This window comes from Rhineura floridana, chromosome 3, assembly GCF_030035675.1.
Source record: "Rhineura floridana isolate rRhiFlo1 chromosome 3, rRhiFlo1.hap2, whole genome shotgun sequence".
NCBI lineage: Eukaryota > Metazoa > Chordata > Lepidosauria > Squamata > Rhineuridae > Rhineura > Rhineura floridana.
In genome coordinates, this window is record NC_084482.1 from 116,779,909 (window position 1) to 116,924,087 (window position 144,179).

The window sequence follows — 144,179 nt, forward strand, 5'->3', positions numbered from 1 at the left end:
AAGTCCCACACTGTTGCTCCACTGTCTCAATCTGCTGGTCTATTCCACGCCACCACACATGCTAATCCCTTCATCTGTACAATGCCAGGATGTGCTTCATGCAACAATTTTAGCACAGCAGACCGACTCCCTGGTGGTACTACTACCTGAGACCCCAATAATAAACATCCATCCTGGATACTCGAGGACTCGATAGTAGGGCTATAAATCTGTGCTTCCCCCCTCAATCCATCCATTTGTGACCATTCTTTGCACTCTAGATAAGAGAGGATCTTGGTCCATCTCCCGTTTAATCTTTGCTGCATCTATCAAGGATGTGAACATCAATTCAATAAGAATGATTTCAGTAGGTTGAGGTACTGACTTTGGGTAATGTGGTAGTGGAAGTCTGCTAAGGGCACCAGCATAACTCGGGGCTTGATCTGGTTTATATTCAAATTTGTAGTCATACGCAGACAACGTCAAGGCCCATCTCTAGAGTCTAGCAGATGCCATTGGGGGTACTGGCTTGTTCTCTTCCAACAGATCCTGAAGGGGCTTATGATCTGATTGTATGACAAAACATCTGCCATATAGATATGAATGGAATTTCTTTACTGTGAAAACCACTGCTAACCCTTCACATTCTATCGGTGAGTAGTTTTTTTCTGCTGGGGCTAGGGATCCTGATGCATAATGGGATGCTCTGATGCATCAGGCATTCAGTGGACTAATACTGCTCCCACTCCATATGGAGAAGCATCACAAGACAAGTTGTTTATGACTGTCATAATGAATAAGGAACATGCATGATTCAACAAGTTCTTTGCTGCTGCAAAAGCTCTTGCCTACTCTTGACCCCCATGGAATCTTATCCCTTTTCATAAACGTCTATGTAATGGTGCCAATACTGTTGCCAAATTGGGTAAGAATTTGCCATAAATTGTTTTAAATTGTGTTTTAAATTGTTTTTAAAAGATGTGTTTTTAAATTTGTATATTTGTTTTTAATGTTTTAGTTACTGTAAACTGCCCAGAGAGCTTCGACTATGGGGTGGTATATAAATACAATAAATAAATAATAGTTTAGCAACTCCAAAAAGGACTTCAGTTCTGAAACTGACTTTGGTGCAGATGCCTCAGTAATGGCACATACCTTCTCTACCACAGGATGTATGCCAGCAGCATTAATTTTGTGTCCCAGATACACAACGTCTGGAGCCTGAAAAATGCACTTTTCTTTCTTGAGACGCATGCCTGCAAATGATAGCTTTGAGAGTGCTTGGTCTAGGTTCTGCAAATGTGCTGCCTCTGTTGTTCCTGTAATCAGAATATCATCAAGATACACACAGACATGCAGCATACCCTGGAACAAATTGTCCATAGCCCTTTTGAAAGATTCCAGGGGCAACAGAAACACCAAAACAGATTATAAAGCAGTCAATCTGTAAGCACCTTGAAAACAATGCAGTGATTACTAGAAGCCAACATGGATTTATGAAGAACAAATCCTACCAAACTAATCTTATCTCATTTTTTGACTGGGTAACGTCCCTTGTGGACTGTGGGAATGCTGTGGACATAATATATCTTGACTTCAGCAAAGCTTTTGACAAAGTGCCCCATGATATTCTGATTAGCAAGCTAGCTAAATGTGGGCTGGATGTGTCAGGCCCAGGATGCGACTCAGGAACCAGACCAGAGGTTGTAGTTAATTCGTGTTTTATTAGAGTAATGTCCAACAAAGACTGCGCTTTCTCATGAAGCAATACAGGGATACAGGTCCTACGACATTGGGAGAAAGTTGACAGAGCAAGGGGCTGCTTCCCGCCTGTTCTTTAAGAAGGGGCTAAACGGGCGCACAACCTTTCACTCCTCCTTAACTCCCCCTCAGGTACTGCCCGCCTTCCCCCCCTTCTCTCCTGTCTTTTCAACCGTCTGCGTGTGCGTGGTGAGGGAGGAGGCATCACCTCCTCCTCTTCTGAAGTGTCCGATTCCCCTATGGGTGATAAAGGAGGGGCTGAGGGTAAACCATCTCTCCGCCTTTCTGCTGTGATCAGCCCTCCCTCTTGCTCTGAGCTGCGGAGAAGGGAGGGCCTGGGAATGTCTGGGGGGGATTCTAAAACTTCAAGGCTCTCAGGCTCCCCGTTGCTAGGCGACCCTATCTCTGGCATGTCCTCTGTTTCGGCTTCGCTCCACAGAGGGTAAGTTCCTCCCTCCTCCCTCTGCCAGCCATTTGAATCCTCTTCTGACAACCCCCCAGGAGCCCAGCTCATCCTCCCAACACCATGGAACAACTATCAGGTGGATCCACAGTTGGCTCCAGAATCGTACCCAAAGAGTGCTTATCAATGGTTCCTTCTCAAACTGGGCAGAAGTAACGAGTGGGCTCGGTCCTGGGCCCAGTGCTCTTCAACATTTTTATTAACGACTTGGATGAGGAGGTGCAGAGCATGCTTATCAAATTTGCAGATGATACAAAATTGGGGGGCATAGCTAATACTGTGGAAGACAGAAACAAAATTCAAAGGGACCTTAATAGGCTGGAGCATTGGGCTGAAAACAACAGAATGAAATTCAACAGAGATAAATGCAAAGTTCTACACTTAGGAAAAAGAAACCAAATGCACAGTTATAAGATGAGGGATACTTGGCTCAGCAATATGACATGTGAGAAGGATCTTGGAATTGTCATTGATCACAAGCTAAATATGAGCCAACAGTGTGATGTGGCTGCAAAAAAGGCAAATGCTATATTAGGCTGCATTAACAAAAGTATAGTTTCCAAATCACGTGAAGCATTAGTTCCCCTCTATTCAGCACTGGTTAGGCCTCATCTTCAGTACTGCGTCCAGTTCTGGTCTCCACACTTCAAGAAGGATGCAGACAAACTGGAACAGGTTCGGAGGAAAGCAATAAGGATGATCAGGGGACTGGAAACAAAGCCCTATGAGGAGAAACTGAAAGAACTGGGCATGTTTACCCTGGAGAAGAGAAGACTGAGGGGAGATATGATAGCACTCTTTAAGTACATGAAAGGTTGTCACACCAAGGAGGGCCGGGATCTATTCTTGATCATCCCAGAGTGCAGGACACGGAATAATGGGCTCAAGTTGCAGGAAGCCAGATTTTGACTGGACATCAGGAAAAACTTCCTAACTGTTAGAGCCATACAACAATGGAATCAATTACCTAGAGAGATAGTGGGCTCTCCAACACTGGAGACATTCAAGAGGCAGCTGGATAGCCATCTGTTGGGAATGCTTTGATTTGGATTCCTGCATTGCGCAGGGGGTTGGACTTGATGGCCTTATAGGCCCCTTCCAACTCTACTATTCTATGATTCTATGAAAAGGAAGCCGATTGTAAAGGGAACCAATTGTAAGCAGTCCTTTATGAGTATTTATTGTTAATACTGTTTTGAACTTTCCTCAAGAGGAATCTGAAGGTACACATCACTTCAGTCGATTTTTGTGAAAGTTTTTCCTCCAGCCAGGGTGGCATATAGATCTTCAATTCTAGGAATGGGGTATGTGTCCAGCTGTGCTACATGGTTCACAGTGACTTTATAGTCTCCACAAATCCTTACAGTACCATCTGGCTTCAATACAGGGACAATTGGGAGCAGCCCACTCAGAGAACTGAACAGGTTCAATAATACCTTTAGCCTGTAGTCAATCTAATTCTTGCTCCAATTTGTGACGCATAGCATATGGTACTGGGAGGGACTTAAAATAAGTGGTTTAGCATCTGGATCCACAAAAATCCTACCATTTACCCCATTTACAGTACTCAACCCATGTCTGAAGAGCTCTTTATGTTTTGAAAGAATTGCTTCTGTCCCAAGTGAGCTAATTTTGTTGATCTGTGCCCAGTTGAGGTTCAGCTGTCATATCCAGTCATGGCCCTTAAGACTAGGGCCTCTTCCTTTTATCACAACTAAGGGCAATTGAAAGGTCTCTTCTGCATATTTCACTTCTACATTAATACTGCCTCTCACTGGGACTTCTTGACCAGTATATGTGCGTATCATCACTTTTAGTGGTCTCAGCTGTGACCCCTTATTCTTTGGCCATAAACAGTTATAAGTAGCTTCTCTAATTATAGACACAGAAGCCCCTGTGTCCACTTCCATGGTTATGCTTTTCCCATGAATAATAACATCCACTTGCAGGGGTTTTTCTTTATAGTATTTTCTAACAATGTTGTACATAGTGTACACTTCATCTGTGCCCTTATCATGCTTCCCCGTACTTGCCATCTGGTGTATCTGCTTCTTGCTACCTTCCTTCCCTTTGTCTGTGCCCTTTTTCTATGGCACATTTTTGCTAGATGGCCTTGTTTCAAGCAAAACCAGCTCTCACTACTCCTGTGGGGGCATGGTTGGCCATCATGTTTCCCTTCACAGCAAAAAGGGAAGAGACCCCTGTAAATCTAAAGCGTACTAGGCAGCAACCTCCATGCTTTGTGCAATTTCCAGGGCTTTTCTAAAATCTAAACTGGATTCTGCCAAAAAGCGCCTCAATCCTTGTGATGTTCCTGCTTATATTGTAAATATGGTAAGTGCTGGTTATATAGAAGACATATGGTAAGTGGAGTGAAAGAGGAGGGGGAGTATATGAGCAGTAGAATGCTGGATGATTGGCTGAGCATTTGAATGGCTGGGAGTATAAATGGAAGAATGACAGTTGAATCAGGGTGGTGGATGTTGGAGGTTGTTGTTGTTGTTGAGAGTGAGTCGGAGTTCTGAGGCAATTAATGAGAAGTAAAGTACATGTCAGAACATATATGAAACCATCAGCTTGTCAACAAAGTAATTAAGTAATCTTGTTATTTCTAATTCTTAATAAATATTTCTTGGTTAAATAAAAGCCTGATTCCTTCAGCTGGGATACACATACCAGGGGGAATAGCAAAGTAACCAAGGCTGAACAGTTTGTATCGAATGGTGGCAGCGGTGGATTGGAGGAAAGTGTATCCAGTACCACAGAGAAACCCAGGGCTATATGCTTCAGAGTAAAGGGGCTGCAGGGGAGTTTACAAATTACCTATACCCATTGACACAAGGTATCGGAATAGCCAGGCAGAGACTAGGCACAGTCTATTGGCTAGAAGGGTTACAGAGTGTCGGGTGGTGCTGCCTAGCAGTGGGATCTTTTGAGATCGGTGCTAGTGCTGTAAAGGGTAAGAATAAACCTGACGTTCCTGTCTGCTGGTAGCCACAAAGTGAGAGCTTCACAGGTGGTGCCGAGGAAGGACGTCACAATCCTCTCATCATTGATGCCACAGACCAACCAGTCCCTCAGCATGGCATTCAAGGTTTCTCCAAACCCACAATGCTCTGACAGGTTCTGCTACGTAAACTGCCACAGACATCCCAGGAGAGTGTGAAAAACTGTTGAACTTAAATCACTGCACAATTTCAGATGGCTTGTGGTTGTGGTGATTTGAGACAATCCCAATCAAATCCTCAAAGGATTTGGCACTGGGCTTTTCAGGAGCTACCAAACTCCTAATCAGTCCATATGTCTTTGCTCCACAAACACTCAGCAAAATAGCCCACTTCTTGGTATCATCATTAGCAATGAAGTACTGGGACAGTCTCTCTGTACACTGCACCCAGTCCTCCTGATCAGCATCAAACTCCTTCATAAGTCCATAAACAGCCATTTTCCTATCACACTTAGGGTTGCCAGGTCAGACGCATCCCCAAACCTGAGATTTTAGGGGCGGGCCCGAGTGATGTCATGGGGTGGGTCCGAATGATGTCACGGGGCGGGCCCAAGTGATGTCAATTAAGCATGATACATTAAGCATCAATCACAGTTGCTTGGAGCATACAATTAAAAAAATATCTGAATGAAAATTAAGCAAGAAATCTTAGCTAAAAGATGGAGCCTGGGTAGGGAACATTTAATCTAGTCTACTTGCTTTCGGCAAGAAGGGTTTAAGTGCCGCCAGGCCAGGCCAGTCACCAGAAGGAGTAAAGATGGATGCCCCTGAAGGCTGCAATTCTAAACACACTTACTAAGGGACTAAGCTCCATAGAACTCAACAGGACTTACTTCTGAGTAGATATAGTTTGGACTGTGCTGTTGGTAAACCTTGACTAGGGATCCTCTGCAAAGACATCCATATCCAAGCAGGGTTGGCAACCCCCTGCCTGGAATGCCCAGCCCTTATCTTTTATGTGGCTGCTCCAAACTTCTTTACAGATTTGACCCTTCACTTCAGAAAGAGGTCTGAGAAATGAGTAAGAGTAAGAAGATTCTGTACCCTTTCTGTCTACCCTGTGGGCTGCTATAAACTCACTTTGACAGCCAACCCAATTCTGGTGAGTAATAATTGACAGAGAGAAAACACACATGGTTTGGTCTACCTTCACAGGCAGCAGCTTGGGAACAACAACAATTGCAGCCACACTTTCAAATATGTGAATTCTCTTTTACCACTATTGGCAAGAAACAAACTGCCATGAAACCAAGAAGGTGCATCATCAGTGGGTTTTAGGGGTTGAGCTGAGCACATGCAACAACTGCTGTTGCTTCTATGGATGTAAGGGAGTGAGGTTAAAGGTAAATGAAAAGCAAACAAAAAATGAAAAACAAAAGACAGTGATGCTTTCCTAAATGCAATATCATACCAAACACAACAAGATTCCTATGAGTAAGGCAGACAACTTAGCATCCCACAACCAGTCAGGATTCATAACCAAAAACCAAAACTAAAAACGTTCTTGCAGCCAGTCAGTTAATGCAGAATGCTGCGGCATGATTGCTGACATGAGTGAGATCCTATCAGCACATAATACCTCTGCTCTGAAATCTGCATTGGTTGCTGATTTGCTACCAGACCAAGTTCAAGCTGTGTTTTCCATGGTATGGGTGCCACATAGTACTTGTTCTGCTCTTGTAAGAAATCAGTCCTGTAAAGTGGCAGCATTTTGGATACTCTGCTCATAGGGTTTTTGTGGTAAGAGGTATTCAGAGGTGGTTTACCATTGCCTTCCTCTGACTTTGGACACATACCATATTTTGGACACATAATGAGAAGACATGATTCACTAGAAAAGACAATACAGAAAAACAGAAGGGAGTAGAAAAAGAGGAAGACCAAACAAGAGATGGATTGTTTCCATAAAGGAAGCCACAGACCTGAACTTACAAGATCTGAACAGGGTGGTTCATGACATGCTATTGGAGGTCTCTGATTCATAGGGTCGCCATAAGTCAAAATTGACTTGAAGGCACATAACAACAACAACGAAGTGGCAGCACCTACGCTTTGGAACTCCTTGCCTATTGACATTAGGCAGACGCCTCTTTTCAGCACCTGCTAAAATCGTTTTTGTTTAGCCAAGCCTATCCAGGCATGTAGAAGCAATTGTGTTTTAAAATCTGTTTTTAACTCGTTGGTTTTATTAATTTAAATGTTTTTCAATACATGTCTTTAACTATTTTTACCAATAATTTTATTGTTTTAATTCTTTCTGTAAACCACTCTAAATTTTTTACAATAAAGCAGTATATAACTGTTGTAAATAAAATACATAAATAGATTTTGGAGTCACAGCTTTTAAAAATGTTTTTAAAGATGTTTTGTTTTAATATATTTTAAAGTCTGTTTTTATTATTTTTAAAGTGTTTTTAGTGCTTTTGTTTGCCGCCCTGGGCTTCTATTGAGAGGAAGGGCAGGATATAAATCAAACAATAAATAAAAATAAATAAATAAACTTCATTCACCCAACCCAAAATTCAGAATCATGCCACTTTAAGCTGTTTTGCAACTGTTTATTCTTGCTTTATGGTTATTGGTTTTTAAAGGGATTTATTTCTTATTGTGAGCTGCCTTGGTTTCCAATCACCAACCCTACCTCACAGGGTTGTTGGAAAGACTCCATACACACACACACACTTGTAAATATACACCCCATATAATAGTTTATTGTCAAACCAGTTGGTCACTGAAGAACATTTTTTTAAAATCAGTATTAGTTTCCTACATAATAAAAATGTGATACCTAGGTAAACCCTGCCTAATTGCTTTAAAAATTGGATTGGAGAGGAAGGGAAAGATTTACAACACAAACACAATTCTTTGCTATGTTTATTCAAAAGTCCCATTAATTTACAGCACAATCCTAACCATGTCTACTCAAAAGTCAGTCCTAATGAATTCAATGGGGTTTACTCTAGGTACATGGGATTAGCATTGCTTTACTCCCAGAAAAGCAAGTATTGGATTAAATACTTTCATATTGCCAAGGTTTTCAAAGCACTGCCCTCTCCAACAGCCCAGGGTCTGACTCTTGCACACAAGAGAAAAAAAACTTTAAGCCATATTCTTACTTACTCAAACAAACTGAACATCTCAAAACCACCATTTTCTGACCTTGCAATGAAGTCTAGGCACTGCCTGGGTCAACAAATCACAACCCTGGCTGCACTTATTGGCTACAATCCTGAAAGGGCGGGGTTAGAGCCAGAGCTTGGGAAATTTATTTATTTTTTGAACTACAACTCCCATCAGCCCAATCCAGTGGCCACACTGGCTTGGGCTGATGGGAGTTGTATTTTTAAAAAAGTAACTTTTCCAAGCTCTGCTAGGAGCTGCTATAACAGGTCCATCAAATAGATTAACAGTCGCGGGGGGCAGCTAATGTTTTGGTGTATATCTCAGGAACCAGACCGCCTAGAAACTTAATTTTTTTTAATTGAAGCTGAGAGTCCGGAAATTGTGGGTCAGCTGGAGAGCCCCAAAAACTGAAGTCTCAGGCCAAAAAATGGAGATCTGGCAACCCTAATCACACTGCTACTCACAATGTGTGAAGAAATCCATGGAGACCGATGCATCCAGTTTACCTTTGTCACCAGTATAATATACGTAGGCTACACCAGTAAGATACAAACAATAACTGGGTTTATTTCATAGGTTCTTTCACACAGTTCTCAGTTTTGAATCCATCTTGGAACCACACCATGAAAACACAGGCCTCAGACATGCTCAGACCCAACTTTTCTAAAAAAATCATTTTATATTTTTGGCCACTAGGTGGCAACCACATGAAGATATCTTATAAGTGTGTTTTGGACTCTTACCTAAGAGAAGGGTTCCCTGTGAGACTTGAATGCAATTTCTCTTCAAATCTGACAGGTGAGGGCTGACTACCTTTTCATAGGAGTCCTGAACCAAAATATTCTTTAGCTGAGTATTAGACACGAGGAAAACATTAGCAGGAATCATTTTCTCCCACCACTTTTCACAGTGGGTTGGTATTTGTATGTTTTCACTCAGCATGTTTAGAAAGGAACTGAGAGGCATGCAAATTCTTCAGGAGTTTCCTGGAAAGAACTTTATTTTGTATCAAAGCATTTTGAGTTTTTTTGTTATTGGTTGTTTTACTTGAAGTCCCTTAACTGCCCATGCCAAATAAATTCCATTTAAAACATACAATAGCAATATGATGCATTATCATCTAATTATCCTAATTATTGATACGAAATGCTATCGACGGCTACTAGCCATGATGGCAATGCTCTGCCTTCACATTTGGAGGCAGTGTGGTTCCAAATACCAGTTGCTGCAAACTGCAGGAGGGGAGAGTGCTCTTGTGCTTAGTCCTGCTTGTGGGCTTCACATGGGCATCTTGTTGGCCACTGTGAGAACAGGATGCAGGACTAGATGGGCCATTGGTCTGATCCAGCAGGCTCTTCTTATGATCAACAACAGCACAGTCCTATAATATCTACTTGAAAATAAGTCCCACTGATTTTAATGGGTTTTACTCCCAGATAAGTGGATATAGGACTGCAGCCTTACAGAGCAAATAGACTGGGTCAGAGGGGAACCAAAGGCAGAGGACCTGTAGCTTTCAAAGTCCTACCAAGCTTGCAGCAATAGGATGGAAGGGATGTAGGAATGGGATTTTTCTCCTTCTCCGTTTAACAATATCATTACTTTGTTTCCAGTGGGAGAAAGAAAGAAAAACATACACCAGCATGTGTTTTCCTTCATTTCAGGTGTGTTTTGTCAGAATGGGAAAACTGGATCTTTTGGATTCATGCTTCCCCCCATCCACCTCCAGTATGCCCTCCCCCTTTTACCTCTACTGGCACCTGCCATTGGTAAGGCAAGGGCCACAGAACTTTCTGCAGGGGTGGGAAGGTACCTTACAGCACTGGATCTCCTTTTCTGAAGGTAGACGTCTCTCTCTGTGCCCTCAGAGACGGAGATACAGAACACCTTTCAGTCCTGGGACACCTTCTCAGAGAACATAGGATTGCGTTCTCTCAGGCTCCTTTAATTTGTGTGGTCATAGAATCTAGCCTTGAGGCAATTTTATCTGGGGTACCAAATTGGAATCAAGCGATGGCAAAGGTTTGCCCACAGTTTCACATGTAAGGAAAATAAAGATGTAGTAAATTAAATGAATTATGATTATTAATATAAATGATTATGAATCCTATGCTGCCTTGTATGAATGGTGTTGAGGAAGTATTCATATGATGGTGGCACTGTTTACATATACATATGGTATACAGATATAATTTGTACTTACTGTATATTAGTTTTTGGATATAATTTTTTTTTACAACATCCCACAGTTCTGGAAAACTTCCAGAGCATGCGATAAATCCTTCTGTGTGTCTGAGATTTATTGGCAACAAATTTGCATAAATTTATCACAAACTATTGATTTTTGCATTCAAAGGTCAATTGGGTTTGCTTCTTAATTCAACAGTGTAGCTCTTGGGAAGAATAATGCAATTGCCCAAAGATACCAGCTATTCAATTAAAAAATAAACAGACAACTCAAACATATATCACAGTAGCAGAATGCTACCACATTTATGTGTTAGAAGAATGAATGCCACCTTCCCAAATGTTTGTTTAAAATATGGAATAAAGGAAGAGTGATATCACATAACACTGGTGCAAGTGCAGCAATTATTGTCTTTCAAGGGCCAGCCTACCCTTGATGCACAGCTGCATGTAGCTTTGCCCCAATGCATATTTGCTATTTTTTCAATGAAATGCAGTAGTAGGATGCTGCAATCCTTTTTCTTCTAGTAAAAGGCAATACAATCTAAAAAAAAGGGATCCTTTCTGACAAGGTTGAGCCACATACCCCTTTCCCTGCTGGCTGTTTTACTGATTGAGATCTGCCCCCAACTGTTTTTGATCCCATGTAAGAAAAATTATATCCCTTTTTTCCTGAAGGGGGAAAAGCAGTTTGGACCAGAGGAGAGAGCTGAGCACAAGATCCATATGAGGGAAAGGGTTAAGCCCCTCTCCTCACCCATCAGTCCTCTATTCAAGATTGCATCATCCTATGGCTTATTTCATTCAATAAATGTTGGATTCAAGTTACATTCAACTACACATCATATATTGTTTCGTTTGGCCGACCCTGCATTTCATTGTGTACAGAGAAGTGATGCATTGCATTTGTCTATTGCATTTGACATAGTTAAAGCCTTTGGTGTCTTGTTGATAGACACATACTCAAAAAGAGACAAAAGTGCAGGCAATAGGCTGGCAGATGTAGATTGATTGGGTAACCATACTGTAGAGAGAGATGACAGATACAGTAGGGAATGAGACAACTACCAAGACAGTGAGGATTTATTACACCCTTTGCTTTTTATTAACTTTTTTCATTACAGTGGTCAGAGCAACAAATTGGGTTTTAATCTTCCTACATATTTGTGGTCATCAAAAGTTTTTTCCAAAGGTTTTAAAAATGTGTAAAACATTGCCCCTCTAACCTGTGCCTTTCATACTCAATGTATTGTAAGAAGATGAATTGCTCTGAAGTGCTTCAACATCTAGCCCTTGGTATCCGTGCTGGCCAAAGGCATTTTGGTGCCTAAGCAAATGGTGCCCCTCCCCACCACTAAATCGAGGTGTATCATGCCCAAGGCCAGTCAAGTTATTTTGGCAGCTGAAAATCCCACAAGCACTTCCCCCCACAACAAAAATAAATCAAATAACAAACACTTTGTCATCTTTTCATGATTCCCAAGATCTGCTGCCTGAGGTAAACGCCTCACTCTGCCCAATGGAAGGGGCAGCCCTGCTTGTGTGTTTGTGTGTGCTAATTTGCAACTATCCCAGAAACTGAAATGGTTGAATCAAAGTTAAACTGAATGGAGGAGGGAGGGTAAATGAACTTGGGTGCTGCAGTTTTTCTTCCATTCCATTCCACTGCTTCTGTGGTGATCACCTTCACCATGCATGTAGATTTACCCCCAAAACTGAACTCAGTAATGAGCAAGGGTTCTTGGAGAAGAGATCATGGATGCTTTGCTCCTCCTCCTCTAGCCAAACCATAGCTTAGATCACAGCATTGCAGCAGTACAACAGTATTGGATGATGATGACTAAAGCAGCCATGATCTCCTCTCTAGGAGTCCTCACACTTGTGCATTCACATTAAACCATGGTTTAGCTTAGCATTACATGCTACCTGAGCCATTGTATAGGCATTTTACTGAAGTCTCTGACAGGATTAAGCTCTGTCGTCGTCTTTTTGTGTGTGTCTTTCTCACAATTTCCCACAAGATGAACCAGGGCATCTTCCCATCTTCTTCACCAGTAATGCATGAAATTTCAGCATTGCGTAAACCACCTAAGGGAAAAGGTTAAGTTTGTTACATTTAAGGAAACAGTGCTTTCAGCATGACTTCTTAATGCTGCTCTATGTATTCTGCTGCTGGAATACTCCACAGAGACATGGCATAATAGTTTAAAATTGGGTCCTCATTTGTTATACCTTCCTCTTTCAACATGCCTTTTAAGTAGAGACCTTATCCCAGTCTGCGTTTGGGTTGGAATTGCTTTTTAAGATGTTTTTAAAGGTTTTTTAAAAGATGTTTTAAAGATGTTTTGAAAGATATTTTGTTTTATTTTAAAATCTGTTTTAATGATGTTTTAAAGTGTTTTTAGTGTTTTTGTTTGCCATCCTGGGCTCCTACTGGAAGGAAGAATGGGACAATAATTTAATAAATAAACAAACAATATATTGTGGATGGAAATGGCTACTTCGAATAATCAAATATAGTGGACAGATTCTAGGAAGTAAACAAAATAGGGTTATAATAAAGTGAGCTTCAGGTGAGCTTCTAGGATCAAGGCGTCTTACAGCACAGTGCATTGGATATCTGTGTTATCAATACAACTATTTCTTTGTGAATGGCACCTATTAATATAATTATCACAGTCTGTAGTATTCTGCATGTCATTTCATTCATTCTGACCTCACTGTTTAGAATTTCATCCCTCACACACACACACACACACAGAGAGAGAGAGAGAGAGCTGGTGACAGGCATGACGGGGCCCTTGGGCACCAGCTTGCCCCGGGCCCTGGCACACGCATGCCCACACACATGCCCATCCCACCTACCTCTCCTTGAAGGGCCCCTTCTTAGCAGGGCCGGCTCCGAAGGGCGGCTAGGTGGGGCCCTGGCCGAGGGGCCCTGAGGGGCCCTGTCATGCGTCCTTCCCTGGCTCTCCCTGTCAGGTTCCTACCTGCTCGTGGTTACTGCCTGTCTCTAGGCACCACCAGGGACTCCACCAGTCCGGACTGCACTCTCTTATGGTTTACCTATCCGCTCTAGCACAGATCTCAACAGATCCCCCTGCTAGGCAACCACCAGTAACGTCCCAATACTAGTATTCCCAGAGACTCTGAATACTGGTATTGTTATTCTCTTCACCGCTGCCACCATTTGTTACAGTTCCCCTTCAGCCTTGGTCATTACCTTACCCTCCCTTCTAGTCTGTGAAACCCCAGCCAAGGATCAGGCCTTTGGTAAACCAAATTAAGTATTTATTAAAGATAACAAAGCTAACAAGATTAACAAGATTTCTTCTTAAGGCACATAAGCATATGGTTTTACTCAATACTAATCCGAACTCCACCTCCCTCCTGGTAAACAACTCTCTAAACCCCACCAAGCAATCCACTCTTTCTCTTCTCCCCCCCAGATTCCACCATTCACCACCTCACATTCCCTTTTATACATTCAGCCATTTTAAACACTCAGCCAATCATCTCACATTCTACTGCCCATTCACTCCCCCTCTTTCACTCCACTTACCATGTATCTTCTAAAACAACAACACTTACCATATATACATTAATATAGGAACATCACATTTCCCCCTCTTAAACAACAGCAGAGTATTATTCCTGTTCCAGGATTTATACGTCGCGTTAACAAATAAAAGTCTCTATGGGGAAAATGCCTTTCTTTGTTCCTCTGTCTGGTCACGTCACTGCAGTCCCAGCCACTTGCCTGGAAAGTCCATTGGCCAGTACATTGTCCTTGCCTTTTATGAACTGGAAGTCCACTTGATAGTCCTGTAGGGCCCAGGACCACCTCTGCAGCATAGTGTTATGGTTTTTCATAGTCTGCAACCACCCAGCGAGAGGAAACGATAAGCGGCGAACGATAAGTGGCCTGCTCCACGAGCTAGAGGGAGCCCCAGCTGATGAAGCGTCAAGGCCCCAGCTGACAAAGCGTCAAGGCGAGTTAAGCAGCAGAGCAAAAAGAGGGTAAGTAGCTCCCATTTATTTCATTATTAAATTGAAGTAAAACAGCTCAGAGCAATAACTAATAAGGGCAGCCCAAGGTCACCCTGAGCTAGGAGCCAAATCCTGAAAGAACCTATATCTTAGGAGACAGATCCTAGGAGAAGGAAGCCCATAGAAAGCTAGTTTTGAACACCACCCTAGCAGGAAAGCTTCAGGGGACACTGTAAACAAGGCTAAATTCCAGTCAGAGAGAAGGGGGAAAAGGAAACTCCACCAACACATACAGGGAGAGAGTCAGCTCAGTCCTTGCTAAAAAGGGCAGCTTCAGCCTTCCTGAAACACAACCACAAGCTCTGTTTCCCTAGGTTAAAGATAAGTCAGGCTGTTCTAGGTGGGAAAACAACAAATACAAAAGACTTGCCTGGAAGGCGCAGCCCCTTGATTAGATTAAAAGCAGCCAAAAGCTTAAACAGCCCCGCCCCTCGCTCAGGAAGGAAGGAAGCCTGAGAGAATACTAAAGAGTTAAGCCCCAGCTGATAGCCATCAGCCTCAAGTAACACATCATTGGCTGGCAGCAGTAGCTGGGAGGAACCAGCCACACATATAAAGTCAGAGCACCCTAGTGAGGGAGCCTGCTCCACGAGCTAGAGGGAGCCCCAGCTGATGAAGTGTCAAGGCGAGTTAGGCAGCAGGGCGAGTTAGGCAGCAGGGCGAGTTAGGCAGCAGGGCGAGTTAGGCAGCAGGGCGAGTTAGGCAGCAGGGCGAGTTAGGCAGCAGGGCGAGTTAGGCAGCAGGGCGAGTTAGGCAGCAGGGCGAGTTAGGCAGCAGGGCGAGTTAGGCAGCAGGGCGAGTTAGGCAGCAGGGCGAGTTAGGCAGCAGGGCGAGTTAGGCAGCAGGGCGAGTTAGGCAGCAGGGCGAGTTAGGCAGCAGGGCGAGGAGGCCAGGGCCCCCCACTCTGCCCGTCTGTTCCCTGACCTCAACTAAACCGCAGTCTCCAACCCATTGACGTAATAAACCTTAAACAAAACTATGCAGGTGAGAAGCCAGCAGGGGTGTGGGGGCTTTCCAGTGTTTTGAACTGCCTGCAGCATGTACGACTATCTGCCTGTTGGACAGAAGTCGTGGGTGTGCTCTCGGTGCAATGAGCTCCTGGCTCTCCGGGAACGACTTCATTTCCTTGAGGCCAAGGTGGCGGACCTGGAAAAGCTGAAAGAGGCAGAGAGGTGTGTGGAGGAGGCCTTCAGGGACGATATAGCTGTGTCCCACTCCAACGGTGATAGCTCTCCTGCTATCATGGACAACGATGGTCTCGGGGAAGGAGAGCATCCAGCTGAGGAAGAGGGAAACGATCCCTTAGAAGGGACCCATTCCTTGGGGGATGAGCAGCTATCCTCTCGTGCTGAGGATATATCTCCAGGGGGTGGAGGGATCCTTGTAGTGGGTGATTCGATCATTAGGAACATAGACAGTGGGGTGTGTGATGGGCGTGTAGACCGCAAGGTGTTTTGCCTGCCTGGTGCGAAGGTTGCGGATATCGCCCGTCGTTTAGATAGTTTGGTAGACAGTGCTGGGAAGGAGTCAGTGGTCGTGGTGCACGTTGGCACCAACGACATGGGGAAATGCAGCCGTGAGGTCCTGGAAGCAAAATTTAGGTTGCTAGGTAGGATGCTGAAAGCCAGGACCTCCAAGGTGGCTTTCTCTGAAATGCTACCAGTTCCACACATAGGACCAGCCAGACAGGCCCAGCTTCGCAGTCTCAATGCGTGGATGAGACGATGGTGTCGGGTGGAAGGGTTCGGATTTGTTAGGCACTGGGGAACATTTTGGGACAAGCCGGGCCTGTACAAAAGGGACGGGCTCCACTTGAACCAGAATGGAACCAGACTGCTGGCACTTAAAATTAAAAAGGTAGCAGAGCAGCTTTTAAACTGACTGAGGGGGGAAACCCGACAGGAGCTGAGAAAGGTCCGGTTCGGAATAAACCTCCCCCCTGGGATAAAAACCAAAGAAATGATGAAATGTTAAAAGGGGTACGCCTAGAAGTAGGCATTGTGAGAGCAGGGGCACAGGATATAAATTCAGAAGAGCAAAATTACCACAGGCCTAACCACAAGTGCCAAAGACACTTGAAGAGAGACACTGCTTACAAGTGCCTGTACGCTAATGCTAGGAGCCTCCGAACCAAGATGGGAGAACTGGAGTGCTTGGTCTTAGAGAAGAGCATTGATATAGTGAGCATAACCGAGACCTGGTGGAATGGAGAAAACCAGTGGGATACGGTTATCCCTGGATATAAACTATATCGGAAGGACAGGGAAGGACGTATTGGTGGCGGAGTCGCTCTATACGTGAAAGAAGGCATTGAATCCAGCAAGCTCGAAACCCCAAAAGAGGCAGACTCCTCCACAGAATCGTTGTGGGTGGTGATACCGTGCCCCAGGAGGGACTTAATACTGGGAACGATCTATCGTCCCCCTGATCAAAATGCTCAGGGAGACCTGGAGATGAGATATGAAATTGAGGAAGCATCCAAACTAGGAAATGTGGTAGTAATGGGTGACTTCAACTACCCGGACATAGACTGGCCGCATATGTGTTCCAGTCATGACAAAGAAGCAAAGTTTCTAGATATTCTAAATGACTATTCCCTAGACCAGTCGGTCATGGAACCGACCAGAGGGACGGCAACCCTGGACTTAATCCTCAGTGGGGACCGGGACCTGGTGCGAGATGTAAGTGTTGTTGAACCGATTGGGAGCAGTGACCACAGTGCTACTAAATTAAACATACATGTAACTGGCCAATTGCCAAGGAAATCCAACACGGTCACATTTGACTTCAAAAGAGGAAACTTCACAAAAATGAGGGGATTGGTAAAAAGAAAGCTGAAAAACAAAGTCCAGAGGGTCACATCACTCGAAAATGCTTGGAAGTTGTTTAAAAACACTATATTAGAAGCTCAACTGGAGTGCATACCGCAGATCAGAAAAGGAACCGCCAGGGCCAAGAAGATGCCAGCATGGTTAACGAGCAAAGTCAAGGAAGCTCTTAGAGGCAAAAAGTCTTCCTTCAGAAAATGGAAGTCTTGTCCGAATGAAGAAAATAAAAAAGAACACAAACTCTGGCAAAAGAAATGCAAGAAGACAATAAGGGATGCTAAAAAAGAATTTGAGGAGCACATTGCTAAGAACATAAAAACCAACAACAAAAAAATCTATAAATACATTCAAAGCAGGAGACCATCTAGGGAGACAATTGGACCCTTGATGAGAAGGGAGTCAAAGGTGTCCTAAAGAACGATAAGGAGATTGCAGAGAAGCTAAATGAATTCTTTGCATCTGTCTTCACAGTGGAAGATATAGGGCAGATCCCTGAACCTGAACTAACATTTGCAGGAAGGGATTCTGAGGAACTAAGACAAATAGTGGTAACGAGAGAGGAAGTTCTAAGCTTAATGGACAATATAAAAACTGACAAATCACCGGGCCCGGATGGCATCCACCCGAGAGTTCTCAAAGAACTCAAAGGTGAAATTGCTGATCTGCTAAGTAAAATATGTAACTTGTCCCTCGGGTCCTCCTCCGTGCCTGAGGACTGGAAAGTGGCAAATGTAACGCCAATCTTCAAAAAGGGATCCAGAGGGGATCCCGGAAATTACAGGCCAGTTAGCTTAACTTCTGTCCCTGGAAAACTGGTAGAAAGTATTATTAAAGCTAGATTAACTAAGCACATAGAAGAACAAGCCTTGCTGAAGCAGAGCCAGCATGTCTTCTGCAAGGGAAAGTCCTGTCTCAGTAACCTATTAGAATTCTTTGAGAGTGTCAACAAGCATATAGATAGAGGTGATCCAGTGGACATAGTGTACTTAGACTTTCAAAAAGCGTTTGACAAGGTACCTCACCAAAGGCTTCTGAGGAAGCTTAGCAGTCATGGAATAAGAGGAGAGGTCCTCTTGTGGATAAGGAATTGGTTAAGAAGCAGAAAGCAGAGAGTAGGAATAAACGGACAGTTCTCCCAATGGAGGGCTGTAGAAAGTGGAGTTCCTCAAGGATCGGTATTGGGACCTGTACTTTTCAACTTGTTCATTAATGACCTAGAATTAGGAGTGAGCAGTGAAGTGGCCAAGTTTGCTGACGACACTAAATTGTTCAGGGTTGTTAAAACAAAAAGGGATTGCGAAGAGCTCCAAAAAGACCTCTCCAAACTGAGTGAATGGGTGGAAAAATGGCAAATGCAATTCAATATAAACAAGTGTAAAATTATGCATATTGGAGCAAAAAATCTGAATTTCACATATACGCTCATGGGGTCTGAACTGGCGGTGACCGACCAGGAGAGAGACCTCGGGGTTGTAGTGGACAGCACGATGAAAATGTCGACCCAGTGTGCGGCAGCTGTGAAAAAGGCAAATTCCATGCTAGCGATAATTAGGAAAGGTATTGAAAATAAAACAGCCGATATCATCATGCCATTGTATAAATCTATGGTGCGGCCGCATTTGGAATACTGTGTACAGTTCTGGTCGCCTCATCTCAAAAAGGATATTCTAGAGTTGGAAAAGGTTCAGAAGAGGGCAACCAGAATGATCAAGGGGATGGAGCGACTCCCTTACGAGGAAAGGTTGCAGCATTTGGGGCTTTTTAGTTTAGAGAAAAGGCGGGTCAGAGGAGACATGATAGAAGTGTATAAAATTATGCATGGCATTGAGAAAGTGGATAGAGAAAAGTTCTTCTCCCTCTCTCATAATACTAGAACTCGTGGACATTCAAAGAAGCTGAATGTTGGAAGATTCAGGACAGACAAAAGGAAGTACTTCTTTACTCAGCGCATAGTTAAACTATGGAATTTGCTCCCACAAGATGCAGTAATGGCCACCAGCTTGGATGGCTTTAAAAGAAGATTAGACAAATTCATGGAGGACAGGGCTATCAATGGCTACTAGCCATGACGGCTGTGCTGTGCCACCCTAGTCAGAGGCAGCATGCTTCTGAAAACCAGTTGCCGGAAGCCTCAGGAGGGGAGAGTGTTCTTGCACCCGGGTCGTGCTTGCGGGCTTCCCCCAGGCACCTGGTTGGCCACTGTGAGAACAGGATGCTGGACTAGATGGGCCACTGGCCTGATCCAGCAGGCTTTTCTTATGTTCTTATGTTCTTATAACAAGGCCCGATGATCCGTAGTCATTGTGAATCTTCATCCCCACACGTATGGGCGCAACTTTTTCAGTCCCCACACGACCGCTAGGCACTCCTTCTGGACCGACGAATAGTTTTTCTCCCTCGGCGTCAGCTTGCGACTCAGGTACGCCACTGGATGTCTGGTGCCTTCTCTCTCCTGCAGCAAGACGACTCCCAGCGCGAGGTCCGACGCATCTGTAGTCACGATGAATGGTTTCTCATAGTCTGGTGCTATTAATATGGGTCCTTGGCACAAGGCTTGCTTCAGTAGATCAAAAGCCTTCTGACATTCATCCGTCCATACCACACGCTCAGAACACTTCTTTGTTAATTCATGCAAGGGGGTTGCTATTTCCCCAAAATGTCTCACAAACTTCCTATAAAATCCAGCCACACCCAGAAATGCCCTTACTTGTTTTTTGGTTAAGGGGATCGGCCACGCTTGTATTGCCTCCACCTTGCTCCATAAGGGGGTGATTTTCTCACTCCCCACCTTATGTCCTAAATAGATTACTTCCTTTAGTCCAAACTGGCATTTCTTAGCTTTTATTGTGAGGCCTGCTTTTCTTAAGGCCTCCAATACTGTTGTCAGGTGTTGGACATGCTCAGGCACCGACTTGCTAAAAATGGCTACGTCATCGATATAGGCCACTGCAAAATCTGACATGCCTCGCAACACAGTATTGATTAGCCTCTGAAATGAACTTGGTGAGTTCCTTAGTCCCATGGGTAAGGTCACAAACTCATATAACCCATCTGGTGTTCTGAAGGCAGTTTTGGCTCTGGATTGTTCGTCTAGTTCCATTTGCCAAAATCCTTTACAGAGATCTAGTGTAGAGATAATGGTTGCTGCCCCCAATAACTCTAACATTGCATCTACCCTAGGCATAGGATACGCATCTGGGACAGTAATTTTATTGATTAGCCGATAATCAATGCAAAACCTGGTCGTTCCATCTTTTTTCGGAACCAGGACAATACTTGAGGCCCAGGTACTGATGGATTCCCTGATCACTCCTAATTCCAGCATATCTTCCACCTCCTTTTTGATCTCATTCAAAACTTTCCCATTCACACGGTACGGAACAGATCAGATTGGGGCATGATCTCCAGTATCAATGGAATGTATAACTATACTGGTTCGGCCAGGTTTGTTGCTAAAGAGATTCCTATAGGTTTTCAAAATTCTCAGAATCTCTTCTTTTACTTCCTCCTTCACCTCCTCTGACCATTCCACTTGATCTACCCCTCCTTTGTCTTTGCTTTCCTGTACCAAATCTGGAAGTTCAGGCCCACTTCCCTCAGGGAATAAGGTAACTTGCAACACCTTTGCATCCCTGGTATGGTAAGGCTTTAACATATTTACATGAACCACTTTGTTTTTGTTTAATTGGTCTGTGGTGATTACATATGTCACTGTGTCAAGCCTTTCTCTGATGGTATATGGTCCTTCCCAGTTAGCCTGTAATTTGTCATGTTTCCTGGGTATGAACGCCATAACCATATCTCCCACGTCATACACACGTTCTCTGGCTGTTCTGTCATACCAGTAACTTTGCTTCTCCTGTGCATGACTCAAATTCTCTTTCACTACTTCCATCATTGATGTTAATTTATTGCGGAATTCCAATACAAAATCTACTACAGAAGTTTTGTACTCTCCCACAGTTCCCATGAATTTTTTAGCAGTTCCAAAGGTCCCCTCACTTTTCTAGTAAACATTAGTTCAAAGGGTGAGAAGCCTGTTGACTCCTGAGGGACTTCTCTGTATGCAAATAAGAAGCATCCCAACCGTTCATCCCAGTCTTGTGGGTGATCTTGAACATAGCTTCTTATCATGCCCTTCAAAACTCCATTGAATCTCTCAGTTAGCCCATTAGTGGCGGGATGGTAAGTAGTGGTCTTTAGATGTTTTAGACCACAACATTTCCACATACATTGCATCACTTCTCCCATGAATACACTGCCTTGATCTGTCAGCACTTCATGAGGGAAACCCAGCCTCATAACGATTTTTAATAAAGCCTCTGCCACTACAGGGGCTTCTACAGATCTCAGTGCTTCTGCGTCTGGGTACCTGGTGGCAAAATCCACCACCACCACTAGATATTTCTTGCCATGCCTTGTGGGTTTGGAAAAAGTGCCCACCAAATCTATTCCCACTCTATAAAAGGGTTGTCCAATTATAGGAAGGGGCTTTAAGGGTGCCTTGGTCTTTACTCCACTCTTTCCCACCTTTTGGCATATTCCACAAGATAGACAATGTTGTTTTACATCCTTGGAGATATTTGGCCAATAATAATGTGCAGCCAATCTCCTCTTGGTTTTTTTTATTCCCAGATGTCCTGCACATGGGAAATCGTGGGCTACCTCTAGCAATCTGGTTCTGTATTTGCTAGGTACTATCAATTGCTTCACTGGTTCACATTCATCCTTTCTCTCAGCAGGCATCCACAGTCTATATAAAATCCCATTCTCACACACAACTTGATTCCTCAGTTTGTCAGTGAAAGGAATCTGTTGGGTCAGCGCTTGTTCCTTTATCTGCTTCAGACTTATATCTTTATGCAGCTCTTCCCTGAATTGATCTGCTTCTTCCCCAGAGACCACTTGATACAGTTTGTCTTCTTCAGCAGGCCTGCTAGTGGTTGCTATGGTGACCTGAGGCTGGTTAACAGATTCCACCCTGTTTGTTTCAGCCCCCCTTAATATGGCTTCTTTTTCTCTGCCAATTTGCTGTCTGGTCACTACATATATTTTCCCCTGTGCCCCCATAACATCTCTTCCCAGTATTACTGGTTCTTGTTGCTGGGCATTAATACCAACTTTATATTGGCCCTTTCGGCCTCTCCATTCCATTTTCACCAGGGCCACAGGCAAACTCTCTGGTTGACCCCTCACTCCTTGGATAGTCACTGTTTCCTGAGGTAATATTTCTTCAGATTTTATTAAATCTGGCCTCAGTAACATCTGAGCGGCACCAGTGTCAAGCAATGCCCAATAAGTTGCCCCTTGTACACTCACTTCCTCTCTCAGACTTGAATCCAGGTCTGTTACTTCTGTCCAGTTTATCTGGCAAAACTGAACGTTTTTCGCTGCTTCTAAAGCCTTGGGCTCTGTTTTCACTGCCCTTGTCTGAGCAGGATTACTAATGGGGTTGGCAACCTCACATTGAAAACGTAGGTGCCCCGGTCTACCACATTTGTAGCATAATTTCTCCTCACTCTTAGGGTACACAGATCCACTCTGGGGTGTCCTGTGCCCTTCAGATTTTAATGGAGGACTCACTCGCTGTGGTACCACATCCCTTCTGCCAGCACTATATGGTCTGGGTTTAAACTCTCTTGATGTTTTCCCCACCCAGCCAGTTCTATTGGAGGCAAAGTGATCCGCCATCTCTGCGGCCTCCTGCACAGATGTAGGGGAACGGTCTTTGACCAGGAGCCTTATTTCTGGTGGTAACTGATGGTATAATTGATCCAGTATCATGAGGCTTTTCACCTCTTCCACTGACTGAGCTTTGGCACTACTCATCCACTTTCCAAATATATCCATCAACTTTGCTCCCAGTTCCACAAAAGACCTCCCTGTCTGTATCTGGCAGTTTCTGAAAAGCTTTCTAAAATGATCAGGCCCCAGTCTGAATCTTTTAAACACTGCTTCTTTGAATTCAGCATAGGTGACGGGCCTGTCTGAGGGGAAATATTGGTATACCTCAGCCAATTCCCCTTTAATCAGGTTTGATAAATACTGCATGTATTTATCTTCAGGTAGCCCCCACAACTGAGCTGCTTTTTCAAAGGTGCTGAGGTAAATTTGAGGATCTTGACCAGGCTCATAGACAGCAAAGTCCTTTGGAGTAATTTTTATTTTTGCTCCATCTCTCTCTTTCCTTGTCTCCTCAGAGTGAAATTTCTCTCTATCAAATTTTAACTTTTCTACTTGTAATTCAGCATCCAATGCTCGTTGCTTCTCCCTCTCCTCAAACCCCAATCACATTCTCTCAATTTCCAACTCCCTCTGTTTTTCCTTCTCTGCACCTTCCATCCTCAATCTCTCAGCTTCCATCTTCAATCTCTCAGCTTCCAACTCCCTCTGCTTGTCTTTTTCCTCAGCCTCCCATCTTAACTTCTCTCTCAAGTACTCTATATAAGCGGGATTGCTTAAATATCCTTCTGGGGTCTCTTCCCTGACAGGTTGTTTTTGCTGGGCAGTAGCAAATCCTATAAGTGCTACCCTCAATTCATCTACCCCTTTACCCTCGTGAGGTAAATTGAATGTTATGCACTTCTCCACCAGCTCCTCTCTTTTCATTTTTATGTATTCAGCCATGGTGTTTGAGTTCACTCACTCTTTGCCACACACTCTTTGCCAGTCACTCTCACAAGAAATCTTGTTTTGTTATTTCTGTTTGCCACACCACTGTTCTGGATTCTCTAGTATTCGTATCTGGATTCTCTGTTGTTCGTATCCCACCGCTACCACCACATGTGACGCGTCCTTCCCTGGCTCTCCCTGTCAGGTTCCTACCTGCTCGTGGTTACTGCCTGTCTCTAGGCACCACCAGGGACTCCACCAGTCCGGACCGCACTCTCTTATGGTTTACCTATCCGCTCTAGCACAGATCTCAACAGATCCCCCTGCTAGGCAACCACCAGTAACGTCCCAATACTAGTATTCCCAGAGACTCTGAATACTGGTATTGTTATTCTCTTCACCGCTGCCACCATTTGTTACAGTTCCCCTTCAGCCTTGGTCATTACCTTACCCTCCCTTCTGGTCTGTGAAACCCCAGCCAAGGATCAGGCCTTTGGTAAACCAAATTAAGTATTTATTAAAGATAACAAAGCTAACAAGATTAACAAGATTTCTTCTTAAGGCACATAAGCATATGGTTTTACTCAATACTAATCCGAACTCCACCTCCCTCCTGGTAAACAACTCTCTAAACCCCACCAAGCAATCCACTCTTTCTCTTCTCCCCCCCAGATTCCACCATTCACCACCTCACATTCCCTTTTATACATTCAGCCATTTTAAACACTCAGCCAATCATCTCACATTCTACTGCCCATTCACTCCCCCTCTTTCACTCCACTTACCATGTATCTTCTAAAACAACAACACTTACCATATATACATTAATATAGGAACATCACAGGCCCCTCCGCTCCCCTTCCACAATCCGCATCCCTGTCATGAGCCAAGATGGCGGAAGAGGCTTCAGCCCCTTAGGGAAACATCGACCACCATCTTGGTTAAGGGCAGTGCTGCACACGCAACCGCACAATAGCCAAGAAAGGTAGGTTGAAGCAAGGGAATGGCTGTGGATCCGAAGTTCTCGCCATGCGATCCTGCCATGAATCACAGAAGGGGAGCACCAGGGCCTGGGTCAGGCTTGTGCCCAAGGGCCCTGGCATGTCTGGGGCCGGCCCTGCTCCTTAGGGTGGATGGGTAGTGGTAGCTTCCACGATCCACACTGCAGATTGCAGGAGGGAGTTCCGAGGCACCCCTCCACTGCTACGCATGCGCATCCTGGCCATCAACCAAGATGGCAGTGGAGGCATCAGACCCTTAGAGAAACCTCAGCCACCATCTTGGTTGATGGCAGACTTGTGCCCGCAGCATGACGGGCCCCTGCATGCCTGGATCGTCCCTGGCAACCAGCATTTACTTCAAGAGGTAAGCAGAGCCTGTTGCAGGTGGCAGTTATGGGTCTGCACGGCAGTGGGGGGTGCCTTAGAACTCCCTCCTGTGATCCACAGTGCAGATTATGGAAACTACCACTACCCAACCAACCAACCCACCCACCCTGAGGGACCCTCAGCCAGGGCCCGACCTGGCTGCCCTCTGGTGCTGGGCCTGCACACACACCCGCTATATATTGCAGCTCAGCTTCATGCATCTGATGAAATGGACTTTAGTTCGTGAAAGCTTATGCCAAAATAAATTTTATAGGGTGAAATCCAAGTCATATTTATGCCAGGCTGAGAAGAGTTGGATATGGTAGACCCCGGCTCAGCTGGCACGGTACCAGTTATGCCAAGCTCCACCAGCAGAAGCCCCTCACCCCAGCTTAGCCACAGCAGATCTGGGACTCTGCCAGCTCAGCCAGGAGTCTGCTGGGGAAGCACAGCCTGGCAGAACGGATGTTGGCGGAAGCAGGCAGAAAGCCCGAAAAAGGGCATTCTGGGGGTATGTTGGAGGAGGGGCCAAGGGGAGAGTTATGCAACATCCAGATCTAATTCAGAGTGATCCTGTGAGTCCCGATCCAGGTCAAAATGTCAAGAAAAAGGTTGGTCTAAGAAAATAATTCTCCTGGAAGTCAATGGGGAGCGCTTATTCACTGGTAGGAGTTATTTGTGAGAGCTGCCTTTGCCCCCCCATTCCTGTATGCACCTTGTGATACCCCTGTAAATGTTGTATAGTAATAAGTGACAGTTTTGTAGGGTAAATGTGGTAAGTAGAGAGAGTGGGAGGGAGGAGTATATGGGTTGGAATGTTGAGGAATGCTGAGGTGTGATTGGCTGAGTGTCCAGGTGGTTGAAGGTATAAATAAGAGAATGACAGTTGGGGAGGTGGTGGTTATTGTTGGTTCTGGGTTTTGGAGGGGTGGATTTGTGTTTAGGCGGGTGGTGAGGCAGGTGTTAGGACTAAGATATATAAAGAGAAAACTACTATATGTAACCACAAGCATGTTGACTGAACTTAAAGTAATCTCGCTTATTCCCTGTGTTATTAAATAAATAGTTTTGGTTTAACAACACGCCTGATCCTTGGCTGGGATATTACAGACCAGAAGGGTGGGCAGAGCAAATACAAGTGGTGGCAGGCCAGCTCCAGACATTCTTGGATGAGACTGATTATCTGGATCATTTCGGTTGGGTTTCAGGCCTGGTTTTGGCATGGAAACAGCCTTGGTTGCCCTGTATGATGACCTCTGTCAGGAGAGAGACAGGGGGAGTGTGACTCTGTTGATTCTCATTGATCTCTCAGTGGCTTTCGATACCATCGACCATGGTATCCTTCTGGGGAGACTGGCTGAGTTGGGAGTGGGAGGGACTGCATGGCGGTGGTTCTGCTCCTACTTGGCGGGTCGCCTCCAGAAGGTGGTGCTTGGGGAACATTGCTCGGCACCCTGGACTCTCCAGTATGGGGTTCCGCAGGGGTCAGTTCTGTCCCCCATGCTGTTCAACATCTACATGAAACCTTTGGGTGCGGTCATCTGGAGCTTTGGAGTGCGTTGCCATCAGTATGCTGATGACATGCAGCTCTATTTCTCCTTTTCATCTTCTTCAGGTGAGGCTGTCAATGTGCTGAACCGGTGCCTGGCTGTGACAATGGACTGCATGAGGGCTAATAAACTGAGGCTCAATCCAGACAAGACTGAGATTCTGCTAGTGGGTGGTTCTTCTGACTGGATGGTGGATGTCCAACCTGTCCTGGATGGGGTTGCACTCCCCCTGAAGGAGCAGGTTCATAGCTTGGGGGTTCTCCTAGAACCATCTCTATCACTTGAGGCTCAGGTAGCCTCGGTGGCACAGTGTGCCTTCTACCAACTACTGGTGGTGGCCCAGCTATGCCCCTACCTGGACAGGGATAACCTGGCTTCAGTTGTCCATGCTCTGATAACCTCCAAGTTAGATTACTGCAATGCACTCTACATGGGGCTGCCTTTGAAGATGGTTTGGAACTGCAGTTTTTGCAAAATGCAGCGGCCAGATTGGTAACAGGGACCAGATGGTTCAAACATATAAACATGATTCTGGCCCGCTTGCATTGTCTGCCTGTATGTTTCTGAGCTTGATTCAAGGTGCTGGTTTTAACCTAGAAAGCCTTACACGGCTTAGGACCACAATACCTTATGGAATGCCTCTCCTGACACGAAGCCACTCATACACTATGCTCAACATCCAAGGTCCTTCTCTGGGTGCCTATATATATAATACTGTAAATATGGTAATTGCAGGTTTATTAGAGTATATGCGGTAAGCAGACTGAGTGAGAGGAGGGAGTACATGGGTTGGAATGAGTGTTGTATTATGATTGGCTGAGCGCTTGAGTGTCTGAAGGTATAAATGAGAGGATGACAGTTGAGAGGGGGTTCGGCTGTTGGTTCGATTAGGCTGGTTAGTTGGTTTTGGGAGGCTTTTGTTGGGTGGATTGGATTAGGCGGTTAGTGAGGCAGGTTACTGACAACTAGAAACATAAAGAGTAACACATCTTATGAAACCACATGCTTGTTGACTATAACCTTTAAGTAATCTTGTTATTCCCTGTGTATATAAATATTTCTTGGTTTACCAGAATGTCTGATCCTTGGCTGGGTTTACACAGACCAGAAGGGTGGGCAGGGCATATACCAAAGTTGGGAAACAGTATCAGTGGTGGCAGTGGTGAAGAGATAGTGTAACATCATCAGGTATCCAGAGCAACCCAGGGCTGTAATCTTTACAGGCACAAAGATACAGGGGGGTTGAGGCCTGTAAGTGCACCCAGACACAAAGTAGCAATAAGCCAGGAGGAGACTAAGGCACAGTCTCAAGGCATTATTGTTTACAGGGAGTGTCTGGTGGTGCTGCCTAGCAGTGGGATCTTGTGAGATCTTTGCTAAAGCCTGTGAGAGAACTGTTTTGAGAGCAGGACCCTGAGGTAGGACTGTGACAAGGCAGTGACCACAGGCAGGATCCTAGCAGGTGGCACCTGAGGTGGGATCCTGACAGGAAGGGGCCTGACAAGTGGTGACAGTTGCAGTGGGATATGAACAAGACAGAGTCCCTAGAAAGTAGTGTGATTGCAAAGGGAATAACTAATAAAGATAACTTGTGAGTGTGTGGAAAAGTTTGTGAGTTCTGAGAAACATGGCTGAGTTCTTGAAAATGAAGAGAGAAGAGTTGGTGGAGAAATTTATAGCTTTTCATTTACCTCATGAGTGTAAAGGAATAGATGAATTGCGGGTAGCACTAATCACTTATACATCGGTCCAAACCCAAGAGCCTGTGAGAGAAGAGACCCCAGAAGGGTGCTCAAGTAATCCTGCCTATGTGGAGTATTTAAGAGAGAAGTTAAGATGGAAACATGAGGAAAAAGATAAGGATAGAGAGATTGAGATGGTGAAATTGAGAATGGAGGCTGAAAGGTTGGAATTAGAAAGGGAGAAGTTTCATTCTGAGGAGACAAGAAAAGAAAGGGATGAAGCAAAAATAAAAGTCACTCCAAAAGATGTGCTGTGTATGAGCCTGTACAGGATCCACAAATTTACCTTACAACATTTGAAAAGGCAGGTCAGATGTGGGGGTTACCTGAAGATATATATATGCAGTATTTATCAAACTTAATTAAAGGGGAATTGGCTGAGGTGTATCAATGTTTCCCCTCAGACAGGCCAGTGACATATGCTGAATTTAAGGAAGCAGTGTTCAAATGGTTTAGGTTGGGGCCTGATTATTTTAGAAAACTTTTCAGAAATTGCCAGATACAGACAGGGAGGTCTTTTGTGGAGTTGGGGGCAAAATTGATGGATATATTTGAGAAGTGGATGACGAGTGCGAAAGCTCAGTCTGTAGAAGAGGTGAAAAGCCTTATGATATTAGACCAGCTATACCATCAACTGCCACCAGAGATTTTAAAACAAGACCCAATACTAATGGCAAAAGGGATGTGGCACCACAAAGAGTAAACCCTCTAATAAAATCAGAAGGACACAGGACACCTCAAATTAGGTCTGTGTATCCTAAAACGGAGGAAAAAATCTGTTTCAAATGTGGTAGGCCAGGACATCTACGTTTTCAGCTACAAACCCCATCAGTAATCCTGTTCAAGGGAGAACAAATGAGCTGAGAGAAGGGGAAACTAAGAAAATACAATTCTGTCAAATAAGCTGGTCAAATGTGCAGGATTTTGACTCAAGCTTAAGAGAAGTGTGTGTGCAAGGGGTGAAATATTGGGCTTTGCTGGACACTGGTGCTGCTCAGACCTTGTTAAGGCCGGATCTGGTGAAAACTGAGGAAATTTTACCTCAGGAAAAACTAGGTGAAAAACTATACAAGGTGTGAGAGGTGAGCCAGAGAGCATTCCCATGGCCTTAGTAAAATTGAACTGGAGAGGAAAAGAGGAGACTTATAAAGTGGGTATCAATGCCCAACAGCATGAACCTGTAATTTTGGGCAGAGATGTAATGGGATCACAGGGACAGATTTATGTGGTGACAAGGCAACAGCTTGGCAAAGCTGCAGAAGCCATTTTGTCTGACGCTGAACAGAACAGGGTGGAACCTGTAACTGAGCCTGAGGTCACCATAGCAACCCCTAGTGAGCCTGGAGAGAATGAGACTTTGTTGCAAGTTATGAATGTTTATCCACTGCAGAGGCACAGCAGTTCAGGGATGAGTTGGGAAAATATGACAGTTTAAAAGCCATAAAGGAGCAAGCCCTACCACAAATAATTCCTTTTACACAGAGCCTGAGGGATCAAACTGTGGGAAAATGGGGTGGTGTATAGATTGTGGCTACCAAAAGGGAGAGATATAAGTTGTGAACCAGTCAAACAGTTAGTTGTGCCTAGCAAGTACAGATCACTAGAACCCCCAGTAGTGGCAGAGGCTGTGCTGAATATCTTTATGAGGCTGGATTTTCCACATGAGGTCCTGACTGATCAAGGCAGTGTGTTTATGGGGGAAGTTATGCAGTGCAAGTGGAAGTGTTGTGGGTTGAAACATCTGAAAACAACCACATATCATCCAGCTACCAATGGGTTAACAGAAAGATTTAATGGGGTGCTGAAAGGGATGATAAAAAGTTATGTACAAGATCACCCACAGGATTGGGATGCTTCTTATTTGCTTATTGGGAAGTTCCACAAGAATCAACTGGGTTCTCGCCTTTTGAATTAATGTATGCAAGGAAAGTGAGGGGTCCTTTGGAGTTGTTACAGAATTCGTGGGAAGGGTTCCTGGTGGAATATAAAACATCTGTGGTTGATTATGTGCTGGACTTCTGTAACAATGATGGAAGTGGTACAAAAGAATATGAGCCAAGCTCAACAAAAACAGAGCTATTGGTATGATAGGACAGCAAGAGAGCATGTCTATGAAGTGGGGGATATGGTCATGGCATTTATTCCCAGAAAACATGATAAACTGCTAGCCAGCTGGGAGGGACCATTTGTTGTTAGAGAGAAATTAGACACATTGACTTACGTCATAACATCAGACAAACTGAAAAAACACAAGGTAGTACATGTGAACATGTTAAAACCCTATCACACCAGAGATGCAAAGGTTTTACAAGTCACATTGTTCCCTGAAGGGAGTGGTCCTGATTTGCCAGACTTGGTGCAAGAGAGCAAGGCAGAGGGTGGTTTAGATCAGTTGGAGTGGTCAGAGGAGGTGGATGAGAAGGTCAAAGAGGAAATCCTGAGTGTTCTGAGCAAACACGAGGAACTCTTTAATACTAGACCTGGTAGAATCAGTGTTGCAAAACACACTATAGACACTGGCAACCATCCTCCAATAAGATCTACCCCCTATCATGTGAATGAAAGAGTGCTAGATGTGATCAGAAAGCAAGTGAGAGCATTCCTGGGTATGGAGGGGTTTTATAGAAGGTTCATCAAGAGGTTTGGAGAAATAGCAACCCCACTACATGAAACTAATGCAAGAGAAGCATGCTGAGAGAGTGATGTGGAGTGAAAGGTGTCAAAAAGCTTTTGACCAGTTAAGGCAAGCACTGTGCCAGAGTCCAGTGTTAATAGCCAGGCCTGGCCTCCAAGAGGCCTTCTGTATCTTTAAAAGTTGTGCAGGGGGAAGGGAGAATTGCAAGAACACCTGCCCTTGGCTGACTTTCTCTTCTCCTAAAGATACAGGATCAGTCTCAGGCCCTGAACCTGGCAACCCTAATTGCAAGACCAAACCCAGAGTAGGAGTCTGACACAGCTCCTGGCTGAGCTGATGTTCAGCTGCCCTGGCGGCTCCCAAATGGCAAATGGATGCCACAGAGCTTCCCTCCAGCTCATCTTCCACCTCCACCCCTTCCACCAGCTTTGAATGAGTTGGAATGCTGTATTAGTCTTTAAGGTCCCACAAGACTCTTTGCAGTTTTTGCTGCACACTATCCTGTACATATCTACTCAGAAATAAGTCCCATTGAGTTCCATGGGGCTTACTCTCAGGTAAATGAGTATAGGATTTCAGCTAATATAGCTACCCCTCTGAAAGCCTATGCCTATTTACTCAGAAGAAAGGACGGATGGATCTGTCAATTCCAGTTCTCTCAGTTTTGACTAATGTACATATTTTTGCAAGCAGTTCTCCTTATATAATGCTTTTTTCATGAATATGTTCATTTTTATGCACACTTTGCCCTAATGTATGCATTTTTGTAAACATTTGTTGGAGAACTGCATTACAACATTTGGATAAATGCAAATAAATGTCATAGGATGGTTGTGTTCTGGTTCTCACATTGTTTAGGAAAGTGTAAATTTCATTGATTCAGCTTTAAATGAAAACTGGGGGGGAAATCTCCCCCATCCCTACTCAGAACTCTTCTACTGTGCTCACTAGGACTTACTGTCAGGTAAATGGGCATCAGATTGCAACTTCAGTTTCTCAAAATGAGTCACCAGTATGCTTCCTCACTTTTCAAGGAAAAAGCATTAAATAATATTTGCTCTATAGAGCATATCCTGTCTGTTTTCTTCTGCCTAGTTGCTTTTGAAAAGCATACAGCCCATCCTGTTTGCTTATCCTGACTCTGCTTGCACTGTAAATGCTAGAGAGACACTAGGGAAGCTGGACCATGCATTTTTTTTCTTTCTTGCACAGTGAGGGCACATTGTAATTATACAGCCATGAGAGTGGAAACATCCAGTATAGCTTACATTCTGCCATGTCAAATTGAAAATACTCCCCATACCACTCTGCTGCTTCTCATAAGCTCATTTCAAAACAAAATCTTACAAAATGTAATAGTCCTGAACTCAGAAACACTTGCTTAACAACCCTCTAAGTACTCATGGTGATACACAAAACACTCAGAAAGAATCAAGAGTTCAAAGTGTAAAACAACAGGGAAAAATTTAGACCCGTTGGGACTTATTTCTGTCAGTGGTCTCATAATTTGTTGAAATTAATTACAAATCTGCCATGTTCACAGAATACCTGTAATCCTGTTACTGACCTTGCCCCATACTCTGACCTTCATCTTCTGAACTTTAAAAGTTTTTTAAATGACCGGTTGAATTGATTTTTAATTAATTTAAGAAATTGAATATTGGAGTCAATAAAGCAAGGGCATGCTCAGTAAGAATCAACTGTCAGTGTTCTAAAAGCCAGACTCACAGCAGTTTGGCTTGGATAATCAGAGGGTCATACTCACGCCAGACATGTATTCTACTTTAAACAGTCCTGGCTTTCCCCAAAGAATCCTGGGAAGTATAGTTTGTGAAGGGTGCTGAGAGTTGTTAGGAGACTCCTATTCCCCTGACAGAGAGTGGCCAGAGTGGTTTAACAGTCAGCCCCTCTTCAGGGGATTGTATCTTTGTGAGGGGAATAGGGTGTCTCCTAGCAACTCTGAGGAGGAGATTTCTGGGCAAACGCCCTGATAAGAGTTAGATAACTGAGAATGACTCCTATAAAAGGAGGAGAATGTGAACAGCAAGGAACCAGGACTTCTAAGCCTGGTCGAAGACATAACAGCTACTGTTTCCCAACCTTGGTATATGCCCTGCCCACCCTTTTGTTCTGTGTAAACCCAGCCAAGGATCAAGCATTTTGGTAAACCAAGAAATATTTATTATACAGCCACAAGAGTGTCTGTATACTATAGCGTTCCAAAGGTATCTAATAATGCCATTTCTTCAGAAGTAAAGCAGTTGTTACTATCCTGTGGCGGTTGGGATGGGGCAGGAAATAAAATCTGATCCATCGGTTCTGTATTAATGACTATGAGAGGTTGATTGGACAATGACATATCCCTCTGAGATCGTTTAAAAGTTTCAGAGTTAATAGGTTTTGCTATCAATGACATCGGTAAAGCTTTATTAACAAAATATCTGCTTACTCTAATATTTAAATCGGAAAGGGCAGATCTGGCCAAGAGCAACTTTTGGACAATCGAATAAGAAGAAAAATAGACTATAGCCCGGGCATTACATCCATTAAAATACAAATATTGTATCTGAACAACATCAGTTAGAGATAGCGTTGTTGGCGTGTGTGCGTTGTTGTGTGAAACAGCATACATTACATTGGAGTTAAGTTGAGCAAGAAACTTCTTCAGAGCATGTTAAGAGTCTTTATTGAAAGACATTAAGGCCAGAGGCTTAAGAGTAAATACATGTAGAGATTCTTCAGTCACCCCCCTTCTGGTACATCTCTCTCCATAGATATACACAAAAGACAGCCTCTCAGCTCAGAGGCATAATTCAGAAGAGAAGAACACATAGACTCTGTTAGAACTTTCCCAGTTGCTATCAGATGGCTACCATAGCAACGACCCTGGCAGTCTGTTCCCAGACAGAGCATAGACATAACTCCCCCTTAACCACAGTTACGTCTTCACACTTGCAGGCTTCATGGAAAACTACTAGAGACAGTAATGCCTACTGGTCACCAGCCCAACAGCCTCCCTTTTTTCCATTAAGACTGCAAAATACACATGAACTACATCTCCATAATACATAGTCATACAGTCATACATTTCTACAATACCTCTTGCAATACATTTCAGTACATTGCATTTTCAGTTCAGTACAGTTAAAAAGTATATCTCAGTACATAGCAGTACATTTCAGAAACTCTGTACATTTAGCTTAAAACGTTGTTCAATCAAACTTTGGTTCAACACATGTCAAATAAAGTGTCTCAGGATCCATGTCCACAACTTTATTCATTCCAGGACTTGTTATTAATCCCACAGTAAATCTGTCAGGCGGTTTGCCTAAATTCGCTCTCGTGGAGCGTCTTAAATGAACCAGAGCCTCGGCTCTCTCTGCCCCCCCATTTGTGCTTGTGCTTGGCACAACCTGCGCAGGAGCTTCCATTTCCTCAGCTTTTCGTTTCTTTGATCTGCATTTTCCAGAAATGAGCTCATTCAAAGCATCTCTGAGAGGTATTTGTGTACCTTCCACTTTAATGTCAACATCTGGCTGAAATTTCTGTGATCGTGTTCGTGTGTCATTTGTTCCTGCAAGAAGGACTGTCTCCCTTTGATCCCAAGGCTTTTCTGAGACTTTAATGCTTCTGCTCAGAATTAACTGCTGTGTTTCTGGACACCAAACTTTGAAATATGCATTCTCTTGTGCTCTAGGTGCACGTTTGCCACGTCTCTTACCCTGTGGCTTGTAAACTCGGCTGCGATGCACTCTTTCAGGCATCAGCCTGACTGCATTACATGAATACTGTGGCTGTGTGCTTTTAACAGCTGTCTTCTTACAGCTCTGGCGGTCATTCCCTTTCTGCCCCATTAAACTCAAGGCATCAGCACACTTCACACCCATGGACATTTTAAACTGTGAATCATCAAGGCTTCCCTGCATGCACACTTCATCTCCCCTCATTATAAAACATTGGTATTTGTGAAACAAAATTGAATAATTACAACTCACCAGTTTGCCCACTGATAAAATATTATGAGCCAAGTCCGGAACGAACAAACAGTCTGTCATAATGCCAAGCTTGTCAAATTTAATCAGACCTTTAGCTTTTACAGATTTCCGTGATCCATCAGCAAGTAAAACAAAGTCCTGCTCAACTGTAGACGTGTAAAACAGACTCCTGTCTTTGATTAATATATGGCTTGCCCCGCTGTCGACAATAAAGTTAATTTGTTCCAAGTCTTTAGACTTCTGTTTACAAACAAAGTTCACACTTCCTTGCTTCAAGCCTCCATTCCTGGAGTTTCGCTTGACTGGACAATCGCGCTGGAGATGTCCACGAGCCCCACTGGCAAAACAAGACTTCAGCCGCTGCTGCTCCCGCTTGTTTTCCTGTCTGCTTTCGGCAGCCTGCTCCGGTACGGCATATTTCTCCTCCTTGCTTCTGACAGCCTCCACCGGCTGGGTTCTCTGTGCCTCCTGCCTCCGCTGCCATTCCTGGGACAAATTCTGCAACGCGTCCCACATCTTTTTAGCCGACGGCCCATCTCTCACACACATCAGTTGAGAATCCGATAGAGCCAAGATTATAAACGCCTGCGCCCTCTGGTCTCGATGCTTCCAGGCCGTGGTTGGTACCGCCGGGGTTTTTTCCTCAACCACGTCCCATAAATCCTCTGTTATCAGCAAAGCCCTCATCCTTGGCTTCCAGCTGGCAAAATTCTTCTCATTAAGTCGTTCCATCGGCAAGCCTCCCCCAGACAGGTTTACAGCCATGTTGCTCACCTCCGTCTGGTTCAATCAATCAAGCTGCCCTCTCTGGAACTCCGTCTGCCGTTCAGACCAGCAACTTACTCCCGTGTAATGCGCTGTGGAGCGTAACCATCCTCTGCTACCACTGTTGGCGTGTGTGCGTTGTTGTGTGAAACAGCATACATTACGTTGGAGTTAAGTTGAGCAAGAAACTTCTTCAGAGCATGTTAAGAGTCTTTATTGAAAGACATTAAGGCCAGAGGCTTAAGAGTAAATACATGTAGAGATTCTTCAGTCACCCCCCTTCTGGTACATCTCTCTCCATAGATATACACAAAAGACAGCCTCTCAGCTCAGAGGCATAATTCAGAAGAGAAGAACACATAGACTCTGTTAGAACTTTCCCAGTTGCTATCAGATGGCTACCATAGCAATGACCCTGGCAGTCCGTTCCCAGACAGAGCATAGACATAACTCCCCCTTAACCACAGTTACATCTTCACACTTGCAGGCTTCATGGAAAACTACTAGAGACAGTAATGCCTACTGGTCACCAGCCCAACAAGCGTTACCATTGGATTTAAAATATTGCACAAATGTAATTTACGATCAGCTTGACTTAAGAAACCCATTGGTTTTGGATAATTTTCAAATACTAAATGTAACGGCTCCAGCACTATAGACCAATTACTGTTATTTGAAGCTGGTTGCACAGGTTGTTTCAACAGGATTTCTGACCATGAATCTTGAAAATTATCAGAGGTTTCTAAAGCACCATTCTGAAAAGTTAAAGATATATCAAAGGTATCTGTATGGGGCGAAATGGTCTTATCTGGTAATTTCAATGAACACACTGTTGTGTCTGGAATCCCGAGATTTTCTTTTTTTTTTAAGTGCCTTCTCAGATGGATGTTGATTTCCCTCTATTTTCGGACGAGATTTTCTTGCACTTTTTGTAATCCAGAGTGCTTATTAACAGTTGGACCTTGGTCTAGCAATTTGAATAATTTCTTAAAATTCATTTTTTCCCTTCGACGATTTTTGCAGTTTTTCATATTACTCGTGTTTTTTTATTGTTTTTTTTTCATCGACTTTCCTTTTTGTTGTCTTTTTTCCCGTGGTAAATCTCTTCATTAGGGGATTGATCGTCAATGGGTTATTTTCCTCCAAAATTATGTCTGGGTGCTGGTATGAAGCAGTAGAAGAGGGGTTTTGGGTAGTTGGTAGAGACTGCCCCTTATTATCCAATATTCCTAGAACCGAAGATAGTATGTGATTAGTTTCAATTAATGAGGATTTCATAGAATCCAAATTGAAGGCTAACATAAAAAGCCATCCAGTAACTGTTGGGCTTATTTTGTCTGTTTTCCAGTCTGTTTCCGTTTGAGTATAGGTATGTTGAACTTCTAACTGTAAGTTGTTTCTATCTGTGCCATGGCTGGTCGTCTCTAAATGAGTAGAAGACGCATTTAGCAAGTTTACAGGCTCAAGCATCTGCTCAGGCATCAAGTCATCAATAACAGTGCAATTATCCTGTTGATTGAGAAAGTTATTAATGTAGTTTAAAGAGCCAGATACATTGGATATAAGAGGTAGAGTCTTCGGAAGATGTTCCAGACCACATTCAGCAGAGTTAGTAGCTGTGTTTGTTATGTCTACAGATGTATTCTTGCTAAGTAAGACTGAATTTAACGATTGAGATTTGAGTTCATTTTGAAAATACAAACGCTCATTAGCAGCAATATTTGCTGATGTTATCTCTGCTGCTAGGTTGGGACCCTTTTCATCAGAAGATTTATAAAAGTCATTGGAATGTATTTCACTGATTGGAATGTATTTCACTGACCAGTCGTGATTAGCAGGGATTTTCTTCAATAAATTTTCTTTTCCAGTGGAGACACAAAATTGTGTAATATGAGTTTGTCCCTTTAATTCCTGAGGGAAAGAATCTACTTGCCGAAATGCTGCTGGCAAAATGCCTTGAGATAAGTTCTTGGTATTTACTTTCTTTTTCTGCTGTTTCTTCTTCGGAGACCAAGGCTGAGGTAAATCACCCAAGGCTTTCCTTAGACTCCTTGTTAATACCATGCTGTTTTAGTATTCAGCTTTGTTAATTCATTATAACTCCCAAAATATAGTAGCTTCTAATAAGTATCGAGCAGCAAAGCCTTCAGCAGCGGCAGCGAGAGCAATTAGCCCCAATTATCCCCAAAAGTCCATATAGTAAGAAAGAGAAGCCAGCTATCACATAAATACGTCAAAAATTGTTCAGTAAGGTTGGTTAAAAATTTATAGCCTTTATCCTTTATCCCACTTATCTGTGCTTGGAAGAGTTGAAAGCGGCCGAGCTACCAAGATGGCAAGCGAAAAAACTTTAAGGCAGGGAGGCAACGAAAACAATCTTTTAAAACTCCAAGAAAATATTATTGATGTGAAAATAAAAAAAATGAAATAAACGCCGCTAGGAAAAGGCCCTAGCAGCAGATAAAATAAGATAAAATGAGGAGCTCCAAACTTGACGTCCTCCTAGGTCGCCATCTTTTTAGTCACTCGCTTACTCATTTTGGGAAACAATTCCCAAATGATAAGTTGCTTGTGTGCGGTGATTTCAATGGCAGGATTGGGAACTCTGGGTCGCAAAATATAGATTCTACTAATTGGGCCCCTTCTTACCAGATTGAATGCGACAATTGGAAATTAAAAGATCTAAAAACAAATAAACAGGGACTTTTACTTCTTGAATTAGTGGCCTCGCACTCCTTAGAAATCTTAAATGGTTCACCAGTTGATTCTTCTGATGGTTTGTTCACTTATTGGTCCTCTTTTGGAGCAAGTGTAATAGATTATATAATTGTCTCTCATTCATTGTCACTGGCCACCACCGAATTTAAAGTAATATGCAGAACAGAGAGTGATCATTTCCCACTACAATTAACTTTTACGTCCCCTGTGCCCAAACTATACCCAATTCCAAACCAGATACATCCCAGTCCGCTGAAAAGGGTTCGCTGGACCGAAAGAAAGGGGGAACAGCTAGCAGCTAATTTGACAAACAATTCTTTTGAATTTATTCGCCAGGGAATATTAGAAGGTGCCTTGGATCCGATTCAGGCTTTCCAAAATATTGTCTCAATGCTTAAACCATTACTGACTCAGAAGGTAGTGGTAACAAATAGGAGACATGGTGCTCCCCCATGGTTTGACCGTGAATGCAGAACAACAAAAAAAACCCTTAGATTACAACTTCGGTTAACTCTCAGTCAGGATAAAGATGAAATCTATACTAGTTTATTTAAAGCAATGAAGGCTGCATACAAAAAACTTTTGCGCCAAAAGAAACTGGACTTTGCTGCATATCACTGGCAGAAGTTAGCAAATGTGGTCTATGCAAACCAAGAGCGATTATTCTGGGACATAGTCAAACAGGGAATGGGTTTTTCCACCCCAAAAAAAGTTCAACAAATCCCGAGCTTGACTTGGTATAATCATTTTCACAATCTCTATTCTTTGATATCATCCTCCCAGACTAATACTCTAGAAATGGAGATTGGTAATCTGCAGCAGTGGTCTCCGGTTTCCACTGAAGATATAAGATTGTTAATTCAAACGTTGAAAAATGGGAAAGCTCCAGGAGAAGACTTTTTACCCGCTGAAATATTTAAAAATTGCCCAGATTGGTGGGCACCTTTATTGGCATGCTTATTTTCTAGAATTAATGATACTGATGTCATCCCGGTTGGCTGGAGATGCTCCATCATTGTCCCAATATATAAAAAAAATGATCCAGCTGACCCGACAAACTACCGTCCTATCAGTTTAATAAATGTAGTAGCCAAGTTATATAGTAAATTTCTTTGTCAGAAGCTAGAACAATGGGTGGATTTAAATCAGCTGATACCCCCTGAACAGATTGGATTTAGAAAAGGGTCATCTTCAGTAGATCATTGCCTAACGTTATATTTTTTGGCTAAAATGAATATAACAGGTCTGGTTAGATATCTTTATGTGGCATTTGTTGACTTGGCTGCAGCCTTTGACTCAGTGGACAGAAACATTCTATGGTCCAAACTATACAAAATGGGTATAGATCGATGGTTACTATTCCTTATAAAGGCCTTATACACTGATACCCATCCCAGGTTAAGGTAAATCTACAAGGAACCATGACACCCTTGATAGCGGTAGAGAGGGGGGTTAAGCAGGGGTGTCCGTTAGCTCCCCTTTTATTTAATCTTTTTGTAAATAAAATAATTTCAGAATTATCCGATCATCAATACTTTCCCCCATCTTTTGGGCAAAGGAAAGTATCTACATTATTTTATGCAGATGATATGGTTTTACTTTCTCTGGCCCCTATTGGCCTGAGAAGGATGATAAAAAGATTACAGGAACTCTGCACAGCAGACAGGTTGAATATAAATTATAGGAAGACAAAAATCATGGTTTTTGGTGAAAGGCCTGCAAGTCATTGATGGTCGGTGGCAAATCAGCAATTAGAACAGTGTAGAATATTTAAATATTTGGGGGTGACCTTTTCGGACACCCTCTCTTGGAAATTTCATGTCCAATCTATCAAACAATCAGCAATAAAAATAGTGGGGGCAATTTTAAAATTTTATCGCTCTGATGGGGGCAATTTGATTCTACCAGCCCTAAAAATATTTGAGGCGAAAGTAATCTCGCAGGTTTTATATGATGCACCAATATGGGGGTGGGAAGCTACAACAATCCTAGCTTTAGAGACCATTCAGACAAATTTTCTTAGGCGCTTGTTGTTTCTTCCCCCAGGAACTCCTGCATCTATGCTCCGGGCGGAGACTGGAACCGCTCCATTATGTGCTCACATACACCTAGCTCTTTTGAGATTTGTGAGGACTCTTGCATTTAAACAAGGCAAGGATCTATTAAACTGTTGCTTAGGCCATCCTTTTCCAAATAAAATTTGGGTTAGTAGAATAGAAGAATTATTGCATCAATACCATCTCACCACTCAGCAATTTTATAACATAGAGTCAAATAAAATCCTCAGAGAGGTTATTTTTAATCATTGTAAATATCTAGATCGACTTACCTTACTTAGCACTCATGTAGCCCCTTGGTATTGGAGATTTAAAACCGACTCTACTTGTGCTTATTATCTCTTGCAGCCATTGCATATTAATTTAAGACATGCTTTTACTGCGTTTCGCTTTTTTACGATCCCTAATGCTGATAGATTGGGCAGAATGACCAATGTTCCTAAAAACCAGAGAAAGTGTGTCTGTGATTCTAATGAGGAGGAAGATCTCTCGCATGTTTTGCTCTACTGCCCTATCTATCAGAGTCTTAGGCTGCACCTTTTGCAGAATTGGCTGGATACAGATGGGATGTTATCGGATGCTGATAAAATAGTTTTTTTAATGTCAGACAAAAATTTTCAAGTAACTTCTAAGGTAGCTTTATTTGCACTAGCAGCTCAGAAATTGAGAACAAAATTTATCTCAGGATTATCTTCTAAGTAAAATAAATAAATAATTACACGTTTTTATGAAAAAGTGATCTTTTTTAATACACATGCGTGCTGTACTTGAATAATTTTAAAGTTGTTACTGTAGAAACATTGTATACTTGTATACTTGTGTTGGCCTATGGCCCTGCAATAAAGATTTGTTGTTGTATACTATAGCCAGCGGAGATTTTTCACATTCCGCAATGTTAAATTGAAAATACCCCCATGCCATTCTGATGGTTCCCATAAGCTCATTTCAAAACAAAACCTTACAAAACTTACAGTCCTCAACTCAAAAACGCTTGCTTAACAACCCTCTCAGTTTTCATGGTGATACACAAAACAGTCAGAGAGAATAGACAGTTCAAAGTGTAAAAAGAGAGAAAAAACCTCCAGAGCCCTTTTGGACTTTTTTCTCTGAGAGTTCTCATAATCTGTTGAAATTCATTAAAAATTAGCCATGTTCACAGAGTACCTGTAATCCTAATACTGACCTTGCCCCATACTCTGACCTTCATCTTCTGCAGTTTAAAGGTTTAAAAAACACCTGGCTGCTTTTTAATTAATTTAAGAACTTTTGGCTGGACACCAATGCTAAGGGCGGGCATGCTCAGTAAGAACCAACTGTCAGAGTTCTAAAAGCCTCACAGCTGCTGGGCTTGGCTAATCAAGGGCCCACACCCACACCAGACTTTGATTTCACTTAAGACAGTCATGGCTTCCCTCAGAGAATCCTGGGAAGTGTAGTTTGTGAAGGGTGTTGAGAGGAGACTCCTGTTCCACTGAGAGAGCTTCTGTGGCCAGACTGCTTTAACAGTCAGACACTCTGACTGAAGGTCTGTGAGGGGAACTGGGTGTCTCCTAGCAACTCTCAGCACCCTTCACTAACTACACTTCCCAGGATTCTTTGAGAGAAGCCATGACTGTCCAAAGTGAAATAAAGGCCTGGTGTGTATGTGGCCAGGGACAGCTTTGGTTTAAATTTGGGTGAGAGGCTACATGTGCCTCCTGTAGAATAAAAAGGTGGGGGAAAGGCTGAAAAGCAATGATACTGTTCACAATGTTTTCCTTTGGAAAGGAAAGAGGCTTCCCTTCTGCCCAGTGCCCACTAACCCAATCTCCTCCCCTCCCTGCCCCTCCCCGCCCCTCCCCCCAGGTCAGTGTTGGACTACGAGCTGGGAGACCAGGGTTCGAATTCCCACACAGCCATGAAGCACACTGGGTGACCTTGGGCCAGTCACTGCCTCTCAGCCTCAGAGGAAGGCAATGGTAAAACTACCTCTGAATACCATTTAGCATGAAAACTCTATTCATAGGGTCAACATAAGTCAGGATTGACTTGAAGGCAGTCCATTTCCATTTTCAAACATGATTACATGGAAATAAATCCCATTGAACTCAAAAAGTATGCAAATGATCAAACCCACCCTCCTGTCTCCTTCCTCCTAAACCCCCTCTTGCCCCTCCCCTCCCCCTTCCTTTGCTACCCATCCCCATCCCCTTCCAATCCCCTCCTTTCCTTTCCCCCTCCTCATCCTCAATGTCAATTTTACCTATCTTAAGCATGATTGCATGGAAGTAAAAGCCATTGAACTCTATAAGCATGCAAATGATCAAACCTGCCCTCCCCTCCCCCTTCCTTTGTCCCCCTCCAATACGTTCCTTTCCCCTCCCCCTCCCCTCCTCCTCCCCCATGGTCAGTTTTTCCTATCCTAACCATAATTGCATAGGAGTAAATCCCATTGAACTCAATAAGCATGCAAATGATCAGACCTGCTTTTCCCCTCCTTCCCCTCCCCTCCCTTCTTCCTTCTTTCCCCTCCCCTCCACACTCCAGCCCTCCCTCCCTCCCCCCTGGTCACTTTTACCTAACTTAACCATGGTTGCACAGGAGTAAATCCAGAGCTTGGAAAAGTTACTTTTTTTGGACTACAACTCCCATCAGCCCCAGCCAGCATGGCCACTGGATTGGGCTGATGGGAGTTGTAGTTCAAAAAAAGTAACTTTTCCAAGCTCTGAAATCGCACTGAATTCAATAAACATGCAAATGATCAAACCTGTCCTTCTCCTCCCCTCCCCCTCCTGCCTGCTCTCATCCCAGTCCTCCCCTCTGCATTTCCTCCCCTCCCTTCTCCCCTTCCCCTCCCCATCCCCTGTGGTCAGTTTCATCTATCCTAAGCATTACTGCAGGGGAGTAAATCCTATTGAACTCAATAAGCATGCAAATGATCGATCCACTCTCAGCAAACTTGCACAGGATCCCATTTCTTACCTCCCGGATTAAAAAGCAGGGAAATTCACTAATAGGCAAAAAAGCCTTGCGGTTTAAGAACATACCTATAGCCAAGAGATATTTCTATCAATCTTTAAAAAGCAGGGAAATTGCACAGCTATAGTGAATGCACCAGGGGAGCAGGAGACCTGAACTCCTCTCTGAGATATTGGACTGCCCTACAAATATGTCAAAATGCAAACACAATTTGGGTTGGTCTTTCACAGTCCAATCCACTTGCTGTGTAGCTTGGAAGAATTTGGTAACATGTGCCTCTGAGCTTATGGTGAGTGGTGGCAACACCTGCAACCAGCCCAAATAATAGAAAGAAGACATGTGCTGTGCTGATCTTGTTTTCCAGGGAAGGAAGCAACATTATTAAGACAGTTGATATAGTTCAGATGGTCACTTTAAATATTTCTGATTTACTTTGCAATTTTAGTGAAGTTTCCTATAGGAAATCATTTTCTTTTGTTTCTGTTTCTGTGAAGATGTGAAGTACAGCAACACTTTGTAAAATTTACAGTAAAAAAACTCCAAACATAATTGTGGATTTATTTATTTATTTATTACATTTGTATACCACCCCATAGCCGAAGCTCTCTGGGCAGTTTACAACAAATAATGGCACTGACTTCTGCAGAATAGTCTCCAGTGGACCTCAATTTGCACAAGATAAAACAGTGGAGGTGAAATATATTCTATGTGCTATGTGCTCACCTTGCTTAAATAAAGTGGTTTAAACATAGCAGGCTGAAAACATGAATCCTCTTTTTTCCAACAGCTAGAGTCATTGCTGAAGTAGCAACATATTGTGATCCGTCTGATTTTAAATCAAACCGCAGTTTCAGATTCAACTGTTAATGCACCCAAAATATAAATAGGCCATAACCTCCAATTTGAAACACAAAAGGCTGTCTTCACCATCATATGACGACCAATAAAATGGCTTTGAAATTAATAAAAATAAATTTGTCACAGATTTCTAGGATGAATAATGAGGGAAATAAAATTTTCTATTTTAGATTCTCTGTAGAAACATTAGTAGCACAGGAAAGAAGCAAAGTAAGAAGAACACCAACAAACATACAAAAATATAATTCTCTATCTTTGGAGATGGCAAGTGTTGCCACCACTCACCATATGCTCAGAGGCACATGTTACCAAATTCTTCCAAGCTACACAGCAAGTGGATTGGACTGTGAAAGACCAACCCAAATTTGTAAGGCAGTCCAATATCTCAGAGAGGAGGTCAGGTCTTCCTGCCCCCCTGGTGCATTCACTATAGCTGCCCAATTTCCCTGCTTTTTAAAGTTTGATAGAAATATCTCTTGGCTATAGGTATGTTCTTAAACTGCAAGGTTTTTTGCCTATTCGTGAATTTATATACACAGGGAATAACAAGATTACTTAAAGGTATAGTCAACAAGCGTGTGGTTTCATAAGATGCGTTACTCTGTATGTTTCTTAGTCATCAATATCCTGCCTCACTACCTGCCTAATCCAATCCACCCAACAACCCTCTCCAAAACCAACCAAAAACCAACCAACCCTCTAGAACCCTCTGAACCAACCAACATCCTCTCATCTACACCTTCAGACACTCTAACACTCAGCCAATCATTATACAACATTCTTCAACATTCCAACCCATGTACTCCCCCCTCTCACTCAGTCTACTTACCACATATACTCTAATAAACCCACAGTTACCATATTTACAGTATTATATATATATACAGGGACATCACAAGGACATAGGTTTCCAGATGGAAGATGGTCACGATGAGGATTTACTTGACGTGCCTTCCGCTTAGCTCGTTTGTCCCTTTTGCCCTGTACTTGTGCTTCTTCAAAGTCCATAGCACCTTTGATAATAGCCGACCTCCAACTGGGAAGCTCATAGGCCAAAGCTTCCCAGTACTCGATGTTTACATTACATTTTTTTAGAATAACTTTAAGAACATCTTTAAACCTCTTTTGCTGTCCACCGATATTCCATTTTCCATACTTAGGAAGACGGTGATCAGGCATTCGAACAACATGGCCAGTCCAGCAAAGTTGATGTTGGAGGATCACGATTTCAACACTGCTAGTCTTTGCTTCTTCCAATATGCTAACATTAGTCCACCTATCTTCCCAAGTAATTTGTAGAATTTTCCGGAGGCAGCGTTGGTGGAATCTTTCAAGAAGTTGAGAGTGGCGTTTATAGATGGTCCATGTTTCACAGGTCAGTAAGGTCAGTAGTACAATGACTTTGTAAATAAGCATTTTGGTCTCCCTGCGAATATCCCAATCCTCAAACACTCTATGCTTCATTTGGGAGAATGCGGCACCTGCAGGGCTCAGATGATGCTAAATTTCAGCATCGATGTTAGCTTTTACAGAGAGATGGCTGCCAAGATAAGAAAAGTGATCAACATTCTCCAGCGTCACACCATTAAGCTGGATTGATGGTGCTACAGAGGGATTGGTTCGTACCTGCTGATGAAGCACTTTGGTTTTTTGATGTTAAGCGGGAGGCCAAGCTTTTCATATGCTTCTGCAAAGACATTTAGGATAGTTTGAAGATGTTCCTCTGAATGTGTGGAGACTACATTATCATCGGCATATTGAAGTTCTACAACAGAGGTTATAATTACTTTACTTTTTGCTTTACTGAGATTACTGAGATTAAAAAGCTTTCCATCTGTTCGATATGTGAGTTCCACACCAGTGGGAAGTTTCCCCTCAACAAGGTGTAGAATCATGGCAATGAAAATAGCAAATAAGGTCGGAGCAATGATGCATCCCCTGTTTGACGTCTGATCCAACTTTGAATGGATCACTTTGAGAGCCACTGTTGTCCAAAATTGTCGCTGTCATGTTGTCATGGAGGAGTCGCAAAATATTCACAAATTTATCAGGGCATCCAATTTTCAGAAGGATGATCCAGAGAGCAGTTTGATTTACAGTATCAAAGGCCTTAGTCAGATCAATAAACGCCATATACAGAGGTCGGGTTTGCTCCCTGCATTTTTCTTGAAGCTGTCGTGCAGTGAAGATCATATCTTATACGGCGCAGGACCACAATATCTGTTGGAACGCCTCTCCCGATACGAACCTGCCCGTACACTGCGTTCTACATCGAAGGCCCTCCTCCGAGTTCCGACTCATAGAGAAGCTCGGAGGGTGGTAACAAGAACTAGGGCCTTTCAGTGGTGGCCCCCGAACTGTGGAACAGTCTCCCCGATGAGGTGCGCTTGGTGCCGACATTGTTATCCTTTCGGCGCCAAGTTAAAACCTTCCTCTTTTCTGAGGCAAGGATTTTACCTGTGGTAGCTAGAAGAAATATGCCTCAGTAGTTCCCACAATCTGTTCTATCACCCTTCTTGAAAAGAATGATAATTATGGCATCCCTAAAGTCTTCTGGGATCTCCTCCCTCATCCAGATTTGTTTCGATGAGCTTATGAAGTTGTTGTGTAAGTTCAGGCCCACCTTCTTTAAATACTTCAGCAGAAATCCCATCAGGTCCACCAGCTTTGTTATTCTTCATTTGATTAATGGCTTTACTGACTTCATCCAAATTAGGGAATACTGCAAGCTCATCTCTAATTTGTTGTCGTGGGATTTGCGAGAAGACCAGCCACATAAGAGTTACGATTAAGGAGGTGGTGGTAATGCTCTTTCCAATGCAGTGCAATAGATTCTTTATCCTTTAGAAGTATGGTACCATCTACTGAATGTAATGGATTTGTACCATAATTTGTTGGCCCGTAGATGGCCTTTGTGGCATTAAAAAAGCCCTGTGCATCATGAGCATCTGCAAAATGCTGGATTTCTTGAGCTTTCTTTATCCACCAGGCGTTCTTAAGTTCTCTAGTTCTTTGGACCTCAGCCTCTGCACTGGCATAGATGTTTTTCTTAGCAGCACAGTTAATGTCTTTTTGCCATATCTGGAAGGCTTTCCTTTTCTTGTCAATGATATGTTCTCATCAAACCAATCCTGATGTTTCTTAGTTTGTTATCCAATAGTTTGTTCACATGCTGCAGTAATGGATGTCTTCAGTTTAATCCAGTGTTCCTCGATGTTTTCAGGGAGTTCCATAGGTAGATATTTCTTGAGAGTTGTTTGAAAGCAAGCTCACTTAATAGGATCTTGAAGGGTGTGATGTTCATTTTATGCCTTGGTTTTCTTCCTTGGAGCCTTGGTTTTCTTCCTTGTTGAGGAACAATATTAATGGCCATAGTGGATCGAATTAATCAATGATATGCCCAGCAGTCATCGGCACTCGTCATGGCCCTGGTGAGGAGTACATCACGACGATCTCTGGCACGGACAATTATGTAATCCAGGAGATGCCAGTGCTTTGACCGAGGGTGCTTCCATGATGTTTTAAATTTATCTTTCTGGCAAAAGAGTGTGTTTGTGATAACAAGATTATGCTCTGAACATTTAGTCAGAAGTAGAATGCCAGGTTGCTATTGCCAACTCCTTCTTTCCCAATGGTTTCTCACCATAAATCAAAATCACACCCAACTCTTGCATTGAAATCACCCAAGAGGATAATTTTATCCTCCTTAGTTATCTCTGATAAGATGGTGTCCAGCTGGGTATAAAAAATTTCCTTGATGTCTTCATCAGCATCTAATGTTGGTGCATAAATACTTAGAATAGTTGCCTGCTGGTTTTTGGCGAGTTTTAACCGGAGAGTTGAGAGTCGTTCATTAATGCCGATAGGAACTTCTGACAAGAGCTTCACAATATCATTTTTAATAGCAAAGCCTACTCCACGTATTCATCATTCTTGTTCAGGCAGTCCTTTCCAGAAGAAGGTGTAACCACCTTTTTCTTCCTTCAATTGTCCCTCTCCTGCTCTTCGAGTTTCTTGGAGTGCTGCTATGTCAATATTAAAATGTCTCAACTCCCTCGCAATGATGGCAGTCCTGCGTTCAGGACATTCACTGTCTGTATTGTCCAGCAATGTCCGTATATTCCATGTTCCAAAATTGAATTGTCTTTTGCAACCGCTAAGTGGTGACCCCACTGGATGCGGTGATCCAGTCAGGGAGAGAGATGCCCCTTCTTACCCCCCTTCCAACTCTACTATTCTATGACTCTCTATGATTCTAACCATGCATATATCTGTACCTGCAACTTAGGATAACACTTCATACATCTGACTAGACTGTAGTCCACACCCATTTATGCCACAATAAATGTGTTGGTGTTTAAGGCGCCACAAGTCTCTTTGTTGTGTTCACATAAGCTTAAACATTATTATGTGCCCCTCTTGGAAGATTTCAAAGTGATCACTGAAACACCTGCAAATTCAAGGGTGACTTTGGCCTTACAGTTAACCTGATTCTCAAGGACAACAGAAGCAGCTCCTTTGGTGATGGGTGTTCCATTGTAATACAATGCAAATACTGTATTAGAATGTAAGCTCACTCACAAGTGCTGCAGAGATTTGAGTGAAGGTGAGTGATTTGGAAGTAGCAGAAGCATCTGTCTCATCTTGTCCTTTTGAACTCAGGTACTGTGGGACAAAACTCTTCTCATTAGGCTAAGATTAAAGGTAGAAACGTTTTGCCTCCCAGAGAAAGAAAGAGCCATCGTTTGTGGAGAGTCTTTTCAAGGGCCTTAACTCTGCTACTGAGTTCCTGCCATCTTCTGTCTATTTAGAGTAGAAAATAGTAGTTTTCTTGACACACAAAAATATTTACCACATTCTTCTCTCAGTCTATAAGTTATATCCTCCATGGCACAGATCCTTGTTGATGGATTTTAAACATTAGGAACTACATGCCGTTTTGCTTTCATAAACATTGTTTTTATTTTTATTTTCTTTGTGAAGCTAAAGAGACCTACGACCGCAAAACAGTCTCCAACTAAGCAACGTAAGAATGATTTTCAATAGAGCTGACACTTTAAATATATATGAAAAAGCATAATAACACCTCCATCAGTAAAACAGGAAAACATTTAAAGCCCCAAGTATCTCAGTTGTCAAGTTGGTTCTTTGACTATCTTGGTTCAGGGTCAAAAGTGAATTCTTGCAAAGTAACTGTTTCTCCAAATTCACAATTTGTCTGTGGATTCAGTGTTATTTTTTGAGTTACTGATGTCTTTTTTGTTGTTCTTTTCAAACTGAGTGTATAAGTGGAAAGGGGGTATATAAGAAGACTGTCAGTCAACTGTCACTTCATTGCATTCTTGTAACCACATAATAATAAAGATAACCAATGTCCTCCTATTGCATGTAAAAGAATATTGGGCATAAAAACAAATGCTAGTGAGGCTTTTAGGGATGGGTACAGATGGTTATTTCTGTGGAGGAACAAAGCATCATTTGAAGCTTTATTTTAATGGGTCTACTCAGAATTTGATTCAGTTAGATATCACCCATTTTCTCTTCATGGACCAGATCTTATTTTATGTATTTCTAGAATGTCTGCCCCACCTTCCTATAAAAATAACGAAAGAGACTTTCAGACAATAAAATAACAATCAAATGACCTAAGAAACATATGTACAACAAAGCTAAAAAAGCAGAAGCAATGATAGTCAAATCCTTATTAAAAGCAGTATCCTGGGGAAATGCAATGAAATAAAACTGTCTTCATTGCTTGTCAAAAAGTGAGCAGGAATGGGGCCAGGTATCTCTCTTTTGGGTGCAATTCCAGATTCTGGGTGTCACTATCAAAAAGGTTCTGTATCAAGTATCCAACCATTGCATATATGTATGAATTAATTAGATTTATATCCCACTCTTCCTCCAATAGGAGCCCAGGGCAGTACTAAAAACTAAAAAAGTACTAAAAACACTCTAAAACATCATAAAACAGACTTTAAAATATATTAAAACAAAACATCCTTAAAAACATTAAAACAAAACATCTTTAAAAACATCTTTTTTAAAAAAAAAAAGCTTTAAAATGTATTAAAAAGCAATTTGATTCCTCAGTTTGTCAGTAAAGGGAATCTTTTGTGTCAGGGCTTGGTCCTTTATTTGCTTCCAACTTGTATCTTTATCCAGCTCTTCCCTGAGCTGCTCTGCCTCTTCACTAGAGACCACTTGATACAGTTTGTCTCTTTCAGCAGGCCTGCCAAGGGTTGCTATGATGACCTTAGGCTCGCTAACAGTTTCCACCCTGTTTTCTTCAGCCCCTTTTAACATGGCTTCTGTTTCTCTGCCAAGTTGTCGTCTGGTTACCACATATATTTTTCCTTGTGCCCCCATTACATCTCTTCCCAGTATCACTGGTTCTTGTTGTTGGGCATTAATACCTACTCTATATTTTGCCTCTCTGCCTCTCCACTGTATGTTTACTAGGGCCATGGGTAAGCTTTCTGGTCCACCCCTTACTCCTTGGATAGTCACCGTTTCCTGAGGTAATATTTCCTCCGATTTTATTAAATCTGGCCTCAGTAACGTCTGAGCGGCACCAGTATCAAGCAATGCCCAATAATTTGCCCCTTGAACACACACTTCCTCTCTTAGACTCGTATCAAAGTCTTTTACTTCTGTCCAGTTTATCTGGCAGAATTGAACCTTTCTCATTTCCAGTTCTTTTGGTTCTGTTTTCACTGCCCTTCCCTGAGCAGGATTACTAATGGGGTTGGCAACCTCACATTGAAAACGTTGGTGCCCCGGTCTACCACATTTATAGCATAATTTCTCCTCCATTTTAGGGTACACAGATCCACTCTGGTGTGTCCTGTGCCCTTCAGGTTTTATTGGAGGACTCACTCTCTGTGGTACTACATCCTTTCTGCCACCATTATATGGTCTGGGTTTAAACTCTCTTGATGTTTTCCCCACCCAGCCAGTTCTATTGGAGGCAAAGTGATCCGCCATCTCTGTGGCCTCCTGCACCGATGTAGGGGAACGGTCTTTGACAAGGAGCCTTATTTCTGGTGGTAACTGATGGAATAATTGATCCAGTATCATGAGGCTTTTCACCTCTTCCACTGACTGAGCTTTGGCACTACTCATCCACTTTCCAAATATATCCATCAACTTTGCTCCCAGTTCAACAAAAGACCTCCCTGCTTGGATCTGACAGTTTCGGAATAACTTTCTAAAATAGTCAGGTCCCAGTCTGAATCTTTTGTATACTGCCTCTTTATACTCAGCATAGGTGATGGGCCTGTCTGAGGGGAAATATTGGTATACTTCTGCCAATTCCCCTTTGATCAGGTTTGATAAATATTGCATATATTTATCCTCCGGTAGCCCCCACACTTGAGCTGCCTTTTCAAAAGTGCTGAGGTAACTCTGTGGATCTTGTCCAGGCTCAAACATTGCAAAATCTTTCAGTGTCACCTTTATTTTAGTTTCATTTCTGTCCTTTCTTGTTTCATCAGAATGAAACTTCTCTCTTTCAAACTTTAACTTTTCCACCTTTATCTCAGCATCCAATGCTCATTGCTTCTCCCTCTCCTCAAACCCCATTCTCATCCTTTCAGTATCCATTCTCAATCTCTCAGTTTCCAACTCCCGCTGCTTGTCTTTCTCATCAGCCTCCCATCTTAACTTCTCTCTCAAATACTCTATATAAGCGGGATTGCTTGAATACCCTTCTGGGGTCTCTTCCCTGATAGGTTGTTTTTGCTGGACAGTTGTAAAAGCTATCAGTGCTACCCGCAATTCGTCTACTCCTTTACCCTTGTGAGGTAAATTGAATGTTATGCACTTCTCCACCAGCTCCTCTCTTTTCATCTTTATATATTCAGCCATGTTGTTGGAGTTCACTCACTCTTTTCCGCACACTCTTTGCCAGTTTCTCTCACAAGTAATCTTTATTTGTTATTTCTGTTTGCCACACCACTGTTAGGGACTCTCTTTTGTCCGTATCCCACTGCTACAGCCACCACCTGTGACGCCCTTCCCTGGCTCTCCCTGTCAGGTTCCTACCTGCTTGTGGCTACTGCCTTTCACTAGGCACCACCAGGGACTCCACCAGTCAGGACTGTCCTTTTTTATGGTTTCTCTCTCTGCTCTAGCACAGATCTCACTAGCACCACCAGTCATGTTCTATAACCAATGTTTCCAGAGACTTTGTCTGAGCCTCTCTCTGTCTGGTTACTTTTGTGACTCCGTGCTTATGCTGTTCCCAACCCCCTTGTATCAATGTAGATAACTCATATAACTTGGGGTTGCTCTGGATACTTGTAATGCTATTATTCTCCTCTTCACCACTGCCACCATTTGTTACTGTTGCCCTTCAGCCTTGGTAATTACCTTACCCTCCCTTCTGGTCTGTGAAACCCCAGCCAAGGATCAGGCCTTCGGTAAACCAAAATAGTATTTATTAAATAACAGAAATAACAAGATTACTTTTCTAATGGTACTTAAGCATATGGTTTCATCTATTCCTGTGATACTTGACTTATCATTAACTAGAAATCCCACTCCCTCTTTCTCCACACTCTCCTGACATCCACCACCTAACACCCACCTCCAAACACCACCAAAACAACCCAAAACACCTCCCAAACACACCTCCCAAACATCTCTAAACACCTCCCAGATTCAACTGTCATTCATCCATTTATACTCTCAGCCATTCAAATGCTCAGCCAATCATCCAGCATTCTACTGCTCATCTACTCCCCCCTCCTCTTTCATTCCACTTACCATGTATCTTCTATACATACAGCACTTACCATATTTATATTAATACAGGAACATCACAATCCTCCCCTCTTTAATCTTCACCATAACCCTGTGAAGTAGGTCTGGAGCAGAGCTTGGAGGATTACTTTTAAAAAGTAATAAATTACAGTTACATGGCCCAAAAAAGTAGTAATTACCGTTACAATTACAATTGCTGTGAAAGTAACTGATTACTTTACTTTTCCTCCAAAGTAATTGCTACAATTACATTTCAGTTACTTTAAAAAAAACCGCCTACAAGGAGCTGGCCTTGGCTGCTGCACATCTAAGTAGCCTAAAACAACATTAAAAATAAACAAACACATACAGAGGTAGTAGAATAATTATTTTTATTCATAAAATAGCAATGGTGGTCTCTCAGCTGGTAAGGGTGGTGGGGAGGGGCTGAGGACACTACTCATATATTTGCATGTCAACCCCCCCCCTCAGCCAGCCAGCATAATTTATCTCTCTCACTTAACCGCTTCCTGGATCCTGCCCTGCCACCAACTAAGGGACACTCACTCAAGCAAACATTTTCCCCTAAGATGTAAAAAAGTTAAAATACTGCAAATGCAGCACAGTAGCCAGAGAGGGTGGTGGAGACCACTTTGTGTGCCAAGTGCAAACACAGTATTCTCTCTCTCTCACTCACTCACTCACTCACTCACACACACACACACTCACACTCACACACACACTCACACACGTCTTCATCTTTCACCTCCACAGTTCTTTATCTCCATTCTGCTGCTACCTCCTCCTTTCTCCTCCTTTATCCATGTTCTTGACCTCCGGATCCTTTTCCCCTCCACTCCATTCTTCACCACCACTATCTGTTTTTTAAAATAATTGTTTTCTCCACTCCACCCCGTCTCACTCTCCACCTCCTTCCTCCTCTCCTCCTACCCATCCACGGAGCATGAGGAAAGAGCGACACTGCACAGAAGCCCAATTTGAGGAACATGATTTTCATCCACAAATCAGAGGAGCAGAAGACTTCCCCTGCTCCCCCCCAAGTAATGCCCAAAAGTAGTTCTGGAAATGTTACAATTACTCCACAAAAGTAGTAAAATTACTCCTAGTTCTATTACAATCAAAATGTAAAGGAATTACCCACTCATTACTCAAAAAAGTAATGAATTACAAGTAATTCGTTACTTGTAGCTAGTTACTTCCAAGCTCTGGTCTGGAGTATAGCACTCAAAGCATGGAAGGGGGGGTGCTTGCTTTCCTGGCTTGTTTGTGCAGCAGTGGAATGGGAGAATGGGAATGTGGAGAAATGAATTTCAGATTGGAAAAATGAGAAACTGAGATAAACCAAAACTCAGATTTACTCATACCTACTCAGTAGTAAGTCCAATTAAGTTTAGTGGGACTCATTCCTAGGTAAGTGATTACAGAATTGCATGGAAATAAATGTGGCTTGTGTTTGCTGCTTTCCCCCTTCTTCTCCTTCCCAACTTGCAAATTGTATGCTAAAAGGCCTTTTACTGAGACACCTTCCTTTTCAACAGAGGCAGGATCCTGCAAAGCTTGTCCTTAACTTCTCACTGCTTGCTAAAATGAAGAGAGAAACACTTGTTGCTGCTTGTGCAACAGGAATAATCATTTAAAAGAAAATAAAGCATACTTGACTAGAGCTAAACATTCATGCCAGAACAATTATGTCCAATTGGTATAAAATCCAGATGTCGGTGCCCTCCCCCCTGCCATTACTTTGGGAGTCTGGTGTCATTTCCCTTTAAATGAAGGTGACACAACTTGTATTTAGTGTGACAGCTGACCTTTCCTCTGATCACCTCATGGATCTCTCAGCATAAGCAGCAATAACACATGACAAAAGTCCTTCTGAATTGGAAAACTTTACACAAGTCGATATGATGTTATAGTCCATTGTCAGCTACAATCTACTTCCGCTTCTGCCACCAGTGGCAATTCTAAGGAATTTCCTCAGGTGAAGGCAAGAATATGTCATCAAACTAGCTGCTTGCCTGCTGGTCAAAGCAGGCAGTTCTGTCAAGTTCACTCAACTGAAACACATCTACTTCTTCTGATTGGAACAGACAACAGGAAAAGAATTTGGTCTCGGCAAACCATGTTTTACTCATTTCCTTTTGACTTTTCAATTACAAATAGTTAATATGTGTATAGTTCATTAAATGAGTATTACGTTGCTAGTCTAGATGAACAAAATGAAGAGCTTTGAGTGTGTGTTTAACGTGATATGTTTTAGTTTTTGGCTTGAGAGCGGCATCAATCTATTTGTCATCTTTTTGATAAATTGTGGAACAATAAATGAGACTATTGTCTTTTGGATGTATATTGAAAGGATTCAATGGACGTTATTCCATGGTGGACTGAAATAGGCCATTTCAAGTAGTATTTAGAAAAATAACACTTCTTTAAAAATAAAATATTTGTTTCAGGTTTTATGCATAGTGGATTTTTCTTATGGATCAATACACAGCTTCCTTTGATTTGTATACTCTTCTTTTTCTTTATATGCAGATTGTAATTTAGCCTTGCAGATGATAAAGTATGTCAGCATTTGAGCTTTGCTTTGATGGAATCTCAGACCAGTAGCTAGTCAGATGTTTCAGGGAAATCTACTAACCCAACAACTTTAAAGGCCCTATCTGGAGTACATCGACCAGACTGAAGGATAAAGGTTTTTCTGCAAACAATTTATTTCCTTGCCCTCTTCAGTCTCATCTATACTGAGTATCAAAATGTCTGAAGAGATTTCTCAGTGTCCAAAACAAAAAATAGCTGCAATTTCATTAGCAGGATAATTGTTTTATTCTTAGAATTGTCCCTTCAAGCTTCTCTAAAACTTATAATTTCTGCTCTGATGGACAGAGATTACGTTTAATGTTCAGTTTCAAACATCTTTGTTTCTTTTGCAATTGATTAAATGACTTTTTAACAAGGCTTAAAATGTGACTCTTCTTCATTAAAATAATAAATGGTTAGAAAAGCAGCCGTCTGTCTTACAAAAACCTAATGGCATTAGTGGGCCATAATCCAGCTGCTAACTCATTGCTTAAAAAATGGCCAAACTTCTCAGCTGTCATAATTTAAATACTGGAATACATAAAATATGGACTCATTGACATTCATGGGAAAGATTGTTAGAAATGGGGAAATTACCTTATTTCATATGATCAGACCAAAGTGAAACCATGGAACATCAGGGAGAAGAAGATCACAACAGTCTAGGCAAGAGATAATTATACAGAGCTAAAATGGCAACAAGCAGAAAAGTATTGGGAAAGGTACGCTATACATAATTTGTATCCTGCCTTTCTACCAAATGGTTCTCTAGGTGGCTAACAATAATCAAATACACAGTAAAATACAGAATCACAAACAGACATCAAATTTACATGTTCTTATGGTAGAAAATCATCTCCCTCTAGTTTTAGGATCCCTCTCCTGAGAATCTGCACTTGGTATTCTCAGATATACAACAGCAAAGGAAGCTGGGCTGGCCCATTAAAAAAAATAATCAAAACCCAGTCAGGCAATACTGGCCCAATCTCCCAGATTTATTAGGACTGACTAAGAATACCACAAATTCTTTATCGTGTGGGGTCTCAGTTGCACTGAGGCCTACATGCAAGCAGCTGCTCATGCATAGGTTTCCTTCCTATGAATGCCCACGCCAATGTGTGGACATCTGAGGTCAGGGCCAGTAGTATACCCAAATGCTGGGGGCAGGACTCATGGTATGGCCCTGCTCCCTGGGCATCACATGGAGCCTCTTTCATGGGCTAAATGTGTGAAAGGGGCTTTACTCTTACCTAAGAATAGTGAGAACACAAAATTCTTCAACAGGGAAGCAGAAACATTAGTGATATTGCAGCACATAACTGTATCTGCCCCCTTTGTCAGTATATGCTCCTAGGTCCAGAGCATCATTATATCAGCTCTCATCTGTGTCTTGAGTTAATTTTCCCATCCAAAATATAGAAGTGGGAATCCCAGACTTTTCCAATTTGCCACGGGTTCTCAAAAGGTATTCTTAGCATAATAATTCAATCCTGAAGAAGCACATGGCTCCCCATAGTTTTCACATATGACATTATAGAAGGTGAAGACATCTGTGGAGTTTTTTAAAATCACAGCAGAAATGTAGCTCATTGATCGCTAGGATTGGCACTATCTTTCAAAGAGAAAGTATTGTGTATTAATAAGACAACTAACTCACTCTTCATACTATTCATATTTAAATTTTCATTTATCCCAATCAAGTGTTTTCTCCTTTGAGCACTTCCATACCCCACATTTTGTGCTTTGTCTAGCAGTCAACACTTTCACCTAGAATTAGCAATAGCATAGAATATCAACTGGTACTCGCTCAGTTTTCATTGCATTGCATTCCTGACACTAAATTGTATGGACTGTTGGCAACAATAATGAAAGCAAATGGCATCATGTCATTTGCTCTCAAAGTGCCATTATTCTTGTGTCCTTCTGATGCTAAGGATCATTTGAAGCGTGTAAGAGATCATTCTTCTTTTGTTTCACATATTTCTCAAAACATCCCTTTCCTTCTAACAGCCTGCTTAGGTCTTTCAGTTCCATGGCAAAATATTCCTCTAAATATTGTAATAGTTGAGGATGATTTCATTTCAGATTATAATCCATAATCTCAGTCACAGACCCAAGACCAGGTGCCTTCCAGATGTTAGATTATAGCTCCCATTAGCTCCAACCAACATGGCCAATGGTCAAGAATGATAGGAGTTATAGTCCAACTGCATCTGGAGTGGACCATGTTGGCTATCCCTGACCTAAACCGCATGGCAAGTGTATTTATTTACCATAGTAACACCATAATATCTCTTGGTCAGATCAGTAGTCTGGGTAGCTTTGTATCTAAATTTGTATGTGGTCAGCATCAGATGCTTTAAACCAGGTTCTAAAACTCTTTTGCCATACAAACCTAGAATTTGATCTCTGGAAACAGAATAAGTCCTTAACTTCATTTCTTTCTATTAAGAACAAAACAATAATAAAAATCTTAAAATAAAATTATCCTTTAAGGTTACAGTGAAAAGTAAAGCTTATGTGAGAATGATTTAGTGAAGTCTCAGAATTATAGAAGAGATGCTGTTCACAACATTTTCAATAGCGATGGCAGGTCATTTAAAAAGGCACATCCAAATTTATGCCCAACTCATCAGCCCATCCTGAGTTGTCTGGCTAGTATACAGTACTTGCTCTTTGAAAGACAGTACATCCATGGGCACAAACATGCAACAAACACAGCTTTTAAAGGAAGTGAAATGGCATTTCTGCAATGAATCTGGACTAAATTTAGTACATGCCGCTAGATACTAGCTATAGTTGGATAAACCTGGGAATCATCAGGGTTTTCCTGTAGGTATTATATATATCAGACTGAATAATATTTTTAGTAATCATCCTTGTTAAAGCTTTTGTTTTAAAAATTAAGACTACCTGGGCAAATTAAAAATTAAGACCCCCTTACCTGGGCATAAATTCTACTGAACGTAGTTGGACTTTTTCTTCTTGATCATTATTCAAAGAGTGAAAGCACAGCACATTGAGATTATCAGGCTTGTCTGTACATCAAACTGTTCAAAAGTGGTTGCCTGAAATTAAGGAGAGTGAGTTCCATGGAGTAGGATGCATAGGACTGCACTGTATTTTAAAAAAAATACTTCTAGAACTCTGCTAAGGCTGCAATCCAATACACACTTAGCTAGGAGTAAATCCCATTGAACCCAATGAAACTTACTTCTGATTAGACATGCATTGGGTTGCAACCTAAATGAAGAATTCATTCCTAAGGTTTAAGTTATTTAGCAGACTTGTGTAAAACTGTTTCTTCTTTTTTTACTCTCCCATAATAGTGGAGAACAGCCTGAAATTTTGATATTTGATCTCTTGCAACCAAATCCTAAACATGTTTACTCAGATGTACATCTGAGTTTATTCAGTTTAATTCCCAAGTAAATATGCACAGAATTGCAGCCGTACACTGGAAAAATATCCATTAAGAAGACTCCACTTTTTTCTTTTGTTTTAAACTCTGCAGTGCTAGGGATAGGATCATAACACCCTCATCACTTTATTTGTCACTTTTCCACAAACACATTAAAAAATGCTCAAAACAGCTTACAACAAGAACAGCAGCAATACATCACAAATCAGCAATTTGACGGATGCAATTATGCACTGGTAAGTGCCTCTACTAAGTTGTACTTAGGAGCGGTGAGGGTGGCGAAAAAACAATATTTTGCTGCCACTATTAAGTCATCTCTTTGCCGACCAGCGGAGCTCTTTAGAGTTGTCCGAGGGCTACTTCATTCTGGCCCTAAGGACTCGATAATGTCATCGGTAGCCCGCTGTAATGAGTTTGCTGGGCACTTCCAGAATAAGATCTTATGCATTCGTCGGGACTTAGACTCCCAGTTTACAGCAGTTGATCCGAATGAGGTGTCCGGAGCACAGCCTTGTCATGTTTTATTGGATGAGTTTCAGTTGGTTCAGCTCGAGGACATGGACAAGGTGCTTGGACAGGTGCGTGCTACCACTTCTCCTCTAGATCCTTGCCCTTCTTGTCTAATAAAAACTAGCAGGGATGGAACAGCCGGCTGGGCCAGGGAAGTGATAAATGCCTCTTTACGAAAGGGAGTGGTCCCTGGCCGTCTGAAAGAGGCGGTAGTGAGACCACTCCTGAAAAAATCCTCCTTGGACCCTGAAAACCTTAACAACTATAGACCAGTCGCGAATGTTCCATTCCTGGGCAAGATCCTGGAACGAGTGGTTGCTGGCCAGCTCCAGGCACTATTGGATGAAACCGATTATCTAGACCCATTTCAATCGGGTTTTAGGCCCGGTTTCGGCACTGAGACAACCTTGGTCGCCCTGTTTGATGACCTATGTCGGGAGAGGGATGGAGGAAGTGTTACTCTGTTGATTCTCCTTGATCTCTCAGCGGCTTTTGATACCATCGACCATGGTATCCTTCTGGAGAGGCTCGTGGAGTTGGGAGTTGGAGGTACAGCTTTGCAGTGGTTCCGCTCCTACTTGGTGGGTCGTCTCCAGAAGGTAGTGCTTGGGGAACATTGCTCAACACCATGGGCTCTCCAATGTGGGGTCCCGCAGGGGTCAGTTCTGTCTCCCATGCTTTTTAACATCTACATGAAGCCACTGGGTGCGGTCATCAGGAGTTTTGGAGTGCGTTGCCATCAGTACGCTGATGACACCCAACTCTACTTCTCCTTTTCATCGTCTTCAGGTGAGGCTGTTAATGTGATGAACCGTTGCCTGGCTGCGATAATGGACTGGATGAGAGAGGGGAGGGGGCCAAGATGGCGACTGAGTCGGTTGAATGATTACTCGGCTCCTATATTAATTTTATATCTTTGGCCATTGTGAGTTATCTAAAGTGAACGGACTCAATATAGGAGTAAGACAACTCCTCTATCTTCCCTGGGCTTTTGAAAACATCTGAAAGGAAAAGTGAGAAACCGGAGAGATAAGCTACAAAGCAGTTTATGTTGAGACCTGGAGGAGGGGAACACACAGGAACAGCAAGCTGAAAACATCGACTGCTTCTTTATTGTATCGCAAGGAAGCAAGGAAGCTCCAGTTTCTTTTCAAGTACATCTCTGTAGTGGAATAGACGTAATTCCAGCGCACATACACAGGTACTCTCTATTATCTTTTTCCCAGCGGCTCGGCACCTCACTTAATTAATATAAACATCAATGTAGCTGCAATTTCAACGGAGAGAGAAGAGTTCTAAAACACTAAACTGAATTCTTACTCGTAGGAGCACGAGAGCAGAAGTAAACCTGAACTATAAACTACATAAGGGGGTAGAAACATTTTTGTGAGTTGGAAGGAGTAATTCTACATGGACCTTTAACAGCTTTGACGTCACGACCCCCCTTGCATATTACAAACTAATTAGTCTCTCACTCCTACAAAGCCTTGACTCCTTTCTTTAACATTGCAGCTGCCAAAGTATCTTTTATTGAAATCAGAACAGAGTGCTAGGAGGTGAAGAGAAATTAGTGCTGTTTAAGCATATTTCACTCTTTGAAATTCACCTGACGGGTACAAAATGGTGACCACGCGTGCTCAAAGCCATAGTACTATAATTAACAGCTCAACTCCTAATCTAATCCAAAAATCAATATTAGACTATTGTGGGATAATTAAAAGTAATAAACCTACAACAAAAGTAAAAGAGCAGCAGATGGACCAAAGAACTCCAGAATTAACACCTATGGAGAGTCTGGGTTTCTTTGACAGCACCAGTTTTATAACTGAGACAGGAGATCATCTAGAAGATAGAAGAAACTCAGACAAGCATTCCTATAACGAAAGTCCAACAAACTGGTCCACTGATCCTGATTTGAGAGAAGACACTTTCCAATTTTGTAGACAAACACAACTTACAGTAAGCAAAGAAACTCTAGATTCTTTAAAGGAAAACTCAGGCAATTTAGTTTTGGGAGAAAACGAGGAAGAAACTCCTTCCTCATGGGAAATTTTAAGAGATCAATGTTTTTTAACCAAGCAGACAACGGAAAAAATTTTTCATAACATGGATAAACTGCAGCAGGAAGTCTCTGGCCTGAAAGCTACCATTGGAACTTTAGTTGCCCTTGTAGAGTTGGGAATTTTGACGATAGCCCCTCAGACAAATTTTACTACTCAAGGTTTGGAGGACACCGTGCCACAGAAAGAACAAGCAGTTAGAGATATTCGGCATAAGGAGGATTTCGACCAAAACACAACAACTCAACAACTAAAAGATATACTTGAAGACTGGAACAAGCACTCAGAGACATTCCCTTATGTTGGTAACCAAGAGCAAGCTCTCAGCAATAACGATGTTTCCATTTTAAATCTCACACCCTCCGACCCAAGACTTTTAATAATTGATAAATATTCAGATAAGGCCTCTACTCCACTGATAGTGGAAAACATGAGTTGCCCACCTAATATTTTTAAGCAAACCCTGAAAACTCCATCAGAAGAAGATGGTTCAGTCAAGTTTCACCAACAGTCTCCCCGTATGGTTCAGCAACGTAGATGGGAGGCAACCGAGGAACTCAGTGAATCATCACATCCCCTAAAATACAACTATAAAGACAATAGAAGGAAAAGGAGTAAATACAACCCTTTTTATAAGAAAAGGATTAGATCAAAGGAAAGAATACCGAATGACTTTCAAGTGATCATCCACAACTGGTTAGTGAGAAAATCAGGAGGGAGATTAAGTTCGTGGAAAGAACTCCTAACTGATATTCAATCTATATTGGGAACAGCCCTTGACATAAGAAAAGGAGTTTTTTGCAAATGTCTACCCTCTTTTGGTCAATTGGGAAGCATCGAGCTCACATTTCGGAGTTCGGAGTTAGGGTACAATTTCTGGTCCCTATTACATAGGTTTTCCAACAGAGGGCTACTATTTGAACTCATAAGAACACCAAACAAGTCCTCTCAAGGGCATCATAATATTTCCACTTGGATTCCAAAGACTGGAAGTAAAAGATGGCTGGAATATAACACTGGGGAAAATAGAGGCTGGAGGAATCAGAGATACGAGCTCCCCAAATTTGTAACGTACCCAAATAACATCAGGCTGCAAACACATACCCACAACCAGAAAAATTGGAGAATACAACACATGATCCATATTAAAGATAAATATTGGATCAAGGGTGATAATAATAAGCCCAGAGATTACTCTCCTAAAACCTCTTTGGACTATTCTAAATGACTTGATACAAAATATAAAGGGTTAAAGATAATCTCCTGGAACGTGGCAGGTTGGGAAAATAAGATGGCAGATAAAGAATTTATTGAGATGCTCCAACTATATGATATAGTCTGCTTACAGGAGACTTGGACTAATGAACTCAATTCTCCACTGCTGCGGGGTTACAAATCATTCTATCTACCAGCCACAAAGAAATTCAAGAAGGGCAGAGGTAGTGGTGGACTGGTGTCCTTCTTATCGCTGGAATTAATCGAAGAATCCCAGTTGGTTAAATTGGAATCTCAAAACAACTATCTTCTTCCAGTACAATTAAAAACAGAGACTGGAGACCCCTTCTTCTGCATAAACACATATTTTCCACCGTCTAACAACCCTGTAACCGTTACCAAGATATGGAAGGATTTAGTATCTTTACTGGAACAGATAGATCAGAAGTTCCTGCAAGCATATATTCTAATCTGCGGGGATTTTAATGCCCGAATTGGGGCAATTTCAGAAGGTTTCTTTCATCCCTTCGGTTTAGATCTGGAAGAGATCTTTCTAACTCCCCACACCTCGATGGACAGCAAATACAATCAACAAGGTCTTAAATTCTTAGAATTTATATACCATCAAAATTTATATTCGCTGCATGGGAGTCCACTGGACATAACTGAAGGTTATTATACCTATCTGAGCAATTTGGGTGCCAGTGTTATCGATCATATAATGGTCTCAGTCTCACTTTTCCCTTTAGTAAGTGCTTTTGAAATTCTTGGAAGAACAGAAAGCGATCATCTCCCCTTAGTGGTGACTTTAAATCCCTTGTTGGAACGGATGCCAATAACAGATACAACTAATCTTACCGGGGAAATGCTGGGCGAAAGGAGACTGAAATGGTCTAACAAATTAAGTAGTAACATCCAGCAAAAACTACAAAACAATTTTCTGATGAGCAGGCGACAACAATTTGGGGATAACTCAGCGAATCATATAGATATTTTCCAGCAAATAGTTACTGAACTTAGACCTTGTTTAATAACAACTAAAGATAAAAGTAAACAGATATTCCAACACGGCTGGTTTGATGCAGAGTGTAGGAAGGCTAAGAAAGTATTAAAAAAAAAAATCAGAGAATCCTGTAAGAAACCTTCAAAAGAGAAAACGGAAGAGCTAATTAAATGTAGGACGGAATATAAAAGTTTACTTAAAAATAAGAAAGGGGTATATATAAAAACTCAGTGGCAAGAATTGGAACAAACAGTAAGGGAACACAATGAAGGTAAATTCTGGGAGCTGGTTGCACGAGGATTAAAGGAAATAAGATCTACCTCGGAGGCTGCAGTTCCTGCTTCTTCCTGGATTAAGCACTTTACTAACTTATTTGGTGGTCAACCTAATGATAGTGCAGAGATTGAGATATCTAAAAACTTTGATAACTTACCTGAGTGGCATCCAGTAACTACACATGAGATAAAGACGCTTATTGCATCCTTGAAAACTAAAAAAGCACCAGGAGAAGATATGCTTCCCCCAGAACTCTTTACAGAAAATGTAGACTGGTGGATACCCATCCTGGTTGGATTATTCACCACAATCAACAGCTCTGGTCAAATGCCTCTCGGATGGAAAACAAGCATAATATTTCCAATCTATAAAAAAGGGGATAGAAATGACCCACAAAACTATCGTCCAATCAGTTTGTTAGACATCCCCTCAAAAATATATGCTCGATATTTACTGCAAAAACTAACTGATTGGCTGCAAGATAATTTGATTATCCAGGAAGAACAAGCAGGGTTTAGAAGAGGTTACAGCACGATTGACCAATGCTTTGTCTTAAATCATATTATAGCGAAATACACTAAGAACAGAAGACATCTGTATGCTGCCTTTATTGACCTCACTGCAGCTTTTGACTCAATCAACAGATCCAGACTATGGGAGAAATTACAAAGCATTGAGATGGATCGTAGACTTTTACAGTTGATTCAAGAGTTGTATAGCAACACAGAACTGAGGATCAGAATTGGCTTAAAGGGTGCATTAACTGAAGCTTTGAAAACTACACGAGGGGTGAAGCAGGGATGCATTTTGGCTCCCACTCTTTTTAATATTTATATCAATGATCTGGTCCCATGGTTAGCTCGAGTAGATTCGCCTGCACCAGCAATTAGCAATAGAAAGATTTTTATTTTAATGTATGCAGATGACTTGGTACTTATTTCTCTTTCTCGTTTGGGCCTTAAAAACCTCCTTGACTCATTCAGCATTTACTGTAAAAATGAGAATTTATTGATAAACTACTCTAAGTCTAAAATTATGGTCTTTGGCAAACGTAATCCAAGGTATAAATGGTGTTTGGATCAACAGGTCTTAGAACAAGTCCGCTCATTCAGATATTTAGGGATAGTTTTCAGCGAGTCCCTTTCGTGGAAACGGCATAGTGAGATGATTAAGCTGAAAGCAGAGAGAACAATTGGAGCCTTAATGAAATTTTATTATAATAAGGGTGGACAATTGATCGAACCTGCCTTAAAGATCTTTGGCAGTAAAGTAGTCACACAAATGCTCTATGGGGTAGAGGTATGGGGAGCAGATACGAATGTGATCACAACCCTGGAAATAGTGCAGAATAAATTCTTTAGAAAACTATACTCCTTACCCCCAGGAACACCTGCAGCTTTCTTGAGAACAGAAACTGGCTGGCCATCTATAAAGATAAAAGCTGTGTGGCTCCGCTTGAATTATTTTAAGCGAATTGCTTCTTTGATAACGGAACGTTTACCAACTTTGTGTTATAAGGAGTTAGAAAATAACCATAACTGGAAGTTAATGTCCCATAACCTCTTAAATAGCTACCATCTTCCCGAGCTAAAATATCTCGTGGACATAGAAAAAAGACACCTAAGGGACTGGCTCCTTTGGATAGACGCTAAAAGAGATCTGTGTCTAATCAAAAAATCCAGATTTTCTACTTATTTTGCATTAGTGAAAACAGAACATTTTAGAGCTTGTTATCTGACTAAATTAAGGCTAGCCCCCTTAAGAATTGCTTTCATGGAACTTCGGTTCCAAGTTATGCCTACAGCGGTACTGGATGGTCGTTATCAGAAAGTGCCATTTGAAAGAAGACTGTGTATTTGTGATCTAGGAGAGGTGGAGGATATTGTGCATTACATGTTAAGATGCCCTCTATACAATCACCCAAGAGAGAGATTTATTAAACCTTTGTTGTCCCAGGGAAATGGGAACTCCCTGGAGGAGACCTTATATCTCCTGAGTGATGTTAACAGCTACGTGACCCACAAGGTGGCTCTTTTTGCCCTTGCGGCAAAAAAGATCAGAAAAAAAGAATTAGACTACATAGCAATTAACTGCCAGGGAGACTCTGCTTGTTAATTTTTATTATGTATATTTTCTATGTCTTTGTTTATATTCAATATTAAAGTTTTGTACAGTATTTGTCATGGCTTATGGCTAGCACAATAAACATTTTTGACTTGACTTGACTGGATGAGAGCTAACAAACTGAGGCTCAATCCTGACAAGACTGAGATGCTGTTGGTGGGAGGTTTCTCTGATCAGATGGTGGATATTCACCCTGTTCTGGACGGGGTTACACTCCCCCTGAAGGAGCGGGTTCGTAGTTTGGGAGTATTTTTAGATCCTTCCCTGTCACTTGAGGCTCAAATAGCCTCGGTGGCACAGAATGCGTTCTACCAACTTCGGTTGGTAGCCCAGCTACGTCCCTATCTGGACAGGGAGGACCTCACCTCAGTTGTCCATGCTCTGGTAACCTCTCGATTGGATTACTGCAATGCGCTGTACGTAGGGCTGCCTTTGAAGACGGTTCGGAAGCTACAGCGGCCAGACTGATAACGAGGACCAAGCGGTCTGATCATATAACACCTGTTCTGGCCCGCTTGCACTGGCTACCAATATGCTTCCGGGCCAGATTTAAAGTGCTGGTTTTAACCTATAAAGCCTTATACGGTGCGGGACCGCAATACCTGCTGGAATGCCTCTCCCGATATGAACCTGCCCGTACACTACAACATCGAAGGCCCTCCTCCGAGTTCCGATCATAGGGAAGCTTGGAGGACGATAACAAGAACTAGGGCCTTCTCAGTGGTGGCCCCCGAACTGTGGAATAGTCTTCCCGATGAGGTGTGCTTGGCACCGATGTTGTTATCTTTTCAGCGCCAAGTTAAAACCTTCCTCTTTTCTCAGGCATTTTAGTTCTTTAGTTTTTTAGTTTTTTAATTTTAAATATGTTGCAATTGATCTTAGATTTGTGGATTTTTATATACATGTCCCTTGCACTGATTTATTGGATTTTATTGTGTATATTTATATTTTTCTGTTGTACACCGCCCAGAGAGCTATGCTAGTCGGGCGTTATAGAAATTCAACAAATAAATAAATAAAAATAACAGCAATGATAAAGCAGCATAATAGCAAATTGTAACAAGATACAAAACAAATAAAAAAAATAAATGTAACAACATTATACCTCCTGGCAATAGCAAAACAACAATAGAGTTTAAACAGTTTCATCTTGGTCCTATATGTTCTTGCAGTGGCTTCTAAGTCCACTACAAATTAGGCAAATCTATCATCAAGGCCTCAGTTTACCTAAAGGTTCACTGCCCCTTTGGCACCATCAATTCAGGCCAGAGCTTGGAAGTTACATTTTTGAACTACAACTCCCACCAGCCCAATCCAGTGGCCATGATGGCTGGGACTGATGGGAGTTGTAGTTCAAAAAAGTAACTTTTCCAAGCTCTGATTCAGGCAGCATTAAGGCTTCCAATGACAGGGAGTGTGGTAGCTGGAAACACTTCTCTCATGATGTTACTCATAGCCCCTCTCCTGCAGCAACTTCTTACACATGATATACAAAGGTTTAAGGTGGCAATACTGAAAAAAAGATTTTTACTGCATCCTGGATAATGTTTCCAGTATTTAAGTGACCTGGTCTTAAAGCCACAGGGGACATCCAACATTAGATGTCCTTCCTCTCCTTTTCCTGAAGCACCCTGCACTCTCCAAATCTGCTCCAGAGTGTCCAAAATGATTGGGGGGGCATGGAGGGGCTGCAGGGAGAAGAAGAGGTAGGGGACGTCCCACTGCGTGAGCAAAAAACCATTCCATTGGCTGGCAGTCGTTGTTGGATGCCTTCCACAGAAGAATCATACTCACACTGATGTTTGAAAACCTCTACTCTGACATTTATAGACTTTATGGAACTCCCTGCTCTCTTTAATTCCAGGCAAGAACCTTTAAACAGTTTGGTGTACAGACAAGCCAAGATCTCAGTACGCTGTGCTTTTACTCCTTGAAAAGAGAAGAGATTCATATATATATATAAACACAATGGACACAATTCAGGAAAAGTTAAGCATGCAGCACTAAAGCTGCAATCATGTGTGTACTTCCTTGGGAGTAAATCCCATTAAACATAGGATTGGGCTGCTCATTTCATTTTGATCAATTTGGTTAAAGACACATGCAAATTTTTGTGAAAGATTCATGCAGAGCACTTTGGCTGACATAGACCCCCATAGGCCCCATGACTCAAGAATTTAGAACAGCCTGTGGGTATTAGAGCGGAGTCGCTCTATACGTGAAAGAAGGCATTGAATCCAGCAAGCTCGAAACACCAAAAGAGGCAGACTCCTCCACAGAATCGTTGTGGGTGGTGATACCGTGCCCCAGGAGGGACTTAATACTGGGAACGATCTATCGTCCCGCTGATCAAAATGCTCAGGGAGACCTTGAGATGAGATATGAAATTGAGGAAGCATCCAAACTAGGAAATGTGGTAGTAATGGGTGACTTCAACTACCCGGACATAGACTGGCCGCATATGTGTTCCAGTCATGACAAAGAAGCAAAGTTTCTAGATATTCTAAATGACTATTCCCTAGACCAGTTGGTCATGGAACCGACCAGAGGGACGGCAACCCTGGACTTAATCCTCAGTGGGGACCGGGACCTGGTGAGAGATGTAAGTGTTGTTGAACCGATTGGGAGCAGTGACCACAGTGCTATTAAATTAAACATACATGTAAATGGCCAATTGCCAAGAAAATCCAACACGGTCACATTTGACTTCAAAAGAGGAAACTTCACAAAAATGAGGGGATTGGTAAAAAGAAAGCTGAAAAACAAAGTCCAGAGGGTCACATCACTCGAAAATGCTTGGAAGTTGTTTAAAAACACTATATTAGAAGCTCAACTGGAGTGCATACCGCAGATCAGAAAAGGTACCACCAGGGCCAAGAAGATGCCAGCATGGTTAACGAGCAAAGTCAAGGAAGCTCTTAGAGGCAAAAAGTCTTCCTTCAGAAAATGGAAGTCTTGTCCGAATGAAGAAAATAAAAAAGAACACAAACTCTGGCAAAAGAAATGCAAGAAGACAATAAGGGATGCTAAAAAAGAATTTGAGGAGCACATTGCTAAGAACATAAAAACCAACAACAAAAAATTCTATAAATACATTCAAAGCAGGAGACCATCTAGGGAGACAATTGGACCCTTGGATGAGAAAGGAGTCAAAGGTGTACTAAAGAACGATAATGAGATTGCAGAGAAGCTAAATGAATTCTTTGCATCTGTCTTCACAGTGGAAGATATAGGGCAGATCCCTGAACCTAAACTAACATTTGCAGGAAGGGATTCTGAGGAACTGAGACAAATAGTGGTAACGAGAGAGGAAGTTCTAAGCTTAATGGACAATATAAAAACTGACAAATCACCGGGCCCGGATGGCATCCACCCGAGAGTTCTCAAAGAACTCAAAGGTGAAATTGCTGATCTGCTAACTAAAATATGTAACTTGTCCCTTGGGTCCTCCTCCGTGCCTGAGGACTGGAAAGTGGCAAATGTAACGCCAATCTTCAAAATGGGATCCAGAGGGGATCCCGGAAATTACAGGCCAGTTAGCTTAACTTCTGTCCCTGGAAAACTGGTAGAAAGTATTATTAAAGCTAGATTAACTAAGCACATAGAAGAACAAGCCTTGCTGAAGCAGAGCCAGCATGGCTTCTGCAAGGGAAAGTCCTGTCTCAGTAACCTATTAGAATTCTTTGAGAGTGTCAACAAGCATATAGATAGAGGTGATCCAGTGGACATAGTGTACTTAGACTTTCAAAAAGCGTTTGACAAGGTACCTCACCAAAGACTTCTGAGGAAGCTTAGCAGTCATGGAATAAGAGGAGAGGTCCTCTTGTGGTTAAGAAGCAGAAAGCAGAGAGTAGGAATAAACGGACAGTTCTCCCAATGGAGGGCTGTAGAAAGTGGAGTCCCTCAAGGATCGGTATTGGGACCTGTACTTTTCAACTTGTTCATTAATGACCTAGAATTAGGAGTGAGCAGTGAAGTGGCCAAGTTTGCTGACGACACTAAATTGTTCAGGGTTGTTAAAACAAAAAGGGATTGCGAAGAGCTCCAAAAAGACCTCTCCAAACTGAGTGAATGGGCGGAAAAATGGCAAATGCAATTCAATATAAACAAGTGTAAAATTATGCATATTGGAGCAAAAAATCTGAATTTCACATATACGCTCATGGGGTCTGAACTGGCGGTGACCGACCAGGAGAGAGACCTCGGGGTTGTAGTGGACAGCACGATGAAAATGTCGACCCAGTGTGCGGCAGCTGTGAAAAAGGCAAATTCCATGCTAGGGATAATTAGGAAAGGTATTGAAAATAAAACAGCCGATATCATCATGCCGTTGTATAAATCTATGGTGCGGCCGCATTTGGAATACTGTGTACAGTTCTGGTCGCCTCATCTCAAAAAGGATATTCTAGAGTTGGAAAAGGTTCAGAAGAGGGCAACCAGAATGATCAAGGGGATGGAGCGACTCCCTTACGAGGAAAGGTTGCAGCATTTGGGGCTTTTTAGTTTAGAGAAAAGGCGGGTCAGAGGAGACATGATAGAAGTGTATAAAATTATGCATGGCATTGAGAAAGTGGATAGCGAAAAATTCTTCTCCCTCTCTCATAATACTAGAACTCGTGGACATTCAAAGAAGCTGAATGTTGGAAGATTCAGGACAGACAAAAGGAAGTACTTCTTTACTCAGCGCATAGTTAAACTATGGAATTTGCTCCCACAAGATGCAGTAATGGCCACCAGCTTGGATGGCTTTAAAAGAAGATTAGACAAATTCATGGAGGACAGGGCTATCAATGGCTACTAGCCATGATGGCTGTGCTGTGCCACCCTAGTCAGAGGCAGCATGCTTCTGAAAACCAGTTGCCGGAAGCCTCAGGAGGAGAGAGTGCACTCGGGTCCTGCTTGCGGGCTTCCCCCAGGCACCTGGTTGGCCACTGTGAGAACAGGATGCTGGACTAGATGGGCCACTGGCCTGATCCAGCAGGCTCTTCTTATGTTCTTATGTTCTTATTATTATATGGTTAATTTCAAGATGTGAAGATGGGGTTGTGATATACTGTGTGTCCCAAGCACTTGACCTGAAAAGTTTCCTGATTTTTCCAGGAGCAATTACTATATTATACTCTCTGTAGCATATTCCAACATCATTTGTGTGCAGCAAGGAGCTGCCAGAGACTATGGTGTAGTGGATAGTGCCTTCATTTTGGACCCAGCAGATGTGGGTTCAAATATACACTCAGCCATAATGCTCACTGGGATCCTCTGGCTCTGATTTATAGGATCCCACATTGTTGTATAACCTGTTCACATAACAGTTCTAACCATTTGCAGAGCCTTTAAGAAATCTAATAAAGTTGTTGCTAATTTTAACCCCAAAACTGGTGCTATGTCTCTCATTAAGTGGGTATGGGTGACGGGAATTCTACTTCCACCATCTTCAGTGTACAACAAAGCAATTAAGAATTCGCAAGAATGAATTTTCAAAAGACAACTAAATGTTCCACCCATTTGCTAAGGGTGTTATTGTCACCGCAATCCTATCAGCCCTTGGATGAACAAATCTATTCAGGCATTTTTCTAGTCATCTGCAATGGGGTAGGGGAAATTGTGTTGCATTTAAAGGAAAACATTATGAAGGCAGAGCAATACTGAAGGACTTAGGAAAGAGCACAGCTTGGAAGTAACTCGTTAAAAATAACGAGTTACTTGTAATTCACTACTTTTTTAAGTAACGAGGGGGTAACTTCATTACATGTTGCTAGTAATAGAATGACTAGCAATTTCCCTACCTTTTAACAGCAACGATAATGTTTCCTGCGTTATGTCTGGATGTTACTGGGGGGGAGAGCAAGAGGAAGTCTTCTGCTCCTGTGATTGGTGGACAGAAAACATGTGTCTCACACTGGGCTTTTGCGCAGTCTCGCTCTTCCCTCGTACTCTGTGTTAGGAGGCACAAGGGAGGAGGTGAAAAGGCAGATGATGTGGAGTGGAGAGAGAGGGGGAAAAATGGATGGTGGAGTTAAAGCCAGGACAAGGATGACGGAGAAGGCAGCATCAGAATGGAGGTGAAGAAGAGCCGTGGAGGTGAGTGACAATGATATGTGTGTAGGGTTGCCATATTGCCCAGTTAGCCAGGTTTTACCCAGATTCTTTGCATGCCACCTGGTGCCCGTTTAGCCCCTTAGGGGGCCCAGATTCTTAGCCCCTTAGGTGGCCCAGATTCTCAGCTTTAATTTAAAAAAAATTAAGTTTCTAGGTGGTCCGGTTCTCGAGATACACATAAAAACGTCAGCCGCCCCTCCGAATGTTAAATTTTTCTTTAAACAGTACTGTATAGCACTTCGTAGCTTTAACCCCACCCGTTCAGGATTGCAGCCAATCAGTGAAGCCAGGGTTGTGTTTCAGTTTCATTGACCTGAGGCAGTGTCTAGAAAACCTCATTGCAATGTCAGAAAATGGTGGTTTCCCCCCGTTTATCTGAAAATCTCATAAATTGGGTAAGTATATACATTTCAGTTTTTTTTCCTCTTGTGTGCAGGCGTCAGATCCTGGGAAGTGTTTTGAAAACCTTCCCGATACTTGCTTTTGTAAAAGCAATGCTAATCCCATATGCCCAGAGTATGCCCATTGAATTCAAAAGGACTTACTTTTGAGTAGACATGGTTATGAATGTGCTGAAAATCAATGGGACTTTGGAGTGAATGTAAAAAAGAATTGTGTTTGTGTTCTAACTCTTTCTGTTCCCACTCCAGTCCTATTTTAAATTAAGTAGGCAGGGCTTACTTAGGTATTACAGTTTTTATTCTGTAGGAAACTAATACTGATTTTTTAAAAACTAATACTGATTTTTCTGCAATGACCAACTGGTTTCACAACAAACTGTTATATGGGCTGTATGTATTTATACATCTGCAGTGTGTGCGTTTGCATGTATGGAGTCTTATGATTCAGAATTTTGGGTTGTGTGAATGAAGTTGCTTATCACTTGAGGTTGCATTTCTGTCCCTGTTTGAGTAAGCCCCACTGAATACTCTGGGACTTGCTTCTGAATAAATAAACCTAGGATTGCACTATAAATATCTTTACAGTTTGTGTAAATAATAAATATATTTGATAGTCATGCTTATATAAATATTTCTTCATTTATCATATTTTTGGTTTTTGGTTAGGAATCCTGACTGGTTGTGAGATGCTTAGTTTTCTGCCTTACTCATAGGAATCTTGTTGTGGTTGGTATGGTATTACATTTAGGAAAGTGTTACTGCCTTTTGTGTTGTTGTTTTCCTGTTTGCATTTCACTTATCTTTAACCTCACTCCATTACAGCCATAGAAGCAACAGCAGCATATGAAAAATAATTAACTCCCATTAGTGATAAGAGCAAGAATTTATAATTATTATTTTAATTAAAACAAGAGGCTTATCAGTACTTTGAAGAGGACCAGATATTTATTTTCTTTCTGAGCCCAGGACTGGGTCTTTCATGATGCCCGGGAGGGGGGGAGCAGGAGAGTAGTCGATAAGACAGACATCCTGGCATTGGTAATCTAATTAGCAAGGTATGTGTGGGGTTGTTGCCCAGTTTCATTTTGAGTATGGAGGTGGAACTTGTGTAGATGTGGTTGATCAAAGGGAGAAGAAATTTTGAGTTAAGCAAAGCTCTGCTTTTATAAAACCTAAGAAACATACAGATACTTTGAATGTCTGAGTGCCTGCACCAGTGGAATACTGGAGGAACTTGTAAAACTTGCTGCAACAGTATTTAGAATGGAGCATGTGGCGTGAAAGACTCCTTTTCCTAACATTTTGGCTTCTTGTTTTTCTCCACCCACCACAACTCTGAAATATATCGTATATGTAATGGGTAGCCATACTGCTGCCCTGACTTACTTTATGTTTGTTGCTGTTTTGTGTTTTTATTATGTTTTTATATTGATTGTGCATTTTTATTGTTTTTATTATGTTTGTAAGCTGTGCTGAGCTCTGTTTTTAACAACAGAAGGGCAAGATATAAATCCTCTTAATCAATCAATAAATATTCTATAGTGTTGGAAACCAGAGTCTAGGCATTTAAGGCTCAAAATGTTGCTTTTAAAAAAAAGATTTCTCACATCTTTCCCCAGTTTTTGGTGGTAATTCCTAGGCACAAAAACAAAACAATTGGACAATCCAAATATTAATATGCAAATAATTTGCATAATATGGAAATAATTTGCATAATATACATAATATGCAAATTAGCCTGCCCGGAATTGTGGAACTGGAATATGGCAACCCTGTGTGTGTATGTGCGTGCAGCGTGCCCTCCCCGTGCATCCTGCCACCCCCAGCTGCTCCTCCCCCACATCCCCTTTGCACCCCCTGCCGTCCCCCTCATGGGTCCTGCCGCCCCCCACCGCCACTTGTTCCTCCCGCTGTCCCCACCACATGTCCTGCTATTCCCACTGCATGTCCTGCTGCCCCCGCCGCCACCACCACCGCTCATCCCCCGAGTTTTACCTTTACCTGAGTTTTTCTGCCTCTTGTCCCCCCGCCGCCACCGCTTGTCCCCCCGTTTTACCTTTACCTGAGCTTTCCCACTGCTCATTCCCCCCTCCACGCCACTCTTCCCCCCCTGAGTTTTATCTTTACCTGAGTTTTTCTGCCTCTTGTTCCCCCGCCACCGCCACCGCTCATCACACCACCACCGCTCATTCCACCACCACCGCTCATCCCACCGCCGCAGCTCACCCCCCGAGTTTTACCTTTACCTGAGTTTTCCCGCCTCTTGTCCCCCTGCCTCCACCGCTCGTCCCCCCGAGTTTTACCTTTACCTGAGTTTTCCCACCGCTCGCCCCCCTCCGCCACCACTTGTCCCCCCCTGAGTTTTACCTTTACCTGAGCTTTCTCATGTGGTTCTCTCTTGTGCACGCTCTCTCTCACACACACTCATACACAAAGCTTGTGCTTACGTGCTTTTTATAGTGCAGATATGGCCTTAGAGAACAGATGTCAGTAAGGTTAAAGGGTGCATATCAGGGACAGTTTAGGGTCATGCCAGGGGTGGAACAAGGGTAAGTTTGGATCCCAGCCCTCCCCCCCGACATGCCACTTAAACCAGTATGCTTCTGGATACCACTTGCTGGAAACCAAGAGAAGGGAGAGTGGTGTTGCACGCTCATGTCCTGCTTGAGGGCTTCCCATTGGCCAATGTGAGAACAGAATTCTAGACTAGATGGGCCACTGGCCTGATCCAGCTGGCTCTTCTTATGTTTTTATGTTCTTTTGTTCTTAGATTCTTATGACACTCTAAGCCACTTCAGGAAATGCGGCTGGCTGCTCTTGCCACTCTTCCTGGAGGAGTTCCTGAGTGGCATGAGCTTCTAGATGCCCATGTTAGGAAGTGGAGGAAAGGACTATAGAGGGGCTCACATGGAGCAGCCTGGGGGGGGAGGGGGTGTCAGGAACAACCTGGTCTAGGGCAGTGCCTCTGCTTCCAAGTGAGGCATGGAAAAGCCTCAGCTTACTATGAATGGCATATTGGGTACTTGTATAATAGTATCATGCTTGTTAAAGAGGTGTCATGGCTGCAGAAAGGGAATTATAGCTGATGCCTGTAACCAGCAATTTTTTTTTTTTAGCACAGGGAGACACCAAAGAAACCCTAGCAAAAATGAGGCTGAAACAAAAAGCAAGGGCATTTTAAGACAGTAAAGACAATGCAGGGAATAATGATATAAAGAGTACGGAAAATAACTTGGAAGTTTTTGAAAACATCTTGAATGCATTTTCTGGGATGTCTCTGAATAAGAACATAAACCAGTCAGTCTACATTTTAAGAAGCTAATTTTATGGGCATGATTCCTCCTCAGTCAGGTGCAACTCAAAGAAACCCTTCCTCATCCCCTCCCCCTCCTTTGGTGCATGCATGGGCTTCTGTGCATCTCAATGTGGTGACCATTCCTTGCAACAAGATGGCCATTGCTCAGTGCCAGAGCACATGCTTTGCATGCAAATGGTCCCACATACAGCAAATTCTCCAGGTTTGGATTATTCACCAGGGGTGGTGGAGCCTTTTCTGTAATAGCACCCTTTATGTGGAACCACTTGCTTTCTGAGGCAGGTTCTGTCCTTGATGTTATTCTGGTACCTCCTTAACACATTTATTTAGCTAGACTTTTTGCTGATGTATAATCTTTTATAATTTCTTTCAGATTACAGCTGTATTTAAGATCTATATTATTGTATTTTCTTTTTCATGTGTAAACTGCCTCAAGACCTTGGTAAGATATAGTATGTAAAGGTTTTAATAATAAAAAAAAACTAAATAATATAGTGCACCTTTAGGGCTAACCCTGTCTCACCCATCTGGATTTGTGAGGTCCCAGAGATGGTGATTTAAGAAGGCTTCCCTACTTACCAGAAAGGGTATGTCTTGGGAAAATGGGTAATGAGAACTGATGCCCCGTCCCTGTGCAAAGGCAGACTCATCCAAATAATCTGTAGGCAATGCCTGCAGGAGAAGAAAGAGCTAGCTTCCTGTATGGTAATGTTACACAGGATCATAGAAAGCTGTTTTATACTATTGGATCATCTAGCCCAGTATTTTTGACACTGACTGGCAGTGACTCTCCAGGGTTTCAGGCAGCAGTCCTCCCTAGGCTGCATACATACTATTAATTTAAAGCACGTTATTTCCCTCAAAGAATCCTAGGAACTGTAATTTGTTAAGGATGCTGGCAATTGTAGCTCTGGGAGGGGTAAACTACAGTTTCCAGGATTCTTTGGGGTAAATAAGGTATTTTAAATGTATGGTGTGTATGCAGCACTAGCCTTGACTGGAGATGCCAGGGAATGAACCTGGGACCTTCAGTATGCAAAGCCGCCGAGTCACAACTCTTTCCCTATGTTTCCTCTGCCGATGTGATTGGAAATAAATGTGGTCCTAATTCAACCCATTTACCTGTGACTCACCTCCTTATTTCTGGTTCTGGACACAATGTCATTTCACCCTTAAAAAGCTTAGTAAATGATACTTCATTTATTTTAGAGCAGGACATAAGAGAGGCAATGGTCTCCAAGATGTGCAGTGACCATGTCATTTATTGTTGTTGTTATGTGCCTTCAAGTCGATTTCGACTTATGGCGACCTTATGTATCAGCGGTCTCCAATAGCATCTGTAATAAACCAACCTGTTCAGATCTTGTAAGTTCAGGTCTGTGGCTTCCTTTATGGAATCAATCCATCTCTTGTTTGGCCTTCCTCTTTTTCTACTCCCTTCTGTTTTTTCCCAGCATTATTGTCTTTTCTAGTGAATCAGGTCTTCTCATGATGTGTCCAGAGCAGAGCTTGGAAAAGTTACTTTTTTGAACTACAACTCCCACCAGCCCAATCCAGTAGCCATGCTGGCTGGGGCTGATGGGAGTTGTAGTTCAAAAAAGGAACTTTTCCAAGCTCTGGTCCAGAGTATGATAACCTCAGTTTCATCATTTTAGCTTCTAGTGACAGTTCTGGCTTAATTTGTTCTAACACCCAATTATTTGTCTTTTTCACAGTCCATGGTATGTGCAAAGCTCTCATCCAACACCATATTTCAAATGAGTTGATTTTTCTCTTATCTGCCTTTTTCATTGTCCAACTTTCACATCCATACATAGAGATCGGGAATACCATGGTCTGAATGATCCTGACTTCAGTGTTCAGTGATACATCTTTGCATTTGAGGACCTTTTCTAGTTCTCTCATAGCTATCCTCCCCAGTCCTAGCCTTCTTCTGATTTCTTGACTATTGTTTCCATTTTGGTTAATGACTGTGCTGAGGTATTGATAATCCTTGACAGGTTCAATGGCCTCATTGTCAACTTTAAAGTTACAGAAATCTTCTGTTGTCAGTATTTTAGTCTTGACATTCAGCTGTAGTCCTGCTTTTGTGCTTTTCTCTTCAACTTTCATTATCATCATGGTCTGTGGGTGGGTAGGAGGTGACAAGGGAGGAGGAGGAGAGTGAGACAGGGTGGAGTGGAGAAAACAATTGTTTTAAAAAATGGTGTGGAGGGAAAAAGGAGCCAGAGGGCAAGAACATGGATAAAGGAGGAGAAGGAGGCAGCAGCAGAATGGAGATAAATAACTGTGGAGGTTAAAGATGACATGTGTGTGCTTGCACTTGACACACAAAGTGGCCTCCACCACCCTCTCTGGCCTCTCTGTGCCTCATTTGCAGTATTTAAACTTTTTTGCATCTCAGGGAAAATGTTTGCTTGGGTGAGTGTCCCTTAGTTGGTGGCAGGGCAGGGTCCGGGAGGCGGTTAAGTGAGAGGGATTATGGTTACTGGCTGAAGGGGGGGGGTTGCACTTGATTTGAAGCGCAAAGATCTGAGTAGTGACCTCTGCCTCCCTCCCCACCTTCCTTACCAGCAGAGAGACCACCATTGCTATCATGGATAAAAAGAATTGTTCTACTGCCTCTGTATGTGTGTGTTTATTTTAAATGTTCTTTTAGGCTAGATGTGCAGCAGCCAAGGCCAGCACCTTGTAGGTGGTTTTATTTTTAAAGTAACTGAAATGTAACTAGGGTTACCAACCGTACTCTTTTAAGAGTACATGTACTCTTTTTGAGATGGTGCAACAGCATACTCTTACTTTTCACTTATCCAAGCCAAATGTACTCTTTCTGAAATGACAAAATGATGGCAACCTAAATGTAACTGTAATGATTACTTTTGAGAAAAAGTAAAGTAATCAGTTACTTTCAGAGCAATTGTAATTGTAACAGTAATTACTACTTTTTGGGCCATGTAACTGTAACTGTAACATTACTTTTTAAAAGTAATCTTCCAAGCTCTGGGTAAGAGAGAGGGATGATGAAGAATGGGAGATGTAACATTCCAGTTATTTTCCATGTTGAACAATGATTAGCTATGAATGCCAGTTTGCACATATTCAGCATTTTAAGGTTTAGATTTACATTTTGAACTTTTTTGAATATTTAAGTGTTTTTTCTAATATCTATTGTGAAGATACTTTGTTCATAACCCCTAAATCTCAAATAGCAGATTTACTTTCCTACTCCCCAGTCTACAAATATAACAGCAGCTATAATCAGGGACATTAACAAAAAAGTTAGGAAAATATAAATATGCATTTTCCCATGAAGTGGGGAAAATTTGCTAGAAAATCTCTTTCTAAAGATACACACCAGTTTTCAGTTCTATTCACAGTGAAAATGACACTGATACCTTGGCAGGAATTCTTAAATACAAATAAATAATAATAGTAATCCTTTCCCCATTGGCAAATTCTGTAAAGGTGTTCTCATATCACAGTGAGAGGACATGAATGAGCTGGAACATGAAAGTTGGCCTTTCTGGTCTGGAATTACTGGTCTAGGGCTAGGCTTATAGCAAGCAGAGGTGAAAAAAATTAAATAGGCAATTAATAGCAAAGTGTCTTCAAAGTTAGAAATGGTGCATGGTATCTACTGTAGAAAACCAACAATATCAGCTAGAGTGGTGGGAGATCACATGGAACACTGGTTTCTTCCATTATTCACAAATCCTGTCTGGTTAGATCAGGGATTAAAGCTAATTTCATATTTTTTACCTTAAAGGAATCAACCCTATAGAAGGACTTTTGCCCCATGGTTTGTAAATGTTTTTTAGAACTTCTTAAGGTAGCTCAAAATTTGTGATTGGCTGTGAGCAATGAATTACTCTCTCCATATCTGACCACACAGTCACGCAGAATACATTAAAGAATACTGAAATTGTTTGTAAACATCAGTATTTGGGAAGGTGAGGTTTTGACTTTGAATTAATTCCCTAAAGAACATATGATTAGGTGCTTAGATAATAAAAAATAATCTTAATTGGACTTGGAGTTGTAGAGAAGAAAAATAAAAGTAAATTTGGGCATTAAGGGGCAGCCTTCAAGTATACCTGGGCTAATTTTATTATTGAAATTGCAGGTGGAAATTAGGTAGGTATTATCTTGAGCTCCAGCTGTGAAGCTGTTTGTTTATAATGTCCAACCATGAATCGAGCAAAATTACTTCATTAACAACAGCTTCTGTACAAAAGTAAAAAAATGGAATGGGATTTTTATGGGCTTCTGTAGCTCACAACAGAGAGAAATTATAAAGACAGGAAGACACAACAGTTGCCAATGTGTGTCTTTATTCTTGAGTTGCAATCGGTCCTTATGAAGTGCAAATGAAATCAGACCTCACCTTCCTGGTAGATTTTTTGTTTTTAAAAGAAATTCAGCCCTAGGGAAAAAGCCATTAAAATAAATAGGACCTGGTCTTAAAACCCTATTTGATTTCAGTTAAAAATAAAAAATAGAAACCCAGCAAGCTCTAGAACCTCAAAAGCCAAGGGTGTTTGGAGAATTAGAGCCCGGGCAGATAAGATGAACAAGATACAAAGTCAAGCCAGGAAGGCAGTTTGTAGGATAAATAAAGCAACTGAGTCAGAAGGATCCAGCAATTCACATACGAAGCATTTTACTGATGTTTTGCATTTGTAACTCCTTCCTTCCTTCCTTCCTTCCTTCCTTCCTTCCTTCCTTTCTGAAATTATATTCTGCACTAGAGGAGATAAAAAGTCCAGGACAACAAGAGGACATGAACCAAAGTACACAACTTAATGTTGTGATGTATGAAGACAAAGCTTGGCAAACAAGTGGGGAAGAGAACTAGTGAGGGACCTGAAATAATTATGGGCACTATTAGGACCAGCAGGGAATATCAGGGACAGAGTCTCATTCAGACTGCTTGGCTCAATATAATCTGAGCAGAGGGCAGTTTCACATCCACAAACCATTACAGAAATAATTGCATGGGTGTATCTCAGGGAAAGAGTCCATCATCAGTCTGTTGTAGCAATAACGGTGGGATGTGAGCAAGTGCTTTTCTTTTTCTCAGTTCCACTTCTGCAAAGTAGGAGTAACAGCACATTTTCTAACCTCACAAGAGGATTAAGAAATACATTTACTTTGTACAATAGCAGAGGTTGTTCAGTCAGGAGGCAAACATAATTGGGGGGCTTGTACAAACATGCACTAACACACACATACAATGATACATCAGGAATGGCATCTGCCCCCCAAAAGGTTTTTGTGCCCCCTAATTTGTCATTTTAAAGAAAATAAATAAATATTCTTGCAGGAGAAGCTGCTGCACTTATCTTTCTGAGATTTGTGAGCCTTCATGCCCTCAGAAAGAGCAACCATGACTGCAATTTGCATCAAATTCTGGCAAAAAACCAAAAGATGTTAGACTTTTTATTTTAAAAATAAAATGTACAGGTACCCTGCATAAAAACACCTGGACGGAACTGCCTGAAATTTAGCAGGATTAATCTACTATGGAGGTGCTCCTTTGCCTGTAAATTGTATCCACTTATGTGAAAAGGAAAAAGAGTTATACTGTAGTTGTTTTTAGATTTCCCTTTACAGACAACAGGGGTAAAACAGAGCTACCATTTAAAAATTTATTTTACATAACCTTTCTTAAAATATGAAAAACAGCTGCACTATCATATATCATAAATCCCAGGCCTTAGTACAGTGTTTCTCAACCAGTGTGCCTCCAGATGTTGTTGGACCACAATTCCCATCTTTCCTGACCACTGGCAATGCTGGCTGAGGCTGATGGGAGTTGTGGTCCAACAACATCTGAAGGCACGCCAGTTGAGAAACACTGCCTTAGTAGCTGCTCCCTTCCCCACCCATCTCTTGGTTTGGCTGATTAAGATGCTGTCCTGCCCTCTACAGAAATGGATTGGGGCCTTCTTAAAGGGGTTACGCTGGTAAGAGCCCTTTGACCCAAGGTGATCCCCTACAGACCTTCACAAAGACAATGTTAAAGTACTATGACTTGTATTGATATTGCCAGGGCCGGTTCTAAAGGGCGGCCAGGTTGGGCACTGGCCCGAGGGCCCCAGAGCTACAAGATACCCTGAGGTGCCCTCCGCTCCCCTTCCGTGATCTGCACCCCCCCACGCCCCCACTTACCTGTCAGCCGGCTTTTTAGCATTGCCCTTAATGAAGATGGTGGCTGCAACTTCCCTAAGGTACTGAAGCTGCTGCCGCCATCTTAGTTGATGGCAGAGATGTGCACGCATAGCGTGCACGCATAGCATGCACGTGTGCCATCAACAAAGATGGCAGCGGAGGCTTCATTCCCCTTAGGGAAACCGCAGCTGCCATCTTCATTAAGGGCAATGGCAAAGACTAGACAGGTAGGGGGGCCGTGGGGTGTGTGCGGGGGGCCACATGCATGTGCATATGTGCATGCGCACGCACACACACACACACCGGGGGGCCAGGGCAAGCTGATGCCCAAGGGCCCCTGCATGCCTGCAGCTGGCCCTGGATATTGCCCTCATATGCCCATCAATTAGTTAATCAAAACGAGAAATTCCATCAGACCCTGGATCTGACAGTTGGCACTAATTCATGGAACTAGTATTGTACAAGTGACAATCCGAAAATAAAATAAAATGTCTGGTTCAGATGGCTCTTGCTTTGCATTCACTATTTGTCCTGGCTTACTTTCTTTTCATTTCATAACACCTGTTTGCACAAGCTTATTCAATGATGCGTGTATTAAGTCACTACGAGTGGTGCTATATGCACTCACTTTCATTAGCTTGTTTTTACTACTGTACAATTTTATATGGAAAGTTATAATAATAAAATAAAGTACATTATTTGTATAGCTGCAAGTGAAACTTCCTGTCCTGGTTTTAAATCCATGTTAAGTTAGAAAAGCAAGAATCAATTTTAATTTTGCTTTACTCTTAATTTGTAAAAAAAAAAAAAGGCGACAAATCTCTCTTGGATCCCATGCTGCAGAAACTCTGGTATTAAATTGCTTCAGTGTTTATTTTAAGGCAATAAAACAGCCATTTATTCCCACAAAGAACTGCCTTGTAATTTTCAGTGGATAGTATTGTTATTACTCACACACTTTATTTATTATAGTTACTTAGGGGAATCCAAGTCATTCGCCTAAACAATGTTATGTTTAGCGAATCTAAATAAAAGGAGGCTTTGAACAGTGACTCCCAGAGCACTGCTCAGTTTATTCTTCATGATGTTGTGGTTACTGAAAACAGGCATGGAGATGTAGGATTTTTTTTCTCTTTACTTTCCTATTACCCCAAGATAAAAGCTACAGAGATCTTTTAATATTTGTTGACATGGGAAATGCAATAATGCTTGATAATTCCAGCAGAGTCAGTATACCAACAGTAAGTATCTATCTTAGGCAGTGATACCCATTCCTCCTCACATTACCATACTGTGTGAGGGCCTTACAGTCTTCAGGGTAGTTATCCACAATAGTGTTGCCAGGTCAGAAGCATCCCAAAGCCTGAGATTTCACCAGCAGACCCTAGTGATGTCACAGTAGCAGGTCATAGTGATGTTACGGGGCAGGTTGTAGTGATGTCATGGGGATGGGCAGTAGTGATGTCACAGGGGTGGGCCCAAGTGATGTCATTAAGCATGATACATTATTAACCATCAATGACAGTTGCTTGGAGCATACAGTTCAAACAAAAACATTTCTCTGATTGGAAATTAAGATAGAAATCTTAGCTAAAAGATAAAGCCTGGGTAGGGAACATTTAATTCTGATTCTGGCAAGAAGGATTTAAGTGCCCTCAGGCCAGCCCAGTCACCAGAAGGCCACTGTAGGAAGAAAGGACCCTTGTGTTGTGGAGATGTTAGTTAGGAGCACTCAGGAGTAAAGATGGATGCCCCTGAAGGTTGCAATTCTAAACACACTAAGACACATATTACTTAAGCTGACTCACCCAGAGACCCGGAAAGGACCCCAAAAATCCAGAGTCTCTGGGTGAAAATCAGACACCTGGCAACCCAATAGACCTTTGGAGCTGCTGTATTTTTGGCTTATAACAGCATCTGTGATCTAATTAAACCTTTAAAATAACACGTTGATAGAGGATATTGCTAGTTGTTATGAGATGTCTTTCTTATCACTTCATCAACATAGTTCTCCCTCCTCTACAGAGAACCTAGTGAATAAAACAAGACTGTAGATAACTGTGGCACAAATTAGCAATGATGATGACCGATTTTGTTTTTACAGACTGTTTTAGAAATGGTTTAAGATCTTTGTATTCAAGGTGACATCTGCTGGCCAAGCTATAATGAAGTAGGATTTTAATTTAATTTTATCTGATTTTATTGGCCATTTAGAATTGCCATCCATCCCTGAGTCCTTGGGACAGAGCTTGATAGAGTGCCAGGTAAATATATACACTCCCTAATCCCATTCCCCTGTGATCAACCACCAATCATGTAATAACTAACTCAATGGTATCCTATTTAAGTTTTTGCTGTGAAGATTCTACAGCTTCTTTTAAAAAAATCTTGTTCAACTTCTTTTTGGCTATTTCTTGTTACTGAAATAGATTCACACATATGGAGTTTGCATCAACCCATTCGACCACAGTTTGAATCAAACAAATGCAAAAAGTAGTGCTATCCTTGCAGTTTGCATCTGTGCTTTATTGTCACAGCATAGGTATTGGTTTCCTTCCAGCATAAGCAGAAATTGATTTTTTTTCCAGCTGTGTGGCTCATATAGGACAACTGCTAGCTTTTATGTCCTGGTTTTTAATGGAGTAATCAGTCTTTTAAAGAATGTTCAGCAATAAACAGCATGTAGCATTTGAAAGAAAGGGCAACTTAATGCTATTCCCAGTAGAGTAACCATAAGAGAAAGGAATGAACATTTTGGAAAAGCCAAAAATTTAATCTGAAGGTAAACAAATGCTTTATCTGACTGAAGGATTAATATCTTCCCCACTATGATAAACTATCTTGATCAGTAAGAAATTACTACATCAGAGTGCACTGTGTATACAGTACGTGTGTTTCTTGTTGTTTCCTGCTACAGAAAGAAACAAGAACAGTTTGTAGGGACATTGTCAACTCAAACTTTATTTGGTACTAAATTGCCTACTCTTTGTCTTCTCACTGTTGATGTCTACGATATAACTTAGCTATGTCTATTTTTTAAAAGATGGCAAAAAGGATTTCTTCTCCTTTATATTAATTATGTTTTATGACCATTGTCAGAAATAGGAAAAGTAGTTGCATTTTCAGACAGGTAGGTGAGGATCTCCTAAAGATGCACTTCTCATCTTGGAACTGAAAGTGAAACTTTTCACAAAATAAAGCTTTAAATGATCCTGTATGAAAGAGGTATTGTGCTGCCTCCGCAGGGAGACTCCTTCTGTTATGCTAAAGAAGGAATTTATTAGGTTAGAGTTATGGAACTCTACAGGTCTGTCTCTATGCTCCCTTAGCCTTACAGTAACTTCCTGTCAGGTGACATCATCCCTCTTTTTAATTGGTTAGTTAGTTTTCCCTCCAAAACCTGCCTCAGTTTATTTCAGTCATCATTGAAGCTAGCAGCAGGCCTAGTAGTCCAGAGGACAACACTCCTTTTTTACCTATCACTGTCTCTCAGAAGTTATTTCTGTGCCAGAATTGCCTCTTCCAGAAGCTGTCTCCCTCAGCTCCCTCTCCTCCATTGAATTCTACCTCTTCAACAATCCTACAATATAATTACCTGCTATCAACCTTCACCATCATCATCACCATCCTCAGTTCACCATCCCCAGAAACTGTATGTTGTCTCTGAAGTTTCTGTATACCTTTGTGTTTTCTGGTTTAATAAAATAGTTCTGATTAAAAGAGAGAGAGATTGAGTTGACTGTCTGGCAAAGTGGGCTTCAGAACCATGGGCTCAGAACAGGTATTGCAGTTCCATGTGGGTAAAAAGATATGAGAACCATCTGTTGAGAGTGCTGAACCTGATGAATTTCTGCTAATTGGGCAGCTGTTAAAGGTACAGGGTGTCTGTCAGATACAAAAGGTGGCTCTTCTATCTCATGGGCTTTCATCTATCACAATGATTAAAAACAGACTGATTGATTCTCTTGAGAGCCACTTTTCTTCCTTGGGTCTTCTTGGGTATGATCGTTTAGTTTGACCTAGACTCCCAGATCAGACGCCACCCCTGTGCAATCTGCACCTATCCCTGCCCACAGGGTAGGGCATCCTGGTCTGTTCATAAATCATGGGATCTTCATGAGAAAAATACTGTCGCTGGTGTGCAACATCAGCTGTTGCCTTCCATGGTATACCTTTTCCCATGGCTTAGACTGCTAGACAAAGCCCAGCACTGAAGGTGGGAGGTGTGACGGTACAGCAAAGTATGATGTTCTACTGTCCATTGTCTTTCCCCATCTATTTCCTCCTTCCTTTGTATTGCTGCAAGCTATGGCTCCTTCCTCTTTTTTCTTCACCTCCTATTTCATCCTCCCCTTCTGGAGACAAGCACACTGCATGGGATATAGGTAGAAGGGAAGGGCCTTCCTAGTTCTTGTTCCATTTTTCCTCTTTCCTGATCTGTCTCATGTAGAACAATAATTACCGACAAGACTTGGGATTCCGTTAATCACCTAAAAATATATGAACATGATTGTGATTAATCAAACAGAGGTTTTTATTGTATTAACAAAACGTTTCAGCTTCCGCCATCATCAGCTGCTAACATACAAATGCTGTTACCAAGGTGGCAGTTATAGAGCTTTGAGGACGGAAAGCTCAGAGGGGCTTCATTTGCAGAAGGTAAGTAATGTTTGTACTGTCCTCCAGGTTAAGGCCATGTGGTGCCAATGTGTCCAGAGAATATATCCAAAAGTTCTTCCTCTCAGTCAGTGCTGCTGGATCAGTTGAAAATCGCTATAGCTGTTATAGAAAAGTTCAACAGATTGTGGCCCTCAGTATTGAAATGTTTTGCAACTGGTTGCTCCACTGTCTTTGTCAAGATTGCTGATTTGTGGTTTCTGAAGCGTGTGCATAGGTCAGTTGTAGTTTTTTCCTATGTACTGGATATGACAGCCTGGTCTTCTGCATTCGATGACATAAATTATATTGCATGACCTACAGGTGATGTTCTGTTTGATGTAATGTTTTCTGCCTGTCCTAGTGCTTTTGAAAGTAGACTTGTCTCTCTGAGGTACACACAGGTGATACAGCATTTGGCATGACAAGAATGAGACCCAGGATTGCTGATAGGTGGTGTCAGTACAGCTCTCACTAACAGTCTGTGTAAATTAGGAGGCTGGCGAAATGCTACAACAGGAGGCCTGCTGATGGCTCTAGCAAGATGTTCAGAGTTTGCTAGCAATGGGTAGCCCTCCCTGATTGCTCAGTGATAGTTAGGAGATACTGGATGGAAATCTGCCACAAATGGAATGCATTGTTCTTTGACACCTCATTATAATAGAGGAGGTTTTCTCTGGACAGAATGGAGGGTTGGTGGATGTTACAATCAATAATATGTGCAGGATATCCTCTCAGAAGAAGGTGTTCTTTAAGTTCACTGATAGGATACTATTTTTTGCACCAAAAGAGGTGTGTGGGTGAGGGCAGTGGAGCCCTTCCATGCTGTGTTCCATTGTTTACTATATTTTCTCCCAGCCCAGCTCATTTCTACCATTGGGGTCACATTTTTGTGCTGTGATTTTAGGTTGTTTTAATTTTAAAACTGTTTGTGACCCACCCGGGGGCCTTTGGTGAAGGGTGGGCATACATCTAAATAATAATAATGATCAGGAGAAAAGAGATTGAACTGACAGAGATAGACTCATAGAATAGTAGAGTTGGAAGGGGCCTATAAGGCCATCGAGTGCAACCCCCTGCTCAATGCCAGAATCCAAATCAAAGCATTCCTGACAGATGGCTGTCCAGCTGCCTCTTGAATGCCTCCAGTGTTGGAGAGCCCACTACCTCTCTAGGTAATTGATTCCATTGTCATATGGCTCTAACAGGAAGTTTTACCTGATGTCCAGTCAAAATCTGGCTTCCTGCAACTTGAGCCCATTATTCCGTGTCCTGCACTCTGGGACAATCGAGGAGAGATTCCGGCCCTCCTCTATGTGACAACCTTTCATGTACTTGAAGAGTGCTATCATATCTCCCCTTAGTCTTCTCTTCTCCAGGCTAAACATGCCCAGTTCTTTCAGTCTCTCCTCATAGGGCTTTGTTTCCAGTCCCCTGATCATCTTTGTTGCCCTCCTCTGAACCCGTTCCAGTTTGTCTGCATACTTCTTGAAATGCGGAGACCAGAACTGGACGGAGTATTGAAGATGAGGCCTAACCAGTGCTGAATAGAGGGCAACTAATACCTCACGCAATTTGGAAACTATACTTCTGTTAATGCAGCCTAATATAGCATTTGCCCTTTTTGCAGCCACATCACACTGTTGGCTCATATTCAGCTTGTGATCAATGACAATTCCAAGATCCTTCTCACATGTTGTATGGCTGAGCCAAGTATCCCCCATCTTATAACTGTGCATTTGGTTTCTTTTTCCTAAGTGTAGAACTTTGCATTTATCCCTGTTGAATTTTATTCTGTTGTTTGCAGCCCAATGCTCCAGCCTATCAAGGTCCCTTTGAATTTTCTTTCTGTCTTCCACGGTATTAGCTATGCCCCCCAACTTTGTATCATCTGCAAATTTGATAAGCATGCTTTGTATCTCCTCATCCAAGTCATTAATAAAAATGTTAAAGAGCACTGGGCCCAGGACCAAGCCCTGTGGTACCCCACTCATTACTTCCACCCAGTTTGAGAAGGAACCATTGATAAGCACTCTGAGTACGATTCTGGAGCCAACTGTGGATCTGATAGTTGTTTCATCCAGCCCACATTTAGCTAGCTTGCTAATCAGAATATCATGGGACACTTCGTCAAAAGCTTTGCTGAAAACAAGGTATATTATGTCCATAGCATTCCCACAGTCTACAAGGGAGGTTACCCGGTCAAAAAATGAGATGAGATTAGTTTGGCAGGATTTGTTCTTCATAAATCCATGTTGGCTCCTAGTAATCACTGCATTGCTTTCAAGGTGCTTACAGATTGACTGCTTTATAATCTGCTCCAGAATTTTTCCAGGGATTGATGTTAGGCTGACTGGTCTGTAGTTCCCCGGTTTCTCCTTCTTGCCCTTTTGGAAGATAGGGACAACATTAGCTCTCCTCCAGTCATCCGGCACTTCACCAGTCCTCCATGATTTTGCAAAGATAATAGACAGCGGTTCTGAGAGTTCTTCAGCCAGTTCCTTCAATACTCTAGGATGCAGTTTATCGGGCCCTGCCGATTTGAATTCATTCAAAGTGATTAGGTATCCCTTGACCATTTGTCTATCAATCTTAAGCTCCAATCTTGCCGCTTCTACTTCATGTTTCCTGGGAGGGTCACAGACCCTTTTTTGGGAGAAGATTGAGCCAAAGTAGGAATTGAGCACTTCTGCCTTTTCTTTGTCATCTGTTCTCATTTTGCCATCCTCATTGAGTAGCTGTGCCACCATTTCTTTTCTCTGTCTTTTACCATGGACATACCCGAAAAAAAGCTTTTTTGTTGCTTTTAGCATCCCTCGCTAGCCTCAGCTCATTCTCAGCTTTAGCCTTCCTGACACCATCCTGGCAATTCCGTGATACCTGCCTGTACTCTTCCTTTGTGGACTGGCCTTCTTTCCATTTCCTGTATGTCTCCTCTTTAAGCTTTTAGTGAAGCCACATTGGCTTCTTCTCTTGTTTCCCCCCATTTTTCCTTGTTGGAATTGCTTGCCATTGTGCTTTTAGAATTTCCTTTTTTAAAAACTCCCACCAATCTTCGACTCCTTTTCTCATTAGGGTGGCTTGCCATGGAATTGTACTTACAATTGTTCTCAGTTTATTAAAATCAGCTTCCCTGAAGTCCAGGGTGCGCATATGGCTACTCTCAGCTTTCGCTTCTGTTAAAATCAAGAATTCAAGTACGGTGTGGTCACTTTCCCCCCAGAGTTCCAGTAACTGCCACTTCATCCACCAAATCATCTCTGTTGGTTAGAATCAAGTCCAGGATAGCTGATCCTCTGGTTGCTTCCTTCACTTTCTGTAGAAGGAAGTTATCTCCAACACAAGTCAGAAATTTCTTGGAGGGGCCATGTTTGGCAGAATTTGTCTCCCAACAGGTATCGGGATAATTGAAATCCCCCATTACTACTACACTATGCCTCCTCAAAGCATTGGCAATTTGCTTTTCAAAAGTTACATTCTCATCTTCTTCTTGATTGGGTGGTTGGTAATAGACTCCAAGTACCACATTCCTTTTATTACTTGCCTCATTAATTTTAATCCAGATACTCTCGGTGGAGGTACCAAGCTCATCTTCCTGTATTTCTGTGCAGGGATATATATTTTTAACATATAGCGCAACTCCACCTCCCTTTTTATTCCTTCTGTTCTTTTTGAACAAGTTGTAATCCTTCAATTGCTGTATTCCAGTCATGGGAGTCATCTCACCAAGTTTCAGTTATACCTATCGAGTCGTAATTGCCCTCCTGTATTAAGAGTTCAAGTTCATCCTGCTTGTTTCCCATGCTCTGCGCATTAGTATACAGACATTGAAGACCATGTGATTTATGGCTTGGCTTCCTTACTGCATTTTTCTGAGGACTGTTATTGGTCCCTATTAAAGCTGATATCTCTGGTCCCACCACTGTGCATAAGCCTTCATCAGTCGTTACCACCAAGTTTAAGTCTCCCTTCCTTTTAGGATTCAGTTTAAAGCCCTCCTGATGAACTTCTCCATGCTGTGGCCAAACACATTCTTCCAAGTCCTTGTGAGATGCAACCCATCACTTGCCAGCAGTCTATCTTCCAGGAACCATAGCCCATGGTCCCAGAATCCAAATCTCTCACGTCTGCACCACCTTCATAGCCATTCATTCACATGGAGTATTTTTCTTTCCCTTTCTACTCCTCTTCTAAGTACTGGAAGGATGGATGAAAAAACTATATGGGCCCCAAAGTCCTTGAGTTTCCTTCCCAGAGCTTTAAAGTCTGATGTGATTTCTTCATAGCTCCGTTTGGCAGTATCATTTGTTCCCACATGGATGAGGAGAAAGGGATACCTGTTGGTGGGCTTGATGAGTGATGGCAACCTTTCTGCCACATCTCTAATCCATCCTCCTGGTAGACAGCATACCTGGCGAGTCCACGGATCTTCTCGGCATACTTGAGTTTCGATCCCTCGCAGTAGGGAGTCTCCCACTACTATGAGATGTGAGATGCTAAGGCTGAGGAAGGGGAAGGGAGAGTTCAGCTATCCATCCCACACTTTCCTTTAGCTGTAAATACAGCTAATACTTTATAAATGAATAGGGCAGACCTGTGGATTCAGGAAACATACTCCCCCTCTCCATCATGTCCAGTTTGCCCATTAAACTAATGAGCTACATTAAAATGTTAGTTCTATCTTTGTAGAGGTCAACAAATTGTCCACAACCTCAATAGCTTTAACAGTTACCTTTTAAAAGATACACAAGTGTTAATTGCAATATATTTAATGGGAGTTGGTTTCATATAATTTCTTTAATGCTAGTTAATGGTATTTGATTTCTTCACAATGGCACCACATATCCATCTAATCAGCAATTTCAGAATTACATTTCCAACATCTTTAAATACACTTGCTTCAATTTAACAAGGGTCAAATGCCATCTATAAATTATTTTAATTGGATCTGCTATATATTTGGACTGACAGAGCCAGTTGGTACCATATTTAAAATATATTATGAAATTTCACCTGTCAGTTCTATATGCAAGTATTTTCTACAATATTCTTTATGTAACTTTTTAAAATGAATTTTGGCTCTAATAATAGAAAATAAGGTTCTTACATTTCTGTGGGAAAAGGCAGTTATAAAATAAAAAGAGCTCCCACCAGCTCTTTTTCCAATTACTGGAAAACCAGTAATTAAAGCCTTTCTTGTGCCCATCAGAACAGAAATGATGGGCCAATTCAAGGGGCAATTAATAGTCTATATATCAGTAAGCCCTTAGCCAGGATCAACAAGAAGAAATAGAACAGGTAGGATTTCAATATAACATTGGATAGAAAGTTTATTTTTGAGTAAATATTATGAAAGGATATTGACCATGAGGGAAAAGAATTGATAAATGCTATAGCTCTACATTAGATATAGTGAGTCACACAGCATGGAGCAGTGTATACCAGCCCTGCATATGGACAGGCAAATATGTCAACTTTGGTTTCTCGCAGTGTCTCATGTTTACAAGCTTATTTTCACTTCACCATATTTCCAAATCAGTTTGCAAATTATTTTTTTAAAAAGCCCTCATGAAAATACATCAGCATTTTAGTGGAAATTTATCCTAATATATACATTTTGTAAGCAGTTTTTCCTAACAAAATGCATTTTTCTTTTTTCACTAATGTATGCATTTTTGCACATTACTTGGCTGAAGAACTGCATTATAAGATGTAAAAAAAGTCTGTTTTGAGGGGTGTCTGTGTTTTTGTTCTCCTATTGTCTCAGAAAGGGTGAATCAAGTAAATTCGCCTTTAAATAGAAATTGAATAAATTTTCTCCCCCATCTCTAGCCCTTTCCCCAACATCTCTCCAACATGCCCATGCTGAAGGGGTTTCTAGCTGTCTTTGTCCTTGGAAGTCTCCTTGCAATCAAAAACCATGCTAATGCAGGGATCCCAATAACAGGGAGTCTTCTGAGCATGTTAAGACTAAATCACTTAGAAACCCACTTCAGACCTTCTTGCTCAGTGAGAGGGAACAGGTACAATGGAGTGAAGTCAGTGCACTTGCCCTCATGCCCCTATTCGTGATTGAGACTGTAATCACTACGCAATTATATGTAGCTTATATTTGCATATCTTATTATCACTATAAAGTGCTGTGTGGGATCTCGATTTTAATTCCATGTGCAGCTAATTATGGAAGAACAATTAGTATGGAGGCAACCGTGTTTTGCATTTCAGAAATAACAAGCAGATTTCTCTGTACAGAAACAGTACTGTGGAATCTTTACATGAGCTTATATGCAGACCAGACTTGCATTTTATATTAAATTTATGACAAAGCAATAGTATCTACTGCACAGTGCTCTGCATGATGTACTCATGTGTCTCATGTGCATTTTTTTGTGCAGAATGTTCCACAACAACACACTCTACCATCCTTTTTAAAAAGCTTGTTTGGTGTTTCCTCATTAATTTTACAAAGCCTTCCTGCATACTCCTCTCGCTTCCTTAGCATGAGGGAAATTTTCAGAAATATTGCTTTGCTATGGTTGGGCAGATCAGTTCAGAAGTCTACTACAGAACATGCTGAGCAAGCTCTAAAAGTAGTGCCACTCATCCTATAGACGTTACTCCACTGGTGGAGCAGAGCAAACAGTAAGCAGGGGAAGGGGGAATCTGTCAATATTTGCATCATTTTAAAAGTGAAACTTGACTCAACTACATGTTTTATTCTTTTTCACATTTGCCTTCTGAAAACATATAATCACTTGGGTTAATGCAGAAGTAGATCCAAGAATGCTGAACTTAAAACCAACCCAAAACTCATTCTGAATAAGGGATGGGTGAGAATTTCAATTGTTTGCATTTCAAGTAGAATCTATCAAATTCGCACTTTCTGAAACAATATGAGAACTGAAATACAGCTATCCTTTGAAATTTACACTTAATTTGAATTTTGCAATGCAGTTCGCCAAACAAACCGTGTTTACAAAAATGCATATATTAGGGGAAAGTGTACATAAAATGAATTTATAAATGAAAATAACTTGCAAAATGCATTATATGTTGAGAAATGGCTTGCAAAAACATGTACATTAGTCAAAACTGCCTACAAAAAGGTGCTTATTAGGAGAAATTCACACTAAAATGCTGGAGAATTTTCATCACAATTTCTATTTTGAAAAAAAAGTCACAAATTGCTGCAGAAATGAGAACTGAATTTAAGATTGGAAAAATTAGAAAGAAAACCAACACTGACTGATCTTTCTGTCTGTATTCTGAATCACCTAGCTGCTCTGTTAATAGCTGTGACAAAGAAATAAACAGAAGATTCAAATTATCACAAAGATGTGATGTGTGAATAGTTGTTTTCATGAACTGACTTGTCCCTGAAACCAGAAATAAAGAGATGAGACACAAATAGATAGGTTAAAATAGCACCATATTTATTTAAACTTTCATCAAGATCTGTAGAGGTAAACAACTGCAGACGCTGACTCCTAGAGAAGCCTTCAGGCAACTACCCTGGGTATTCCTTTAGGTAAGCCAGTCCCTGCCCAAAGAGAGAGTTAGCAGGAGTGGCTGGTGGGGCAGGATGGTTCTGCAGATCCAGTCTCACCACAGTGGTGGCACTGTCACGTATCAGCATGGGATGGGGCAAGGAGACCCTACCACCTTAATGTGGTCACCAGAATAGCCCAGCTGTGCAGCAGTAGATGCCACCTCTATTCTAAATGCGTGCCAAAATGGACCTCAAGGCCTAGATCAAGAGCACCTTGCCCAGTGGGATGAAGTCACAGCAATATGCTGCTGGCAGCAGTGTGCCGGTTGCTTACCAGTGGAACCAATCTGGCTGCACAGCGCAAACCTAACCGCCACCTCGCTTCTCCTGGTAAGTGCCAGTGGCTCTGCTGCTGGGAGGCTATTGTTGCTGCTTCACTCCCCCAGCTTAACTACTCTTGGCCCAAATGCTCTAGTGCCAACTTCATAATTGCCCTAAATGGGTTCCTGTCAACAGCTGCCCATTCTGATGACAACATTAAAAACCCAGCTTTCCACTCCTAACCTGTAAATGCGCTTCAGGTGCCTTAAACAGGAAAACCTTTTCTGTACAGAGGAAGCTATCACAGGCTTTCACCTAGCATAGCCAAATATAGATGCTAAAGAGCTCATTGATGCTACAGAGCTCAATGCTATGGTGTGATTGTAATTTGTTTTAATGTTGTGTTTTAAATTGTTGCAACCACCCTGGTACCTTAGGGTGCCTAATTACTACTACTACCACCAATTAATACCCACTCAAGGCAAATGTTCTAGAACTCAGCAACTCAGCACAAGGAATCCAGTTTGGACCAATTCCCCAATCCTAAATGCCCCCAAACATGCTGGCAAAATAGCAGCATGAAAGAAAGGCTTCAAAAGTTGTGGCACACCGCATGTCCCATTGCTTCTTCAAGCCCACCGACATGACAAGGAAACTCACTGGCATAAGTTAGAGAAAGGGCCATAGCTCAGTGACAAAATATCTGCTTGGTATGTAGAAGGTTCTGGGCACAATTCCTAGCATCTCCAGGTAGTGCAGATAATACTGAGCAAGCCAATGATGTGACTCAGAATAAGGCAGCAGAAGTGGAGGCTGTGAAAGAAAGCCCTCAAGCATCCTATGGATCTTTTGCAGTTCTTTATCATCGCCTGTGTTCTGCCCCAGGGTGAGACCTCTGTCAAGTGTAAACATGTGTGCTGCAGCCACACTGCTGCTATGAATATATGAAGTGACCCTTAGATCAATTGTGAGTATCATTCTACCCCACTTCAGATCAGCAAAGGAAGAGAACAGGATTCGTTGGTAGCTAATCCCCAAAGTGAAACTTGTACTTCAGATCTAATATATTCTTAATCTTATTCTTGAAAATGTAAATATACTGCCTTCAAGTCAATTCTGACTTATGGCGACCCTATGAATAGGGTTTTCATGGTAAGCAGAATTCAGAGGGGGTTTACCATTGCCTCCCTCTGAGGCTGAGAGGCAGTGACTGGCCCAAGATCACCCAGTGAGCTTCATGGCTGTGTGGGGATTCGAATCCTGGTCTCCAAGGTCATATATTCTTAATACTCAATATATTCTTAATACTTAATACATAACTTATATTGCTAGCTAAGGACTAAGGGTTGTATCGAGGTCATCCCATTGGTGCAAAGACTTCTACCTGCTCAATAGTGTGCAGTGGGCCTTCCTCTCCTTTTCTTCACCCTGTGTGCCCCTGTGCCTTCAAATCTGTTATGGGTTTTCCCCAATTTTTCAATCCAGATTTTTATTTATTTATTTATTTCATTTTTAAACCGCCCATAGCTAGTAGCTCTCTGGGCGGTGTACAAAAAACAGAGTTAAAATACAATGTTACAGTAGAATCCATTCCAAATAACAGGAGAATTTAAAACATTCACATAAACATTAAACATTAAATATTAACATTAAACATTAAAATGCCTGGGAGTATAGCCATGTCTTAACCTGGCGCCTAAAAGAAAATACTGAAGGTGCCAGGCGTATCTCCTCTGGTAAGCTGTTCCACAATTCGGGGGCCACCACAGAAAAGGCCCTAGATCTAGTAGTAATCCTCCGGGCATCTCGATGAGTTGGTACCCAGAGGAGGGCCTTAGATACTGAACGAAGTGGACAGGTAGGTTCATAGCAGGAGAGGCGTTGACAAGGTACTGCGGTCCCACACCGTGTAAGGTTTTATAGGTCAAAACCAACACCTTGAATCTGGCTCAGAAACAAACAGGTAGCCAGTGCAAACGGGCCAGGACAGGTGTTATATGTGCGGACCGATTGGTCCTCGTCAGCAGCCTGGCTGCCGCGTTTTGCACTAGCTGAAGTTTCCGAACTGTCTTCAAGGGCAGCCCTACGTAGAGCGCATTACAGTAATCCAATCTAGAGGTTACCAGAGCATGAACAACCGAGGCAAGATCGTCACTGTCCAGATAGGGGCGTAGTTGGGCGACTAAGTGAAGATGGTAAAATGCATTCCGTGCCACCGAGGCCACTTGAGCCTCAAGCGACAAGGAAGGGTCAAAAAGGACCCTCAAACTACAAACCTGTTCCTTCAAGGGGAGTGTAACCCCATCTAGAACAGGTTGAACATCCACCATCTGGGCAGAAAAAGAGTTCACCAACAGTATCTTGGTCTTGTCTGGATTGAGTTTCAGTTTATTAGCTCTCATCCAGTCCATTATCGCGGTCAGGAAATGGTTTAGCACATCAACAGCCTCACCTGAAGAAGGTGAAAAGGAGAAGTAGAGCTGCGTGTCATCAGCGTACTGATGGCAACGCACTCCAAAACTCCTGATGACCGCACCCAGAGGCTGCATGTAGATGTTAAAAAGCATGGGGGACAAGACCGACCCCTGAGGGACTCCACAATGGAGAGTCCAGGGTATCGAGCAATGTTCCCCAAGCACTACCTTCTGGCGTCGATCCGCTAAGTAGGAGCAGAGCCACTGCCAAGCAGTGCCCCCAACTCCCAACTCCGCGAGCCTCCCCAGAAGGATACCATGGTTGATGGTATCAAACGCCGCTGAGAGATCAAGGAGAATCAACAGGGTCACACTCCCCCTGTCCCTCTCCCGACAGAGGTCATCATACAGGGCAACCAAGGCTGTTTCGGTGCCAAAACCGGACCTAAAACCGGATTGAAATGGATCCAGATAATCCAAAAGCGCCTGGAGTTGGGTGGCGACAACCTGCTCCAAAACCTTGCCCAAAAAAGGGACATTCGCCACCGGTCTATAGTTGTTCAAAATATCTGGGTCCAAAGAAGGTTTCTTTAAAAGAGGTCTCACTACTGCCTCCTTAAGACTACCAGGGACTACTCCCTCTCTCAAGGAGGCATTTATCACCTCTTTGGCCCAGCCGGTGGCTACAGCCCTGCCAGCCTTCACCAGCCAAGATGGGCAAGGGTCCAGAGCAGACGTGGTCTCCTGCACCATTCCAAGTACCTTGTCCACTTCCTCAAGCTGCACCAACTGAAACTCATCCAATAATAAAGGACAAGACCGCGCTCTGGACACTTCAATGGATTCAACTGTCATAATGTCAGAGTCCAAGTCCCGACGGATGCAGTCAATCTTATCTTGGAAGTGCTCCGCAAATTCGTTACAGCGGGCTTCCGATATTTCCTTAGTATCAGGAGGGCCAGAATGTAACAGCCCTCGTACCACCTTAAATAGTTCCGCTGGGCGGCAAAGAGATGATCTAATAGTGGCAGCGAAATAAGACTTTTTCGCCGCCCTGACTGCTTTTACATATAACTTAGTGGAAGCACTTACCAAAGAATGACTACATCTGTCAGGAGTTCGCCTCCACCTGCACTCTAGCCTCCTTCTCTCTTGCTTCATCACTCTCAGCTCCGGGGTATACCACGGTGCTGTATGAGCTCTGCACCGAAGGGGGTGCGCGGGAGCGATCATGTCAATGGCCCGGGTCATCTCCGTATTCCACAGGTCGACCAGGGCCTCGACAGGCACGCCAGTACTATCAGCTGGAAAAACCCCCAGAGCCCTCTGGAAAACTACTGGATCCATAAGCATCCGGGAGCGGACCAACTTAATAGGCCCCCCACCTCTGCAGAGGGAAAGGGCTGTTGTGAGTCTAAAACTCAACAAGCGGTGATCTGTCCATGACAATGGAGTAGATGAAAAATACCCCACCCTCAGATCACCATCTCCATGACCAGTGGCGAAGATCAAATCAAGAGTATGTCCTGATACATGCGTCGGGCCAGTAACAATTTGAAACAGCCCCATGGTTGTCATGGAGGCCATGAAGTCCTGAGCCGCCCCAAACAAGACAGTCTCGGCGTGAATGTTGAAATCCCCCAGTACTACAAGTCTGGGGGACCTCAACAATACCCCCGAGACTATCTCTTTCAGCTCAGCTAGGGAAGCCGTTGGGCAGCAAGGTGGGCGGTACACCAACAGTATTCCCAGTCTGTCTCCTTGGCCCAGCACAATATGAAGACATTCCAGACCAGTCGACATCTGGACAGGGTGCTTGGTGAGAGAGAAAGAACTCCTATAGACCACAGCAACCCCACCTCCCCGGCCCTCAGATCTACCACAGTGCTGCACCGAATACCCAGGTGGGCACAGCTGGGAAAGAGCAACTCCTCCCTGCTCACCCACCCAGGTCTCAGTAATACACGCAAGGTCGGTGCCCTTCTCCACGATCAAATTATGGAGGAGGGGGTTTTTATTAGCAACCGACCTGGCATTTAAAAACAGCACCTGGAGATCCGAGAGCTGGCTGATAGTACAACCAGCAGTCCTGTGGATATGAGGAGAACCAGAACAAGGCACAACCAACATTAAAAACCCTCCTCCATAAGAAGCCACATCTGCAGGAGGTGCCGTCCTTCACAACGTTCTCCTTGGAGGCACGAGGGGTACGCAGGGAGAGAAGAGGAAGTCCTGTTGCACGGGCAGACGCTTTTGTGCTAACAGGACAATTTAGTTGGATACAACCCTATGAAACTAACCTTTACTACAAAATAAATGTATGATAAATATAAGATGATGGAGGAAATGTCTGTATAGGTGCAGAGTGGCTCCAGTGTCCCTAGCTTCCTCTTCTCCAGGAGAATGTGCTTTGCCTGCCAGCTCATTTTTACATGAGGATACAGAGCTTTAATGTCTCCTATAGAACCCCATGGCTCTATGCAATTCTGTGCAAGAAAATTCATCCATGCAATGCAGACCAGAGTAGACTGTTCATTTTAGGGATAATGCAGCTGCTTGGCTCTTTTCAAGAGCTCCTTATTTTGGTACAATAATAAAGGGTATAGCAAAATAAAACAGTTGTGCTTTGCTACTGATTAGTTAAGGCAGTATAACCTACAATTAATGTTTAGGTGGAGTTTGTCTTTCTCAGCTGTATACAAAGAGTTTATTACTTTACTTTTTAACCTGTCAGGAATTACCTTCTCTATCAGCTAAACACTTAATAAATATGTTGATCTCAATTCTTGAGAGTAAGAAAGCACAGCCATATCCTTTCTCTCCTGAATATTAATGAAAGCATCTATGATCTTAATTAAACAGAACTTTATTCAACCCTCCTCATGAAACCATAGATAACTGGTAGCCATTGCCATTTCACACTTTCCCCATAATCGGCTGACTAATTTCTGTGCAGCAGTAATTTTACCTTTTCCATACTGAGTCAGTATAAGATAAGAAATTCAAAAAGCAAAAATTGCATTGTCTATATGAGATATTTATCTACTCACCCCAGTTTTTTCCTTGCATTATACCCATCAACATTTTCCAGATGAAACTTAGTGCACTTCTGTGTTCTTGTAATGTTCCTATTATTAATATTGTTCATATTTATATCCCACCTTTCCTCCAAATTACTCAGGGCAGCAAACATGGACTTCTTCATTTTATCCTCCCAATCATAACGACCCTGTAAGATAGGTTAGGCTGAGAGACTGGCCCACTTTTCCTGTAGCATCAGCTAAATGTCAAAAGCTTCCGTGGACACTTGCTGACACACAGTGTGCTTAACTATATTCCTGCTGCCTTAATCATCTGTTTTTGACTTCCAGTAGCACTTCAGCCAGGGCCACCCCAGACATGCCAGAGCCCTTGGGCACAAGCCTGCCCCAGGCCCTGGTGCTCCTCTTCTGTGATTCGTGGCAGGGTCACTGCCACGGATCTCATGGTGAGAGCTCTGGAACCCCCGCCATTCCCTTGCTCAACCTACCGTTCATGGCTGTTGTGCGGTTACACATGCAGTGCTACACTTAACCAAGAGAGCGGCCAAGGTTTCCCTAAGGGGCTGAAGCCTCTGCCGCCATCTTGGCTCATGGCAGGGATGTGCATGCTCTGGAGCTCTTGCCATGCTATCCATGGCAGTGATCCTGCCGTGAATTGCGGAAGGGGAGTGGAGGTGCCCTTTAGGGGGCCCTGTAGCCCCAGGGGCCTTTGGCCAGGGCCCCACTAGGCTGCCCTTTAGAGCCGACCCTGACTTCAGCCCACAAGCACAATAGTAGAAAATGTGTATCTAGGACATTGCACTTGGCCATGGCCTCTCTGGATGCAATCCTAAATGTCCATCACTAACAATTTTAGAAAGCCACTGATAAATCTGTCACCAAAGGCTTATAAAATTATGGCACTAAAAATAACCTTTCATGAACTAACAATTGGATCAAGTGACAAGAAATAGAACATGGGCATATCTTCACAATAAGCTGAGCTAAATAATGAATACCTTTCTAAAGGATCTAGGGTTGCCAGGCTCAGGGCCTGAGAATGATTTTGTATCTTTAAGAGAAGAGAAAATTCAGCCAAGAGCAAGTTTTCTTGCAACATTGTAATGGGAAAAACCACAAGGTGAAATTCCCCCTTCCCCCTGCACAACTTTTAAAGATACAGAAGACCTCTTGGAGGCTGGGCCTGGCAACCAAGAGGTCTTCTGTATTTTTAGAAGTTGTGCAGGGGGAAGGGAGAATTTCACCTTGTGGTTTTTGTTGCAAGAAAACTTGCACTTGGCTGAATTTTCTCTTCTCTTAAAGATACAGAATCATTCTCAGGCCCTGAGCTTGGCAACCCCAAAAGGATCTGAGTTTTTTAAGTAATAGAATCTGTGACGAATAAGTGGTAAGTGATACCAGATATTTTAAATTTAACATATGTAAGCATACAATAAGGATTTTCAGAAGGATTTCATAACATTAGGAGAGATTATAAGGATTTATAACAAAAAGGATGTTGAAAGTAAAGTTTGGGAGGAGGAGGAGGAGGAAAACACACAACTGAAAGGCTTGAATCCTTAGCAGATTATAATCACAGGTGAATTGATTCATGGGAGTGGGAGTGAGAATTACCTCCTCCCTATTTGCATTTTACAAACAAGGTAAAATCAAAAGACTAAAGCCTAGTCCATAAATGCAGAAAAATGAGGTACTTGAAAATGCAGGTACTAGGTCATCTTTTAAAAAAAATCTTTCTGTGTAATTTTTTTAAAAGTCTCTGCAAATGGAAAACTAGAAGGAACATGCTGAGATAGAACCGTTGTGTGATTGTTGTTTAGGACCTGAAACTCTTGCCTGGCTTACCTTCTCTTCTTCTCCTGTGACCCTTGGGGAGATGGGAGATGGTCTGAGAGCCAGCTAGGAATCCAGGCAGCTGGTAAAGGAATCCCCATTACTGGGGTAGATATATCTGGATCCACTACCTCTTTAGGGTCATAAGCAGTATGGAGATCAGCTGGAGGGTACTACTTGTCTTGCTACTCCTTTGAGGAGATTGGCAGGGATGGGGGGAAATTTCAATTTTGTTTGCATTTAAAGGTGAACCTAACAAATTTACACTTTTTGCAAGAATACATACACCAAAACACAGCCATCCTTCAAAATTTGCACTTCTCTGAATTTTTCAGTGCAGTTCTCCAGTCAGGTAATGTGAACAGAAATGCATATAGTAGGGTAAAGTGTGCATTAAAATCCATATAGTGAAAATAGCATACATAGCATTCTATTAGGGGGAAGTGCTTTGCAAAAATGTGTCTTTTAGGCAAAATTGCATAAAAATGTACACATTAGGATAAATTTATTGACTTTTTATGAGGATTTTTTTTTAAATCACAAACTGATGTAGAATGTGCAGAGGTGAACTTAACATTGGAAAAACGAAAAAAAATGAGTGAAACCAAAGTTGACAAATTCGCCCATTCCTACACAACCCAGCCATCCTCGACTCTGGCACCTCTCATTTTGGAAATCAAGCACAAATCTGCTATACTTATTTGTGTGTCAGGTTATATAACCTCTTTCCATCCACAATAAACATTTTTGATTACCAAGTGCACTCTTAATTAAAATGCACACACATGCAGATTAGGGCTCTCCTAGCATAAAAATGGAGGTGCTTAATGATTTATGATTTTAATCAGGGCAGCCACTGCTGATATGGGGAGAGAAATAATTAGCTAGCCATCTGTATACACAAAAAAATGTGTTGTACCTTGCCTGGAAGAGGCTGCTTTCCCCAGCGTTTCCAGTTTCTCTGCTGGCTTTGCTTTCTTCTGATGTTAGGACTGGGACACTAGTTTTTATTTATGTATTTAGTTACAATCTGGAAGACTTTCTCATCTGTTACAGTCTTTTCTCAGTCTCACATATGAGTTGCTAAAGCTGAAGATTAGTAGAGCAGGTTGGTATGCGATTAACAATGATAGATGCTCCAAGATATTAAGACCACTATTCTCCAGGAACTTTATCCCCTAAAGATTGAGTAACTAGTGCAGGTTTCTACATAATATTCAGTCATTTCAATGTTGAATTTCAGCTCCACTTAAATTATATAATACTAATAAACACTTTATTATATAAGCATATTTACTTAGTTTACTATTATATAAGCATATTTGCTTAGCTTAAAATGGTTAAACTGAGGTTATCATATTTTGGACACATCATGAGAAGACATGATTCATTAGAAAAGACAATCATGCTGGGGAAAACAGCAGGGAGTAGAAAAAGAGGAAGGCCAAACAAGAGATGGATTGATTCCATAAAGGAAGCCACAGACCTGAACTTACAAGATCTGAACAGGGTGGTTCATGACAGATGCTCTTGGAGGTCACTGATTCACAGGGTCACCATAAGTCATAATCAACTTGAAGGCACATAACAACAACAACTTATTTTACATGTTTGTATGCTGCTTTCTTACTTTACAGTTTCAAATTAGCTCAAAATGAGTATATAATACCATTCTTTAAAAAAGAGTATATCACAAAAAATTAAAAACTATTACTATAATAAAAAAAGATTTCCAACCCCCAAAAAACCCCAAACACAGTTAAAAGGCAAAAACAAGAAAGCAGTTAACATCATCCAAGCTACTTAAAATAATAAACAGGAATAGGAAATAGTAGAAAATAGCAGTTCATGGATTATCCATTAAAAGCTGTAGTGAATAAAATGGATTTAACCTAGTGCCTATATTAGGCAAGAGTAAATATCTCCTTAAGATATAGCACTAATAATCTGATAATAAGCAGAATGCTAATAATAAATTTAAATAACTTGGATTTGGATTCTTAATGTCCATGTAAGTGAAGTCAAATGAAAATTCAGTGCACCTCAAAAGTGGAAAACACACTGGTCATGATCCAGTATAAACTAAAGCATTCTTGGGCCTGTTGAAAGCAGTCAGTTGAAATCACTGTGTATGTGCTGCAGTGAATGGCAAATATTTATATTTATTTATTTATTTATTGCATTTGTATACCGCCCCATAGCCAAAGCTCTCTGGGTGGTTTACAATTACAAATATCTAGCTACCTTGCCACGATGTAATTTTAATTTGGTCCCAATATCTCATTGTTTGTGTTGCTCAAGTATGAGTCAATTCACACTGACACATGTGTTATTTATTTATTTCATAGATATTAATCCCACCTTTCTTCCTTCATAGAACTGAAAGTAGCATATATGGGGTTTCTGAGTAGTCTCCCATCCAGTCACTGACCACCTGCAGACTTGTTTAGTTTCAAAGTGGGTTGTATGTATCATGTATCATTTTATGCATAAAATTCCATATTCCATTACCACTTCTTGTACCTTTTTTCTTTGCCAACTTATTTAAATGCCTACAGAGGATGTGTTACTTTATTTCAGTGATTCCCAACCTAGGAGTTGGGACCCCCAGGGGGATCGCAAAGAACCAAGAGAAGAATTATTTATTAATTTCAAAAATTAATTAATGGCTGGTCTGTGCACCAACTTGCGAGCCTGCACTGCTTTTCCATCAGCCACTTCTTCCTCCCCTTCCTTCTTTCCTTCCTTTCAACCAGAATAGTCAGTTCCCACCACACAGAAAGCTGAGCATCACAGCACTCGAGTGAGTGCATTAAGAGAAGGGGCCGGCTGGGCTTGTTTAAGCTTCACCTCTCCCCTCCGCCTTTTGTTGATTGGCACTGGCTGTAGGGACAGAGGGGCCCTAGGAGGGAGTCGACTGCTAAAAAAGTAGTGGGATGGAGTCCTGGAGTGTCCCCCAGCAAATGCACACCTGGGCACTCATTAGAAGTCGACTGTATAGTTAATTTATAGTACATGTCAGAAGTAAGTCTTTTCATATTAATGGGGCTCACTCCCAGGTAAATCAAATTGCAGTGATCAGACCAGACTAAGATTCTGTTGAAACTTTGAAGCTGTATTATGGGAGGGGCAAGGAGCTTTATAGTACAAAGATAAATCATTCTGGTTAAAGGAAGTTAAAAAAAGTCTACAATACAAGGACTTAGGCAGCAATGCTAGCCAGGTCTACTAAGAAGTAAGTCCTATAGAATTCAGTGGACAAACAGCCATATGAGGTAGGTTAGGCTGAGAATTAGTGGCTGACCCAAGGCAATAAGTGAGCAAAAGAAAGATGGGTAAAGCAAGTTTTAAAATGTAAAACTGCACACGCTCATTTATTTTTGTTACTGTTTATCAAGGCTTTGAGTGTGTTTTTATACAGCTGTATATGTTTATTGCTTTATAGACTACAGCAAAGTCTTTGACTGTGTAGATCATGAAAAACTATGGAATGCTTTAAAAGAAATGGGGGTGCCACAGCATCTAATTGTCCTGATGTGCAACCTGTACTCTGGACAAGATGCTACTGTAAGGACAGATTATGGAGAAACCGATTGGTTCTCAATAGAAAAGGGTGTGAGACAAGGGTGTATTTTATCACCCTATTTGTTTGATCTGTACTCAGAACATATCATACAGAAAGTGGGATTGGACCAAGATGAAGGAGGTGTGAAAATTGGAGGGAGAAACATCAATAATTTAAGATATGCAGACGATACCATACTACCAGCAGAAACCAGTAACAATTTGAAATGAATGCTGATGAAAGTTAAAGAGGAAAGCAGAAAAGCAGGACTACAGCTGAACGTCAAAAAGACTAAAGTAATGACAACAGAAGATTTATGTAACTTTAAAGCTGACAATGAGGACATTGAATTTATCAAGGATTATCAATACCTTGGCACAGCCATTAACCAAAATGGAGACAATAGTCAAGAAATCAGAAGAAGGCTAGGACTGGGGAGGGCAGCTGTGAGAGAACTAGAAAAGGTCCTCAAATGCAATGATGTATCACTGAACACCAAAGTCAGGATCATTCAGACCATGGTATTCCCAATCTCTGTGTATGGATGTGAAAGCTGGACAGTGAAAAAGGTGGATAAGAGAAAAATCAACTCATTTGAAATGTGGTGCTGGAGGAGAGCTTTGCGCATACCATGGACTGCGAAAAAGACCAATAATTGGGTGTTAGAACAAATCAAACCAGAACTGTCACTAGAAGCTAAAATGATGAAACTGAGGTTATCACACTTTGGACACATCATGAGAAGACATGATTCACTAGAAAAGACAATCATACTGGGAAAAACAGAAGGGAGTAGAAAAAGAGGAAGGCCAAACAAGAGATGGATTGATTCCATAAAGGAAGCCACAGACCTGAACTTACAAGATCTGAACAGGGTGGTTCATGACAGATGCTCTTGGAGGTCACTGATTCATAGGGTCACCATAAGTCGTAATCGACTTGAAGGCACATAACAACAACATGTTTATTTTAAATATTTTTATTTTAAAATATATTAAATTACCCAAATTTTGTTGTTTTTACTCTTAACTTGAGTTCTTTGCATGGTTTAGGGTTGGCATTGGGGGACAGCAGGGCTCTTGAGCTTTTAACAGCTATTGTGCAGGCAGAAATTAAACAGAAATTAAATTAAGCCTTTTCTAGTATGGAAATACAATGATGGGGAAAGCTTCACCTGCTGACATTCTGTCAGATATATTGTTGTTGTTGTCATAAGGAGCTTTCTGAAGAGAAGTCATCATTGTATACAAGTGGAACCCTTAAATCCAGAGTCCAAATGCCCTGGCATCAACCAGGCTCTGTTCACCACTCTGAGTGGTTTACTTTTATCTCCTTCCTTTCCTTTCTTTCAAAATTGTAAAACATTGTTTATATTGCTGTAACCTGCCCAGGGACTGTCTGGTGAAAGACAGGTAACAAATATCATCATCATATTTGTTTTTGTGATGAATAAAAAGTGATATTATTTAATGCTTCATTATTTATTTTTTCAATTAACAGAAACTAAAATTATAACAATTAGCATGTGGGGGTCGCAAAAATGTTTGAGGTTACAAAGTCGGTCCTGTACTCATTAAGGTTGGGAATCACTGCTTTATTTGATTAAAAAAATCACCAGGAAAGTAATGGGTGATTAAGATAGGTCTCTGATAATTTAAACCTTCAAGAGATGATGGACAGGGAATGTGGACAGGATGAAAGACCAAAATGACTGACATTTCATGCACTGTAACCCACTACATCTCATAAACATTGCTACAACTCATTAAAACCTAGCTGCTGTACTTTGCATAGGACAGATGGATATCTGATGACAAGACAGCAAACGACAAAGAAAAAACATATTGCTTTATTAATTCCATTAATAATCTAGCTCAGAACATCCCTTATTAATACTATCTAGGCTAGAAGTTTTGTCCTTGACTTCAGCATGGCTGCCAATTAGTGTGAGATTTTACCAGCATGTTTATATAAGCTAGTGGAAAACACTAGCCTAGGAGAAATCACAAGATATATGAAAGTTGTAGGGACATAATTTGAAGAAGTCCATTGTCTAAAGTCTTAAATGAACACATATCAGAACAGCTCAGTTAAAACAGATCTGTATGGGGGGGGGGAGAGAATGAGTACTAGATGACTTTTCAATCTCAGCCAGATTAGTTTTCACAGAAGTTAACCAACAGTGTAATTGACAGCGTACCCGAGTGACCTTTCATTGTGTCCAGTTGTGCCCCTTAACTCACAGAAGAGTCTTCAATCCAGTGGAGGCTTCCATGAACAGAAGATGTAAAGCATTTTTATTTCTGATTCCCCTTTCCTTTTGCAGCCGCTTCTGCCAAGTTTGCTCTAGAACAGGTAGTGCAGGAAGATGCAGATGAAGGGGAATGGGATTTGTGAAAACTGTTTATGTTGTCTACTTATGGAAGTCTCCACCGGAGCAAAAGTCTTATATGAGGAACCCAGCTGGATACACCCATAAAAACAAAAGTCAAAACAAAACCACCCAGGCCTTCACAGAAAAAAAATTCAAGACGTATTGATCAGTTTTATGAACTTGACAATGAATCCCTGAACCAAATATTTTCTCATATACGTAAGATATAAAGTAAGTTGTTATATCTGAGGACAGGCTCTGATAATACATTTTACATCACTTGGGAAGTAGCAGAAGTGAGCCTTGGGCCCATGTATCCTCCCTTACCACTCATTTAATTTTGAATGACAACAGGACGTTATTAACTGAAAAGGCTGAATGACTAGACCTCACTATGCATAGTTTTTAATATGCAAGCAGGACTTAATTGCAAAGGTCACAGATCTCAGAAAAAGTTACATTCTCACTAAGACATGGCATCCCACAGCCAGGCACTGTGAACTGACCCTAAGCTTAAACAACCTAGACATTTGAGTGTATCTGCACATCTGGCTTTTTCAAGTGCTTCTCCACATTCTATCTATGCACATGTGCACATACACTTTTAATTGCATGTAATGAGTTAATTCTCCCTTAAAACCTGCATCACGCTCTAAAAGGGAAATTCTAAAAAAGAACTTGGCTTCAAGATAGTGCTGAATCTGTTAATTTAACCTTCAGTTATGGGAGAAAGAACCTTCATAAGCGCATCAGTAAGGGGGAGGAGTTGATTTGGCACAACTATGTTAATATGATTCTTCTATCCATGAACTTATTCACCAGAAGTCAACTATGATGTATTTGCATTAATCTTGGGCACTCTTCATAGATCTTAATTTGCCCTGAGATCACTGCTAAGCTCCTTTGTTAATCATTTTTCCACTCTCCATGAAGCTAAGTTCATTCTGTGAACATTATTGATGCAAGCAGGTTAATAACTATTGATGTAGTTATGTTAATAACCATCTTGCTGTCCATGGATCAGTGTCCTCCCCTCTGCCCATATAGTGGACAAGTTCCACTTAATCATTGTTTCCCTATGCCCATGGATCTCAATTTACCCTGTGAACTTCTAATCATTCTGAATACCTAATCACAGTAATTTCTCACTGTCCAAGGCTGTAAGCTCACCCTATGCACAGCTCCGGCATCCTTGTTAATCATTTTAATCTCTCGCTGCTCATGAACTGTGAAATGTGTTGACTGCTCTAATGTCTCGCAGCCTAGAAACACAGGTCTGAAATATCTCTCTATACACCCTATAAAATGGAGCTGGGGACCAATGGAGTCTTTGGTCTTAAAGTGTACACCTCAACCTTTTGAAAGAGTCACATCTATTGATTTTCATGGTTCTCATTCATATGATCTATTGTATTCCCTCTAAAAATGTTTGTTATATAATAATAATAAATAATAAAATTTTATTTATGAGTTGCCTATCTGGCCGAATTAACGGCCACTCTAGGCGACGTACACCAACAAGATAAAATACAATATAAAACCAATACAACACACTCAATAATTAAACCAACCACCACTTTTATATTTAATCAACATTAAAAGCTAACCCACCCCAGAGCTCCCGTAGGCCTGCCTGAACAGCCAGGTCTTCAAGGCTCGGCGGAAATCTATCAAGGATGGGGCATGGCGAAGATCGAAAGGAAGGGAATTCCAGAGGGTGGGGGCCACAATCGAAAATGCCCTCTCTCTGGTCCGCACCAGTCTAGCTGTTTTAACTGGTGGGACTGAGAGAAGGTCTTGTGTGGCTGATCTTGTCAGGCAGCATGATTGGTGATGCTGGAGGCGCTCCTTCAGATAAACTGGGCCGAAATTGTATAGGGCTTTAAAGGTCAACACCAGCACCTTGAATTGGGCCCGGAAAACAACTGGTAACCAGCGTAGATCCACTAACACCGGAGTGATATGATCACGGCGACGGCTGTTCTTAATCAAACCTGCCGCCGCATTCTGTATCAGCTGTAATTTCCGGACCGTTTTCAAGGGCAACCCCACATAGAGCGCATTACAGTAGTCTAAACGAGAGGAGACCAGGGCATGTATCACCCGTGGGAGAAGATGGGCAGGAAGGTAGGGTTGCAGCTTCCGTATCAGATGGAGTTGATACCAGGCTGCCCGGCTCACTGCTGAGACTTGAGCCTCCATGGACAGCTGGGAGTCAAGAATGACCCCCAGGCTGCGGACCTGGTCCTTCAGGGGTAATCTTACCCCATTAAATACCAGGTCTATATCTCCCAACCTTCTCTTATCTCCCACGAGCAACACCTCGGTCTTGTCGGGATTTAGTTTCAGCCTATTCCTTCCCATCCATCCACTTACGGATTCCAGGCACTTGAACATGGTTTCCACAGCCAACTCTGGTGAGGACTTAAACGAGAGATAGAGCTGAGTATCATCCGCATATTGGTGACACTGCAGCCCAAATCTCCTGATGATGGCCCCCAGCAGCTTTACATAGATGTTGAATAGCATGGGGGAGAGGATAGAACCCTGTGGCACTCTACAATTGAGAGGCCAAGGGTCTGAAACCTCATCTCCCAATGCCACCCGTTGGTGCCTGTCTGAAAGATAGGAACGGAGCCACCGTAAAACAGTGCCCGCTATTCCTAATCCCTCTAGGCAGTCTAAAAGGATACCGTGGTCGACGGTATCGAAAGCCGCTGAGAGATCCAGGAGGACGAGGAAGGTATATTCTCCCCTATCCAACTCATATCATCCACCAGGGCGACCAAGGCTGTTTCAGTTCCATGTCCAGTCCTGAAACCCGATTGGAATGGGTCCAGATAATCTGCTGCCTCAAGGTTTCTTTTTCAGTTTGGAAAAAATGGGTTAATTACCTGACTGTGCATTCTTAACCATGTCTGTTAAGAAGTAATTTCTATTGAATTCAGTGAGGCTTACTCCAGGGAAGTGGCTTTAGGATTGCAGCCTTGGTTAGTTTGTTGTTTTCATATTTTCATACAATTTGCTTAAATTAAGGCTATGTTCATCAGATTTGCAGATGACATCAAACTGGATGAGATAACTAATACATTAGAAGACAGGAACAGGATCTAATGTAAACTTGATAGAATAGAAAACTGAACCCATACTAAAGAAATGAATTTCAACAGAGATAAATGTAAAAATTCTCATCTTGGTGTGAAGAATGATATGCACAAATACAGCATGGGTGACAGCTGGCTTGACAGCAGTACATGTAAAAAAGATGTAGAGATTTTAGCAGGCCACAAGCTAAACATGAGTGAGAAGTGCAATGTAGCAGCAAAAAAAAAAGAAAAAAAAAGGCTAATGCAATTACAGTTGTATCAGCTGAAGTATAATGTCCAGATCATGAGAAGTAAAGGTACCACTCCATTCTGCTTTGGTCAGACCTCACCTGAAATGTTGTGCTCCATTCTGAGCACTGCAGTGTAAGAAGAATAACTGAAATGTGGAGCTTAAGCCCTATGAAGAAAGGTGGAAAGAGTTGGGTATGTGTAGCCTGGAGAACAGATGATTAAGAGCTAATATAATAGCCACTTCAAATATCATATAGATCAGTGGTGAAGAACTTCTGGCCCATGGGACTAATTAGGCCAACCAGGCCTGTCCATTGGGCCTGCCAGGTTGTTTCAGTCGACTCAAGCCCCCCTGGCCTGTCAGGTGTGCAGCAGGTAAAGATGCAGCTCCCTGCTGAAGGTGGAGTTTGGCGGCACTGCTCTGTGCCTATACAAGTGGCACTGATGAAGTGATAATTGATGTACACAAAAACCTGTGCTTGCAAAGAGACAGTGCTGATTGGCAGCCTCTGCTTTTGAAAGCCCCAGTGAACATGGCAGCACTTGCAAAGGTACTGGGCTTTGATAGGTATAGGACACCTGCAAAGCCCCGCATTTTACAAGTGCTGACCAAGCAGCTGATCCTCAGCACCTGCAAAACACCCACACAGGGCTTGGCAAGTGCCAGCTATCAGTTGATTGGCAGCACTTACAAAAGCACCCAGGCACAGCCAATCATCTAATGGATTATCACAGTGGTGCTTGCTAAGTCCTGCACTTTGCAATTGCCACTAATATTAAATGATTGACAAATGTGTGACCCACCCACCTGTCAAAGTTGGTCTATGGAGGAGAGATGGCCTACTGGCTATCTCTGTCCCTGATATAGATGATAGACCAAGTTTATCTTCTGTTATCCCAGAGGATAATCTTGTTCAAGTTACAAGAAAAAGAATATGGCCCAAACCTTACGAAGAACTTCCAGATAATACAAAGTGTTAAACAATGGGAGAGACTGCCTTGGAAGATGGTGAACTCTTTTTCACGAGACATTTTAAAGCAGAGGATGGATGCCCATATATTAGAAATGCTGTAGTTGTGGATTTTCTGCTATTCCAGGAGACTGAATGAGATAACCTTTGAACTACTTTCCAACTTTTTGATTCTAAGTACCATAGTTGGGCCAATTTTCTGTTATCTAAATGATGGCATTTTCTAAAAATCAAACTACATCCCTACATTTTCTGCAGTCATTCCATTGGCATAAGCAGGTGTACAAAATGTAAACTCAGAGCCTGATACTCCCTTGATTGAAAATGTTCAGCTAAGTCAGTTCTCCCAATGGAGGGCTGTAGAAAGTGGAGTCCCTCAAGGATCGGTATTGGGACCTGTACTTTTCAACTTGTTCATTAATGACCTAGAATTAGGAGTGAGCAGTGAAGTGGCCAAGTTTGCTGACGACACTAAATTGTTCAGGGTTGTTAAAACAAAAAGGGATTGCGAAGAGCTCCAAAAAGACCTCTCCAAACTGAGTGAATGGGTGGAAAAATGGCAAATGCAATTCAATATAAACAAGTGTAAAATTATGCATATTGGAGCAAAAAATCTTAATTTCACATATATGCTCATGGGGTCAGAACTGGCAGTGACCGACCAGGAGAGAGACCTCGGGGTTGTAGTGGACAGCACGATGAAAATGTTGACCCAGTGTGCGGCAGCTGTGAAAAAGGCAAATTCCATGCTAGGGATAATTAGGAAAGGTATTGAAAATAAAACAGCCGATATCATAATGCCGTTGAAAAAATCTATGGTGCGGCCGCATTTGGCATACTGTGAACAGTTCTGGTCACCTCATCTCAAAAAGGATATTCTAGAGTTGGAAAAGGTTCAGAAGAGGGCAACCAGAATGATCAAGGAGATAGAGCGACTCCCTTATGAGGAAAGGTTGCAGCATTTGGGGCTTTTTAGTTTAGAGAAAAGGTGGGTCACAGGAGACATGATAGAAGCGTATAAAACTATGCATGGCATTGAGAAAGTGGATAGAGAAAAGTTCTTCTCCCTCTCTCATAATACTAGAACTCGTGGACATTCAAAGAAGCTGAATGTTGGAAGATTCAGGACAGACAAAAGGAAGTACTTCTTTACTCAGCGCATAGTTAAACTATGGAATTTGCTCCCACAAGATGCAGTAATGGCCACCAGCTTGGATGACTTTAAAAGAAGATTAGACAAATTCATGGAGGACAGGGCTATCAATGGCTACTAGCCATGATGGCTGTGCTCTGCCACCCTAGTCAGAGGCAGTATGTTTCTGAAAACCAGTTGCTGGAAGCCTCAGGAGGGGAGAGTGTTCTTGCACTCGGATCCTGCTTGCGGGCCTCCCCCAGGCACCTGGTTGGCCACTGTAAGAACAGAATGCTGGACTAGATGGGACACTGGCCTGATCCAGCAGGCTCTTCTTGTGTTCTTATGTTCTTATGTTCACTTACTTGGGAGTAAGCCCTATAGAATTCTTCTGAGTAGACATGGTTAGAATTGCAGCCTTAATGAAAATATTTCTTGGTGTCAGGATGCAGGATTGGGACCCTAGCACTTCAAAGGATGAGGAGATCATTTTCCCAGAGCTGGGTGAAGAGGGGGAGGGAGAACTCTCAGAGATAGTGTTGCCCAGCAGCAGCAGAGGCCTTGAAACTCCAGCAGACAAAGTTACAGACACTTCTCAGGAATTTCCCACGCTCACCCCCCTCACCGAGCCAGAGCAGTTAGACCAAGAAGGAGGGGGAGTTCAACTCCCTCCTCAGCCAGAGAAAAGCCCGCCTGATGGGCATGACGTTCACCCCCCTCTTTCTCCAATACCAGAGATAGAATCTTCAGAAGGGGAGGAGGCAGAACTTCCGCCCTCACCACAAACCCGGAGAAAACAAAAACGAGCCAGGGGAAGAGAGAGGAGGGGCGGGGAAGAAAGCACTCTAAGGAGGAGTGAGATAATTCGCGCCAGAAAGCCCCCTTAATAAGGATAAGGGGGGGCGGGAATTCCTTTGTTCTGTCAACTCTCTTGCATGTCGCTGGACACGTGTATTGTGTTCCTTCATGAGAAGGCGCAGCCTCTGTTTGGATATTACGTTAATAAAGACTGAATTGCTTTCACAACCTGGTCTGGTTACTGAGTCCAGTCCTGGACACAACACTTGGTGGCTTCTCCCCCAGTGTAGGAGAATACTTTAACAACTTGTGATGATGATGATAAATTATTATTATTATTTATTACATTTGTATACCGCCCCATAGCTGAAGCTCTCTGGGCAGTTTACAACAATTAAAAACATTAAAAACAAATGCAAATTTAGAAACACTTAAAAAAAAAACAATTTGGGGGAGATTCCTGCCTGTCCAGCTCTGCACCTTGAACACAAGCCCATCTGTCCATTCAAGAACATGAAGGACAGTCTAGCAGCAAAAGTGGGTAGCTCTCTTCCCTCCACCCTCAAAAGCCTTTCTCTGCAGCCACCTCCTGTGGGGCAGCTGCCTGAAGCAGGGCCACTTTGTAGGAGGCTGAAGAGGGGCATATCCACAGAGAGAGAGGGAGGCTGTGCAACACCAGGCAGACAAACCGGCTTCCACTGCTGCCATCAACAAGGAAGGAAGCCAGAGGACCAGGGCTGTGTCATAGATGCGGGTAGTGTCAAAAGGGTACTAGCACTCACGCAAATGGCAAGTCCAGTGCTCCATACCATACCCTCTGAACCAAATTGTTCAGGGTAGTTAAAACAAAAAGGGATTGTGACAAGGTCCAAAAGGATCTTGTCAACTGAGTGAATGGTCAATAAAATGACAAATGCAATGCAATGCAAAGTGATGTACATTGGGGCAAAAATATATGTAATTTCACATATACAGTGTGGTCTGAACTGGCAGTGGCTGAGAGGAATGATACCTTGGAGTTGTAGAGGACAACTCAATGAAAATGTTAACCCTGTGTTACAGCTGTGAAAAAGGTTAATGCCATGCTACGGATCATTAGGAAAGGAACTGAAAATAAAATATCGTAATGCCATTATACAAATCTACTCTGTGTACAGTTCTGGTTTCCCTACCATGAACCAAGATGGCAGCAGAGGCTTCAGCCTCCTAGGGAAACCTCAGCCACCATCTTTGTTAAGGGCACCGCTGCATGCACAACCTCAGAACATGGTAGGTTAAGCAAGGGAATGGCAGAGCCCGCAAGCTCTCGCTGTGCGATCCGCAGCAGCGATCTTGCTGCAAATTGCGGAAGGGGAGTGCTGGGGCCTGGGGCAAGCTTGTGCCCAAGGGCTCCAGCATGTCTGGGGCTGGCCCTGCCCAGCCCTATGACAAGACAAATAAGGTGGAGTCTGCAAAGGGCTACAGAAAACAGCACAAACATAAGAGCTGAAAGGAAAAGCCACCAATAGTATGTTAAGGTCTAAGGAGACACACAGTTATTGGGTACATCTTTTAGAGACTGAAAGCACTTTTCAAAGAGAGGGATGATGTCATGGGACAGTGGTTTGTAGAAATATTACAGGACTATGTCACTCCTAGTCAGTCAGTTGTTAGGCTACAGACATTTCAAGTATTTATAGCAATATTATTTTGAGGCAAAGGGAGGAAGGCCAACTTCCCAGTAGGTGCCTAATTAATTTCCAAAAGACACTTGATTTTGTGATTCACACAGTTTTATTAGGCAACTTGGTATTGGGCAACTTGGTAAACTTGCTTTGGGTTTTGCTACTCCCTATTCCTAACCATGATTGTCATATTGCCTTGAGAGTTTATCTTAATAAACAAGAAGCAGGTAGTCTGATTAAAAGTGGCATATGTTCTGATGCAATGAGCAAAGCATGGTTGTGTTGTCTGGGAATACAAACCACCTCCAGTCTCAGACACAAAGCAAAATTATTTTCTACCTAAATGCTAAGAGTACATTCATGTAGATGATTGTCTGCTTTTTAAAAAAATCAAAAGAAACCGAACAGTGATATGCTGAAAAATTAAGAATAATAACCTTTTCTGAGAGATGTGTGCTATAGAAATTGCAAGCTAGTGAGGTCTGTTCTAGAGGGAGTTGAACTCCTACTTAAGGATAATAGGTTTAGCATATTAGGGCCAGTCTTGTTTATGAACACCCAAGTACTGTCTGTGGCTAGGGATGGGGGTGAAAATAGGTTCTTTTCACATTTTAATGTAAACCTACATAGTTTGTGCTTCTTGAAACAATATCAGCACTGAGATGCAGTTATGCTTTGAAATTTGCACAACTCCAAATTTTGTAATGCACTTCTCCAACCATATATTAAGTCCACACATTAATAAAAATAGCATACTTTATATTAGAGAAAAAACTGCAAAATGTGTATATTGGGTAAAATTGCATAAAAAGGGGTTTATGGGAGAAATGCACACTAAAATGCTGCTGAATTTTCGTGAGGACTTTTTAACTGATGCAGATATGTAGTGAACGGAACTTAAAACTGAAACAATGAGAACCCAAGAGGAACCAGAATGGATAGATTCCTCCATCCCTATCTGTGACTTGGAGCACCTTTTGCTAACTCCAGTTGGTACACCAATTGCAGCCCCTCCTTGAAAAACCAAAACTATTACAGAGATATCACTGAACAGGCTTCCCATGGGGAATTGGTAGAATTTGCAGCCCAGGACTACTATAAGTAGACCTTGGAGACAAACATATTTAACTGTGAAGCTAAATTCTAAGGAAATGTCCTTACTGTTGTAGAACACCTTTGCTTATGTTAATTGCTCACTCCTCTCCTGAAGCATATTAGATCATAAGAACACAACAAAAGATGACTAAATTGCAGCAATTACCACATATAGCAAAAAAGTAGATGGCATCACAAGACAGGAGCTACATTCTTATACATACAATTGCAAAAGTCATATAAGCCATAGAAATGGAATGACATTGGAGACATGCATTATTAGGTTTCAAAACTGTTATTCTTTATGAATCATAATTGTGGAGTAGTCTAATATTGAAATGGCTCAGATCTGTAATTTAATTCATTGGACCTTCTGACAGCTTGTGGAAGAAATCTAGTGGCTGAATCCACACACTGTTTTGACATAAATGAATACGCATATAGAATGGAGATAGGGGAGTTCTCATTCCTATTATACAATATTTGCAAAGCTTAGCAACAGGGTAAGGTTCAAGATACAATTGTGGCAGTTTTTAGAAGAGACAGCTGTTAAAATGATGTAATAATAATATTACTAATAAATATTTTAGTAACTGGCAAGATAGCTGAGACAAAGTACACATTTTGCATTATGTAATGAGAGAATATACATACAAATTCCTAGTCTGTTTTGATCCCTTGTGCAAGACATGCCCTTGCCCTATTTTCTTAGTCCACTGCTTCTGGTCATTGCGGATACTTGTTATCAACAGTTTACACTGGGTAGCTTGTCAACAGAATGGACTTGCAAGTAGTTCTAGCAGAAAAACCTTGGTATGTTGAGCAGTTAATGCTCAAGGTTTAAGGATAAAGCCCCAACTCAGCTTAATCCATTCCCAACTGCCAGGTCCAGCTGCCGCTTGGAACATCTTCAAATCAAGGGATAAAGCAGAAGAGTGGATCTTCTGACTTAAGAGACTGAAGAGATTTTCTGCCTGCAAATCCATTGACTGCATGTGTCTACTTTCGGATTTGATACCACACAGTTGTGTTCCAATCCCTGCTTAAAAGTAGTGACTTGCTTGTTATCAAACTTCTCCTTCTAAGTTTGTCTTCCATTTCTCCTCTCCATCCCCAGAGAACTATGTGAAGTCAAATGATTCTTGCCATTGTTGACCTCAGTTTCGCATTTTTATTATTTATTTAAACATTGAAGAGAGAAGGAAAGCAAAAGCAAGAGGAGATAGAAACACGGTCAGAACCCTAAATACCACAATACGGTGACTAGTACGTAGGGACAAAGAGAACTATTACAATAGTTATTGTATAGAAATAGAAGAGGACAACAAACAGGGAAGAACAAGAACCCTATTCCAAAAGATTAGAGAAATGAAAGGGAAATTTAAACGAAGAGTAGGGATGTTGAATAATCAACAGGGGAACACACTGACTGACTGAGATAAAATAAAAGGAAAATGGAAGCAATACACTGAAGAACTCTATAAAAGAGATGCCAGGATGACAGATTCATTTACGGAGGAACCGTATGATGAAGAACCAGAAATTTTAGAATGTGAGGTAAAAGCTGCTCTTAAAATACTTGGAAGAAACGAATCACCAGGAACAGATGGCATGCCAATAGAGTTGCTACAAGCTACTGAATCTGTCCAAATTTTGACAAAAATTTGTCAAGAAATATGGAAAACAAAACAATGGCCCACAGACTGGAAGTGTTCAATATACATCCCAATTCCAAAGAAGGGGGATCCCAGGGAATGCAGTAATTATCGAACTATTGCCTTAATATCCCATGCAAGTAAAGTAATGCTCAAGATTCTACATCAAAGGCTCTTACCATATATGGAGCAAGAAATGCCAGATGCCCAAGCTGGATTTAGAAAGGGAAGAGGTACAAGAGGTCATATCACAAACATACGTTGGATAATGGAACGGACAAAGGAATTAGATTACAGCAAAGCCTTTGACTGTGTAGATCATGAAAAACTATGGAATGCATCAGGACAGCATCTGATTGTCCTGATGCGCAACCTATACTCTGCATAAGAGGCTACTGTAAGGACAGAATATGGAGAAACCGATTGGTTCCAAATTGGAAAGGGTGTGGGACAGGGGTGTATTTTATCACCCTATTTATTTAATCTATACACAGAACATATCATACAGAAAGCGGGATTGGACCAAGATGAAGGAGGTGTGAAAATTGGAGGGAGAAATATCAATAGTTTAAGATATGCAGACAATACCATACTACTAGCAGAAACCAGTAATGATTTGAAACGAATGCTGATGAAAGTTAAAGAGGAAAACACAAAAGCAAGACTACAGCTGAACATCAAGAAGACTAAAGTAATGACAACAGAAGAGTTATGTAACTTTAAAGTTGACAATGAGGACATTGTCAAGGATTATCAATACCTTGGCACAGTCATTAACCAAACTGGAGACAATAGTCAAGAAATCAGAAGAAGGCTAGGACTGGAGAGGGCAGCTATGAGAGAACTAGAAAAGGTCCTCAAATGCAAAGATGTATCACTGAACACTAAAGTCAGGATCATTCAGACCATGGTATTCTCGATGTCAATGTATGGATGTGAAAGTGGGCAGTGAAATAATTGGGTGTTAGAACAAATTAAACCAGAACTGTCACTAGAAGCTAAAATGATGAAACTGAGGTTATCATGCTTTGGACACATCATGAGAAGTCATGATTCACTAGAAAAGACAATCATGCTGGGAAAAACAGAAGGGAGTAGAAAAAGAGGAAGGCCAAACGAGAGATGGATTGATTCCATAAAGGAAGCCACAGACATGAATTTACAAGATCTGAACAAGGTAGTTCACAACAGGTGCTGTTGGAGGTTGCTGATTTATAGGGTCGCCATAAGTTGTAGTCGACTTGAAGGCACATAACAACAACAAAGGCCACTTTTATTCATTATTTTATTTATTTATTTACATTTATATCCCACCTTTCTTTCATCATGGAACCCAAGGCAGCATTCATGTGGTTCCCCGGCAGTCTCCCATCCAAGCACTCACCAGAGTCAGATCTGCTTAGCTTCAGAAATGTGATGGCTTTGTGTGCATTCAGACCATAGCCTGGGACAGTGCCTGCCCCAACTGGCTGATAGCAGTAAAATGCAAGATAAAAACCACAAACATACAAGAAATACATATACCGGAATCATTTACAATAATTTCTTCAGCAGCAATTGCATTCTCACAGGAAGAATTATAATTGAAATCTGTCTTTTCTAACAGGAAAATAATACATAATGTAATTATAATAAGTAATCCATTAAGTTTTTCAATACTAACAGAACGTATGTTGTTCAAAAACTTTATGTAAAATAAAACAGGTAAATTATAGGGTTGTGCATGCCCCCCCAATCTGGTTTGGAGCCCGGTTCAGTCCCTCGAGTTTGGCTTCAATCCAATCTGGGACAACCCAGCCCCCACCCGATCTGGACACTGAACTGAACTGGAGGTGTTGCACAGCCCTAATTGTTTAATAAGTGGTTGAAACCCAAACTGGAAATGTGGCCTTCCCTATGTCTCCTTCTCCCCCCATCACTGCATGTTTCATCAGGATTTTAAACCTTGATTAAACATGCTGTTGCCAACAAAAGGGTGGGGAGAAGGGTGGGAGGAGGGGGAGGACTGCCTGCTTCTTCCCTGCCTCTCCTAGCTGCCAACCTCCTGAATAATTAAGGTTTAAAACCCTGATTAAACATGCAGTCATCTGACTGCCCTCCCTTTGGACAGCCCCAGATCACTCTGGTTTACTTCCCTTTGATTTGTTGGTTCTTGCTAATCTCCCCACAAATCCCTCTCTTGGCATCCAATGTAAAAATTGCTAGTTGTTTCTGTTTTTGGTGCCTGGGGAAACTCTGTATGGAACCCAGAGACGTGGCCTGTAGAAAGATACTTTACCCTCACATGAGTTATTGACAGTAACTTTGACAATATTGCTTTATTTCATTTTCATGCAACCTATAATTTCTATCTTGTTTTCTTTGTTCCTTAATAAATTATTCAGGGTCGTATACAGCCGTGGCTTTGTGCTAGCAGAAGTGCTTCTGCTTGTGCAAGGCAGAGCACCTGAGTTTTGCCAATCTCTCCTAGCATCCAAGCCCCTCATCCCACCTAAAGCTTCTCCATAGGGTTGGAGGACCCTCTAAAACAGTATAGGAGATGGTATCTGGGAGGGCTGCAATTGATAGGGGGAACTACCAAAATGAGGTACCTCACCTTGCACAAGCTCTGCTAGCCACCACCAGATTCAGCATGTGGGAGAAATTCAATTCAGTCCACACTGAATCTACCAAACGCACACTTACACAAACAGAAACACAGCTATGTTTTAAAATTGGCACTTCTCTGAATTTTGCAGTGCCATTTTCCAGCCAAATAATGTGTACAAAATGAATATACTAGGGTAAAGTAGGCATAACATTTGTGTGTTTTAAATATGTATGGATTTTATAATTGATTTTATTGCTGTAAACTGCTTAGAAGCCATTTTGTCAAATAAGTGGTATATTAATTAATAATAATGCATATATCAATGATAATAACATACAAAATTGCATTGGATTAGAGGAAACAGCTTTGCAAAAATGTATATCATGAAAAACTGCAAGTAAAAATATGCATATTGGGGGAAAATTGCACTAAAATGCTTATTTTTCATGAGATCTTTCTGTTTTTTAAAAAAATTCTAACTGATATGGAAATACAGAGAACTGAACTTAAGACTGGAAATAGGAAAAAAATGAGACAAAATGAAATTGGCAGATTTGCCCATCCTTACATTAGATACAACTGTACTAATTGGATCTCTGCAGTGACTTGAAACTTCTTGTCATTGTTCACGTCCTATGAAACATCTCTAAGTGATTTCACAATAGAAATATATAAACAACTGCATATAAAAAAATCAAATTTGATACAGATATCAACTAGGATTAAAAATCTCCACTTAGAAGGCTTGTTGAAAGAAGACCGGCACTGAAAAGACAATGGAGACAGCACCTGTCTGATATGCAACAGGAGGGAGTTTCAAGGGTAGGTGCTGCCACAATAAAGGCCCCATTGCAATCTTGTGCAGAACAGACTTCCTGATAAATCTGCTGCATGCCTTTCCCTACAGAACACAGTGATTGGTTGGGTATATAAGGGGTGAGACCCTCTTTTGCTTTAGATTTGTCTCACTCAGCCCTTTAATCAGGATGGGGCTATGCTATAGTTGTGAACCTAAGAACAGCTTTGCTTGATCAGGCCAAAGGCGCATTTAGTTCAGCATCCAGTTAGCACAGTGGCCAACCAGGTGCCTATGGGACTCCCACAAGCAAGGCAGGGGTGCAGTCTCCTACTTATTTATTTATTAAATTTATATCCCACCGTTTCTCCCAGTAGGAGCCAAGGGCATCAAGCAAAAGCATTAAAAACACTTTAACACATCATAAAAACAGACTTTAAAATATATTAAAACAAAGCAACCATTAAAAACACACTAAAACAAAACATCTTTAAAAGTATTTTTAAAAAGCTTTAATATCTATTTAAAAAAAAGGTTTAAAAACATATTAAAAAACAATTCCAACAGAGACACTCTCCAGCAACTGGTATTCAGAGGCATACTGCTTCCAGTACTGGAGGTAGTACACGTTTGGGGCCAAGTCCAGCTAGTGGTAAGGAGTAGAATTAAGGTGTGTCCTTCTCTACTTGTAAGAAACTCTATAGTTCTGAAAGGCCTCTGACTTCAAAGTCAGGGAGATACTGGAGGCAGTAGCAGTAACTGAGGTTACAGAGGTACAGCTACCCTGAGAGTGCATTCCTGTTTATCCCACCATATCAATGGTATCTAAAAGTTGAAGCTAATCTACACTTTATTTTAGAAAAATCCAGGCAGATGTTTTCCACTGTGTTCCATATAATTTAATTCATTAATAGGAAAAAAAACCTTGCAGTTTGAGAATGTACCTATAGCCAACAGATATTTCTATCAAACTTTAAAAAGCAGGGAAATTGGGCAACTATAGTGAATGCATCAGTGAAGCAGGAGACCAGACTTCCTCTTTGAGATATTGTACTGCCCTACAAATTTGTCAAAATGCAAACACAATTTGGGTTGGTCTTTCACAGCTCAATCCACTTCCTATGTAGCTTGGAAGAATTTGGTAACATGTCCCTCTTTTTATTCTACAGCAGGCACAGTTAGTCTCCCACCCAAATTTAAACCAAAGCTGTCACTGGACACAAGGCCCACCCTTAGCATGTGCGGGGCCCAGGGCAAAAGCATAGTTGGGGGCCCCCCACATTCTTGTTCTCTCTATATTATATTATATATATATATATATATATATAGTAATTTTTTTAAATATTTTACTGTTCTTATATTTGTGTGTACATCACCTTGTAATACTATATGAAAGGAGATATAATAAATAAAGCACTTTGAAGTGAACACCAAAGTGACACCACAATATACATTTTCCATAGAATCATAGAATAAAATAGTAGAGTTGGAAGGGGTCTATAAGGCCATCAAGTCCAACCCCCTGCTCAATGCACTTTTTATCATTATTAACATGTCTTAAACACCTTCTCAGCCAAATGGTGCTCAAGGCTAGGTATAATCTTTCTAAAGACATAGTAAACTGCCCAAAACAACATAGTAGTGAAGGAGGAAGAGGTCACTCTAGCACAATCAGAAGAATCTGGCAAATGCCTTTACTATTATTTATTTAACCTTTTGGGTAGTTCTAGTGCTGGCTCAGATTGGATCCAATATATTTTTGTTTGGAGTATCAATAGTATTTATATAATTTATATCCCACTTTTTCAGATGAATGTGCAAAAGCAGCTCATAAATTTCTAAAGTAAGACATTAAACTGAAACATTTTTTCAGAATTGAAACAGATTTAAAAGCAGTTGTAGGGTAAAAACGCATCACCGATGCAGTTCTAAACACACATACGCCCCACTGAGGTAAATGGGACTTACAGCTGAGTCAAACCTGCTTTAGGTTTCTACTATTTCCATCCATGTTAGTCTGCTTACACCAAGTCAGACTATTGGTCCATCTTCTTCTGTATCATCCACACTGATCAGCGACAGCTGTCCAGGATTCAGGCAGGAAGTCTCCCCAGCCCTACCCAGAAATGGGAAGGATTGCACCAAAGACCTTCTGCATGCAAAGCAGGTGCTTGATCACTGCACTACATTTTTATTTCTTTACACTGCATTTCACAATGATGATTTATTTCATTATTCATCTCTTTATTATTTATACTTATAACCCACCTTTCACAGAATGGTCCCAGGGTGTGCTACATAAAATGATTAAGTATCATGATAAAATCACCACCACCACACATGAACATGCTACAGTCTAGCTCTGCCTTCCTCAGTCTGGTGCCCTCCTGATTTTTTTGGGACTCCAGCTCTCATCGCCATGCTATATATGGAAAGCATTTGTTTTATTTTACAGCACTATTCATGTCATGATATTTCTGCTCTTTTACAGATATGTTTTCATAGCACATTTTGAGCTTCTACACCCAGGGCAGATATCCTGGACACTCTATGTATTAAATGTTTTTATATGGTTTCTTAGATGTTTTTAATTGTTTTAAGACATTTTAGATGGTTTTAATTGTTTTAAATAGGGTTTGTTTTATTTTAAATGTATTGTTTTACCAATTTGATGTTTGCCATCCTGGGCTCTTTTGGGAGGAAAGGTGGGGTGCAAATTTAATGAATGCATTAGTCATAACAAATTTAAGCCCCATTCCTTTCCAAGTGCCTCAGCAAGCAGTCATTCACTTTAGCTGGATGATTGCAACTGGCTATACTGGGATACAGAAAATCTCCCTTTACCTTTGTTTTTTTGTAAGATAGCTAAACCAACTCTAACCAGTGTTTTCCATCCCTATATTTTTCATGTAGCATTTTTTGAAACATTTACAATGACAAACCATTTGGAAAAGTTTTGTAATTAGAATATTTTCAAATTAATTAAAAAACCTACTACTTTTATTTTGATAGTGGACACTCTTTCCAACCATTTTTTCAATCGATCTAGATCTACTATCATCTCATTTAGCAATATTTATGAGACACATGGCATGATGGCAGAATCCTGATAACTGGTTTATATATGTTCTTTAAGAGTTGTTTTCATGCTTCATTTTCTGTTCACCTGTTGCAGCCTATCATAAGCCTCAGATGTGGGATAGAAATCCAAATAATAATGTTGCGCGGCTCCCCCAACCTCCGAGCGGTGAGATTTCAGGGGGTCCCTGCGCCCATCCAGGGTTTGGTTTCCTTTGGGAAGAAGGTCAGCGGAGACTGCGGTGTCTTTATGAAATATGGTTTATTTATGTACACACATTCCAACCTGAGCTTAGGGTGGAGGGGTTCAAGGCATCAGCAGTCTAATATCCAGCTTTTCCATCTAGGTGCAGGGGCATCCTATCGCCACGATGCAGGGAGCCAGCCTCTCCGCATGCCTGCAGCCCTAGTTCCTTAGAACACACACTGCCAACTCCAAACACACTTCTGCCCACCCAGGAGTGGGGGGGAGAGACTCTCCTCCAGTAGAGTTTAAAATGACAAAAGGATCTTCCTAGCCCTTTCACCAGTTGCCAGGGCAATTAAACAGGCCCATTAACTACCTGGCCACTCTATTTGATTAACAAAGGAGATTCATCTGGCTAGCAGAGCCAGCCTCCCAGGCATAGGATTCCAAATCAGAGGCTGGAAAGGTGACCCACAGAAATCATCCATTCCAGCCCCCCCCAATGCTCATAACAATAAATAAATCATTAAGCTGTGGCTTAATTCTCAAAGACCTGCATTGTAGCAAGGGGAGTTTTAAAAGAGGATTTCTGGGTATGATATGCATGTCAGTTCTATTTAATATTTAATATGCAAATACTAACACTTCATACGAATACAGTTTTTGTAAAAAAAATCCTGCACTGACAAAATGATCTAGAGGAGTTTACTGTACAAGTGGGAATAAGTGCCACATAAATACACTTCAAGGCATCTCTTTCCTTTTCACTATCTGCAAAATGTTTAGATTTGTATAGGATTATATAACAACAAGCCAAATAGCCTGTGTCAAATATTTAGTGGTATAGCAGATTGTATTTACCAGATTCACTGTCTCTCTTGCTCTATGCCGTTGCTTGATGGGTTTTCCTGCCACGTGGCCCTCTCTGCGCGCCAGAGCAAGTCTTGCAATGCAAACAAATACAGTATGTGTATTGAAGCAACACACACATGTGCACACACGCATAGGCAAGGAGGTTTTCCCGCTCCTTCATTTTCTAATGCAAAGCAGTGAAGGCCGGCGAGCCATAGAGATAGCAAAAAGGCTAGAGCGGCAAGTTCAGGCTGTGCTGTGCGGCTTATAGAATAGAGAGACAAGGATCAGAAAGCAGTGAAGGCTTGTGCCATAGAGATAGCAAAAAGGCTAGAGCGGCAAGTTCAGGCTGTGCTGTATGGCTTATAGAGAGACAAGGATCAGAAAGCAGTGAAGGCTTGCGCGCCATAGAGATAGCAAAAAGGTTAGAGTGGCAAGTTCAGGCTGTGCTGTGCAGCTCGATATGACGTCCACGGACCATGACGCCACCTCCCCGGCCGCCTCTTTCACACCACCTCACAGGCTTCCTGTGCCTGCCTGCTTGCCCGCTCGCTCAACCGGCAGCCCACCTGCTCGCTCACCCACCCGCCTGCACACACAACTTAAAATTATTTTCACCAAGCGCAGGGCCCCTCAAAGTGCGGGGCCTGGGGCAACTGCCCCGCTTCCCGGTGCCTAGAGGCGCCGCTGCTGGATACATCCACACCAGACCTTTATTTCACTTTAGACAGTCATGGCTTAAAGAATCCTGGGAAGTATAGTTAGTGAAGGGTGCTGAGAGTTGCAAGGAGACACCCTGTTCCCCTCACAGAGCTTCCGTCAGAGTGGCTAACTGTTAAACCACTCTGGCCACTGGAGCTCTGTCAGGGGAATCAGAGTCTCCTCTCAGAATCCTTCACAAACTACACTTCCCAGGATCCTTTGGGGGAAGCCATGACTGTCTAAAGTGAAATAAACGTCTGGTGGGGGTGTGGCCTCCTGATTAGCCAAGCCCAGCAGCTGTGAGTCTGGCTTTTAGAATACCAACAATTGGTTCTTACTGAGCATGCCCGGGATTATCACTGACTTTAATGCTAGATTTCTTAAATTAATTAAAAATCAGCCAGGCATTTTTTTAACCTTTAAACTGCAGAAGATGAAGGTCGGAGTATGGGGCAAGGTCAGTAATAGGATTACAGGTACTCTGTGAACATGGTGGATTTTCAATTAATTTCAACAAATTATGAGACCACTGACAGAAAAAAGTCCAATAGGGGTCTGGTTTCTCTCTCTCTCTCTCTCTCTCCTTTGAACTCTCAATTCTCTCTGACTGTTTTGTGTATCACCATGAAAATTTAGAGGCTTGTTAAGCAAGCGTTTCTGTGTTCAGGACTATACATTTTGTAAGGTTTTGTTTGGAAATGAGGTTATGGGAAGCAGCAGAATGGCATGGGGGTATTTTCAATTTAACATTGCAGAATGTGAAAAATCCATGCTGGCTATAGTATACAGCCACTCTTGTGGCTGTATAATATCAAAGAGATGCTATGCAATGGTGGTTCCGTTTTTCAAGTAAGGCCTTAGTGCTAAAGAACACAGTGGGGAAGGGAAAGGTACATTCAGTGTTTCTAAATATATGTAGCGGACACTTCTACTTCCTCTTTGCACCTTCAGCCACCCTCTTTCTCTAAATGCTTTTTGAAGTGTATTAATATTTTATCCAGCTTTTCTTCAAAGAAGCTCAGGACAGCACAGCTGGTTTTCCCCACCATCAAATTTTAACTTCACAACAGGCATATGAGGTAGCTTAGGTTAGACAGTAATTATCAAGAAGAAGAAATGATTATCAGACCCCCCCCTTCAAAACAGGCAAAACAACTATGCACACCCAAACAACACAGCCACCCCCCTCATTTTTCCAAAAAGAAATGAGGGGGTAGGGGCCTTGGGGTGCCAAGGGGCATGTCTGAGGTTGGGCATCACATTGGGGACACTACAGCATCAAGATTGTGAATGGCCAAAAGCCATCCTATGAACTTTATGACTGAAAGGGGATTGCAAACCAGGTTTCCTTAGTCTTAGTCCAATGCTCTAGTCAATGGCTCCCTACCTTCTCTTTCCAGAAACCAGAATGGAGCCAGCTGGTGCTAAAATAAGTGTGGGTGTCTGACCCTGGCCTCATTAGCCTCATCAATATCACTGTGTTGTAAAATTTACAGGGTTCTCTCGGGTAGAGAAAAGACCACAAGTAGCTGCAAGTTCAAAACTACTGCATACGTTACACAGCAATGGGTGAAGCATGAGCTGCCGCCCCTTCTTCCTGCTTCCCCTTTTTATATGTTTTTGCAGATCACAAAGGCTTACAGAGAGCTTACATAGAGGCTTATCTTAACCAGGCAGGAAGGAATGTATACAATCAGCCGAACAGGACACAGTTGCATCAATCAATCAATCAATATGTGGGTGTAACATGTGGGGTGTAGCGCTAACTCAAGCGTTTGCAAGGCTCCTGTTGTTCTGAGATATGGCCTTGGTTTTATCTATTTTACTACAACTGGCGTGTGTGTAGCAGATATCTATCATCCTTAGTTTACTTTGTTTTTGACAAGCCATTAGACTAATTTATTTTTGTAAATAATAAGGCTTTGATTTAAACACGCATTATTTTAAAAGGCACCATATCCCTTCAGATGACCTCATGAGCAAAAGTACAACAAAACACTTCCAGAAAACTAAGTCATTCCAGGCTGAATTTTCATATTGTGGTTTATCCAGAGAGTAGGAATCAGTTCAACAGAGAAGCCCTTGCATTTTACTTCTGTGCATCAAGAATCAGGCTCCATCACCTCACCTCCATATTCTTGGTAATAGGCTTGGGGGATATTCAGAGAGGTACTGTTGAATCAGGAGACTGAATACAGAATAGTAGGGTGTTGCCTGGGAGGTTACCCTTTGCTTATTACCAAGAATAAAAAGGTGTGCATAAAGAGCAAAAATATAACAATCACCAGGAGAAATAATTAGGAAATATCAGCCCTGTTGAGGCACAAGGGGTGTTGGAAAGCAAGCCTATTGAGGTACCATTATGAAGTCGGTATGGGTGCTTAGGAGATAATTAAAGTGTACTTTTGTGAACTTGTGAACTTTGTGTCTACATTGGAGGCTATTGCAGCATCTAAACTGGACAGATGTGAAGCAATTTTATTCAAACCTGCTTCAGCGCTTATCCACTCTGTACGTCAAGTGCAGGTTAACATTTTCATTTTATCCATGAGCACCTTGTCAGCATATCTGATCCTGGTAGACTTAGAACAAAAATACTCTGTTCTCAGGCTACAGAACTGCATGCTCCCAATTACTGAATAGTTGCTAAATCAGTTAATGTCTCCAGATCATTCAGTTATAGCTTTTATTTGTCACACTGCCATTTGAACCATTATTGGATCCAATCTGCCTTTTGGAGAGGCAAACACAATAACCACCATTTACGACTGGGACCTTAAGGACCATTTGGTGCTTTCTTAAACTGGGATGAGTTGTTCATGACAAAGGACTGCTTTCTAAGGTTCTAAAGTTCATAAAGTCCAACTTTCAGCAGAGATTCAAGAAAGTAACGTAAGCTTTATTGATGTTCACTTGGTTTGAGCTATCAAGAATGCTCTCCATTTGGAGAGCATTCTAGAATCAAGAAGAACTCTTCTCCACTATATTGTGGTTAAAGAACAAGGTGAATGGACAAGTCACAACCATTGTGCAGACAACCCTTTATCTGGAAACACCCAAAATTGATAAATGTGTCTAGGTATGAAAGTATTCCTTCATTTCCTCCAACAATTATTTGGAAAGGATCCAAAGTCCCCATGAGCAAAGTTCTACTTACAGGACACTGCCAGCAGAGGAGGGAGGAAAATGACACCCCATTTAGAGGAAGAGAGGTTTTTCCCTTTTGCCAAGGGTTGGGTGATCTTCTTGAATAGTGTAGGAGATGATGCAGAGGAAAGAGGGAAATCAGCCAAAATGGCCTCCTCCCCCTTCTCCTCCAGCTGGAGATTCTCTTGGATTTCAGCCCCTTTCACAACTAGAAGGAAAGTCTAGGTCCAATCCAATCTTTTAAAAAATATGTAATCCAGCCTTTTGCAGCCTAGAAAGTGCCTCTTTACTAGAGATGTGAAGGAACCAGAAAAAATTCAGAAAAAAAATGAAAAAACTCCCCTAATGTTTCTGGGTGTTTTCTGGGCCTTCATACCTCTGCTCTTTACACTGAAGTCATATCACTGGTCAACACTAATTTTATTGCCAATTATGTTTGATCGATTTTAGGGTTACTTTGTGTTGCTGATTCCGAATATGGCATCGGTTTTGCTAGATTGGCTCTAATTTTTGAGATAATTGATGCACCCATTGAAAAACATAACAAATTCAAAAAATTTAATGGTCAGGCATAGCCTACCCACAAATGACATGGAAACTGTCTCAAATCATATGAAAGTAAACACATGAACTACCTAATGGCGTTGTATTCAGTACAATAACATTAAAACAAAGTAAGCTGATTCAGATAATCACAATTAATGCATAGAAAAACGCTGTGTGTACTATTTTCTTTTATGTGGGGCATCAGGACAAACGTTGGAGGCTCCAGCAGTAGTCTGCCATCATGAGTCTGTCCCATCTGCCTTGATACCTTTCCTCCATCACCTTTATATCCTGATGGAACCTCTCCCCTTGTTCCTCACTAAAATCACCAAGATTATCCAGAAATCTGTCTAAGTGGCTATGGAGATAGTGTACCTTTATGCTCATATTAGTACCCAAATGTTTAAAGTTAGCGAGCATGTTTTGCACCAATTCTTCATAATTGTCTGCTTTGTGGTTACCCAAGAAGTTCTTGACAACTGAGACATAACTGCACCACGCAGAAGCTTCAACATCATTCATAAATTTAGTGAAATTCAAATAATTGATGAGTTTACGAATTTTAGGACCATCAAAGATTCCTGCTTTTAGTTTTTCCATAGTCAGTCCAAGGAACGATCTACAAATGTATTTGAAGCAATCACCATGTTTGTCTAAGGCCTTAACAATTTGCTTCATCAGTCCAAGCTTGATATGGAGTGGTGGGAGAATGATTTTTTCTCTGTCAACCAATGGCTTGTTAATGATGTTCGCTGCACCTACAGTCATGTGTTCCCTTGAAGGCCATGTCACTTTTTTTCAGTGATCTCGCTTTGCCCTACTATCCCACAAGCAGATGAAACAAGGGTACTTCGTGTATCCACTTTGCTGCCCAAGCAAGAAGTTCACCATCTTTAGATCAACACAAATAGACCACTGGTGCTCATGATAGCAGAGCTTCTGCAAGTCCATTCTGATATTTTCATATTCTTCTTTAAGTTTTGTTGAGTGAGCAATTGGAAGAGATGCATAGCGGTTACCATTGTGCAATAAAACACATTTCAAGCTTCTGGTGGAGCTGTCTATAAAAAGCCGCCAATCTTCTGGTCGATATTCCAGTAGTCCCATTTGGAGAAGAAGTCCAGGAATGTTATTGCAGTATACAAGTTCTTCATCTTGGCTGAAGTATGGAAGAAGACCCTCCTCTCTTGTCCGATAAGCTGTTATGTTAGCTTCCGGCTGTAGACAGTTCTTTTCCATTAGCCTGGATGCTAAAAGTTCAGATGCTTGCTTTGACAGACTGAGGTCTCGTATCAGATCATTGAGTTATTTTTGGGAGAACTGCTCAGGTGTTGAACAGCTTTCTTCATATCCACTTCCAGGGCTACCACCTGTGCTACACTCCACGTCCAGCATTTCTTCAACATCTGACAATAGAAGGTCAGGCAGTGAGGTAAACATTGGTATGGGAACGTCTTCACTGTGTGGCACAGGTCGCCTTGCTGAGTCCAAATCAGGATACTCCCACTTATGTTTCTTGTAGCGATTGAAGCCTTTCACATTCACAACACAAAATAACAATCATCGTGATGGCTTTGCGGCTCTCTCCACACCATAGGCACACCAAAGTTTAAACATTTCCTTTCTCCATTTTTCCACTGTCGTAGGCACTCTACACAGGTTTTGCAAACCTTATGGGGAGACCAAGACTTATCTTGATCTCCAGGCTTCACTCCACAATAAGCAAGATATGCTTGTTTTACAAAGTCAGTGATGTTTTTTCTTTGTTTTTGCAGAGTGTATTTGCCACAAATGTAGCAGAATGCATTAGGATTGTTCAAGCAGCCTCTTCGTGATGAACTCATATTCCTCTTCAAAAAAAAAAAAAGTATCAATATGATATTATATGCAATGGATAAACTTGCAAAACAATGTTCAAGAGTAAAAAGACAGACCAAACCCTGCTGCATATGTCAGCAGCTACAGGTCGTATTGGGGTACAATCATTTGAGGGGTATCCATTATCTCAAAAACTATAGCCAATTCAGCAAAACTAATGTCATTTTTGTATTTAGCACCCCCCAAAATACCCTAAAGTCATTCAAACATCCTTGGCAACTAAAAAAATTTGGGGGGGGGGCTAATGCTCTTCTGAGAAAAATATAACCCTTACCTCTCTTAACATATTCTTTGAGGAAGCAAGGGTGAATTATGTTGCAAACAATAGCAAGGCCACTATCTTGAGGTGCACAGAATTCACATTTCTGGGAAGCAATCAAAATCAAGAAAATGAGCCAAAATAGCAGGCAGGCACATTGGTTGAGAAACCATTTGTGACTCCTTGCCTGTGTAAACAATACTTTAGAAAGAAACAACTGGCATCAATTTTTATTATTATGCACAAAATCTCAGCCATTAAATATTTGTCATAAGCATATGGAGTAATTTTATACATGGATACATGTGCTGGGGAAAAGGATCTAATATTATATGTTTTAGATTATAAAATGATACAATTCATTTATGTGAACATGCAGAGACATCTTCACAGTTAACTGTCTAGGTACAGCATGCATCTTCCATTTTTCTTTTTATTTAGTTTTTTAATTATCTTGTTTTCATTTGCTCTGCCTACCTGCCTGCCTGCTCAGATTTCATGGTCGAGTCACAACTGGGTCCATGGAAGGAGCAGGACAACTTCCTGCTGGGCCTAGGGCTTGGTAGGAGCAGGAGAAGAGGAAGAAGTTTCACAAGGATTAGAAATCTTAGCATCCAGAATCTGTGTTAACAGTGCATCCAGGAGGAAGGGGGGAAATAATAATGACTGGAACATATTCCTTCACCCACTTCTCTTCAAGATTTATTGTTTTGAAATGCCTGCAAACTAAAACCTCTTATAATACTCGTCACCTAGCAATTATGCATAAATGTTGCAATTACATTTATCAAAGCAGCTTAGTGGCAGATGGGGAAAAATTAAACTCACTTAGGTGAAACAGGTTTGGAAGATCTGCAAATGAACTGAAATTACATTGGCAACGTGCTTTTAAGTTTGAAAGCCCAGAAATCAAAATAATTGTCAAAGTTTCCTGCTTCCCCTCCCCCTGCCAACACAAAGCAATTAGGTAGCAAGTTGTGTTATCTTTCAGATCATCCAGGTTTCAATTGCCTGTCCCACAAAGAGGATACAGCCCAGACTGCATACAACTAGCAAGTTAGATTGTCACTGAGCTGGACAGCTAGCATCACTTTCATCATATGATACCCAAATGGCTGAGATTGCCCACGTGGATATTCTTAGAAAGAAGAAGCCCTTTCCCTCCAAAAATGTGAGAAAGTACAAAAGCAACAGCAGAGAAAAAGAAACAATTGGAATGAATAATACTAGTTTAGCACATCTCAAAGTGCTATTTTCAGCTTAAAAAGTAAAATGGGTGACATTCAGCACAGTATTAAAAAACTTCAAAAGTCTTGCAAAAAGATTTTGTCTCAGCAGTTCAGTAGGAATAATTTTAAGACCAGTACAACACAGAGCTATAATGTGCAAAGTGCTGATGCATACCTTTAAACTGTGGACATCATCATCATTATAGTAATAATAATAAATAAATAATACTGAACTATTTATGTTTACAACACTTTACATAAATGAAAGGACAGAACCATCCCCAATGGGGTAAAAAAGTTACTGAAGGCCACTATATCATTGAACTTGCTGGGTAAATTGCTGCATATCTATATTTTTGTTTGTTTGTTTTTGGAGATGCAATTTCTGCATTGATTAATGCTAATATACTTTATGGCAGTTTTCGTGAATCAGTCTAAAAAGATCATAAGAGCTTCCAAACTGATGTGAACAACCAATTTTATTATAGTCATCATTTTTATTGGGATAAGGGTGTAAGTAGCAATTTTTAACAATCACGATACTGTTGTTGTTGTTGTTTAGACCTTGTAAGTCACTTGCTACCCAAAGGTCTCCAAGTGACTTACAACACATTAAAAACGTAAATATAAAAACATCTCCCTATATTATATTTTTCTAAGCATCATGCTACCCGTGATAGAGTAGAGGTGAGGCAGGCTGCAGTGGCAATGGCGGCAGCAGCAGCAATGGCAGCAGCAAGAGTGCAGTGGTGGCAGCAGTGAGAGCAGTGGTGGCAAGAGGGGTGGTGGCTGTGGTGAGAGAGGCAGCATTGCTGCAAGAAGGGTGGCGGCAGGAAGGGCAGCAGGGAAGGCCGCTCAGGTGGAGGCGGAGGCCGTGCTGGCTGAGAGGGGTGCAGCCTGGGTCTGGGCAGGTGGGAGACCCATGGAGGGAAGGGGGGAGTGCTGGTGACCTGTGAGGAGGAAGGGAGAGCGATGGCGACCCATGGGGGGAAAGGGGGGGTGATGGTGACCTTGTGGGGGAAGGGAGCTGGATTAAGGCATGCTGAGCCCCTAAGCCATGTCAAGATTCAGAGGCCCCATACCATAAAAAATAAAGAGAAAAGAATGTATTACATTATAATAGAAACAGTAATGAAAATAAATGGTAAACCATAATACTTGCATATATGTATCCAAAGATGTAATGGGAAACAACTAAATCAAACATACTTCTTGCACAAAGTTTTATTTGCATTATCAAATATCTTATGATTTCTCAATTAGCATATATGAAACTGAACACCACAGCTCCTCCTTTGGCAGCTTCTGCCATTCATTCCTACACAGACTTAACTGCTTACAAGGCACAGCCTGAAAGAAGAGTCGAATATTGCAATGTCACAGCTACAGATAAAAGCACAGTATAAAGCAGATTCTGACCCCACATGGACTTTAGATGGGGGATCAAAGAGGCAACTGCTGGATTTCACCTATCTCCTTGAAATACATATTGTCTTGGATGTATTTTATTTATTTATTTGTTTGATTGATTTATGTCCCGCCCATCCTCCCAGCAGGAGCCCAGGGTGGCATTTTCATTTTCCAATACAGTCCCCCAGCTATAGGCCTTTGTGGTGGTATATGGAAGGGTAGGAAAGGTGAGGAAGGAATTAGTGGAGACGATGCTGGGTGTGGAATGAGACTTTAGAATATGTTGGTAGGCTAGCTCCCATTGTCTCCTCTTGAGGTCTGAGGTGGGGTTGAGCAATCTGTAGATGATGTGACTAGTCCAAGGGAAGGGAAGTTGATGGGCTGAGATTGGAATTCAGTTCAGACTGTTGGTGGTAGATTGTATATGAAAGGTTATTTAAGTTGAAGCAATTTCAATTATAATACATCTTAGTTATCTCCAACGTATTTAGAGGCCCCTCATCATGTGAGGCCCTAAGCCATGGCTTTCTTGGCTTGTTCCTAAATCCGACACTGCTCTTAACTGAGGCATATGCAATAATGAATTTTAATTTGTTTTTGCACTGCTTGTACTTTCCGTAAGCCACATCTCTTTTATTTTATCAAAAGGTTCACACTTTACAGTAAAGATCTGTCAACAGCTGATCGCTCATTTTACAAACAACAGGAACGTGATACAAGGGCAACCTTGCATTCAGGATTATAAACCGGTAAATTAATGTTTAAAGAAGGCAGATGGCCTCTTACTAACCATATATTAAAGTACTTCTAATTCTAATACATATCTTTGAAAGGAGCAAAATCTACAGGGGGCAATTTCAGTGAGTGAGCTAGAACTTTTCAGTTAAAAGTGTCCAGTGGCTAGGACTGTAGAGACAAAACATTCAAATAGCTAAACGCAAAAGACATCTGTGAGCATCACAGAAATTCACAGCAGGATAAACAGAATGAATATTTACTGATAGGCAAAAAACCTTGCAGTTTAAGAATGTACCTATAGCCAACAGATATTTCTATCAAACTTTAAAAAGCAGGGAAACTGGGCAGCTATAGTGAATGCACCAGGGGAGCAGGAGACCTGACCTCCTCTCTGAGATATTGTACTGCCCTACACATTTCTCAAAATGCAAACACAATTTGGGTTGGTCTTTCACAGTCCAATCTGCTTCCTGTGTAGCTTGGAAGAATTTGGTAACGTGCCTCTGAGAATGCGAAAAATCCATGCTGACAATAGTATACAGCCACTCTCATGGCTGTATAATTTCTACATGTGGCTTGATCATATATCTTTCACCTTTAAATCCTACAGCTTTTTATTGTGCTGAATAACTTTATTTGCAATTCTACTTATTGTCTTTTTATTATTATAGAGCAGTACTATCTAAAGAAATACAGAAATACAGTTCTTTCTCACAGTATTTTTGTCGCATTGGTGTTTTTCATTAGCCTACAAACCTAAGCATTTTGCATACAGGAGCCTTAATAGCTGATGCAAGAAAACAACAACAAGAAAACTTTCTGCTAGGCAGCAGAAGGTGTGGGTCTAAAAAAGCTTGCTTAAGAGTATGGGAAGCTAGAGGATCTGAATTATTCCAAGAGCATCACTTTGGACTCATGCTCAAAGTATAAACTAAAGCAGCACATCTGGGCAAGTACAAATAATAAAAATAAAGCCTGCTTCATCTCAAGGAAACATTTTTCCTCACTTCCTTGAAACATTCAAGGACTCCAATTCAAATAATTAGCTTCCCAAGACAGATGCTGAATTCTATTATGAGATTAGTAAGGAACCTCTTGATTTTGAGTCATAGAATCATAGAATTGAAAGGGGCCTATAAGGCCATCGAGTCCAACTCCCTGCTCCATGCAGAAATCCAAATTAAAGCATACTGGACAGATGGCTGTCCAGCTGCCTCTTGAATGCCTCCAGTGCTGGAGAGCCCACCACCTCCCTAGGCAACTGGTTCTAGTGTCTTAATGCTTAAACAGGAAGTTTTTCCTGATGTTCACTTGAAATCTGGCTTCCTGCAATTTGAGCCCATTACTCTGTGTCCTCCACTCTGGGATGGTGGTGAAGAGAACCTGGCCCTCCTCTATGTGGCAACCTTTCAAGTACTTGAAAAGTGCTATCATATCTCCCTTCAGTCTTCTCTTCTCAAGGCTAAACATGCCCAGTTCTTTCAGTCTCTCCTCATAGGGCTTTGTTTCTAGTTCCCTGATCATCCTCATTGCCCTCCTCTAAACCTGTTCCAGTTTGTCTGCATCCTTCTTAAAGTGTGATGTCCAGAACTGGATGCTGTACCCAAGATGTAGCCTAACCAGTGCCAAACAGAGAGGAACCAATACTTCATGTGATTTGGAAACTATACTTCTCTTAATGCAGCCTAAAATAGCATTTGCCTTTTTTTGCAGCCACATCACACTGTTGGCTGATTTAACCTTGTGGTCAACAACAATCCCAAGATTCTTCTTGCATGTAATATTGCTAAGTCAAGTACTTGACTTATAACTGTGCATTTGGTTTCTTTTTCCTAAGTATAGAACTTTGCACTTATCCCTGTTAAATTTCATTCTGTTGTCTTCAGCCCAATGCTCCAGCCTATCAAGATACCTTTGAATTTTGTTTGTTTTCCAAGGTATTAGCTACTCCTCCCAATTTTGTATCATCTGCAGACTTGATAAGCATTCCCTACACCTCCTCATCCAAGTCATTAATAAAAATGTTGAAGAGGATTGGTCCCAGGACCGAGCCCTGCAGTACCGTGTTCATTACCTCCCCCCAGTTTGAGAAGCAACCATTGATGAGCACACTTTGAGTACGATTCTATAGCCAACTGTGGATCCACCTAATAGTTGTTTCATCCAGCTCACATTTAGCTACCTTGCCAATCAGAATATCATGGGGCACTTTGTCAAAAGCTTAGCTGAAGTCGAGGTATGTTACGTCCACAGCATTCCCACAGTCTATGAGGAAGGTTACCCAATCAAAAAATATGAATGGTTTGCTGTTTACCATGTGGCACAGGGGTCTGCTGAACAAAGGAAACAAGTCAGAAATCATGATGGGCTCATGTAGTATCATGGGTATACCTAAAGTAGCTCTTTGAATCCTGGCCAAGATTCTTGCCTTTCCCATAGTCTTCCCCCAGTACATATTCCTCTCATTCCTTGTTTTGTGATTTGCTGCCCTGAAGCTCTAAAATCAACAGGCTCATTCTCTCAGTTAGTATCTGGTAATGTCTAGGCTAGAAACATATGGAAATTGTTGTTAAGAGAATGATGGAAGAGGAAAGTGCCTACCAATGATATGAAGAAAGGAAGCTATACAGATCAAGTTATAGATAGTATTCTTTGGTCGGGATTTATTGGAACAAAAGGAAAAGGAAAACAGGCACCAGTGCTCACTGATGTAAAACTCTTTATTGTAGCTCAATACTTTTCAGCAGTAAATACTCCTAGTGACCACACAGGGAAATAAAGAGGCAACACACAAGACTGAGTGAACTGGGCCAAATTTATTAATTTAACAACAACAAGAAGTCTGCAATAGAGAACCATGGTGCGGGATACTAACAGCTCATAACAAACTGTCTGTGAGCCAAATCTACCAAGGGTGAGGGTAGTATCTCATCTACGCCTTCTCTTAAGCCCCACCCTTTCAGGTGAGCAGGGAGGCCTTATTGCTTCACCCCCTCCCAGGGCCCCACAAGTCCAGTTGGGTGATATAGGTAGGCCTCAAAGGTGCTCCTTTCCTTGCCAGCAGGTCCCACAGCCCTAAAGGCAAGTCTCAGGACTACACCTTTTACACTTAAAGGTGCCTAGGGGTGCTTACCAAACCTTAACTGCCTGATAGCTTCCTGTACCTACCTACCATGGTGGCCATCTAACCTATTTAATGGTGCCCACCTGATATGTACACTGGCCACCAAATCAGTACAGAGTAAGCTGGGGGGAGGGGGGACAGCCAGCAAGGCCAATCAACTGACAGGCAAAACATTCCTAATTAGCCCCAAACAATCAGCAGTGCTTATATTGAAGAAATGGTGGGAGGATGGGTGGCTGCAAATTGAAGAAGCTGAAGGAGAGACATGGACGTCTTAAATAGTCCTGTGTCGGACTTCCGGGAAGGGTGACTTCGCTTGTGCCTGCTTTTGAGACGGGCTCCCGCCTCAAAAGAAGCTTATTCAGATATAAATCAGTCAGAACATTTTTTTTTGACTGATGAAATTTCTCCCGGGCAGGGAGAAACGTAGAGATCAACCTCAAAAGCCTGTTTTTGTTGGGAGGACTGGATTTCATTAATTTATGAGAAAAGGTCCAGCCAGCAATGCCGGACGGACTTCCGAACAAGCTCTATCTCATTAATGCGATACGTTTATCTTTTCTTCAAAGAGAAAACGGACTAACAGGCAAGCACCCTTCTTTCTATTATTTTTTTTACTTGGTTTAAATTGTTGCAGCAAAAAGAGATTTGTCAAATGAATCAGCTTTAAAGAACTTCTGGGTGAGCTATAACTCTTCTCTGTTATTTACGAAATTAACAGCTTATCTCTGTTTCTATTGCAAAAAGCTGTCCTGGAAGTGCATTCTAAAGATATAAACAGAAGAGGGATTTCTATTCCGAGGAACATTATATTGTCTGGGACTATTCTCTTTTTGGTCTATTTTATTTTGACGAATCTGCTTCTTCACGATGCCACTAACTGTTTTGATGCTGGGAACTAAATTTGTTTTGTATTCTTGAACATAGAGAGATAAGGCAGGCTGCTCTGTTTATACTGTGATGTCATCAAGCCTGGAATATTAACCCAATTGTTGCTGAAATAAGAAGTGGTTCTTCTTTATTTTTGTTTTGTTTTGTTTTCGTGGTTTTAAAAATGGCAATCAAGAAAGTGGCTGAGAATCTGGAAGTAATTATGTTTCAGAAAATAATGGATGAGATTGAGATAACGAAACAAACCCTGCGACAGGGCAGTAAGGAGCTGAAAATTGAACTGAGCAAAATGATGCAGGAGCTTAAAGAAATAGGGGATTCTGTGAGAGAGGAGAATGAGATCAGAGATGAGAAAAGAAAAAATAAAGGGAAGATACAAGCCCTGGAGATTGGAACAAATGTGGAATTGGAAAAAGATCTGGAGTTTATGGATATTAGAAATAAAATCTACTGTTTGGAATTTAACGTTATCTCTGAAGAAATTAATGAAGATATTAGAGATAAAGTTATCAATGGCTTGGATAATCTTCTGGACTGGAATGACGTGATGGAGCTTGATATAGAGAAAATCTATGGAATTAACTGCAGCCATGTGACAATGGAAAAACTCTCAAGAGATGAGCCAGTGCATTTTGTAAAAAAGAAGAACACAGATATGACTTTACAACAATATTTCAGCAACTTATTCAGAATTGATGGCAAGAAAATATTTGGGATAGAGGAAATTCCCATCAGACTCTTATTACATGACTATGGCTATGACAGCAAGATTATTATGGAATACTGATAATGGAAGATTGGACACTGAAATTACTGGACTTAACAGGACTATTGAAGATGGAAGATGGAATTAATAGGGATAATGGAATAATGGCTATTGAAATTATTGGACCTAACAGATTTTGATGAGATGGATTAATCGATATGTTTATTTGGACTATGGTTATGACAATAAGATTATTATTATTATTAACGAGATGGATTAATCGACATGTTTATTTGGAGAAAAATTGATAGATATATTTCTTAAAGAATTGAAACCTCTCTTTGACTTTTTGTGGAAAGAATAAAGTAATGTTTATGAGATTTGATGATTAATTAAGATAACTACTGGAGGAAAGTGATTTTATAATATAATTTAAGAGACAGGATTGTTATATATTGTAGACCTATAACTGATTTGATCTGCGACAAATGGGAAGTCAACATTTTATTTTTTTGTTTAATCATTTTTGTTTTGTTTTGTTTTTTGTCTTTGAATGTTTTATGATTTTGTTTTGTATGTTTTATGAAAATTTGAATAAAAATTATTGTAAATTAAATAGTCCTGTGTCTAGCTCCACCCACCCCACAGTATCAGCAGAGCTTGCATAGGCAAGCCTGAAGCTGAATGCTCAGCCTCCATTTCCTAAGTAGCCACAAAGGCTGCTCATTGCTGAAGTTCCTTCAGGCACAGTGACAGTAGGATTCTTCAACAGTTTGGGGGGAAATGCAATTTCTTAAAATTAAAAAACACCTCATTCTTATAATTTATCCAACTCAAGAACAAGCCATTTTGAAAAAGTAGTAGAGCAACAACAACAAAAAACATGCCACACTACCAAACCTCTGCTTTTTGTTCATCTGAGGTGCTTCCCCCCCTCATTTTTCTTGCATTCAGGAATTGTTTGACCAGTCAGCCTTTGTTAAAGAACTGTCACAGAAAGACAGTACAAAGTCTGCCTTTGCGAACAAACAGAACCAGAGCTGCGATGAATTGTCATGCTAACTGAAGTAAGATTCAGTCCAAGTGGTTCTAATTTATCTGAGTGGAAGTGGTTTTTTATTTGTTTTGGTTTTAGTTATTTAGAGTGACACCCGTTCCTCCCCAAGGACTGTGGAGATCCCAGGGATTTATATCTAAACCAAAAAGAAGACAGAGTTCCTGTAAACATTTGTGTTCCCTTTTCTACAAAACTATTAAAAGTGCAAAAGCCCTCTTCTTTTCATCTGATCACCAGAAATTCTGTCTCGCAGGTGTCAAAAAAAATATGCATCAATCCACATTCAAAGAGTATTATTTCTCCAAAAGAATCCTAAGTGTAGTTTACCTCTCACAGAGCTACAGTTGCCAGCACCCTTGACAAACCACAGTTTCCAGGATTCTTTGGGGGGGGAGGATGTGCTTTAAATGTATGGCGTGTCTACAGCCCTGCAGGAAAGATATTCCAGTAGTAAGCTGCACAAGCAGATACAGCCTGTTTCATTGGTCTCCAGTCTTCATTATGCTTTTTCCTGCTGGCTTGAAGTTCTTTCCTATTGTTGGGCAGTGCTGCTCTGTTATGTTCACACTTCCAGCTCATTGATTATGTGTTCTCTCCCCTCCCACCCTCTGCAATTCGTTTACCTTCAGTGCTGTTTCCATTTCCTATTTGCATTTTGTTCCCCACCACCACCGCTCCCAGTTCAGCCACCTTTGTTCCATTTCCTGTTCAGCTATATCATTCCTCAGGTCCCATCTGATTCCCACTAATTACTGACTTATCTTGCTGTTTAAATGCTACCACCTCTATTTCTGGTTTCTAAAAAAAAGGCTATTAGCTAAAAATACATCATTCTTCAGCTTTGAACTTGAAGCCCATGTACTAAGCATTTTATACAGTTTTTAATAAATGAGGAATGAATAAAGAAGCAGCAGAGAAATGAAAACGGTCTCCTGAGAGCGGGACTGTCAAGAAGTTGTGGCTGCTTTCTAATTCAAGTAGTTAATGATGGCTCCTTTCCAAAGTGATCCTAGAATCCAACAGGCACTTTGAAAAAGTGGCACTTCAATATTAGAACGTTGCTGAAAGAATTCAGTGGTACAAATGAAAATCTAACAAAGCTTTCAAATCTAAGGGCCTAGATGTTGTCTGATTTTTTATTTTTTGCACTTCTTCCTCTGAATTAAAGTTGGAGGCATGTTTCATTTAAACATGAAAAGGGTTCCTTTTTGAGGGTTTCTGAGTAAGGATATAAGCTGCCTTATACTGGAACAGACTGTTTGTCCATATAGCCCAGTGTTATCTATTCTGACAGGTAGCAGCACTCCAGAGTCTTGGGCAGAGGATCTTTCCCATCATCTGCTACCTGATCTTTCTTATTTGGAGATGTCTAAGGTGTCTAAAGGCATGTGGTCTTTATCTTCATGTCACTATTTTCAATAAGGAAGGGGGTAAGGTTGTGCCAGAGTGGCAGGGTGAAAGGCTCGCTGCAAGGATACCAGTTGTTCCCCTTAAAAACTGATTCCTAACTATTATTTATTGAGTAGCATCAGTGTACGTGTTGCTTGCACTAGGGATGGGGGAGAAATTCAATTCAGTTCACATTTAAAGGTGAATCTAACAAATTTGCACTTTCTGCAACAATATGAGCACCGAAATTTGCACTTTCCCAAATTTTACAGTGTAGTTCTCCAACCAAACAATGTTAACAAAAATGCATATTATGGGCAAATGTGCATAAAAAATAATATATTAGTGAAAATAACATACAAATACATTATATTTGGAAATATTGCTTGCAAAATGTGCACATTAGTCAAAACTGCCTACAAAAATGTGTTTATTAGGAGAAATTCATACTAAAATGCTGAAGAATTTTCATGAGGATTTTTTTTAAAAAAAATTGCAAATTGCAAAAATGCAGAGAACTGAACATAAAATTGAAAAAAAAGAGAACTGAAAGTGACAGATCCTTCCATCCCTAGCTTTTACAGAGTGATGTGTTACGTGCAGCTCCATCTCATGTTTTTCTTAAAAGAATTAGAGCTATAGGAGTTAATTATTATCAGG

The 144,179-nt window shown here is 41.7% G+C and overlaps 1 long non-coding RNA gene across 1 annotated transcript; it reads right to left on the reverse strand.

Moving 5' to 3' along the window:
• Window positions 1–11,615: 11,615 nt before the first annotated feature.
• Window positions 11,616–102,476, reverse strand: LOC133382267 (uncharacterized). Its single transcript, XR_009761882.1, has 4 exons — window positions 102,361–102,476; window positions 58,943–59,066; window positions 56,596–56,660; window positions 11,616–12,608 (listed from the first exon to the last, which is right to left on the reverse strand). It is a non-coding gene; the product is annotated as an uncharacterized LOC133382267 (long non-coding RNA).
• Window positions 102,477–144,179: the final 41,703 nt, after the last annotated feature.